This window comes from Rhinolophus hipposideros, assembly GCF_964194185.1.
Source record: "Rhinolophus hipposideros genome assembly, chromosome: 9".
NCBI classification, from domain to species: Eukaryota; Metazoa; Chordata; class Mammalia; order Chiroptera; family Rhinolophidae; genus Rhinolophus; species Rhinolophus hipposideros.
Genome location: NC_138055.1, coordinates 37476939 through 37621117, shown reverse-complemented (window position 1 = coordinate 37621117; position 144179 = coordinate 37476939). Strand labels below are relative to the sequence as shown.

Sequence of the window (144179 nt, the reverse complement as noted above, 5' to 3'; positions counted from 1 at the left end):
ATGCCAAGTAGCCCCAGGAAGGGCACAGACTGTGGCTGAACTTGGCCTGCAGCGAGTCTCCTCCCAGGAGGCCCGGAGCTGACAGGCCCAGTGACAGGCATTGTGCTGCCAGGAGCGGCTGGTGGCCATTCTGAGTGGCCAGCAGCCGGCAAGAGCTGCTGTGAGCTGCTGTGTGCGGCTGACCAACAACCATTGACTGACTGCTTTAGCCGGGGAGAGCGTAAGGTGCATAATACCAGCATGGACCAGGGAGCTGTGTCCTACACAACTAGACTGAGAAACAACGGCTTGAACCGGAGTGGGGCGGGGCGGGGCTGAAAAAAAAGGGGGGGGGGGAGAAATTGGAACAAAACAAACAAAAAACCTGTGGTAGCAATACTTATACCAGACAAAATAGACTTTAAAACGAAGGCTATAACAAGTGACAAAGAATTACACAGTAATCCCACTTCTGGGTAATTATCTGAAGAAACTCAAAACACTACCTTGAGGGGACATGTGCATTCGTATGTTCATTACAGCATTGTTCACAATGGCCAAGATGTGGAGGCAGCCTGAGTGTCTCTCGATGGAATAACTGATCAAGAGGAGGTGGTACATATATATACAATGGAATATTGCTCAGCCAGGGAAGGGAATGGGTTCTCACCATCTGTGACAGCATGGAGGGATCTGAAGGATATTGTGATGAGTGGAATATGACAGACAGAGAAAGACAGATGCAATATGATTTTGCTTATATGTGGAATCTAAAGAACAAAAGAAACAAACAAAACAGAAACAAACTCATAGATACAGAGAACATTTTGATGGTTGCCAGATGGGAAGGGGGTTGGGAATAGGTGAAAAAGGGAAGGGAGTAAGAAGTACAAATTGGTTGCCACAAACTAGTTATGGGGATGTAAGATATAGCATAAGGAATATAGTCAATAACATTGTAATAATTATGTATGGTGTCACATGGGTACTAGATTTATTGGGGTGATAAATGGGAGGGGAGTTGGGGGATAGGGTGAAAAAAGGTGAAGGCATTAAGAAGTACAAATTGGTAGTTACAAAATAGTCATGGGGATATAAAGTAAAGCATGGGGAATATAGTCAATAATATGGTAATAGCTATGTATAGGGCCATGTGGGTACTAGACTAGTCAGGAGGATCACTTTTTTAAATTATATAAATGTCTAACGATTATGCTGTACACTTAAAATTAGTATAAAATAATATTGAATGCCAACTGCAATTGAAAATGTTTAAAGGGGTGGGGAAAGATGAAGGGGAATAAGATGGTTAAATGTTCTGGTATAAAACAAATAAGTCATGGGGATGTAATGTACAGCATGGGGAATATAGTTAATAATATTGTGATAGCACTGTACAGTGTCAATTGGTTGCTGGACTTATGGTGATCACTTCTTTAGGTATATAAATGTTGAATAACTATTATGTACACCTGCAACTAACATAATATTGTATTTTAATAACATTTTTAGTTTTTTACATTTCAATACAAATTTTAATAAAAATTCAGAAAAAAAACACACCAGGATGAGAAACTTAATATGTTTTTCAGGTAGCCCCTATTTTATTTAGATCTCTGATATTTATCAACTAATTCTTGTTCTTTCACTTGATTGTCATATAGAATAAGCTTATTCTCTCTTCCAAGAAAGCCCATCAAATATTTTAGGGAAGATAACATATTCCCCCTAGGTATTCCCTTTTCCAAGTGCTTAATTCCTTCAATGAATTTTCAATGTGATTTTGAGTTTCCATTAAATTGGTCATTCCTTTACAAATATGATCTGGTTTGTCTATATCTCTTTTCAAGCATGGTACTCACAGTTGGGCACCATACTATAGATACGGCTGAGACATATGGTGACCATTCAAAATTCTGATCCTATGTTGATGCAAAGTGAGATGTTAGTTTTCCTGATGACCAAACCATGAGCTTTCTGTCAACTGAAAACACTGTCTTTATCACTGCAAAGCTCTCTCTCACACATATCTATGTCAACAACTGTTTTTCAGATGCAAGTGACATTGATGAATGACCTTTGGAAATAGACTGACCTGGTTTGAATCTTGGCTCTATTATATCCTATGAGACTTCAGGGAAGTCAATTACTTTGTCCAACTTCAGTTTCCTGAACTAGAAGATAAGTATAAGAATTCCACTTACAGAGTAGCTTTAAGGACTAGAAATTAAGTGTATCAATACTAATCCATATCAGTACACAATACAATACGGCTTTTTTAAAAACCCATTTATTGCCGTTGGTAGATTCACCATACCAACATTTGGAACCATTTGAGATTAGGATTGTAGCATCTTTATGTTAACCCTTTACTCCTGCTTCCTGTCAACTGACACTAGAAATCTGTTCTGATTGATTAATCTTTATCATTTGGGTAAAGTCAACAATTATTTATTTTTTCCATCTGATTATCCTTTTCTCCAGTAGTTCTTTGGCTATTTTGTGGAAAAGAAAATAGCTTCTTTCTTTAAGTCAGAATCTTTACCTATTGCCATTATTATTATTATTATTATTATTATTATTATTATTATTATTATTTTACACTTCTATAAAAATCATCAATAGTGGATTCAATGGTCACTAAATGAGCCAGGAGAAATGGACTCATTTAGAGCAGTTAAGAGAATCAGAATATTTTCTCTACGTTCCCATCAATTTCACTTTCACTGAGACATTCTTCCTTGTTAAAGGAGAAGCTCCCCCATCTCTCCCTCCACTTACTGATTGATGATTCTGTCAGCAGAATAAGACACAAATTTTTCAGATGCTCTACTTTTTGCCAAATGAAACTCCCTACAGACGCCCTCCTGGTTGGAGTAGGCTTCTAAGCTGCTTTGAGATCTGAGTCAGAGAAGTATCTTCTCTGCCAACTGGGCCCCAAGTGTGGTCTCCTTCTTAAAACTACCCATATGCTTGTCTGGTGTTCTCATCCTCAAATTATACATTTCTACACAGATGTGTACATCTTCTTAACATGCTGCTGAACTGCATCCTCTCATACAGGGTTCGATTTTTTAAAAATCTGTTGAACCTAGAAATTTTTCACTATCTATCACACCCCAACATGTCCCCACTTCTCTCCTTAGCTTAAATTCCTTCATTGGAATAGCTCACAAGCATTTCAAATCTCCTTTTTTCCCTCCATTATACTCACCTGGTTAAACTCTGGTCCTGATTTCATCCTATGTTGTCCTTATATTGTTAAGTCTTAATATTTCTGGAAAAAAAAATTACATAACCACGCTGAGTAGTCTCACTTTAAATTTATAACCACAAACCTCAAATGGGCACACAGCACTGCTTGGCACGAACACTTCATTTCTCTAATAGTTGGTTTGCCACTCTCCCAGTTGAAATTTTTCATACATCTCTTTACTCCTCTAACATCCAACCCACTCCTCCCCTCCTCCTACTGACCTTCTATACTAATTCCTTTTCTGTTCCTTTCTGCTTGTTGTTACCTCTGCCTTGAATGATCCCCTACACTCCACCTTTTTAACTTCATGCTTTGCTTCTTCATTTTATCCATGTTTCTGTTCAGGCCTTCTTAAACACCTTAGCAAGGGGGGCACCCTCCACCACCAACTCTCTCTTTCCTTTATAGTACTTATTTTTATCCGAGTGGTTTTTAAATATTTTTTCTACTTTTAGCCACATACATATTTCTAATTTTCATTTTCATAATTTCCACAGGCATATTCTTAATTCTTTCTGGATGCTTCATCATATTACCATCCATAATATCTACCCTATTTATCTACCCTATTAAGTCTGGATACCTGTCTCCTGAGCTTGCCATCCTGCTGTTGAAAACTGTACACATTGCTCTCAATGTAGGTTATACAGTTATAATCTTGAGATTTTCTTCATTTTTCTCCTAAGTTGAATCCACTCTTTGTTAGATAACATGTTTTGCTCTTTCTTGGTTTATTCCTTTTTTGTTCTGGAGCATGTCTTCTGGGAACTAGGACTTCTAGACTCACCAAGCCGAGAGTTGTAGGAACAGGAAGCACACATTTCCCAAATGGGTCATTGGGAGTGATGATAAGGAGGATCTCTGTTACTTACCCTCTTGTTCCCTAGATCCATTTATTCTACCTATTAGAGGCACAGCACAATATAATGGGCATCGATTTATGGCAGCTATTCATATCAAGGACTCTCCATGTAATTAAGCCCTTTCACCCTAATACATCATATATATCATATATATCATATATGTGTATAGTGAATTAACTTCCCTCCTGAGAGTGTGGAATAGTATTAGCTATGGACTATCTTTGGGAAAATTGCAAAAATATTCACTCAAATAATTTTTGGTGTTTTGAATCTCTCATGGAATTCTGATGGAGAAAGACTGAGGGTATATTCTATACCTTAGAGGATGCTATCTCATCTACACAGTATCTTCAAGCAGGCACAATGCTTTTAAAGGACCGTTTTGTTAATTCTTTCAGTGTAGAAGCTTCTTGGTGTGATAAGGCCAGTAGATATTATTTTCATATGCCCAATGCCACATCTTCTTTGCTGTAAAGAAGTGGTCCTCAAACATTAGTGTGCATTAGAATTATTTGGAAGTCTTGTTAAAACACAGATTTCTGGGCCGTACCTGAGACTCATTCAAGTTCTTGGGTGGGACCCAAGAATCTGCATTTCTAATAAGTTCTCAAGTGATGATGATGTTACTGGTCCAGGGAATACACTTTGAGAACCACTACTGTAAAGTGAGTTCCTAGGTCCAATGAATTGCTACAAGATCCCAAATCAATGGATCAAACACTCTATAAGTCTTTGGGTAGTAGTGCAGACTGAGGTCCTGGGAAAGACAAACCCATACCTAGAATATGTGCCACTGTCCTCTCCAAGTGGAAAAGGTGCAGTGTAATCAACTTGCCATCAATTGGTTGGTCGATCTCCTTTAGGGAAGGGATAACATCAGGGGCTTTCCATTAGTTTCTGTTAATGGCAGATTGGACATTTGGTGGTGGGAGTACCTAGATCATCCTTGGTTAGTGGGAGCCCATGCTGTTGAGCCCATAAATAGCTCCAACCATGCTACTATGGTATTCCATTCGTACTCCCATTGTGCCAGAACTGGAGTGGCTGATAATAGAGACTTGCCGATGTCAACCAACTAAGTCATTCTGTCTACTTGACATTTTAGTGTTTTGTCTGGTATGTAGATAATATATGATACAAAGATTTTTCCTACTTTGTGTTCACTCCCATGGGTCCACCCATATTATCTTCTTGAATTTGTTGAGACTTGTGGCCTATCATAAAATCTATCCTAGAAAATGTTCTATGAGCACTTGAGAAGAATGTTTGTTCTGCTGCTATTTGATGGAATGTCATTAGGTACATTTGGTCTATAATGCTGTTCAAATCCACTGTTTCCTCATTGATTTTCTATGAATGGGATATTAAAATTACTAATTATTATTGCATTGCTGTTTATTTCTCCTTTTAGTTATGTTTGTATATTTAGGTGCTACAATGTTGGGTGCATAAATATTTACAATTGTTTTACCTTCTTGATAATTTACCCCTTTCTTATTACATAATGACTTTTGTCTCCCATGACTATTTTTAGCTTAAAATCTATTTTGACTTATATAAGTTACCTCTGTTTTCCTGTAGTAATCATTTGCTTGGAATATCTTTTTTTCCCATCACTTCACTTTCAGCCTATGTGTGTCATTAAAGCTAAAGTGTAGGCAGCATATTGTTCAATCATGGTTTCTCTTTTTAAAATCCATTCAGTCACTGTATGTCTTTTGATTAGAAAATTTAATCCATTAACATTTAAATTAATTATTTACAGATAAGGACTATTGTCTGACTATTTTGTAATTCCTTTGTTACTTCTTCCTCTCTTGCTGTTTTCCATTTTGATTTGATGACTTTTTGTGGTGGCATGCTTTGATTACCTTATCATAATCTTTTGTGTGTCTACTACAGGTTTTTCCTTTGTGGTTACCATGAGGTTTACATAAAATATCTTATAATTATGACATGCTATTTTAAGCTGATAACAACTTAACTTCAATAGCATATAGAAACTCTGTACCTTTACTTTTCCTCCACTCATATTTTAGGTTACTAATGTTGCAATTTACATCTTTTGTAATATTGTGCATCTGCTAACAAATTATTATAGTTGTAGATATTTTAATATGTTTTCTAAAATTTAAAACTAGAATTGTGATTTACACATCACCATTATAATACTAGCAAATCTGACTTTGACTATATATTTACCTTTAGTGGTGAGTTTTACACATTCATATGTTTTTATGATATTAATTAGCATCCTTGTATTTCAGCTTAAAGAATGCTCTTTAGCATCTCTTATTAGGCAGGTATAGTGGTGATAAGCTTTCTCAGGATTTGTATGTTTAAGAAAGTCTTTATCTTTCCTTCATTTCTAAAGGACAGCTTTGCCAGGTACCATATTCTTGATTGACAGGATGTTTTTTCTTTCAGTACTTTGAATACATCATCCCACTGTCTTTTGGCCTGTAAAATTTCTGCTGAGAAATGCACTGATAGTCTTATGGGGTCCAATGGTCTCCTATTTCACTTAGAAAGAAATACAAATTCCTCACCATTACTCTCAAATAGTTACATGATCAGGCCATAAGTACCTTTTCTACCTCATTTCTTCCCAGCTTCCCCTCACTTACCATTCTCCAGCTACTCTGGCTTATTGCCTGTTTGAAACTTTCCAGATTGTCCTCCCTCAGTGCCATTGCAAATGTGTTTCCCTCTGCTTGGATCATTATGCCATATGTCCTCATTCCTTCATACTGTGAATCCATCTCATAATTCAGGACTTCATTTAAATGTTATACGCTCAGAGATACCTACCCTGACCACCTCCTCATCTAAGGTAGAACAGCCTAGTTCACTACATCTCTACCATCGGTCTCTCAATCTTACTACCTTTTTTCATAGTAAAAACAATCATATGAAATATTTTTATTTATTTAATTGCCATCCTATTTATATTTATCCTTTCTCTGTCATTTTTCATAAGTTTCATCATTTAAAGGCTCTTTCATTCAGTGCTCTATCCTCAGCACCCCAATAAAGTTGGTACTCTATTCATATTTATTGAATAAATAAGTAAATAAGAAATTTGACCTAATTCTTGAGTCTAATTCCAATCAATTTTATTAATCTGTATGAAATTAAGCCTGATGATGTATTTATGGCCCAGCCATAGGGCTTTTAACAAGCCACCCTCCACTCATCACCTCCCAAGTACATACATTAGCCAGTCTTAATAACCTTTGGCTACTTGTAGAATATCGCAGCCTATTTCTTGAACCCAGTCACTACAAACCCCTCTGGGATCAAATTCACAGCCTTTTCCCACCTCTCTGCCTCCTGGCCTCTTGCTTTACCTCCCACCTAACATGTGTACTTGCTTTGAAGTTTCCTCAGGCCCTAGTGACAAAGGACCAGCTACCGGCATCATCATCTCCAGCTCCCTTTGTGAATTCCCCATGCTCTATACACTGATATTGAAGGCTGCTCCCCATTGTACTTGTGACTCACGATGACCTTTCCCACTCTGTTTCTTCTTTCCGTGTTTCTACCTGCCACCCTCCAGATAAAACAGATAAAACTATTTTCCCAGGTTTATCTGACTGTTTATCTGACTCTTTACCCCACTATATTGAGTTAAAAGCCTTCTGGTTCTTTTAGGATGGCCTCTAGGCAGTCACATTCTTTCTGTGCATGTGAATTATGAACCATCCATGGCCAAGAACTCAGTATTTCAGCATCTTAAGCCAATGGGCCTCAAATCCAAATCCAACTCATCAACACTATCTGGACAGGCAGCCATTGATCTCTTACTCTTTCATCTCAAATCCATATTCTCAATAGAATTAAGTGATAAAAACAGCACCTGTACCCCAAGTAATATTTTTGTTGCTATTCAAGAGTTTGTATTCTCTAAAAACTCTTTCCCGAGAGCCTCTGATTTTCTGTTTTTAAACTCAAATGCTGCCTCTGTTTTTTTCTTTGCAACAGCCAGATTTCCTGAGGACAGGTCTGGGCTTTGAGTATCTCTTTATAATCAATTTTGACATAGGCCAATAATTTCTTTGTCCCAATACTTCTATATACTTCAAAGATCTTTCCATCAGATATACTGGAACTACTCATGCTTTAGAATACAGATACTTATGGAATTTAAACCCCAGTCAGGAGATCTGCATACTCCACCTGAAGGAAAATGGACAGGTGAAAACAAAAAAGAGATGATAGAGGAAAATGAACCCAGTTCCTAAGCAAAAATCATGATGCCCATGGAGTATCTGAGGACTTTAAAACCTCCAAATGGAAATGGAGAAATCAATGAGAGCACCTCATATACTTTTTGGCCTTTTATTGCATACTATAAACTTTGCCGACTGATCTGCTTCTGAATCAAAAGTTTTGCTAGAATATCTCTCACAGTTAAGTTATAGACACAATATTAAACAATAATAATCACTCAGAAATGAGAATATCATGTTCTTTTCCAAATTGTCAGTTAAGTTTAGTCAGTTTATTTATGTAATTATGCATGCAGCTAACGCTTCAAGCTGCAAAGCTGTAGCATAAAGTGCTTAAAGAAATAAGCAGTTCAAAATAGCCACCACCAAGGGAATAGGGTCCAACAGGACCATTGGGTTTACAGTCAGACCTAGGTTCAAAAGTCAGCTCTATCAGTTATAAGTCTGTAAAATTTAATCTTTCTCAACTTTCCTATACTCATATATAAAAATGGAAGTGAAGGGTTGTTCTGAGGATTTAATACTATAATCTATAGAAAAGCATCAGCACAGTGCTTGACACCTAACTACTCAATAAGTGTTTGTTTACTTTTCTTTTTACTAGATGTCCATCCAAAACCCTGAAGTTTTAGACCCCACACAAATATTAGACATTTATAGCTATGTATCTTAAAACAGTAAGAGGAAATAACTTTGTTCCATCTCCTTAAAATGCCATTGGTTAGAACAGCCCTCCTTTACCTACTCAATAGTGTTTAGAAAGGAAAATCTCAAGCTTTTGCTGCCAGGGGGGATGTTTAATGTTGGGATAAAGAGTTTCCTTGGTATCTGTGTTTCAGCCCAGTCAAAATTTCAATTCATTCTTCAAACCAGAAAAATCTTAATCCTGTCAAAAAATACGCACATGGAGGAGGAGCAATAGATGTAGACGCATCAAAACTCAATGAGAGCAGAATAATCAGGTACACTGAGGGAGGCTGTGCATTTGTTTAGGGATGAAGTCCTGGACTTTCATATCAAATCTTACCCTATATCCTCAATTTGCTATAGACAATATTGTCTAAATTGATGTAGAGTAAAATGCAAAACTATAGTTCTCATTTTACACTGTGGGCTCAGTCATTGTCAACAAAACATTTCATTGTCTTCATAATGTTTCAGAAATCACCAAATGAAGCAAAACCTCATGAAGGATAAAACCACGGCCATGGCCAGTGTCACTTCAGTCTCTCCTTTGTTCCAATGGCAGACGTCACACTGTTGCACTCATTCCCACTGGAGTTGAATGCAGTCTCAGAACTGCAGCAAAGATTATGGAGCCCAGAATGGGTAAAGGCAGGTGAGCAGCTCTGATTACAAGTCTCCTGTCTGTCCAGGTGTGTGGCACACTGTGTTGGCCGTGAATAGAGTTCCCTTCACAAAGAGAAAGAGAAGCATCTCTATTGGATGATGCCAATATGTATTTGCTACTGATTGGTCCCAAACAACTTGCTTCTCTGTTGTTACTCATTTGGCTTGGACTTTTGACCTCAGTTTCTTGGATATCACTGGCTTTGTTCCTGCTGTTCTGAATGCCAGGCCTGCCCCTTTGTTGCACACGGCTCTGCTTTCTCCCTGGCATCCATTTAGCTCCAGACCTTAACTCAGACGCTCACTCAGTGCAGCTCTTACTCACTGAACACAGTTCTCTACCACTTTCCCCAGCGACCAACTGCTGTTTGCTATTGCAACTGGCCAGAGCCTACTATGGCCTGAGCAGGCAGCCATTCTCAGTTGTCCTCACCTGGTCTGATTACATTAGTTCTGGGAAGCTGTTCTGTGGGGCCCAGCTTTGCCTGCCCTGGCCTTGTCCGGCCTTCGTACTGAGGGGAGGCCTTTACAACCCACATCTTTCCTCAAGGGACAGCCTGTACCTGAATCAGCCCACGCCAAAAGGGCAGCTCTCCTCTTCCTTTTCTGGATTTGTGGTTCACTCATTATTCTTCAACCGTACCCCAGTTGCCTTGGCAGCAACACACCCTGGGGCCTGCTGGGAAAATTCCACACTCCAATTTGGCACCTGTTCCTAGTAGCAGACAGGCCTGAACTGCTGAAAGAACACAGACAGGATGACTTAGATAGCGAACCAATTGGAATAGTAGTGGAGCCCCTTTACATGGAAGTGGCCTGCAACGCAGAGTTAAAGAAATGGCTTCTTTTCTTCCTTCTGTTAGTAATAAATCCCTGCACCCTGGGACAGACTCAGCTTGGCAGGTTGACACCCAGATGATTTCTGATGGCCTACGTGCTGACCGCAAGGCAAGTTTGAGCACTGCCAATTCAGCCCCCACAGAGAATCCCTTCTCTGGGGATGAGAGGTCCTGTTCCAAACCCCAGAGCGCTGGAATGTATCCATTCCTACCTCTTGCATGCAGCTACAGTGAACAGTGGTCAGCTGAATCAGGAGAGAAAAGGGATGGCCTGTCTGCACGGGAAATGTTAGTCCATGCTCTGAAATCTGAGACATGAAGAAAAATTTAGCCACAGAAGAGTTTTGGTTCCAAAACTGATAAAAATGTTCCAAAATCTTTCTCTGTCATATGCTTGATTACACCAATCCTCAGGATGGCAAATGAGCTTCCCATCTTAATTATAGCTTGGGAAAAGATGCATAGACAGTTCTTTGACTTCTCTGTGCTTTCCAAATGGCTGCTTCCAAAAGAAGGAAAGAAGAAGAAGAGACATACATAACATTCCATGGACTGTCTCATTTGCTCTGGAAAATCTCCTAAAAGGTTAATGTTGTGCCTCATGCTTCTGGGCATGTGCGGGTCACATGCTGGGAGCCGGGAAGCGACTCCAGACTCCTGCTGTGGTAATGCCCAGCCAGGCGGATAGGGAAGGATAACAGGCAGCACAGACATAAGCTTTGGTAAACCCGTGTTGACTTCAGGGTTATGTCCGTGACTAGAAATCACATGAGGAGACAAGTCTCAGTCTCCTTCCAATGGAGCAAGAGAGGGCAGGGCACAGAGATTATACTGCCTTCAAGGGGTCCAGAGGGAGAAAATCCCTCAGACAAGGCAGAGATGGAAGCCACTGTCTGCCTCAGATGATGCGGGAAGCATCAGTACCCCTCCTCCCACCCCTCTCCCCCGCTACACACACCAATAAAAAAGGGAGCATCTAAATTCCTGGTTGGCACATGATGTATTTCCAGTGCCAAGTATCCTGACCAAGACATTTTGTGGCCAGGAGAAAGGAGGGGAGGAAATGGGTCAAACCCCACTGGAGACTGTCTTGTGGGAAAAAGCCAAATGGCTGAGTTACTCTACTTCCCTGTATTCTGAGTCTCACGCTACAAGGCAGGGAGCCCAAGCCTCACACAACTTCATAGGCAATAAGGTGCCAAAGGACCTGGCCAGAATTCTGCTTTGCTGTGAGGGAGAAAGTGGCTACGTCCTACCAGAAGGTGTGGGACTCCTTTGGGTGAGGATGTCAGTGGAGAAAGTATAGAATTCACTCAAAAGAGGCAGGGATGTAGGATGTCTGTGAAAGTGAGGCACGGAGTGCAGCTAGAGTAGTTTGAGGGCAAATCTGGCTATGGAGGCAGCTGCCCTAAGTATGCTAATAGAGAAACTTACCAAAGCCTGAGGGCAACAAAAGCAAGAAGAGTTGGTGAGTTTGGCACCGGAATGGCTTGGGCTGTGAGGACTAATACTCCCCTTTCCGCTGCCACTCCCAGCCTCATGCGGTTCTCACATACCAGCAGAGACTCTTGGATCCATATGAAATCTGCTCCCACTGGTGTTGGAGGTGGGCCTCACGCCCGGATGCCCTATGAATCACCTGCAGCCGGAGGAAAGCATCATTCTCCCATCTGCTGTCCCTGCTCTCAGCCTCCAAATAGAGCTGGCAGCTGGGAATCAGTGCAGGACCTCAGCTTTCTTTCCCTTTCCCACCCCGCTCACCAGAAGTGAGTGGGCCTGCTAACCCTAGAGCTATCTAGCTGTCCAGGGCTGGACCATTGGAACTTCTGAAGACCCTCAGAAAATGCACCTGATTGTGAGTAACATTGGAATGGGTCCATCAGAGTCAGGCAGTAAATTGTCTGGGAACTCTGGGACCAGCTCCTCAGGGATCAAATCAGGTGAGCCCGAGCCTCATCGGGCCTTCTGATCAGGCTGAGGACAGGCACAGCCATCTGAAGGAGCCTGCGTTTGTTTGTTTGTTGTAGTCATTTGGGAGGGGAGGCTCAGAGGCAACCTTAAAGATACCAGGGATCTCCAGGGGTCTTCCCACCTGGTGTCTTGTTTCCAGGAAGCTCTGTGCCATGAAATCATTCATGACAAAAGAGAAACAATGTTAGCAGGAAAGATTCATCCTCCTCCAACCTTCAGCATCTGCCAGATGCCCTGAACGTTTCACAAATAAAGTTCATTCTATTAACCATAATATATTAGTACTCAAACTAAATAAAATTTATAGTGGAGGCTAGAATTGATTTATTTTTAAAAAAATAATGATTGTTTAGTATGTACCAATTACCAATGAAACTGAGGCTAGGGATATTTATTAAATTCATTGTGGACATAGCTAGCATGTAGGAGGATCAAGGTTGGAATCCATTCTTCTCATCTCCCAGTCCAGTACTCTTACCATAATGCCATAAGGAAAGGAAGGAAATAAGAAATCTGATTTTTAAAATATTAATTATGGAATTTTTTAAACAACATATTTTCAAGGAAATGTATTTCTGACTTTGCAAAAAATATCTTTGCCATTAAAATTTATAGGATACCCAAACCCTATATAACCAGGGGCTTCTAAAACTTAAGAAAGGAACATTTTCACAAACATGGAGAGAATGGTCTTGATGGTCTTCTGATGCTGTACTTAGCAAAACAGTACTTAGCAAAAACCTTTCTCTTGGTCACTCCCATCTTAATGAATATGAAGCCAAGTGAATGGGATCCCCAGTAAGGAAGCATCCTAGAAAATGAAGCTCATGGCCCTGTAGTGAGGAGGCTGCTAAATGGCCATTTGATCTACTGACAAACTTTCTTCAGGAGTCAGAAAGCATTTATAATTTCTTCTGTTACAACTTTTGAGAGATGAGATCAAAGGTTCTTTCCCAGTTTATCCTTCTCAACACACCTCTACCTCAGAGTTGGCAAACTTGGGGAAAGGATGTGGGCACTCTTCATCCCTCACCCACGACAGTCATAGCTAATCTGGCCTGGCTTTCTTTCCCATTGACCTCTGATATGAATCAGAATCCTTCTTAGCTCAACACTCAAGACAGTGGCTGTTAAAAGAGGGAGCTGACATGTGGACTGATACCCAGTTGCCGGCATGGTTTTACCTGCTCCTTTCGACTCAGGGAGTTGCCAGGAGCTCCCACTGTTTCCATCAGTTTGCTTTTCATTTTCATTCAGTTGTGATGGGGTCACAAATTTGCTTAGATGTATAGATAAAATGTAGTTTCGTTTCGTGCTACAGCTGCTCTGATCACCTTTATTGGACAATGGGGAAGGGACAACAAACAGTTCTGTGCTTTAGACCACATGCTTCCAACCTTTATATGCACATGCATGAATCACCTAGATCTGGTTAAATGCAGATTGTGATTCATTCGGTCTGGAGTGGGTCCTGAGTTCTATATTACTAATGAGCTCCCAGCTAAAGCTGTTGATTTGGGGCCCACCCTTTGAGTAGTAAGGCTTTTAGACACGACATGCAATAAGCTTAGTCTGGTATTATAATTTAAATAGTCTCCTTATGTAACTCTTCAGTCTCTTTTACATAAAAGACTTAGTCCTTCAGAGTTCTGTCTCCTGCCCCTGCTTCTCTCGGGTACAGTGTCTGAGTATGAGGGACAGGTATGTCTTCAGTGACCTCATGGTTAAATGAAGAGATGGATGGTATCTCTGAGCCTGCATGGAACCCTCTGGATCATACCCAGACTGTTGTGAAGTGGCTGGTCTGGGCTGGTAAGCACCAAAGTTAACTGGTCTCCTTTCTGGGCCTGATCGTATTCAGAGTCTTAGAATCTAATCTGATAGACCAAGTTTACAAAGATATTATCAATGACATTGACTTTCTGTGTTGACATTAAGCATCTATGAGCATCTAGGGAATTGTAAGCAATATGGCAGACTGAAGTTTGGGGGCAGTAGGTTTTTAGTGCCTCTCAAATTACAGGTGGCTACCTAGGAATAAACCACACTGAAATGCTCCCTCTCTCCAACCCTTAGTGTTTTTTGTTGTGTTTTTTTTTTCTGTAAGTCATACCCATACCATAGAGTTTTTGCTGTACACAAACAGTACTTTTTAATGTCCTCCCATAGCTGCAATGAAGCATAGTGAATCTACTCTTGGTTTCATCTCAAGCCAAGTGAAACCTGAACTCTGTTGAAGTACGAGGATGGAAGTTAACATCAAGTATGCCTGAGGACCGTGAACCTCAAATCTTGAGAGTTCCAGAGTTAGGGTAAAATTTAATGATAGGTGACTTTTTACTAACTATGATTTAGTCATCCATTCATCCATCTATCTAGCCAGAAACATTTGTTAAGCATTTAAATGTGTCACACACAGAGCAATGCACTAAATGTTAGTCAATCTTTTGAGGTAACTGAACATATAACATTCAAGGCCACAATTCCAAAACACAAATTTCCTGTTGCCTTAATTTGCAAAAAGAATATAGCATTTCATTCGCTCATAAAACTTGCTTTCAAAGTGGTCTTGACTTAAGTCCTGTTGAAAGCCCCTTTAAGTAACACTCTAGAGTCCCTGACATTTTCTCTGGGTGCTGCAAACCAGAGGCTTTTAAAATGCTCTACAGATTGCTGCTGAGAGCTCTCATTTACTTGCAAATCCACTTGACTATCAAAAGTGAAATGGGGAGAGGAGCCAAAGTCTTGTAAATAGAAAGAGGTCATTATTGCACTGATGGAACCAAGTTGCTCAAACCTTTCCACTAAACTAATGAATTCTCCCAGTCCCTTTTCAGTTTGTTTCACATTTTGGAAAGAAGGAATGGACAGATTGGGTGACTTGCCCAAGGCCACAGAATGTGCCACCACCAGGATTTGAAATGAGACGTCTCATTCCTGGCTCTCAAGACTTTTCCCTGACAGCCCTACTCGCTGGCTGCGGGGATATCGGGGTTGCTATGAAGACAAAAAGAAATGAATTAGAAAGTGTCATGCAGCTGTAGTATTTCTTTATAGCCCTATTGTATGTGACATCTGTCCCTTGTGAATTTGCTCAGTAGATGAGGAAAGCTAAGGATTTCATTATTCTGAGAGCAAATAAGGCCTGGTCACCAGTCCTGGAATTGACGGGAGAGCTGCCAGCCCTTGAGTCTTTGAAAAAGGAATACTGATGGGCCTGCCTGCAGCCCAGCTTTGGCTTGAGCCAAATATATCAGGCAGGCGACTTAGCCCTCTACTATGGAGCAGGAAATTAACTTGTGATGCTAGTAGTCCCAATATTGGAGGTATGGATGATGCACTGTGAATGAGCAAGTGTATCTTATCCTCAGTACACTTGCCTCTCCCAAAATGTTGACCCAGTTCACAAAATGAAGATGAGTTGTCTTGCCTAGCACCCTCCTAATGTACTAAGATGGGAAGACAATCCTAAACCTCAAATTCCTTAGCCATCTCTTGCTAACTCCCAATCCTTGGGATCAAAGAGTACTGGACGAAGCCTGTTCTTTGGCCAGTCAACACCTGGCTGGCTCTGAGCCTGGAATGGGCAGTCCAACAGAAGCCATGCGGCTCTTGACCTCCCTCACCTCACCCAGGGCCTGGGACTCTTATTGTGAGCACAGCCTGAGGGATGGCCTCTCCCTAGCTCCTAAGTGAACCATACTTAATGATTCAACACCCATCAAATGCCCACTGGACCCTGTGCATAGAGCCTATGACTAACCTGGCTGAGATTAGCTTCTGCAGGTGGGTTGCTTCTTTTTCACCCAAGCTTTCATGTTACCTTTCTCCCCCTTGCCACCAATATAAGTTTTGGCAAGTTTAGAAGGGTGCCCACTCCTGTTATGATAAAGTCAGTATGGATCAAGGTGCAAGTCTGTGCAGCAGAAACTAGGAGTAATCCAGGGGTCGACAGGGTGCGTTATACAGGCTCCATTCCCAGGGCCTACATATCATCTGTCTGGAAAAATGGCTTTACTTACCCCATGAGTATAACACATATAGTACTACCCTTAGCCAGAGCCCCTGTCCTATGTCATGTGCTGTAGAGGTCCCTGCTCTGACCCGGATGAGTGAGCATTCAGATCTGAGGGGACATGCCTACCCAGCACACATACTGTCTTTTCTGACCACTCTCCTGGGCCCTGGAATTTCTGTCCATTTTCAGGACCTGCCTGGGTTTTTTTTCTCCAGGTTCATCCCTAACTATTGCACAATGAATGGTGTGTGTGGAGGTGGGTGGTAGAGATTGGGGCTTGTACACAAGTGGGCTGGGGTCTCCACGTAATGTGCATGAGGCCTCTCCTCATGTGATTTAGAGCCTCTCCTACCCAGGGCTCCATGCAGGCCAGGACACAAGAAATCCCCAAACGTTCTATTCTGGAATACTTTTCTAACCCCATCTACTAGGTCAGCTCCTGAGTTCTCATGTGCTTAAATACCTGCTTCATGCTAATTATATTGTAATTTATGGTTTTTTTCTCTCTACTGAACTCTAGAATATCTACTCAATATTTACATTTGGCTATATCACAGAGATCTCAGACTTAACATGGTTAAAATGGATTTCTTGATTTTTTTCACCCCACACAATATTGTGCTCCCTTCTCCAGTCTTCTTCACCTTAGTAAATGGCATCTCTGTCCATCCAGTTCTTAAGCTAAAGGACCTAAGAGTATCCTTATTTGATCTTTCTCTTTTCCCTCACATCAAATCCATCAGCAAATTCTGTTGGTTTTACCTCCAATCTCTTATTTCTTTCCCTTTCACCTGCCTTCTCGTTGGCTCAAGACACTATTATCTCTTGCTTGGATAACTAAAGAAACTTCCTAACCAGTTTTTCTGTTCCCATGCTTGACCTCCTGCAATCCAGTCTCCCCAGAGTGACAAAATTGCTCTTCTTCCTATGAAGTCAGATTATGCCTGTCTCCTGTGTACAATAAGACTGTGGCCCATGCTTGTCTCTTCATTCTTATCTCATGTGTCCCTCCTTCACTTTCACTGTCGAATCAAGCTGGCCCTTCAGTTTCTCCAACACCCTAAGCTTTTCCATACCTTGCATGGCCAGCAACATCCCATTATGAGGTCTTGGCTTAAATGTTACTTCATTAGAGAGCCTTCCATGAGCAATCCACAAAAAAATGGTCCTAATTCCTGGCCCTCTGCACTGATTCTCCTTCCCAGCCCCTTATTTGTTCCCTGAATAATTGCATTTGAAATTATTGTTTCAAATGATTTCTTTTTCAATCTGCCTATCGTATGAGACTAAAAACTCTTTAAAGGCAGGGCCATGTCTGTCTGGCTTACAATTCTGTCCCCTGTGCCCAAAGCAGTGCAAGACACATAGTCAGCACTGGAGGAGCTTTAGTTGTACATGTAATGAAGGCCGGGGCAGGATTGGTGGGTGTGGCAGACACATAAGTAAAAATAACATCTTCTATATCCAGTGGGGACCCAGGCCTAGTCATTTTTCCACACTCCAAAGAGTCAACCACTGATGTTCCCTTTTCTCTTAATCACTCATGTTTGTTTCTAGATCCTCTGTACCATCAGAGGGCCCCTTCTAATCTGTTTCTATAAAAGAATTTAAGACTCTGGCTAAAGCTTAACCTAAGAAATTCCACTGGGCCTCAGCTATTGAGAGAAATTAGTTCCCAACTGAGAGTGACAGGTTGGCTCTACTCACGGGGGCAGCCCGTCCTCAGAGAGCCCTGTGGGGTTGCTTGGGCATGGAGATTACAGAGCACCTCTCTGTTTGGGGTGGGTTTTCTTTGCTTTGTTTTCTTGTGTGCTCAGTGGCTTGTTCCTAACTCACGGCCAATCACCGCATTGCCAGATGGTGCGAAAGATTTACCGGAATTTCATTTTCAAATAAACCACAAGCTTGGATGAGCTAATGTTGTTCCACATAAAAAAGCCACAAAACTGGACGAATTAGCGTTGTTTCAAGAAAAAAACCTTGTCCAAGCCATCAGCTTTGCCCTTCTGAAAAGGCTCTGATAGCTGCATTAAGACGCTGGAGACTGGGGTTATTCTCATGTGAGGTCACCATACTAAAGGATGGCTGCAGAGAGAGCATGCCCTCCCTTTACCACTGACTCTGAAGAATAACTTGGCAGTGCCATGGGGAATTTTGTTCTCCAGTAGAATTGAATTGTTTCTGTCAAGTTTATCTCAGATACATCAAGAGCCCAAGGATGGCAACAGATCTTCCAGGCTTTCAGCAATGGCTGCAGCCTCTCCTCAAACACAGTTTGCCTGTGAGCTTTCCTGGATAGCAGGTCACCTGATGGCTGTTGAGCAGAGACCTGAGGGTAGATGATTTGCACACCACAACTGCAATAATGGCAAGAGAGCCTGATGAACAATGCTTCCAAGATCAGAAACCTAGATTCTAACCCCAGTTGCACCACTTACAACTATGGAATCATGGGCGGGTTGCAAACCTCTAAAGAAGACTGTTTTCTCATCCTTAAGATAGAGATCATAATATTAAGCCAACAGGTTGTCTTAAGGACCAAATTGAAATAGAAGTCCTATATGCTTGATGCATATAATAAATGCTCCCTAAACGTGAAGGCTGTATGAAGTGATGATTACTATGTCTGCTGTGTGGCTGCGCCCTCATCCTACAGCACTTACAGCCAGTCTCAGAGGAGTGTGTCATCTGCTTCCTGTGGTCAGCTGAGTTTAACAAAATACCGTGAAGTAAATCAAGCCAGAAAATCAATCAATATAACTCAAGCAAAAAGAGCCCTTCTCAAGAATCTAAAGAATTGCCTCATCTTTCATCCTTTCTTCCCTTGACCAAACACTATAATAGACCCCTTATGAGCTTTGGGTTGTTAGATTCCTATTAACTTGCTTCTGCTCTGAAATTTTATATCATAAATAAATGTATAAATACTCTAAAGATATGTCTGTGATCTGGGGGTTGGAACTTCATTTTGTTACACGAGATAAAGAAATCTGGAACTTATTTGAGCAGAGATTCAGGTTCATGAACTTGATAATAATAACCAAAATAGCTATCATTTGTTGAGTACTTTCTAAGATAAACAACTTTATATACTTTCCTTTATTAAATCTTCACTATAATTTTCTAATATTTTCCCCATTTTACAGATGAAAATACTAAGGAAAATTGTTACTAGTTATGAAAAGGCCATATTTGTTTATCCATAGCATAAGGTCTGCTCATACTATTCTATCTCATTAACATATTTTTGGGTGAAAGTCATTAGAGATGACCCTTAGGCTAACATTAAATAATAATGATACTAGTGATAATGATAACTGTCACTGTCATTATCATTACTGAATGTTTAAAAAACATTCAAAATGCTTAATACGGTTTACCTCAGACTTCACAACCACTCTTTGAAGTAGAGACTCTCATTGTCTCCATTTTACAGATAAGGGAACTAAGCAGAGAAACTAAATGTATGTCAATGTCACATAGTTGGTGATAGGCAGCGGAGCTGGCATTCAAACCAAGGCAGTTTGATCTTGACCTGTATTTGATGATATTCTCATAGCTAGAGCTGTCAGCCTCCTGAAGCTTTGCACACTGAAGAAAATGTTTCCTACGTTGTTTATCAAGCAAGTTGCCCCAAAATTCTTGCTGCTCCCGCCACAACATAAGGTCAACCCCCAACTCCCTAAGAGACCCTGCCTACACACACAGACTTGGGTTGTGACTTGCTAAACAGAAATAATAAAGACTGTCGATTTCTTGCTGGCCATGTTGGAAAGCATTGCAGGGGGTAAGAAAGGAGGTTACTGGAGAAATTATTTGCTAATGTGAAAAACATATAAAGTTTGACTGAATTTCATTGAAATGGGAAGAGCGACAAGTAATTTCTAGTCCATTCTCTTACAGGGCTTAATCTTGTTTTCTCACGGTTTGTTTATTTTACCTCAGAAGGTAATGAACAGTAGCATATCTTAATGTCCTTTTTCCTCATTCTGGCTGAAACCAAACCTTTTTACTTCTCAGTTGACATAAATATGCCCCTCTTCTCATCTCTCGACTTGTTTCATTTCTTGGGGTTTAAATGAGGTTTGGAGAAAGCTCTGTTTATTTTGAAGTCTCTGTCTTCACCCTGACACTCCTGGATCCCAATTGGGGCCTGGAAGAACACTGCAACTGCCCAAGATAGGAAAACCCCTGTCAAATCAGTCACAAGCCTAAATAAACAGTGACTCTCCTCACGAAATGCTTAGCTGAGCTTCAAATGCCCACCAAAGGCCCCTGAGCAGCTCAACACATAAGCCTTCTGGGGGCCTACATTTCAGAGCCTTCTGCGGTGCTTTCCCTTCTCAGGGCAGGCCCCACTGGGCACTGACTCACTGCTTATCATTCTTTACTAGAAGTTCCGGATGAAGCAATGCAGGGGAGAAATTCACTGTTTCTACTCCCTAACTCTGACCATGACTCATTATTCAGCAAACACCAAATGGTTCCACATCCTCCTCCTGAGAAGGAGGCACAGAGCCTGTTACATAAGCAGTAGTCTACAGCTGCTCTTGGGTAATTGAAAGTAAAGCCTTCCTGACTGGAAGCCCTGCTGGGAGTGACATGACTCTTTCCTCACCCCATGATACCAATCTTTATGAGGGGAGAAACCCTCTCTGTGAGAGGGCCCTCAAAGCCAGGGTATGCTACAGGGGTTTGTTTTTTGCGCAGTGGGCCTGATGTTTGAAATAGATTGTATTTTCTGCCTTGTTAAAACATAGCCCTTCAACAATGTCTCTGATCTTATCTCTTGATGAGCTGGAGCTGAGCTCCATGAAGCAGAATATGCCTGGCATGCTAAGCAGAAGAGGAAACATGGCGCAGGGTGTCGGTGCCCAGGGACCCACCCAAGAAGGACCACCCAGGAACGATCATCTTAGGGAAAGGATTCGCAAGAATAGTTTTTGCGTAATAAGCTCAGCATTGCGATCATAGAAAATAGAGTTCAATTACAAAGCCCAGAATAAAGGAAATAGTTGTTTGTCTGGTTCAGTGAGAGAAGTTAGTGACTTTAAATCGCTCTTTTAAAGGAACAGAGGGGTTAGACAACATCTTCTCTGGGCTCAGTAATCCTGTCTTTTCCCCCAGTCTGCATTACCGAGGAATTACTTTTGAGGAGTGGTGGGGGCAAAACAAATTCTAAACATCCATTGCTGGAACCTGTTTCACCCAGAGAAAGCCTGCTTATAAACGTATCAGGAAGTACAAGCTGATGGAGAGAAGGCTATCTTTTTGAATGCCACCCCTAGGGATTGAGGTGTGTGTGTATACACCTGGCTCCTTGGGCAAGACCACAACCTTCTTAACTGGCCTCATTGTCTGCTTGGGCTGAGCTGGGAAGGGCCTGCAGGGGAGGAGTGGTGGGTAAGGGAACATATTGGCCTCTAGCTTGGCAGAGCTTCAGTCCTCAAGGGAAATGTTCCAGGACACATCCCTAATACCACAGAGAAATGATATTCTAGAAAAGACTGGCCTACAGAGCTTAGGAAGTCCAGTAAAACAGGGGCATTTGGGCAAGAAATGAAGATGGAATGGTACTGTTGGGTTATCCAAATGTAATGTGCCACCATGAATGGGGGACTGCCTCCCTAGCCTTCCTGAAAATCATAGACAGATATTATTGAAGCAATTGTGTCCTTCCTGAAATTCATATGTTGACTCCTAACCTCCAATATCACAAAATGTGGCTGTACTTAGAGATAGAGCCTTTAAAGAGATAATTAAGTTAAAGTGAGGTCATAAGGTGGGCCCTAACCCAATATAACTGGTCTCTTTATAAGAAGAAAAAATTAGGACACAGATATACACAGAAGGAAGACCATGTGAAGACACAGGGAAAAGATCATCTATAGGCCAAGGAGAGACTCCTTGGAAGAAACCAACCGTGTTGACACTGTGATCTTGGACTTCCAGCCTCCAGAACTGTGAGACAATAACTTCTGTTGTTTACAAACCCAGCCTAGCAGACTGATCCATGTGGTGACCCAGCAATTCCCCTAAATTGGGAGACCTTCAATTTTCTTTGTAGTTCAAAGCTTGCCCATTTCGTGGATAGTTCTCAGAAGACAAGCTAGGGCATTCAGAGAGAGAGGTCTTCCTGCCCCCATCACACTCCCTGAGTATGAATGGAGCTGTGGAGACTGAGTTCCTGAGCTCTCTGGAAAAAATACGAAGGCCCATAGCTCTGGTAAGGAGAAGAGTAAGAGTTTGCCAAGGTTGCGGTAAGGATACACAATTACATGGACCCTCTACTCCACGACATTTTAACTAGTACTCTCTGAACAGAATGTGTTCAACCCAGAGGGCATTTTCCAAGCCCCACTTTATAACCCCATTTACCTGGAGCCTAGCCAGGCCTCCATAAGCCCCTATTCAGTTGAGAAACTGCCAAAGGTGTAGTTTATCAATATACTTCTAGTATATCAAGGAAAACTAATCTCAGGCTTTGGCTGAGAGGGTCCTGGTATACCCGTTAGGAGGGAATCCTGCCTGATACACAGAGTTAGATAGTTGGCTATTAGCTTCGGTAGAGCTTAGTTTTGTGTTGTCTCTCTTGTGAGGCAGGTATTAGTCACCAACATCAACAGGATAATGTCCCTGAAGGATTAATGACTGGACCATCTACACCACCACCACCATATCAATTACTCCAGTTGTAGTTTTTTCTTACCTTCAGACATCTGATATTTTAACTAAATATTCTGGTTTTGCCTTCTTTCTTCCTTTTAAAAAGTCTATTTTAATCAAGTGCTCTTTGGCTCCCAGCAAAGTTAACTTCAACTGTTAATTCCCCTGGTGTGGGCAGGAAAGGTTGAGTTGAAGCTGCCTTTGAAAGATGCTCCAATTCTTCCTCCCTGCTATAACGCCTACGCCTACGTGAAGCAGAGGACAATGGGGCACTGTGGGCAGCAGCTGAGGACAGCTCCTCAGAGCCACGTTCCCTACCACTGCTCTTCCCTCAGGGCTGACAGGTATGGGCAGGGCCTGAGAGAAGATTCTGGCCTCATTTGAGACTATTTAGAGACACTTTAAGAAAACAGAGCACAATCAGCCCCTTAAGACATACTGCAATTCAGAGATGAAGGGTATTCTAGAGGAAAAATTAAACTCTAAACCCATAGGTAACATCTAAATCCTGACATAAATGCCTCATACACTTGGAACTTCCAACACAGCCCTGAGAAGGCCGCTCTCTCCCACGCACTGACGGCAGGCCTGGCCCTCTGCCAGGGCGTTTAGTTGCAAAGCTGGAAACTCCCTGACTTAAAACAATGTCTGGGTGTTTCTGCTTCATAGGAGCTCTGAAGAAGGGTAAAAAGTTTAATAAATTTGTTGTTTAATTTGACTTCTACTCTGCATACTTATGTGTTTCATCTGCTTTTATTATCACGCCTATTATAAATGTTCCAGCCTTAAAAGGCGGGGCTGTAAACAAACTCACTGAGCCGAATAAAGAGATTGCTTCATGTTTATTACCCACTGTGTAGCAATGTGCTTAGGAATTGTGTAAGATAAGCCCCCCTTCAAAAAATAGGATATAGTCCCTGCTTTCTAGGAGTTTATAAACCAAGGAATTCAGTTAGAAGATTAATCATTCCTTCAAATATGTATTTCTAAAACCCATTTCACTCTCCTTCTTTCTCCTTCTCCTTCTCCTTTTCCTTCTCGTTCTCCTCCTTCTTCTTCTTTCTTTTATCCTATCATGTCCCCTCCCCTTCGTCTACTCCTTGCCCTCTTCCTCCCTCAGGTCTTCCTTTACTGGGCTAGAGGTAAGAGCACACAGTTAATCTTTCATTGCTCTACGGTCAAGAGTAAAAGGAAGTATTTGAAGCTGTCTTTAAAGTAATCTTCCCTGCCCAACCCAACTTCTCTTTGCTGAAGTTGGCTTTGAGGAACAGTAGAATATAGAAAAGGGAAAAGAAATGGATGTGGAAATGCCTCACCAAAAAGTGTGTGCTAGCAGAGAGGGATAGAGTTGAATATGCAAGTGGTAGGTTACCATAAAGAAGGCTGATAGGAAAAATATTGATTTATTTGCAATATGGTGTTGGAGGAGAGCTCTAAGGATACCCTGGACTGCCAGAAAGAGAAACAAGTGGGTCCTAAAACAAATTAAGCCTGAAACATCATTGGATGCAAAAATGACAAAACTGAAGCTGTCCTACTTTGGAGATACCATGAGAAGGCTGGGTTCATGGAAAAAGACAATAATGCTGAGAAAAATAGAAGGGAGCAGGAAAAAAGGAAGATCAAATGTCAGATGAATTGACTTCATAAAAGAAGCCATAGGTATGAGTCTACAGGAGCTGAGGAAGGCTGTTGAGGACAGGACATTGGGGATATCACTTACTCATAAGGTCACCAGGAATCCAGGCCAATTCAAGGGCATACAAATTACAGAGTACACACAAACTATAGAATCCCAGGGATGGGAGAGAATTTGGACACTTGTGAACTTATTCCCCCACTTTATAGGTTAAAATAAAAATGAGATCAAGGAAGACTGGCAACTATACAAGGGGAAAGCATAATCATCAAAGGGTCTAAGATTCGGGCCTTCTTATTTCTAAGTCAATACTCCTTCCATGGGTAGAATTCATCCTAGATGCCAAACCAATATGTGATTGGGGAGGCCATCCATTGGCCTCACTCTACCCTAGTTTCACCTTTACCTGTAAGTTCTTTCCTCTTAGCCCATCACATTAAATGAAACTGCCCTGGGATGTCACTTGCAGCTGTTCTCTGTCAATTATGTCTCTGTGTTAATGACTTATGGGAGAATGGTGGAATGGGGTGATCACTGAGTTAGGACCCATGAGTCCTGACCTGTCTCCAATTATACAGGCAATTTAAACAAGGCATTTAGCAGAATAATATACACTGGTGCTGTTTAATAGAATTATGACATGCACCATGAATGTGAGCCACTTGTATAATTTTGAATTTTGTAATGGTCACATTTAAAAAAATAAAATGAAATAGGTGGGATTATTTAATGATATGTTTTTTTTTTAATTTATTGGGGTGACAACATGGATGGATCTTGAGAGTATAATGCTACGCGAAATAAGTCAGACAGAAAAAGCAGAGAACCATATGATTTCACTGATATGTGGTAATGATGTGTTTTAATGAACCTAGTCTATCTAAAATATTATCATTTCAACCTGCCATCAATTAAAAATGTATTAAGGGAATATTTTACATTCTTTTTTTGGTACCAAGTCTTTGAAATTGTGTATGTGTGTTGCACTTACAGCACACTTCAGTTCAGACTAGCCACTCCAAATGCTCCATGGCCACATGTAGACTAGTGGCTACTAGATCGGACAAGGCAGATTTAGACTTGTTTTAATATAAAATGAGAGGATAAAACTATCAAACCATCTTTCCTTAGAGTCCTAGAAATCTTTAAAGGTGCCTCAAGGAGTGTGTGTGTGTGTGTGTGTGTGTGTGTGTGTGTGTGTTATGGATTTGGGAGAGGCAGAGATGGCCAGCTTTGGATCATATATTTTCACTTCATGTCAAATACTTCCAGAGTTAACTGTCTTAAGTATTGGACTTTGGCATGAGATTTTGTTGGGAGAAGAGATTCCATGGCTAAATAAAGAAGCTAAAAACCCTTGCGCAGCATAATCTACAGGTTGCAATGAGAGCCCTGGCCCAGCTTCTGGAGAGACAGAAAGAGCAGTACATAGTCACCTACCGAAAAAGAAAAGGGCCAGGTGACGAGCCTTGGAGTGGCCCCACACTCCAGCTGGCTGTAAAAGACATATGACCCCTTGGCTGTAGCCTTAAACTAATGTGTCAGGCACAGACTGTCTCCCTCCCACCTGGTCAGGTTAATGAATAACAGCTCCAGTTATCAGCTGGTGCTTGGTCTGGTGGGGCTGTCCTGGGGCTCTAACCTTTTCCAGAGGCCAGAGTGTCTAGAATCTGGGCTGATCGATATGCAGAGGTCATAGGACGGCCTTCCCTCAAAAAACAGAACCTTGGCTGTCTCGCTCCCTAAGCACCCTATCTTATAGACCCTCTCTGCTCTCAGGGGCACCAGAAGTGGCTCAAAGAATTTTTCTTGCTCTCTTTATTTTAAACTGTACCATGTAAGAAAATATAACCGTGAAACAGCTGCAAGATTCAAACAGCAATATCAGCAAAGTCTTCAGTGTTGAGGAATATCATTAAATCCAGCTTCAGTTCCAGCAGCCAGCACACCCACTCACTTCCCAGGGCCAAGCCAGTGTAAGACGGCGCTCATGGCTGTAGTCCTTTGAAACCCAAATGCTCAGGAAATTAACACATTTTTCTTAGATTATTTTTCTTCATTTAATGAGTTATTAAGTAACTCCACTGAATTTAGTTAGACACATGGTACACACTCTTCTGAAACTTCTTAAATATTGTGGTAAAATGAAGATGTCTTCCTCATTAGTTGCCTAAGGATTCCAGAGTCTTAGGCAAACTAGAGATGAATAAAATATATAGCAGTCCTTAATATGTTTACATTACCACGGAGACAATTAAAAACATGGCCTGGAAAGGCTATTTCTCAAAAATTAAAAATAGAACTACCATATGATACAGCAATTCTACTTCTGAGTATTTATCTGAAGGAAATGAAAACACTAACCTGAAAAGACATCTGCACCTCTGTGTTCACTGCGGTATTATTTACAATAGCTAAGATATGGAAAAAACCTAAATGTCCCTTGTTAGATAATTGGGTAAAGAAATGTGATCTATCTATCTATCTATCTATCTATCTATCTATCTATCTATCTATTTATATCACATTTAATATAAATTCAGCCATAAAAAAGAAGGAAAGCCTGACATTTGCAACAGCATGGATGGAGCTTGAGGGTATTATGCTAAGTGAAATAAGTCAGATAGAGAAAGACAAATACTTTATGATCTCATACGTGGAATCTAAAGGAAAAAAAATCTCATACAGAGAATATATTAGTGATTGGTGGGCAAAATGGGTGAAGGTAATCAAAATGCACAAACTTACAATTATAAATTAGTCCTATGATATTGTAATGTACAATATCGTGTCTATAGTTAAAAATACTATGTTGTATATTTGAAAGTTGCTAAGAGAGTAGATCTTAAAAGTTCTCATCACAAGAAAAAAATTTTTGTAATTATGTGTGGTGATGGATATTAGCTTGTTAGCTGGAATTATTGTGTTGATCATTTCACAATAATACATATATTGAATCACTATGTTATACACCTGAAACTAACATAATGTTATATGTCTATTATATCTCAATTTTTAAAAAAATGAGATCTAGTCTCAGGCCCATCCCTAAAAAAAGAACTAAGGATAAAAAAGACGTAGGCTGTGCGTTCCCCACTTTCTAACTCTTCTCCATTTACTTCCTTCTGCTTAACGGTATTTGGACATTTGGACTGAGTATAAACAGAAATCCTCTAGATATTCTCCAGGTACAAGGAAAGATAGTCTTTAAGTTACTATCTAAGATACATACAGACAATAATAGCTTTTTATGTGCTGGACTCTGTGCTGTGCGTTTACTGTGACACATTACTTCATTTAATTTTATAACCTTCATCAGTTGCCCATGATTTATAAGACAGAAACTGTCTCAGTGAGGATCAGACATTTTCCCAGTATCACAAAGTTAGGATGTTGTAGAACTGGGATTCCAAGTCAAGTTTAAGGGATAAGCCAGAGCCCATGTGCCTTATGTACACCATTTTCTTGCCATCCAATCAAGGCATTTTTAAAAAAGAAAATTCTATATAAATTCATTGGCCATAATAGTAAAGGAGAGAACAACTAGGTATATTGCTGCTTGGCATTTATTACTTTGGGAGGGGTTATTAAATGAGATGTACTTAGGTTTGATAGACATAAAGAAAGCCCTCGTAATTATAAAGAATTATTGATCTGGAGCAACTTCTTACCTCTGCAGGAAGACACTTTCCTCCTTTCTAAGAACAAGTGTCTTCCCTTACCCTACCTCCTTGATTCCTGCCAATGGCCTGGATTCATGTCTTATTTCTATAGGAAAAAAATTAGGACAAGTGGTTTGATAAATTATTTTTCTAATATGTAAATTTAATTATATTAAATCTCGCAAAACTTTTCAAATGAATTACACTCAGTTCTACATTTAACAACTTACTTTTCTTGAAAAAAAATAAAATGAAGTAAAATTTAGATTTCCCAGGAAAAATAGAGTAAAAGTATCATGACCTGAGGGAGCTTACTCTCAGCTGTCTGACAACTGAGACATATTCTGATGCAAATGTGTTACACATGAAACCCAGCTGAAAAGCACTGAGGTTCTAAGTATTTGAATTTTAATAGGGGCCTCTTGAAAGCCAAACTTTTCTAGACCCAAATAATGAGACTGTAATGATGACATGATCTGTGGTTGGGTTAGGGTTTTATATGATAATCCTCATCTTCCTAGATGTTCATTTCACACCTTTGCTCTCCTAAAAACTCCAATACTTCTTCTTAACTTCTCTTTCAGCTTATGACCTTTTTCCTATTTCACTGAGAAAATAGAAGCAATCAGAAGAGAACTTCTACAAATGTCAACCACATCTCACCACATTTACATCTAACCCCACATATCCTGCCTCTCTCCATTTACTGAAGATGAATTGTCTCTGCTTCTCAATGTAAGCCCTGTGCTTTATCATCCTCTCTCTTCAGCTCATCACCATCGCTTAATCTCCTTTCTTTTGTGTCAATATTTTTTTCCTTTTCTATTGGACCATTTCCATCAGCATGCTATTATTTCTGCCATCTTTACCAAAAAAACAACAAAACATAATAAAACCTCTCTCAGCCCTATACTCTTCTCTGACTGCTGCCATATTTCTCCATTCATCTTTATTAAAAAATGCCTCAAAAAAGTTCACTTTATTCACCATCTCTTTTTCTCTTCCTCCCACTTTCTCTTGAACCCATTGCACTCAAACTTTCATCACTGCCATTCAATGAAACATCTCTTTTCAAAGTACCCAATACATAAATTCTCAGTTCTTTCTTACTCAACCAATCTGCAGCATTTACCACAGTTGCCGGCTCCCTCCTCCTTCAAAAACTTTTTCCACTTGGTTCCAGGATGTCCAAATCTTTGGCCATTCTTCTGTTATTCTTTGATATGTTTGTCTGCAAGTCCTCATATTTAAATGCTGGATGGCCTCCACCATGGTCCTTCGTCTTCTTCTCTTTTGTATCTATACTCCCTTAGAGATCTCATCCAGTTCCATAGTTTTAAAAATCATTTCTACACAGAGGAAAACTGAGTAAATATCTCCAGCTCACACTACCGTACTTAATTTTAGACTTGCATAACAAACCACCCATTTGACATCTTCACACAATTGTTTCAGTCCTCTCAACCTTAGCATATTAACTTGAACCTGCTCTTCACGTATTCTTCCCTCTCTTAGTACAGGACAATTTCATCCTCCCAGCTCCTCAGAGCCAAAACCTCGAAAGCAAGAAAATGAGGACAAAATAGTACCCATTTCAAAACGCTATTACAAAGATTTAAATGAGTCAATATTTGTCAAGAACTTGGAACAGTGCCTGGCATATAATTAGTACCACATAAACTTTTGTTAAATGGTTAAAAGAAAATAATCATCTTTGGCTCTTCTCTTTCTCCCACACCCTACATCTAATAATCAGCTAACCTTGTTGGCTTTTCCTTAGAAATGTATACAAAATATGGCACTTCTCATTTCCTGCAAGGCTAACACCCCCATCTAAGCATCAGCACCTCTTGCCTGGATTGTTGCAATAGCATCTTAACTGATCTCCCTGCTTCTGCCTTTGCCCTACTATAGTCAATCTCAACACAGAAGCCAGAGTAAGCTCTTTAAAACAGAAGTCTGATTGTGTCACTTCTTAGTTCAAATCCTTCAATAACTCCTGTTTTACTCAGAGTAAAACCAAAAGGTCTTAAAATGCCCTGCAAAGCCCTTCATGCTCTACAAGCTACACCACCTCTACATCTCAAACTTTTCTCTGCCATGTACCCCCTTACACTCTGTGCTACACACACACACACACACACACACACACACACACTTGCCCTATGCGAATATGCCAAGAACACTCCTGCCTACAATCCCTGGTATACTCTGTTTTCTCTCTGCCTGGGTTGGTTTTTCCCAAGTTAGCTGCATGATTCCCTCCTTCATTTTCTTCAGATGTACTAAATGTTGTTTTGTTAGAAAAACTCTGGCTCTCAATTCCACATGCAATGGTAACTGTCACCTCCACTATTCCCATTTTTTCCTTTCCTGCTTTCCAGGGCATTCCAAAGCCCTTACAGACTAAACATCCGCAATTATTTGTTTCTTTATCTCTCACCCAACCACAATGTAAGACTCATGAGGACATGAACTTTGTTTTTTATATCGCTATACCTTCAATACCTAGAACAGTGTTTGGCACAGAGCTGATGTACAATAATGATTGTTTGGAAAGTTCATGAGTGAAGGAAGCCCCATTACTTGTGCAGCTGCCCACTTGCTCCCTCAGAAGACTGGCTTTTTTGTGTACACAGCCTCAGGAGCCCACATTTTGGAAAAATTCTGAAACATGAGATCATTTCTATTCAACTTTTGCTGAAGAAAAGGAAAAGATTTATTCTATGACTGTGAGTTAAAGTTATCTAATCATATCTGATAAAGGCCCTCTTCTGCTCGTGACTACTCAACTAAGAAAGGGCCTGTGCACACAATGTATCTCCCTCTCTCAAACTACGGTGAGGTCTTCAACGAAGCTACAAGTGCCCCAAGTACCACCTAGTGGATGAAAAGCATTGTGTGAGGAAAAGCACAGAGATTAAACAGTGGCCACAAAAAGCCACTTTGAAGGAAACAGAGTAGATAAATGAGAATAAGTTGTGTCAAGGACACATACCAACTTGAATGTCAGGGTATAGGTTGTAGTCTATTGGACATGGTTAAGCTTTTAAGCTCAGTTGAATAAATTACTAAAAATTGATCAAGCAATCTTAATAAACTATTTTCCAAAGAGAACATAGTAAAGTTACACTTCTTGTCTTCAGCGGCTTCTACTTATAAAAATTAAACACCATACACATTTTTCATTTTTTATAATAGCTATACTGAGGTATAATTTACATATAATAAAATTTACCTATTGTACATATATGGTTAATAATTGTAGTACATTTAGAGAGTTGAGCAAGCATCACCACATCTACAGGTTGAAGTTTTCTTCTATGCTTAGTTTGTTGAGAGTTTTAAATAATAAACGGATGTTGTGTTTTGTCAACTGCTTTTTCTGTACCTATTGAGATGATCATGTGGTGTTTTTCCTTTAAATTTTACATTGATTTTCAGATCTTAAGCCAACTTTGCATTCTTGGGATAAATTTTAATTTGTCTTCATTTAATACATTGGAGGATTCAATTTGCTAAAATTGTGTGAATTATTATTGTGTCTGCATTCGTGAAGGTTATTGGTCTGTAGGTTTTTCTTGTTATGTCTTTGTTTGACTTTGGTATTATGGTAATATTGGCCTCATATAATGAATTGTCAATTATTTCTTCCTCTACTTTCTGAAAGATTTTATGAAGGACTGCTATTATTTCTGCACAGTTTACGCTGGAACAAGGTGGTCATTAGGGATGCCAACCTTCCGTGCCGTCAAATGTCCGTGTATAACTACAGTCAGCCCTTCATACAGTCGGATTCCCAACCTTGGAGTGGACCCAAAAACAATGTGAGTTTGAACTGTGTGGGTCAGTTGAAAAAAAAAATTCTGTGTATAAGTGGACCTGCACAATTCAAATCCATGTTCTTCAAGTGTCAACTCTAAATAATAGACAGTGAAGCTCTCTAGGCCTGGGCTTGTATTTGTGGGAAGACTTTTAATTATTAATACAATTCCTTTCTTTGTTATAGATCTATTCCAATTTTTTATGTCTTTCTGAATCAATTTTGGTAATTTGTGACTTTCTAAAAATTTGTTCATTTCAACTAAGTTGTCTAAGTTATTAACTGGTGTACAAGTATTAATAATAAGATTGCCTTATAATTCTTTTAATTGCTGTAGGGCTGGTAGTGATGTCTTCCATTTCATTCTTGATTCCAGTAATTTATATCTTCTCTCTTTTTATCTTGGTCAGTCTCGCTAAAGATTTGTCAATTTTATTGATTATTAAAAAACAAAAACAAACAAATAAAAATAACCTTTGGTTTCACTGATTATTGTTTTTCTGTTTTCTATTTCATTGATTTCTGTTTTAATATTGATTATTTACATTTTTCTATTTACTCTGAGTTTTGTTTGCTTTTCTATAACTAGTTTCTTTTATGTGAAAGCTGCTTATTCATTTGAAGCTTTTCTTCTCGTATAATTATCTAAAACTATAAATTTCCTTCTAAGCACTACTTTAGCTGTATCTCTTAAAATTTGATATGTTATATTTTGGTTTCATTCAGTTAAAATATTTTCTAATTTTCATTGTGATTTCTTCTTTGTACCATAGGTTATTTAGAATGTGTTGTTTAATTTCCCAATATTTGGGAATTTCCCAGATTTCTTTCTGTTGTTGATTTCTAATTCTGTTGTGATTGGAGAGCATACTTTGTGTGATCTGAGACTTGTTTTAAATTTACTTTTAAATTTACTGAGACTTGTTTTAGGTCCCAGCATATAGTCAATCCTGATCTAACCATGTGTGCTTGAAAGAATGTGCATTCTATAGCTAACAGGTAGAATGTCTCTACATGTCAGTTAAGTTGAATTGGTTGATAGTCTTGTCAAGTCTTCTATATTCTTGTTAATTTTTTGTCTAGTATTGCTGTCAATTATTGAGAATGAGGTGCTGAAATCTCCAACAATAATTGTTGTGTTGTCTAATCTCTTTTAATTCTGTTAGATTTTACTTCATGCAATTTGGGGCTGTATTGTTAGTTGCATTTAGTATTATATCTTTCTGATGTGTGTCATGGAAGTCTCACCATTTTCCATTTTTAAGATTATATTGTCCTGACTTCCTAACTGTTGCCTCAATTTCCCTACAAGTCAAATAGGGTTAATATTATCTGTCATGTTAGATTGTTGTAACAATTCCTTTTAATTAAAATTTATCCATATGATTTCACTGATAGTGGTACATAAGATTGTAACAATTGATAAGTAAAATGGAAAATGTTTAGTATATTGCTAGATATGTAGCAGGTATTCGATAAATGTTAAGCTCCCTCCCATTTCCCATTCTCTTCACATTATGGGATGTAGGTATAAAGTTGGTTTTGAAAACAATTCTAAAAAGAGCAATTTCTAGTATTTTTGTTTCTGGTGTGTTATACTCCATAGGAAAGTAACATAAAGGCCATCAAGCAAGCTGGGATCTGGGAGCATACCTTTATTATTCATCACTATTGGCTGCTAGAGACCAGACAATATACTACCTTATTAGTTTCTGTACAGTTTCTGCACATTCTGTCTCTCAATAAATATGAAATCAATCCACTAAACTTGGGCAACTCATAAGTTATCAAAGTCCTGCTAGAGATCTCTCCATTTAGGGTATAAAACTGAAAAACAAAGTGGGGAAGTATTTACCCTGTAAGTTAAGAAAAATTACAATTAAATGCATTTTTAAAAAATCTCTGTTATCTGTGCATTTACTTTTCTTATTGGTTAAACTGGACATTGACATTTTATGTGTTTTTTATCACATGTTTAATATTCTAAAATTTAAAAGTTAAAAATAAATAATTTTCTTTAAATACATAAGTGCTGAGAAGGTGATTCATTATATAGTCCTTGACTAATAATGATTATAGCTCCCATTTAGTAAGCGTTTACTATGTGACAGTATCGCACACAAAAATTTACACTCACTGTCTCATTAAATCTGCCACATACAGAATTAGCAGCCATATATGTTATCAATCATTCTGAAGATGAGGACACTAGGGTTCTAAAAAGTTAACTGTTTGCCTAGGATCCTACAAAGAGGAAGTGGTGAAAGAAGGATAAGAATTCAGGAGTGTCTGATTTCAAAGCTGGTCCTCTTCCTCGTGGGACTGCTACCAATTTGTGGTTATCATAATGACAGAATTTCCCAGGGAAATTTAATTTATACAATCATCTTTGCTTTATTTTTCCTGATAAATAGAAAACAAGCATTCAAGTATTTACCATGAAATCCCAGGTTGACTGCTATTTCACAGCTTCAAGAACTAGTCCAGACTGGAGCTGAAGGATATCTCTGAAGAGAAAGTAGATTCTTGCAATTTGGGGAATTATTAAAACACTGGGTTATTTTGAGATATTGTAACAGAAAATTTTTGTCAGGAAGATAAAATAAAAAATTAGCAAGTCATTGTCCAATACAAAGTAAACTAAACTATGACAATTTTTTGAGAAATTGATGACATATAAGAAAAGATTGTACCCATTTGACCTTGGTGATAGAACACCCACCTTCAAACATTCCAGAAATTAGGGCACTAGACCTATAGATAAAGGATACTTAATATTAAGATGCTATTTGGCACTGCCGTGAAAAATACTCAGTCCTATTGACATAAATGCAATTTATTGGCTTTCAACTTTTAGAATACATGTATTCAAATAAAAATTGTAAACATAACAATAGTAATAAAAATAGCAATAATTATTGAGTACTGTTGATGAGGACAGTATGCTAGTAGTCACTCTTCTAAGCACTTTAAAGCATTGACTTATTAATTTCTCACAACAACACAATGAGGTAGGACATATTTTTTTGTTTCTGTAACAGATGAGGAAATAGCCATAGAGAGATTATTTTGCTTACCCAAATGTAATTATCTAATGTTAAGTAGAACCAGGTTCAAATGTTACTAGTCTGCAACAGATTCTATTCTCATAAACACAATACTATTACTGTTACAGAACAGAATGTAAACATTATTAAATTTGAAAAGGGGAAAATAAATACATGGTTCATAGAAACTAAGATTCAGGAAATAGAGAAGTTGTGTTAAGGAAATAGTAAGGGTGACTATTACCTTTATCTTGCTTGATTAGTCTATTAATTTTCTATTGCTGCATAACAAATTACCACAGATTTGGCAGCTTAAAACAATACCCATTTATTATCTCATATTTTTTGTAGGTCAGAAGTCTTGACATAGATTAGTTAGGTTGTCTGCTCAGGGTCTCACCAGGTTGAAATCAAGCAGTCGGCCAGTCTATGATCTGATTTTAGGCTGGGGTCCTCTTCCAAACTCACTGGTTATGGCAGATTTCAGTTCCTTTTGGCTGTCGGATTGGTGTTCTCTGTGGAATACTCAATAGGCAGTTCACACCATGGCTTTTGGTTTCTTCCAGGGCAGCAGGAAAGCATCTCTCATCTCTTGGTTGCTTCACCTTCTTTTAAATGACTGACCTGATTAGGTCAGGCCCAGCCTGATGGCTCCCTTTTGATTAACTCAAACTCAGCCAATTAGTAATCTAATCACTGGAGTAATATACCTTCATATTTACAGGTCCTGCCCACAATCAAGGAAAGGAGATTAAATAGGGTGTGCATACCAAGGGGTAGACATTTTGGAAACCCTCTTAGAATTCTACCTCCTACACTTAGGAATCAGAAAATAGCATCCAAAGTTGATGGTCAAGAATAGATATTTAACCATATTATTTAAAATAAACATTAAATTAATAAAGATTAAGACACATAATAGTGCATAACTGTAAGAATGATAAAAAAGGAAAGAAAAGAAAATATGTCTTATAGCTAGCAAACATTGGGAGGAAGGAGGGAAGAAAAATGGGTGGTGAATGTGAGCTAAATTAGTAGTTCTTAGTCCTGACTGCCACAGAATCACCCCTGAATGTCTTCAAAAATGAGTGTTGCCTAGGTCCTACTCAAGACCAATTAAATGAGAACCTCTACAGGGGGAGATTAGTTATAGACATATTTTTAAATCTTCTCATGTGATTTTAATATGCAGCCAGGTAGCAAAATGCTGAGCTAAATCTTTATCTTTCTCAGTGGAGAGTTAGTCGTATTTTTGTTTTGCCCTAAAGTTGATAAAATAAAATAATAGAGGTATAACCATGTTGTGGACATAATCAGCAGAAGCAATGAAGTCAAAAGGGTTAATATGGCTGCTTGTGAGGAGAGGGAGGGGGCTGTGAAGACTAGGGGAGTAGAATTAGCTCTCAGTCTAACCTCTTTGTACTATTTGACTTTTTTTTTTTTGCTATGTGCATGTTATGTTGACCTGTAAAAAAAAAATGTTTAAAGAGTTTATAGTTCTTTCAACAAGTGAAAAATCAATGCTTCCTATACGATTTGTACTAAGACTTTACTAGCCAATACGAACTGGATATTATCTGCTTTTCTTTAAAAGCCATGTGTGCTAAACAACAAAATAAGTACTGTGCATTACTCTGCCGATAGAGAAATACAGATAATTTTCAATGTTATCTCATTAAAAAAAAAAAAACAGTTCTCCTTCCCCGTCATAGCTATTTTTATTCTTTTTAAGATGTCAGTACGTACTAATTCAGAATAACTTTTGGTATTTGTTTCCTAGGGCAGCTATAACAAGTTACCATCAACTGAGTGGTTTAACACAACAGAATTGATTCTCTCATAGTTTGGGAGTCCAGAAGTCTGAAATCCACGTCCAAACCAAGGTATCGGCAGAGCCACACTCCCTCCAGAGGCTAGGGGGAAGAACCCATTCCTTGCCGCTTTCAACTCTAGTGGCTGTCAGCATTTCTTGGCTTGTGGCCACATCATACCAGTCTCTGCCTCAGTGGTCACATCATCTTCTCCTCTTGTGTCAAACCTCCTTCTGCCTCTCTCTTTCAAGAATTCATATGTGTGGGGACAGAGTCCCAGAGAGCAGTTTCCAAGCTCTTGGCCTCACGTGGAAAGGTGCTGGCTCAGGTAGTAGATGGCCATCAGCTGTGACTAGTTGGCCATCAGCTGTTACCGGTTATCCATTGGCCACTGATATAACTGCCGTGGCTGAGCTAGCAAGCGTGGATTGCAGTTAGCAAGTGGGGTCAGTTGGCAGAGAGGTGATTGGCAGATTGCGGATCTTGTGGCTCCTGCTTCCTGTGTCTCCAAACCAGCCGCCAGGGAGAATGTAGAGGTATGACTCCCCTATCTATGGCTTCGTTAGGGTTCCTTTTGGGCCTCACCATATCCTACGTTCTTATGCAGGGAGTGGGACCAGAGACCCTGCCTGACACCCAGCCTGACAATGTGATTACCTTTAGAACCCACCTGGGCAGTCCAGGATAAGCTCCCCACCTCGAGATCCTTACCTGAATCACATCTGCAAAGTCTTTTTTTTTGCCACATAAGGAAACATTCACAGGACCCAGGGATTAGAACATAGATATCTTTCGGGGGCCAGTATTCAGTCTCCCATAATTTTATTCTTTAGATTTTTAATCATTGAACTAACTCCCAACGTCTATTCAAATGAAGGAACTATCTCTGAGGTAAGAATGAAATTTTAAAATCTAATTTATTTAGGTCTCTGGAATTTACAGTGAAAGTAAAGTAAATGATGGCAGAAAGTATGACGTTTTTCAGAGTTAAGTATTTTGCTTAATTATAGCAGCTTCTCTTACTATTTTATGTATGTTCTCCCTTATTTAGTATTTGACCTTTTTTTACTCTTTTAAAATATTTTGTCTTACATTGTATCTTTAAATTGGCATGTGAAGTGAATAAAAATATACCTACGATTCATGTTTTTATTTATTCTTTATTAATAACTACTCTGCTCAGTCCATCATAGTCTTCTTCAGACATTAACTTTGTTTTTTTTTTTAAGGTATTTGTTTGACTTTTGTACATATTTGCTTTAAACAACAAAAAATTCTGTGGATACGCAGTCTCTGTTTACTTGTAGTCTGAAGGAACACCTCTAATCACTAGGTGTTTAAAACTGAATCCTTTTAGAATCATACTATGAAATTTTAGCCATATTCGACATCATCACAGAGTTCATAATAAAAATCATCTCCTTTTTTTCCCTCAGATTTTCCTTTTTTTAAAAAAATTATTGAAAGGAAGGAAGACAGAAAGAAAATAGAAGAAGGAAGGAAAGAAAGTCACACAGAAAAGGAATAGTTGAAGGAATTTCATAGGTCAAAACCCTCAAACATTTACTTGTCCAAGTCCTTTCACTGACTGGGTCTTCCCGAGGGGTATCCTGGAACAAAGAGAGACTATTGTGGTTAAACAAGTGGGTAAAACTGAAGGTTCTCTCTGGATCTCAGAGGGAGACCTGGTACTCTGTGCAAATATGGATAAACCTTGCCACTTGTAAATGACTGGTTATTGGTTTCTTAAATGAAGCCGTGCCTTCCCTTAATGGATATACAAGTCCTACAGACTTAGCGAGAAAACCATCAGCTTGCTCTTCCCTGCTCTGTCCTTGTTGTTCTAGCCATGACAAAACATCTGAAAAGTTGATTTTGAAAAGTTAATGTCCAGCATGGCTTGTGTGTGGATGATGCTGTTCCATTTCAGGTATTAATTGTAGGAAAGAGCTTCAAGGAAACGTTTGCCTTAATTTCCAACCTAGCCCTTCCTGTTGCAGTTTTGAGAAATTATTTGTCCTTCTAAATACCAAATCTGAAGTAACATTCAATTACAAAAACATAAAATATCTTCATAACCCAAACTCTGTTTCTACCCTAATCACATATCTTCCCTGTTTTCGTGTGTGTGTGTGTGTGTGTGTGTGTGTACATGCATGTGCACGTGTCATGTGGGAATGGGAAACAGATGGGATAAACTTCATTTTACGCCACTACTTACAAACACTTCAGTGGCTCCCAAACTCCCTTCTATGGCCTTTTAACCCCTCTATGATCTTACCCCACTTACCTGCTCGTTCCTATCTGGTAGGCAGTTTGCCCCTCCGACACTGACCAAGTTCTTAATCTTCTTTCTGTTCCTCTAATTGCCTAACCTCATTCCTGAGCTTTAGCTCCTACTGTTCCTTCTGCCTGGAATGCTTCTTTTCCCAGATCAGTGCATGGCTTCTTCCCTCTCATTACTTAGGTCACAGATCAAATGGCATGTCCTGAGACCTTTTCTTATCATCCCAACGTTGCCCTGCCCTTCATTCTTTCCCATAAGACTCTGTTCCTCACATAGTTACCGCTATCTAAAATGTTCTCTTTTTCTGCTTATATTTTCATGGTTTGTTTCTCCCACATGAATGTAAACTTTATTGATCTCTATACATCCAGATCCTAGAATGATGACTAACACGAAGTAGGTATTCAATAGACATGTATTGGAGTATTGGACCTTTTACATTTCCTTTCCCTCTCACCCTTGTTTTTCCTTTCTTTTTCTTTCTTTCTTTCTTTTTTTTTTTTTTGTCTTGTGATCAAGAGGAGCAGGCTCTCTGAAGGAGCTCAGAGCATTCAAAGACTGAGATCAGAGAAGGGGTCGGAGTGTGAGGGTCTTGAACACTTGGGGATTTGGAGATGAGATCTAATACCGTGTTTCCCCGAAAATGAGACCAGGTCTCATATTAATTTTTGCTCCATTAGGGCTTATTTTCAGGGGATGTCTTATTTTTTTCATATACAACAATCTACGTTTATTCAGTTATAGTCATGTCATCTTCATCTGGAACATTGTCATAACATAGTAAATGTGTCCATCTGGCTGAGATCTTAACTGGGGCTTATTTTGGGGGTAGGTCTTATTTTGGGGGAAACAGGGTACCTGCCCCTATACCCATCACATACCATCCACCTAGCCCAGTCTTAGCTGCTCTAGCATAGCCAAGAAACATCTTCTTGGTCACTTTCCCCCCAAAGACATTTGAATATATAGTACACAAATAATTTGTGCTACTGGCCATTTCTAATAGATGTGCTTCAGGACAGCATGAATAAGCAAGCTGGAAAGAGAGCACCCATTCCTACAGCCACATTACAAACATTTTGCTCTGTTTCTATCCTGCAAGGGGCTGCTTTGCTGAATCAGTCTGAGTTTGGGGTAAGGCTGGGCAGAGGAGACAGCTGGAGAGACAGCCTCCTTCTGGCGCTGTGTTTTTCTTGCTTCAAAGGAGGAGAGCTGAAATGGAAACTTCTGGCTAAATAGAATTGGAAGGCAGGGAGCAGAAAGAGTGGTGGTCCTGTCTTTCTGCTCCAGGCTGAATTACTTTCATTATTGCTCATTTTGAGTTAAGTTAAAAGCAGACAGATTGTCTTTTTTGTCTTTTTTTCTCCTTTCAGTAGGTATCCAAAAGTCTAGAAATTGCTATAATTTAAAGTTAATGAAAAGAAAGTTCAGCAGCTGCATCGTATTTCATGCCATTCTTTCCTTTGCCTCGGTCCGGCCTCTCCCAGCTCCTCTAGCCTTCTGTCATGTTGCCAAGGGCACCGCACGGAGCAGCGGAGCCTTTTCTGAGGCCATGGCAGCCTTCCCCACAGCTGATTTCACATTAGTCACTTGCTGGGCAAGAGATAAGCGGGAGCCCAGTCCTATTTTCAAGTTGAGTGGGTGAAGAATGTTTCTAACTGTTCTGGCGGCATGGCCACTGATGGTGCTTATTTCTGTTTTACCTACTGACTCCAAAGTGCAATGTTTTTTAGCTTTAGGTTACATTTTTTATGCCTCCCTCTAATGCAGTAGGGAGGGACAAGACCTGATTGCTTTGGAAGGAGTTTACACAATCCACCAGATTCTCCAATTATTGTGTGTGTTGTATGTTTACATTGGCGGTTGTACAAAGGAAACAGGTTAAAAAAAAATCGGAAACAGTGGAAGGATTTCCTACAGCATGATTCCATTAGTATTGTCAGGGACTCCTAGATCACCGTTTTTCTTCCCAGCATAAAATGGTCTTCCGAATGTATTGGTGTCAGGCCAATTAATTGCCAGGAAATTTTCTTTAGATCCCCTCCTTACTTTTTCCTGTGTGCTGATAATTGTGTGACACCTCCTGAGAGGTCCACTGCAACCCCACGAAAGGCCAAAGGATTGACACAACACTGGAACGACTGATGATCTGATGAGAAATGTCTCATTACTCACACACACCAAACCTTTTCAAGCATCTAGAAGGACTGGCTCTGAAATCTTAGTGTTCTTTAGAAGTACCAGCATATAGCTCCCCAAAAGACAAGTTCAGCTCTGAAAAGAACATCACTAAATGCACAGAAAGGTGACTGGGAAGGAATACCCAATGCTTATTGGCAATAGGAACAGGTGGGGCAGAGTCTAAAAATAATCCTATATTTGAAGATTTGGAATGGGTGGGACTGTTATTCCCTGTTGCAGGTCTGGTGCCATGATGAGAAAACCCGGTGCATATTAGTTACAGAGAGGCGTGTTATATTAACCAGAGATAAGACTTTAATCTAAAAATCTGAAGTCTGCCAAAGAGGTCTCTAAGAAAGCATATTCTGGAAACTGCTCTCTATTTTGAATTTAATTGTGAGCAAGTTTGCCTTAATGGTTAAAGCTGGATTTAGGGGATAGAAAAAAAAAGGGTTCTTTATTGTCAAGTCATATTGTGTTGTTTTCCTGAACACTTAATCAAACATAATAAAACAATTCCTTTCCTCTTACATCTTTGGCCCATATTTTCAGATTCAAATATGGGCTTGATGTTGATATGGGTCAGAGTTGATAATAGGTAATGTGAAGTGTAGATTGAGCCCTTATAATGTTTCAGGCACTGCTTCCAGCACATTACAGATATGAACTCATGTAATCTTCACAATGACTTTGTGAGGTACGTACTCTTATTACTGCCATTTTATGGATGTAGGCACTTAGGTATAGAGTAACTAAGGACTTCCTCCAAGTATCTATAGCCTACTGGCTATACCATTTACTAATGGTAGCAAAACCTAAACTTGGACCACTGGCAATCAGACTGGTTGCAGAGTCTGTGTTTTTAACAGAGGCAGACAGGAAAGTCCCTTGGGAATTCCAGTCACCAGTGTCATATAATCACCAACAATTGCACATTCTCCAAGAAGCTGCTTTGGTCTGTCCCTCAGTATTTCCTAGTCACACTTATAACTACTCTGCTTCAAACGGGCTCTTGGGTCCCCTGAATCACCTTTTCCATTTCTCTACCCATTTGGGGTCATTGAGGTTGGTAGCGGATGAGTAACTTTTATTTTATTATTTTATTTCATTCTTAAAAAAAAAAATAGAAGAAATGTCCTGGACTATATTAGCAAAATGAATGTGAAGTTTTCTCCCTGTCCCAGAAAAAAAAAACAAGACCTTGCTTAGCCTCCTTGAAAATATTGAGCAGGAGTTTCCAAGTGTGTAATTGCAGATTGCTATCAAACAGTAAAATATTTTAATTCATATAGCAAAGAGTAAAGAAAAAAAAGGAAAGAAAAATTTATGCTAAGCATTTATGTTTAAAAGGAAGAAAAGAAAGCGAGAGGTTGAACCAACTAACCTTGAGCAAGTCACTCACTCTTTGCTCTTCTGTAAAATGAGCAAGTTGGATGAGAAAGATTTCTTCTAGCTCTAACACGATGGTTTCAACATACAAGTAAATGTTAAAGAGAAAGCTTTGACAGAAAACTAAGAGAGATTGTAAAACATTATCTTTTTCCTTTTTATGTTTCCTTATTAAAGTAAAACAAGTGTAATTAATAAGCTTAATTGTAAATAATAAGGCTCAAAATTTAAAACTTAAGAGCAGAAAAACATTTCTCCCTTTTGCTTCATGACAAAGGCATGAATGCACTTGGAGAAAAATGTACAGATGTAGAGTGTGGATGGGAATAAAATCTGGAGGTAAAAGAGATATTATCTCTAAAAAATATTTTAAAATATGATAATTTTATTTAAAACAAACAAAAACAAAAAAACAAAAAAACCTGAAGCTTAATTCCTCTTACAAAAGAGAACGTGACTCTTCAGTAAATCCTGGATTCCTCAGAACACAGTGTGCAAACCTTGGTACTTATCGCTAAGTACTACACATTTGCCTCACTCTGACAGTCCACCTCTTTTTCATCCGGAACTGCTTTTGTGTTATAGAAGGACAGAATACAATCTTCTGCAGGCAGTTAGCCAAATACTTTCATGTTAATATCTCCTTAGTCCTTTCAAGGAAGTTGTGGTTCTTCCTCTGCATAAAAGAAAAGCAGAGAAAGAGAAAAAACCTGGGGAAAGAGGGGAGGTGGTTTGAGGTCGAGTATGGTGTTGGCCATGTCTTTTCTGACGTCATAGTTCTACTACTGTTGGAGCAATGGATGTGGCTTGGAGTGTCTGCTGGTGGTCAGATCAGATCCTGTTACATTTCTCCTAAAGGCAAGGAAGTTACCTCGCCCCCAATAGAATAGTTTGCTCATGTCTGCATTTAATTTCTATTTTTAAGTCACAGGCATGTTGCAAATCTAAGTCTCATTTATCTAAGCTCTTCAGAGTACCCAAGATATCAATTTATAGAACTCTGCCTTAGGTTTGTCCAGGGGAGGTTTGTATTTTAAGCCTACTCTGGCACCAGTCCTAGGAGTGCCACTGGGACAGGCAACATGGCCTGTTAAGAACAGCGTTGGAAAAGTCCTCTGTGGAGTGTATCTCTTGGATTCTAGTGATGACCTTGGCTCTCTGGACACAGATCCATAAAATTCAACGAATCCAGTTTGCAATGAGCCATCATATTGTCACACAGAGATCCCTACCAGGGCTTGGCCAAGTTTCTGCCTCTGCATGGAGCCTGAATTGCTGTTACTAGGCAGGAGCTCAGAGCTGATGCATGGGTGGGAAAATTATAACTCTGCCAGCGAGGTTTGAAGATAAATTCCCTATGTATCTGTGCAAGCACTGAATTCATAAACCCACTAGTGTCTCCAAAGGAGAGATGGAGGGTTTGCCCTTCCAAGTGTATACAGCCTCCTACTTGAATCTGGAGTCACCAGTATCGATAAGGGTAAGGGAATGGCCCACAGGATTGCTCAGGGCTGTAAAAGTCTTGCTCTGGCCTTGGCACCTCATCCCCCTGTGTCAGAGAGTCCCAGAGCTCTCTGGTGCCAGGACTTTGAAGCCCTAATCCAGTTTGTCCACCGAATAGAAATCATGGCTGGGGAAGACACATAAGAAAATCATCTGTATTGCAGTTTCAGTGTTTGCCAGGACAGAGGGACTCCTGTTTTCTTCTTAAGGTCCAGAAGATAAAAACTTAATTTGTGTGCTTTTACAGTGTGATTTACTACAGGAATTTTAGGTGCTACCACTGTTTACCTGGTTTCCTGATGTGCCCCGAAATTTCAATTTGTTTACAGCTTATACTCATCAATTTCATCATTATCAAACACCACAGGCACTATCCTAAATCTATTACAGATAATCATTCATTCATTCATTCATTCATTCATTCTTCACAAAAAACCTTATTTTTTGCAAATGAAGAAATTGAGTCAGGGAGGCACAGAAAGCATATGTGATTTGCCTAAGGCCACACACTGGAATTCAAGCCCAGGCAGTCTAATTACAGAACCATATTCTTAATTACCATAATATATGGCCTCTCAAATACATGTAGACACTAAATTCAAATGGTCCTTAAAATAACATTCCAGGATTTCCGAAGTCTAGGTAAAGAGGACCATATTTTTGCATATTTTTATGGATGTGCTTAAAGTATGTAGTCTATTCTTAAGAATTTCTAAAAGTTTTATTTTTATTGCCACGTTAAAGTGATAGTTTATTAATGTTTCAATTCTACTCCTTCCCACTGTCCCTTAACTTCCCTATTTTTGACCCTGTCTCCAAAATTCCCTAAGCCAGAAGTATTTTTAGACATAAAAGAGGCCAAGGGATACATAAAAAGGGATCGTGACACAATTAGAAGTCTGTTGGTTTGGTAAATCCCCATGATTTCCAGTTAGAGGAATTTTTTTTTCTTATAGCTTTTAGGTAGGATTTGAATAAAGCCACTGTAGCAAAAGAGTTGTATAGTATTTGATTAATAATCTGCAGATAAGATTATTTAATGTTCTGCACGGTAAGGTTTCTACAACTTCCCTTGATGATTTCTTCTGTGTCTTACACATTTATAGTTAGGAAACTCTGCTATCTCTTCAAAACCCTTCCTACATAGCAAGTTATCATTTTAAAGGAAATGGATTTCTAAGGACACACCCATGAGCTACATTGAGTAGTGCCTTTGAAGTTGCTCGTACAGTATATGTAGTCCTCAGCCATTCTGGGATGCAGATTGTATTCAGATAAATTGGAAACTATTCAGTCTTCTCACTCAAGGTAGACTCCACCTTGTCTCCTGGAAATAAGAAACCAAAAGAAGTAGATTTCTTTCTCTTCCTAATATTTCAAAATTGATGAGTTTTTCAAATTTCATGCCCTACAATTTTGCCCTGTAACGTAGGCAAGTAGCTCCTGCAAGAAGCTTAGGCTTCAGAGATCCTTGGGGAAATTATTCATTTAAAGTCAGAATGAATGAAATGAAATGAAATGAATGAATGAATGAATGAAATGAAAGCCCCCTTCTACTTTCAGCTTTTTCTAACTCAGTAAGCTAAATATAGTGAGACCTGAGCCACATTTGCACACAAAACTCAGCACTGCAAAATTTCTTACAGGCGCAGTGTGGCTGCTACTGTCCAAAGATCCATGCATTGAACTTGGTGGATTGATAAATGAAATGGATGAGTAGGGAAGTGACAAGGGTCTCTATAGCAAAAGGATATAACTCCTCACCTCTTTTCTTCATGCTGCTCTGGAATGCTTCACAAGGCAGTGTAAAATGGCAGCACTTCACCAAGTTTAGGGAGGAAACCTTTCTGAAAGCTTGGCTGAAGGCTCACATGTCACTGAGCAGGGAAAGAAATGTGCTTCTACCTGAAACTAATCACGTAGATTGTCCCAGATGAGAAAATGTCTCTTGCAGAAAGAAATAAGTAAGAGCCTTGAGAGATCCTTGAAAGACTGTGAGGTCCATGGGGAAGAGAGAACAGGTTGGAGCAGGCTGGCCCCCTCCCTCTCTCCAGCTTCTCTCCCCAGGGCTGCTCTGGTAGCAGAACCAGATGGAAATGTCACCTAATGCAGAGTGTTTTATCCCTCCTGGTCTACACCCTGCTTCATACAATGAAAGCTCCTTGGCAACACCATGCAGAAGTTCTTTTCATTTTTAATTGAATCCTAAGAGGTATATTTTTTTTTCTAGAAGTGCCAGTTTAAAGTAATTACTAGAAGTCCCAATAGGGCTAATCAGAGATTCATAGACTATAAAGATGGAAGAGAAGACCTTACCCAGTGTGTTTCTGTCATTCTGCTCAAAACGCTCTTGAAGTCCAGGGCAATGACCACTGTTCTTGGCATTGTGGGCTATTAATAGGAGGCTCAAAATAAATCCCTGCCCAGCGAGATAAGAGAAACTGATTTCATTGCCTGGGTATCTCTCCTCTGGTGACCAGATACCCTCCATTTTCATCAGCTCTTTATCAAAATCAGATTAATAAAAGAATAATCAGATCAGAATTGTTTATGCCTGTCTTGATCTTGAATTACAAATGACTTTCATGTGTTTCTTGAGGAAAGTACTATGGCCTATAGATGACCTAGGCTCTGTGTTTCCTGCACTTTGTCCTGAACTCGTAATTTCCCAAAGCCCACAGTCGTTGAGTCATTACTAATTATTGATCTAAATAAGACAGATGAGGCTGATTCCATGGGGGCTGTGGATATATGGTAATAGAGTCTATCTTTGTGATAAGTCATAAGTCACTAATGGGTTATTTTGAGCTCTCCCAAGTGGAAGACAATGGAGCATTTAGTAGGTTGTACAGTTACGTAAGACATCTCTTTCCAAACAAAGAGGAGGCAAGACATCCAGCCAAAGGATTGAGTACAGGAGGCTGTGTGGTCTGGTGGTTCCAGGGAGAGACATGGGGCCAGGGCTTCCTGGGTTCAGCTACCAACCGAGACTCTGACTCAGGTGGAGCAGAGCCAAGTCTCTTGGCTTGAGGCAGATAGACTGTAAAACCCAGGAGAGAAAAACCGCAGGTCTGTGCTCAAGGACTCTGGGGAAAAAGCACATTTTGGAAATTAAAAAAAAAAAAAAAAAAAAGATCATCCTGTTAAGTTACAATTTGGGAATTTTCTGAGTATTTTTTTCTGCTTATTGCCCGACACGTCCTCCTCGGGCCAGCAATGTGAAGCCAAGCCAGTCTCTGAGGGTGTTCTGTGTGGGATGAATAGAGAAGCCTGGGGTTCTGAGCAAAGTTAGTCAACCTTGGTGAGTTGTCACAAGTAATGCTTAGGGAGCCCGACACCAGGGGCAAAGAGGTTCTGCATGAATTCCTCCCTTTTCTTACTTTACTCATTCTGCCTTCCACAATAAAATGCCCTCTGAAACTGTGGGAGGAAAAATCCCGTCCCTCAGACTTCTGGATGCTTCCCTTCAACAAGTTTGAGCAGAGACGTGCTCAGCTGTAACCAACAGCCTGTTCAGTGGCAACTCATGCGGATGGGTTTCCAAGCCACAGCCGGAGCAGGGGCTGATGGGAAATACTCCCCAAGTCCTACCATTTCTGAAACTGATTCTTCTGATCAGACAGAGTGGGTGGATACCTACATGGTTGGGTTTGAAGGACCATTGGGCAGGTCTCCCCTCTCTGATAGCATGCCTCATTTCTCTGGGCCTGAATAGAATTCTGATCTTTAGGAATATTCTATTAAAATGAAAACAGTATTTATAGAGATCTCTGTTTTTAAGGCCTTGACCCCAGTGCTCGAGTTTACAACCCATAGTAGAGTCTCAAACAAATGGGACAGGGGATGAAGGAGGGGCAGGGTTTGCTATGGAATGAGGTTGGGGACTGAAGAGTGGAAGTCTCTTCTCTGAAAGAGTAGAGAGAGCCCAGGAGAGAGATAATATAAATCCCAGAGGTGGAGGTGGCCTTCTTGGTCATTTTACCAAGAGCTGTCCACACTGACTATAAAAGTTGGGGGTTGGTGGGTACGAGGATTGTAGCAGGCTAATTGCTCTTACTCTAACCCAAGCTAGGCCAATTGGAATTCAGGTTTTCACTTGTGATTACTTTACCAGACCCTCAAATATACTCATGAAGTCACTCCTCCCTACATTTGTCTAAGTGCACACCCAGCCATTGGTTAAATAGCCAAGCTCAACATCCCATGTCTTAAGCGTCTCTATATTAAAATGATGTAGGCTCTCTCTCTCCTTCTTCAATTGTATAATTATCCTTTTGGTTACTTTTGTTGAAATCTAGAAAAAAAACTTAATAAAAACATAAAAGTCTACTCTTGTCCATAAAGGTATCTGAGGGAACTTTGTCTATTCTGTAAGAGTGCATGAATTCTACATTGCATGAAAGAGAATAAACCCATCCATTGAGATCAGTGTCAATTTTAATCACATACTTTTCAGACTCTGGTTTGTCTGTTTCTGACAATACACTGTGTCCAGCACATCACTTTCAGGCCTGCCCTGGGTAACCAATGGTCTAATAAACACACACTGAGAAAGATGCAGGGAGACCAATTTTGGATACATTTTATGAAATTAAAGTCATTTTCTTTGCCACAAGTGTTACTGTCCCCTGTTGTCCTTGAGAACCATCCTCTTGCTCTCCACAATCATACCTGATCAGGCAAAGATGACTCAGTGAGAGTTTCTAGGGAGAAGTGTCTACACAGGAAGTCAAACAGAGTAAATGGAATGCCCCACCAAGTTTAGGGACCCCAAAGTTCCTGGTGACATCTCATTGCTCAGCACCCCTCATCAGGTGTTATCCAAGCCTCCTCCAAAGTTCCTGACAACAGCAGGTGGGCCTTTGCTCATTTCAGAAATTTCTGCCTCTTTCTTCAGCAGACTTCCACGTGGAAGAGGAATGACAAGCACAGCTCCCACAAACAGATCTCAGGGCTTCATCATCTGCCCACCCCACAGTGAGATAGTCTTGTTAAACAGAAGACTTCATGTCTCAGTTGAAATCTTTGTATTTGGATTATCGCTCTAGTATCTGTTTTTCTCCAAGAATAACACATGAGTGTATATCCTACATCCCTTTATTAAAGGATCTTTCTGATGACCTTCCCCAAGGTCAGACTCCCTCTAAAACCCTTCCCTTTGGAAAGATCAATAAACATATATAAAAATTTGTTGAAAGAAATGAAAGAATGAATTATCTACAAGCCGGCATCCCCATACATTAGTTTTATTTTCATTTGCTTATAATTTGAATTTCAAAAACTGCAATTGCCAATATCAGTCCTGTACTTCATAAAGACTAACTGACAAAAGATATATGTCCAATGAAAACATAATTTACAATAATTTATTATAAACTATAAAAATAGATAGACTCTGTCAAGGGAAGAAATAGATTCCCGGCTATATAATTTCAATAATTTAATTTGCAACGGATTTAAAGATTCGTGTGAGTGTTTTCATATCCAGCCTGGAGAATGACTCTCCAGTGGTATTTTCTGTCTATGCTCAAAAATAAATCTTTTTATGATTCTTGAGTGAGAATTAGTGACCCACACAGTCAAGCATACTGAAGATGCTTGATGGTTGGTTTTTAAATAAATGTGAGCTTATATATTACAAGTGGACTGATCATTTACCAAAGCTCAATAAAGTTTTCTTTTTAAAAGTTGGGGTTAAACATGCTTCTATTACAGTAAATCAGAAGTGCTATGAAAATCAAGAGAGATGTCTCAGCTTCTACTTCTGCCTGGGAGAAGAACTGAGAGAAGATGGCCACATTCAAGAAACATCCAGGTGTGTAAACCAACAAATGGGGATCCAGCCAGCACATAGTTCCATAAAAGCCCAAGTTCTGTTTGCGGCCTATTTGACAATGTTTCTGGTTTATAAAAAGGAAGTCACAGAGGGGATACCAAAGCAGAGCTAATTTTCAAATTGGATATGGGAACAGGAGCCTATATCAATGAGAAGTGTCACAAGCTATGTAAAACTCACCTGAGGAAGGAAGAAACCAAATGTTTATTAAGCTCCCTCTATGAGCCAGTCACTTTTCCAAGTGCTCTTCGTTTAAACTTCCCATGATGCTGTGAGGCCGTGATGTGTTTCTCAACTTTACAAATGAGGGAGCTAAAGACTAAATGGTTTATTCAAAGTCACACAGAGAGAAAGTGGCAGATTTCCGACCCTAAGACCTACAGCCCTAATAAAAAGGATAGGAAACCCGGCTCAGAGCATGTGTCCGATATTACTATTTATCCCTTTCCTTTTGCATTCTACAAGCTGTTCTAACTAAATTAAACAAAAAGAACCACTGCATTTTACAGTATAATCAATTATTTAAATTTTCTCAAAGTTGGTAAAAAGGAGTCCTTGCATTCAGATTTGAAATGGAATAAACTGTCTGATTTTCTATCTAATTAAATGTAGAATGTGATCAAACATGTGACACTCAACATGTATCCTATTCCTCAGGCCAAGCTTTACTTGACATTAATGGATATAAATTAAGGTCAGCATTCTAAGTACCTTTCACAAGATATTTTCCAGCTCAGGCTCCCTTTGCCTGGGAGCATTTACCACCATGATTTCTACATGAGTGCAATGTACCAAAACAGAGACAGTCACTGGAACAAAGGAATAAAAATGAATATTAGTTCTCATCTATTCCACAACCAGATTTTTGAAGTAAACATGAATCTGAGAGATTTTATGTATACCAGTTCATGTGCGATGTCCCATCATTTAAAGTTGAATGTCCAAACATGGGTGTTTTCACAGATTATGAAAATTTTATTAACAAAGAAAATCTGCATGATACATATCCCCTTTAAAAACAACCACCTGAAACATATAGGAAACACTGTTTTCTATCCACTATTTCATCAATGCCAGAAGAATGAAACCATCAACACCAAAGGACAGACCAATATTTTTGAAGGGGATAATCATTTGAGATAATAAAGTACTAGAAAATCAGAAGAAATGAATCAAGGGATTCATTTCATAGGCTGAACCACTGACCTTTCATCCAAATGAATGTTTCCACTGTGAGTCAATATACTCGGCCATCAGCTCTTTTTAACACTATCTTGAATATACAGTGTACATATAAAAACATGGTAGAGTTCTTTGAGTATACTAAAAACTGAGAGCCAACATGACTGACAGAAATTTATGGCTACATAGCAATCGTTCAGAGACAATTCCTAGAAAATGTCAAGGTATGCTGCATGATAGAATATGATTGGTTTTCTAGGACAACTTTTAAGTTCATTTTTGGTTATCTTTAAATAACTGCTCACCATTGTCCCTCAGAATCTCCCTTATATACCCTCTACCCTACTCTTTACTAAAACTCTAAAAAACATATTCCAGATATAGTGCATGCAAGAGAGGGAGTACAATAATATTAAAAGATTCTGATGTTCTAGACATGAATAGAAAACATACATAATGGGTTCTCACTGTCAGAACAACACACTGATGTGTGCAGCTGGAAACCCTTAAAAGAGATCCTATAGATTTTAATCCAAAGAGGGGGGGAAAAGTGAGGCCTGTTACTTGACTACAGTTTCTTGGGCCTGGTGTAGCTATATTTTTAGGCATGGCTCCAAGGAGCTGCCTACACAAATTTGGATGGAGTGAGGGAGGCACAGATGGCGATCACGTGAAGGCACAGACAGATCGAGTGGGCCTGGTTACAAAGTCTGTACATTTAGGCTGCTGTATTCCTCCTATTTCAAGTACTGCCAAGTCTCGGCTGTTCTCCTGCTTTCCAAAGTCTTGATTCATTTAATTCTCCTGGAGGAGGTGGAAGTGGAGGAAGATTGCGCAAATCTTACCGTTTTATGGTTTAGAGGAGACAGTCACCATCTTGGCTCCTTGTCAGATTTTAAATGTAACATTTTGCTAAGAGTAAAACTGTATATCTGTTCCTTTTCTGTTGCCACTATTGTAACTTCAATATTTGCAAAACACAAACTCAAAATACTTCAAATCCAGCCCAAAGTAGTTTGTTATTCAAGCAACACGGTTCTTACATATGTCAATACACAGTGAGTTTGCCGAACAGGACTCTTTTCTTAGTTCCTTCCTTTTTTTCTCTTTTGTTCCTTCTTTCACTTACTATGTTTTTGTTCTTTGGGCATTTAAGAATGATTCAATTACACAATAGCAAAATTCCCGTTATATGTATAGATATCTATCTATCATAGATAGATAGATCTATCCTGATTATTATTAAGCTTATCACCATGTCAGTTCTTACTGGTTGCATTATTTAGAAAAAGGAAGCACATCAGCTAAAGTTATTCTATTATTTAAAATACCCTATGAATTACTTGTAAAGTACTGAGCACCTCAGTGATGTGTAGAATTCTAATTTTCTAATAGAAAAATCTGTAGTGTTGTCTGTAAAAAGTTGTTAAAGGTATTCAGGGTGTGTTTTCCAGTGGTGCCTGATTCATAGTAATTAGCATTAAAGCACTAGTTTCTCACTCTTTAAAGAATAGCCTACAACATTTCAGATTCTTAGTCATTTTCCTCTTTGTGTAGAAAACTGTCCAAATCAAAATAGACTCAGTTATTGGGATATTTTTTTTTTTTTTAACAGAGCACAAAGTACTTTCCAGGTCATCATCAGGATGTTTGGTGTTCGGCGATGTACTTTTTGTGTGAGGTCAAACATCTGCTCCTGAGCCCTGTCCTCTAAGCCCGCCAATGTGCCTTCTTGGCCTGAGCTAGTGTGTAGGAAGGCCATTTTTATAGCAAGTCAATACGTAAAAAGGTTTTAACAAAAAAAAAAAAAAAGGTTTTAACATCTGTTAATCAGGTGTTTTATCTGGAGAACATAGAAGATATTTATAGTCCTCCAACTCACTGACTTAACGTTTTCCTTTTTATTTGGGTATCAATATTGTGTAGAAATAGCCACTATTATCACCGTCAATGGAACTATTCATTTGTCTTCTAAGGCAAACAAGAAAATGTTTTCTTCTTTTAGGGTAGAATTTCATGATGAGTAAAGTATATCAATAAACAATGTGGAGAGGCAAACTGAGCTCAATTATTGAATTTCTTGAATTTCTACTTTCAACAGAGAACACTAAGAGAGAAAGCTTCTTGATAACATTTATGCTGCATTAATTTGCATTCTGAGCTCCTACTTTAAAACAATGATATTGTTTCAAATTTACTAATAACAGTAAGAAAAAAGTCTCCCACCATAAGGCACTTGTGCTTTTGTAAGTCACAATCACCTAAAAACAAAGCTCCTCCCTAATCAGTGTGCAAATGGCCAAATAAAGACTTCAAAACATTAATTTCAGTCTCTCAGTTGACTGTGTATACAAATCAATATTAGATTATCTATCAGATACATTTCATGAATGGAACACATTGGCATTACCCAATCTTCCTCAAAAGTACTTAGCTGCCAAGAGAGATACTTCACAACATATCACAAATGTGCTATTTGTATAAACATTCCCGTTACAAATGCTCTTGTTTTTGCTGAAATGAGTATATTTAACCTGAGCTATTAATAAAAAAAATTCTTTTTCTCCCTTATAAAGCTTGGCTTTCATAAGAAAGAAACTTTCAGCCTCCTTTCTTGTGAGAATAATTTCTCCTAATACCAACTGTGCTACGTAAGTACAGCCAGGGCTCATTAAATAGACTTCTGAGCATAATTATAATTAACAATTAGCTAGAAATTGGTTGTAATGATTTGTTGTAGATGATAGAATAGAAGCATAATGTAATTATTTTTAAACTGTCTACATCATGAAGAATACAACCACCACCAATTTTCAATTATTGAGTGGCAGACAATCATCTGAAGTATTTAGTAAGTGATCTGCTTAGAGAGCCAGGCTGAGGAAGCTGAGGAGAGAAGAACCACCACCCCAGCACAGGTGCTAATAAATGATTTAGTCTTTTGCAAAATCTCCTCCTTTTCTATTCTGCTCATTTAAGTTGTCTCATGCTTGATGACATCTCTACCAGGGAAAATAGTCAACCTGTTCATCCAGCTCTTCCACCAACCCCCAACTTTCTCCAAGACGTACTGAGGATATCCTGGTGGGAGGTGGAAAGGCCTGGAAAAAAACTTTACAAAATCTAGCAAGTGGGCCTGAAATGTTAATTCACATCATCAAATTAACAGGAAAGACATTATAAAAGTAACGGGTAAAATGAATATTAGAAATAAACCGAGGATAGAGCCATGCTATCCTTTCCCTATTTGGTGTTCTTTCAATATCCAAAAGTCAATTTGGATCTTATTTTTTCCATAAGAATTTGTAAAAATACGATAGAAACCTGAAGAAATGCTCTTTCATTTCCTGAAAAATATAAAAATATTCATTTAGAACAGTGAATATTATATTGTGAAAATGTTTTTTTTCTTTCCTCCTTCTCTCTCTCTCTCTCTCTCTCTCTCTCTCTCTCTCTCTCTCATGTTTCTTAACCTCAGCTTGTCGTTGTGCTGTTTTCTCGCCCATATTTGAGCAAGAATGTTAGACCTTTTGCTGCTGGCCTTCGGAAGTTGTCAGGGAGCACATCCTGTCACCCACATAAAAGACCTGGTACCTGTGTTTCCACATCACAAAGCAGGCCAATGCACACACAAGGCCACAGACCAAGTTAAGAATCATCTGGGTAAGTAAGAACAGTTTGAAAGTGCCAGTGATGCTGGTACAGTCAGTCACATCCCGATACACAAAGGTCCTGCTGAGTGGCTCCGAGGAGGGGAGTTTGCACTGGCAGGAGTCGAGTGCGGTTCCACAGGTAAACTGGGTGAGTTGTGAATAGTGGTGGGCAGCGAACGCTGCAGCCAGCACACAGACCATCAAGCCAAGGGCACTCAGCAAAAAGTATAACAGCTGCAAGAAAGCAGAAGAAAACCTTGCTGGTTATAAAGAACATTGAATGTAGAGGGAGAAAGCTAATTAATAAAAACTCTTCTTTTTCTTCTGTCCCAGGAAATTCCCTGATGGAAGGGCTGTCTCTCCTCAAAAACGTAGTACCCAAGACATGGAAATGGCTCCATGTTTATTTGTCAGTGAGAAATCCTTAAGCCCTCATCATATTTTCATTTGCCATCCAGATGTTGCGTGCTTTGCATGAACTGAGCCAACCAAATTAGCTTAATTGTGGGATGTTTGTGTATGGATGTAGCAAGCAGCTTAGATGAATCCCAAACACAGACTCCATTCCTGAAAGGCATGCTGTGATTGTTTTGACCTCAAGAACTTCTGATATAAAAATTAAATGAATAGAGAGTAAAGGATTAATTTCTGCAATGTAAATACTATGTTGGTCAAAATTGACAAGAATTGGTCAACTAGAAACACAGGTTAATAAAAAAGATGATGTTCAGTATAGTGGTTGCCAAACAGTGTCCAGGAATCCAAGATTCCCAGTAAGTTGTTCCTGGGGAAAAAAAAAATAATTATGGCTCCAGAAGGTAAGTAATTTGATGTGAGCTTCATCACCTACAAATCTCACCCCAAATCCAATTATGACTATGTAGTTCCTCAGCATGAAAATAAACTCTAAATGGTCACTCAGCCACCAAGGTTCTGAACACTATTGGCCTACATGTTAGCCTTGGGATGGAAAAGTCTGGCTAAAGTCCTAACTGTGCTGCTAAAGAAATGTGGCATCTCTGAAAAATTCAAACATTTAGCTTACACCTGAAATATTTTGGTCAAAAATTGTGAGTGCTTGTTGACATGACCACAATATAAGCCATTTTACAGGAGAAGAAATGTTCTTGTGATTGGACTCATCAACATGTTTCTCTTAATAGTCCTGCCAACTGAGGGTCTAAATAAGGAAAAGAGTCCCCAGCTTTTGGGACTAGAATACTCAACACAGTTCTTAGTGAGATATTTATATTACTATAGTCAAAAGTTACTCCTTACAAGAAGCAGTTCTGGTGAATGTGAAATCCTCAAGGTAAAATTAGTTACAATCATGTCTAGGTTCAGATGAAAGTAACTGTGAAAAGCTTATACCCTCCCTCCACCTCCAACTATACGTAATTCAAATAAAAACATATATATATGTATGTATATATGATTTAAAAATATGTATACAAAAATCCTCCTCCAAATGAGTGATTTTCCACATGTTGACAATTTCAAGTGTTTTCAAGTCTTAAAAATAAAATACTTAAAATTTTTTTTCCTCTTTGTGTGTGTGTATGTGTTTGTGTGTGTGCACGCACACATGCCTGTGCATGTGCATGTGTGTGTGCTCTAGTTGCTGGTGCCCTAAGCATACATCTGGTTTTCCTGGAAACTAGGAACTATACGTCTGAGGCACAGGAAGACAGTGGAACTGATTAATGCCATTTTGTCTTAAAATAGCTGGACAACCAAGGAATGCATAGATTCTTTGGATATTTTCATCAAAGATATTTTAAACATACACTCTATATTTCATTTTCAAACCATGTGAAGGATTATCAAATATAGCCCACATTTCTTCACCTATGGGAGAGTTTATTGAAACATCTTATATCACAGGGATATAACAAGAATAACTTATACTCAGCACATCTATTCTTCCTTAGAGAAAGGGAACCAGATAAATACAAAGTTGCACCATTTCAAAATGTAAAAAGGAAATATTTAATTTGTGATATTAAATGTCATTGCCTTAGTTCTGTCCCCAAGACTTCCAGTGGCCATGTTTTCTGCAAAAAGTGGAGTGCTTAGGCTGAAAGTATGGGTTTATTTTGTGGGGCCACTGGGACAGAATATTTGAAATATTCTAGGTTGTTCTGGAATATTCAGATTTGATGTTTGACTTCAAACTCTCCATACCAAGAGCCAAATTAAATCATGCTGCCTGTGTTGTGAGTGTGTACCCAACATAGCTGCCTTTCCACTGCAGACAGCACACAACTGGGAATTACTTGCCCTGGAAACAAGAGTAAATCTATGACTTTACCAGCAGGGAAAGCCTAAATTAAAGAGCTAATCTCCCACCTGAGAGTCATCTGCTTAGTAGAATGGCCCCAACTGGAGTTTTCTCTACACAGTTTATTGCCATCAGCGGAGGTAACTGGAAGGGGGGAAGGTCTTATATTGTAATAACCCTCCTACCCTCAACACACACACACATCCTTACGTAGCAAATTTCTATAGTATTCACTGGGGCAATGTCTAGAAGTAATGACGATAATCCCTCATTCTCAATCTGTAAACAATTAAAAATAGTTGCAAAAAATATTATTTTCTCATAATCATCACAAAAGTTCATTTGCTGAAATTGAATATTTGTCTATTTTTGAAAGGTGACCTTTGGCGCAGAGATCAAAAGATTTTCCCAAGACATTTAACAAGTGTACCATGGTACCGGTACCAGGTGATGATTATGAGCATAGGCCAAGAAACCAGTCGGCCTGAGGTCAAATCCTCGTTCTCCCCTCACAAGCTATGGGCCTTGAGCAAATTAAGCAATATCCCTGTAACCTTGGAAAGATGATCAAAACAGCCCCTATTTCAGAGGATTATTATAAGGATCAAAAGAGTTGATATCTGTAAGGGCTTAGAACAGTGTCTGGTACATAGTAGGACTATGTAAGCATTTGTGAAATAAACAAATCAGTAGAGATGGAAAGAGCTGTCAGTTCTCAGAACTCTTAGGGTATTAACTCTACTGGCTTTGTCTTATTCTCTGTCATGTGAGAGTAAAAATGCGTACTTGGCTTGTGAAAGGATGTAAACATTTATGCAAACACAGAGATTGTTCCATTTTAATTGAGCATCTTAAATGTGCTAGAAGCCAGCCAGAGCACAAACAAAAGCCATGCCCCTTACCATTTTCAGTGGTGCATATCTCACACATGGTGATTCTGCTTCTCCCACTCCATGAAAGCATCAGGCCAAGTAAACAGGAGTGAACCACAAAAATCAAATCTCCTATCCCTTTTAAGACATAAATATATACTTGATCCCCCAAGCCTGTAGGCTACATCTGCAACACTGTAGCATTTTTCCTTCATGGCTTTAGCACATCTGACAGCAACAAGCTTCTAGGTTCGACTCTGCAATTTAAAATCGAGTGGCTTGTTTTACCTACCCAGCACGAATAAACTATCAATGAAAGTGTTTACAATGACCTTGGGAATACAAGCAAATATATCTTGATAAAAGCCTGGCTGGGGACGCATTTGTCTTGCCTGTATCAGCCCCTGTGTCTGGCGCTGGGCAGCAGGCTGGCGGAGACGCGGTGGCTCCGGGCGTTTATGTAACAGAGCGCCCGGAGCAGCTCCGCTCTCTCACTGCTTCTAATTGGTACCCTGCTGCAGCTTCAAAGTTCGTTGATTTCGGGAAGAAGGCGGTTCGGCTGCGATTTAATTACCTTCCCCTGTGGCAGGCTGGTAAGTCCCCTCTGCAGTGCGCTGCGCCAGAAGAGGCAGCCGCAGCAGCAGCCCAGGGCGCTCCTGGATGTGGGCGCGAGACAATTGGGCCTTAAATGCCCTCATGGGGAATGTATCCTGAAGTACTTCTGCAAGCATATGAACCGAACACGTTTCTGAAAGTTATCAAGGTGAGCCCCATAAAGTAGGGAAAGGCGGGAGGTCCAATCTGCAGCCTAATGGCCTGCCAAATCCAAGCGCAGAACCCAGGGAGAAAGAAGGACCTTGCTCTGGTGGCTCTCCAGGGCCTGCCAAAGGGCCTCGGAAGACTGTGGTGGCTTGAGATGAAAAGACAATCCCCAGTGGTTATTGTGTTTAAGAAAAAGGAGGTGTGTGTGAGTGTGTGTGTGACTGTGTGTGCAGGTTACAACGAGATGCTGCCATCACTTCCTGATTGCTTTCCCTGGCTGTCTTGGTGTTCAACAGGAGGAAATAAATTCTCAGACAAAGCTTAGGCCAGGATAATACGAGGGTACTGAAATGTGGTTATGCTAGTGAGAAACACCACATGAAGATGCATTTCATTTCTTCCTCCCAAAATGGTGTGAAAAGCACAAGGAAAGTCTGCTGTAACCTGTTGTGCCTTTGGAAAACCTTGAGACTGACTGAAGCTTATTTTCTAACTGTAGATAATATAGCGGGCATCTTAGAGAGCTGGCAGGGAGCATCACTAAAGGTCACATGCAGGAGAAAAGGACCTCTGAATTTGTCAATGTCTGTCACAGGTGGGGAAAAAAAAGGCAGCTAATGAGATGTTCCTAGTGGGGAATTCTCAACCTGGCTGACATTGGCAGTGACTTTTTTTTTTCCCTTGCTCCTTTTTTTACACGCAGATGTTGAGATGGCTTTGGGGGCCTCTGTAAAGCTGATGCTTTTGCCTCTGCTGTTTCCTAGAATCATCTGGAGAAAAATGAGGGCCTTTCACACACATTAAGGAATCTAGTTTAGAGCATTTTTTACTTGGTGAGTGAAGTTCCAGTAATTTAACAGGCCATTTTTAACTAGGCTTTCTGGCTTTTAAAAGAAAATCATCACCAAGACTTGCTTTACAAAACAAACAAACAAACATGGACTGATGTGTGCTTTATCTGGCCTTCTTTTAGGGAACACCTTAGAAAAAGTGTAAGTTCCAAATGTAGGCATATCTACCAAGATTCTAATTCTATCATTCTTTTTAAAAAATAGCATCCATTAATTTTATAAATTGGAAATGTCTAACTGAAGAACATTTCAAATTTAGAGAAAAACTACACAATGCTGCTATAATTGCACTACTCACAGATAACTATTTTTTTCTAACCACATAGAGCTATTATTTTTCTATAGGATCATGCCATACATTTTGTGTAGCTAGCTTGTTTTGCTATTTAATATAATGTGAAAACTTTTTATCCTAATAATTATTATTCTTTTACGACATATATGTGTATATATATATATATATATATATATATGTGTGTGTGTGTGTCTCAGCATATTGTTTTTTTATGTCAACAGCTTCAATTATACTAGAATACACTAACAGCTGATTTTCAGCATCTTCCAAATTTCCAAATAATATGGTTAACTTACTCTTGCCTTCTACTTTCTTGTTTCAGTGAACAAAGGAGTATCTAGTTTTTTGTTTTCTTGTAGAAGAGAAGTAAATGATGTGAGTGGACAAAAAGAAAAAAAATACAGAAAGCTTTTTGTTCTCTGCTACAGCAGTTGAAAGAAAATATAGGAATTTGATGTCTACTAACTCTGATTGCTGACTTGGGTGTTTATCTCCCTAAACTCTGAAAGGGTGTGTCTATGTTTCCATTTACAGTAGCGTCTGTGTGCAGTGAAAATGCTGTGTCCTCGAGCCAGCTCCATCTGGATGCACTGCCTTTATCAGAGAAAAACTACATGCACATGAAATACACACACGCTTGCTCACCCATGCACCTCCCAGCTCTCCTCCCCCTTTGCCCTCAGACCATTGGCACAGATCAGTTGGATGGACCCAATGTACTTTTTCTGTCTCAGTGATCCCACCTACTAGAGGAAATACACTTAGACTGCTTCATTATTAAAATATTCTAAATAACCCCCAAGGTATGGAAGTGGGCACTGATATGGGCATCATTTCTCTGGCAAAGTGTTCTGTTGAACTGATGAATTTTCAATATTCCTTGTAAGGGCATTCAAGGACAGACTTCATATGTTCCATGCCAACCCAGTGCATGGAAATTAAGACTTAAAAAAATTAGCATTACATTTGGCGTCTGGATGAATTCCCTCCTAAAAGAATTTTTGGCCTCCCTAAAAATTTCTAGAAAAATCAGATATTGCAACCCCTTAAAAAAGCACTCCTTTATTTTGTACTTGTGTTTCTTTCTACGTGACGATAAAAGTGAAAGAAAAATGACAACTTACTTTCATGGCAAACTGGATACATGTCCGTTCATCAACTTGATATGAGACACAAAGCATAAACAAACCAAGATAGGCCACTAAGCAGACCTGCAATGGAGAACAGGGATGAAAGGATGTTATCGGGGCAAGTTGTGAATTCTAATGACATCAATCTCAGTGTCTTCTTCTACCAGTAACATCCTTGTTATAAAGGTGTTCATTTCACTTACTTATCTTTATGTGCTATTTTTTCTTGGCTGTGGAACAGAGTTTAAAAAAATAGTAAAATCAAATTATTTCAATCTAGCCAGTATTTATGAAGTCCTTTTGATGTGCCAGGTGCCATACAAGGCAGAGTATACAACAATGAATAAAAGTTCCTCAGTCTCAATAAGTGTATAGTCCAGTCCAGGCCAAGATAAGTACACACATTATCCTGAAGCAGGGCATTATATGTCAAACGCTATTCAGAGAAGTACAAAAAGAGGGGAAAATTAACAATTGAGCTGGGCAATTAAAAAGGCTTCACTAAAGAGGTGGATTTGAAATGGTCCTTGAAAGGGATGATAATGCTAATCACGAACACTAACATTTACTGAATACAAGTACTTACTTGTGCTGGGGTACTTTTAAGGGATTTGTATGGATTTCTTCATGTAATAATCACAAAACCTTACGAAGTCGGTGCTGTTATGATCCTCATATCATAATCAAGGAAACAAGCAAAGCTAGTAAATAATGGAACCAGCACTCAGACCAGGTCTCTTGAGTGAAACAGCACGAGCAACAGCACAGAGGCAAGACTGCACAGATTGTGTGCAAAGAACAGCTAACATGTACCCAGAGCTGAAATAACAGATGATAGAGCTACCTAGGGAAAAAAAAAAAAGCCAAAACATAGATCTACCAGGAAAGGTAAGTTGAGAATTTGGCATTGTAGGATTGATTTAGTAAACAGTGGGGCTCCCTTGAAAATGTTTGAGCAAGGATGACATGATTCACGACATTTTTCAGGAAAATGAGTGGTGGTGTTGGGTGGGTTGGCAGCGAGAATATCAGAATGTTATTTTACTAATCTAGGGAAGATTAATATATCAGGTGTGCCAGAGCTCAGACGGTGGCAGGCGAAGTCAGAGAAAGCGACAGAGAGGAACAGTGAAGCAAAAGCAGCACTGTAAGTTTTGGCTATACCATGACTGAAGGGAGGACACTGGAGAGGGAGAAATAGAAAGTGATTTCCAAGTTCTTGAGTGTCAATGCTGCAAATAGAAGGGATGTGTGTGGCTGAAAGAAGGCTCACAGGAGGAATGGCAACTTGGAGAGAAAAGATACTCAATTGGTTCGTCACAACAGATGTTCTTTTTAGTGCACTGGAGTTTTTAAAACAAGTTCAATCAAAACATATCGATTCACACTCAATTTTGGAAACCTTAAAATGTCGCTAAGTTCTACTTTAAGATAGAAAACATAAGCAACAGTATTGCATTTTCTAATAAGCACAATTTTCCTAGAGACGGATGTTGAAATGGTAACTGAGTGAGAATCATTTAACAAGTCATTAAATGACTTGTATGATAATATTCATAATTCCTACCCCTAGGGCCAGCTTCAAACCACAGACCATCCCTGCTAGAGTAGTAGAGCTGTTTACTTACAAAATCAACATAGCATTTTAAGGTAACACCTCTATCCTATTCACTCCTTGATTACAAAATCAATAAGTTGCTTGTACCCTCCTGGGTTCCCAAGTTGAAAGTTGTTCAGGTTTCACTGAAACCTGAACAACTGAAGCCAAAAACCAAGCCTTGTGTAGTATGGGCTGTTTGCAGGGTTTTCCATCGTTAGGACCAGCTGCATGGCTTAACAGCAGTAGATAATATTCCCAGTGGAGAGACGCAGCTTTAAAGTGTGTGAGCATGGCGTGAACTGGACAGGTCTGGGTAGAAAACAAGGCAGATAGGACCCAGGGAGGCAGCTTCTGAGCAGAAGATGCGCAAATTTGGAAGTGGTCATACTGATGTTTTTTTTGTGATGTCCACATTGTGGCTGACATATACAGGTCAAGGATGAAGTTTTTTCTCAAAAGTCATTTTTTAAAAAAATATCTAACTGAGGTGTAAGTTTAATAAGACCTGTAGGGGCTTACTATATATTATCCCATTAAGAATTTACAGGGGCAGCCGGTTAGCTCAGTTGGTTAGAGCATGGTGCTGGTATCACCAAGGTTGCCGGTTCAATCCCCACAAGGGCCACTGTGAGCTGTATCCTCCTTAAAAAAAAAAAAAAAGAAGAAGAAGAATTTACAGAACTGAAACAATGGAAAAAAGAGCTCCTTTTTTTGGTTATTGGCAACAAACCAGGTGGAGGCTTCTGAAACCTGCTTCTATGGGGATTGTTAAATCCCTAAGTGTGTGCCTGTGCCCCCTTGTTACGTCTGTCTGCAGGTGCATAGGGTCAGACTCTCTCCCACGTAACTGTCTTTGTCCTTCGATGCTGCTGTGCTGAAGTTGGCATTAGCTAAGACTTTCTCCTTTGTCTTTACGAGAGACACACTCCAATAACCAAGCCAGCATCTTAGAAATCTGACTCTGTGCTTTGCTTGAACAAATTTTCCCACTTCAGTCATGTCTGCTTCTGTGTAGCCTTGACTTAGGCTGGTTTCCAGCAAGAAGTTACACAGGAGCATATGGTAAATCCTCTACCTCATTGTAGAGGATTTCACCTAGTCAATCAACTGAACTTTTCTGAAGACATTCAATAGCCAGACCCTGTACATGGCTCTGGAAATTGAGAGGTGAAAAGAGAATCTCAGCCTTCGAGGAGCTCTCAGTCCAGTGGAGAAAGAGAGGACAATGAAGTTATAATACTGTATAAATACTAGGACCAGATCTGCTGTAATACATAGAAAGGGCAATTAACCCAAGGGAGACTGAGGAGAACTTCCTGGAGGAAGATGGGTTTTAAAGGATAAGAAGAAATTAGCTAAGAGAAGGATGTGAGGAAGAGTAAAGAGAGTACTAATAGGTACAAAAGCATGAAGAAATGCAGAGCTAACATTTGAGGACTCCTACAGCTCCAGTGCAGAGAGTGAAAGAAGAAAAGGCAAAATATGTGCTTGCAGAGATGGACAGGAAGTAAGTCACAAAGGACTTTTATTTCATTTGCAGCAGGGGGAGGCTATGATCAACGTTGCCTTTTAGAATGGTCCTTCTGGCTGTGAACAATAGATTGGGAAGGGAAAACTACCTAAGAGCCTGCTCTATGGAGAAACGGTGAGGGCCTGAGCTCAGGAAGCCATAGGGTTGGAGCATGGGTGTGCTTGAGTGACAAGAAAGCAGAATACCTAGGCTCTAAGGACTGACTAGATGTGAGAACTGAAGAAGAGGGAGGGATCAGGAAAGTGCTAGCTACCTGACTTGAACTGCCAAGTGGACGGTCTTGACATTTAATAAGACAGGAGATACACGAGGAGGAGCAGAATGGGAGTGGAAAATGATGGTGCCCACATAGACTCAAAGCTCAGCCACATGGGCCTAGAGCTCAGGAAATCGGACTGGGCTGAGATAAGCATTTGTTAGTCATCGGCATATGTGAAGCAATTGAAATCATCAGAAAACTGTGCCATCCAGAGTCTAGTGAAAACAGAAAAGGGCCAAGGAAGTTATCCAGTTATGAAGAATCTTTGATTTTTTTTTTTTGAACAGAAAGCATCTCAAATATACTTCTTATAATTTTGGTTGTACATCATGACATGTCTAAATATTATGAAACTGATCATCCTTTTGGTTTTTGTTAAAGTTTCACTTCTAAATCTTTGCATAGGGTATTTGCTATAAAACCTGAATTAATTCAACATATTGTCATTTCTTGGCCTTCTGGTAGGGCTCAATTGGCTCTGGGAGCGGGGGGTGGGGGGGCGGGTATTTCATTTTCTTACCTACAGCTCTGCATGATAGAACAATACTTCTTTATTAGAGGGTTTATTGGGGATTGAGTATAAGCACCTTCTAGAAAAGTAATATTTATTGAATACTTAAAACTGAAGGCTTTATGGCCATGGGGAGGAAACCAAATTTCTCATGCCAGACTAAGGGTCTTGTTTCCTGAGCTGGCAGGGCATGGATGACCAGAAAGACAGGGTGTTCTGACTTCCCAGGCAGGGAAAGGGGAGCTCATGTGAATGAGCAGTGAGACCCGCCAGGCCTATCTGGAACAACATTCCTGGATTCTGGGCCAGAGCTTCCATTAGATATGGTGAGGTAAGGCACGTGGAACAGGAAAAAGGCAGTTACGTAATGTTTTCAAGAAGGCACTCTTTGAACCAGACCTGGGGCAGACAGGTGGTGTCACTGAGCTCAAAGCCAAATATGAACTGGGTGGCACTGGGGAAACCAATGCTAAAAGGGCCTCTCACTGTTAAGAGCTTGCTAAGATTTAGTTCACGTAGATAATTATGTTGATGAGAAAAGCTTGAAATGATTTTTAATGGAAAAGAGAATAAGACAACCACCATCATTTTTAACCTATTTTTGGATGCATGTTTCTACAATTTGTTTGGTGTAAAGAGAAAACCGAAGTCCCAAATTCCACATTCTGTCTTTTCTTTTTCTGCTCAGAATAAAGACTGAATTCTCTCTTGTGAGTTAGAAAGTTAAACAGAGTTGAAATGTTCTCTGAATGTTAAATCCATTTCTAGATGTCTGAGTCCTGAGTCTTGTCACACATTGTCTTTGTTTTTGTTATTTGGCCTATTGTACCTACAGTGGTGCCTTTTGAATTGGCATTATGAATAAAAGGTGAATTCTCGACCAGTGTCTGGGAGATTTACCTACATACTATTTTTTCTTTTTTCATTTTGGCATAGCTAGAAGGTATCACCCTTAAACATTTTGTGAGAATGTGAATTATTGGTATTTACTTCTCTCTGTGTCACATGTATTTATATTCTGGTCTTGTGACATTCACACAACCTCCAATTTATTTGTTTTCTCCTTTTTGTTGTCGACAGAGCTGCTTGACAGCACTCTCTGGGGAATACAACCTTCCCCTGTCAAATGCCTTTCAAGGTTTCTCTACTCCTTCTATCCCCACCCTGTCCTTTGTGTACCTGAAATGTGACTATTTCTCTGCGTTAATCAACTTTCACCTTGTATTTAAAGTGCTATAATTCAGTCAATATACTAACAAGGTGAACTCTCTTTTCATGCCTGCATAACCCATTGGTCAACAAGAGATACAGCAGAACTGTAAGTGTTTCTCTGAATATTTCTTAAGAGAATTTCTATGGATTTTCATCTATTTAATAGAATTTAAGCTAGACTATTAGTAGTCATTTTCAACAAATGATAAATATATTGCAGTCTGTTAATTAAATGTAGTCTTGGGAGAACTGCTGATTAACACACAGTATGCTAGAGATTTAAACAATATACAAAAGAACATTTCATGAGAATCTACTAAAGGATGTTTATTGGATCAAGATTTCAAATGGATGGGAGAGAACATTTTAGCATAACTTACACATTTCTACTGGATTCTCATTGCCACTGCCTTATGACAAGACAAAGTGTAAACTAGTGGTTCAGAATCACTTGAAGGGCTTGGTAAAAACTGGTCCCATCCCCAGAATCTCAGATCGAATAGGTGTGGGGTGGGGATCTAGAATTTCTAACAAATTCCTGGGTAATGCTGATGCTGCTGGTCCTGAGGCCATGCTTTGAGAACCACTAGTCTGAGGTAAAACACTGTCTTATAAATGCTGATGCCTCGTATGGGGTTTATCGGAATGGTTAGAGGTCTAGAGTGATGCATTGACTAGTGGAGTTTCCTATGGAAGGGTTGTTGATTGTAAGTAATAATGAGATGTAACAATAATAGTTTCCCCATAAAGAAAGAAATTTAGTCTATGCTATTGTAGGAGTCCTTAAAATTGGGGGTACCCTTTGTCTTCGTTGCTATTTAAATATGACTTCATTCCAGAGCCTATAGCCTCCATGTGTCTGGTTGATGGTTTGGGAAGCATCTTTAAATCATCAATAAGTGTGATGAGGCAGTCTGCTACTGCTGACAGGCATTGCTCATTCCTGCTCCAAATCAAGCAAGGCAGTCACCTCCAAAACGAGACCACCTCCACCTGTACAGTGGCACGCTAGGAACTGTCTAACAACCAGCTGAAGGGGCAGGGGCTGATATTTTTACCATGGCTGATTTCAAGCTACCAACGTGAAGTCACTGAGCACAGAGTTGGGAAGAGATGTGCACAATCAGCTTTTACAAACCCATCAGAGATACTCTAGCAAACCCCTGCACCTCTACCACGTTTTCTGCCTCCTCAGAGTCCCTTTTCTTACAGAAGCATCTGCTTACTAACTGGGATTAGTCTGTAACTACAGTAGCCTCCCCTCTTATCCACATGGGGATACCTGCCATGACCCTCAGTGAATGCCTAAAACTGCAACAACTACCGAACCCTATATAAACTATGTTTTTTCCTAGACGCACATACCTAGGATGAAGTTAAATTTGTAAATCAGGCACAGTAAGATTTTAACAACAAAAACTAATAATACAGTAGAACAATTATAACAATATACCATAATAAAAGTTATGTGGATGTGGTATCTCTCTCTCTCTCAGCGAACAGTACAAATTTGTTTTACCTTCTTCATGGACAGAAGATTTGTCCTTACTGTAGATCTTAGCAACTTCAGCCTATGTTCTTTTCTTTCCTTATTAAGCTGACAACTTTTACCTTTCCACTTTAAAGGAAGCCCTTTACAGCTTTTCTTTGGCATATCCAAATTGCTAGCATCACTCTTGTGGTTTGGGGCCACTGTTAAGTAAAATAAGGGTTGCTTGAACAGAAGCAATGTGATACTGCAGACAGCTCCGAAGTGACTAACAGGTGGGTCACAAATACAGTATGGACACACTGGACAAAGAGATGATTCACGTCCCAGGCGGAGGAACAGAGTGGCACCTCATGAAAGTTCATCATCTACTCAGAATGGTGCCCAATTTAAAACTTATAAATTGTTTATTTCTGGAATTTAGTATTTTCAGACTGCAGTTTGCCCACAGGTAACCGAAACCACAGAAAGTGAAACTGCAGATCAGGGGGACAACTGTATATGCCAGGCATTAAACTATGCATTTTATGTAAATTATCCCACTTGGTTTTCATATAAATCTAATGGGGGGGAATTGCTATTATTAGCCCCATTTTATAGATGAAGTAACAAAGGTTCAGAAAGGTTTCATGCTCAAGGCCACATAGCAAATACAGAACTGACAGCTAGCTGTACGTGTCAGAGTACAGTGCCTGGCTCTTAACCATTACATGGCCTGGCTGCCTCCCTGGTGGAATTTTGACAGCACTATGAGTGAAGTGAGAACTGCAGAGATTTGGAGAACATTCCATCCTCTGCTCCCTTCTGCGCTGAATAGCTTGAAGCATCACTCCTGAGACAGCGTGTGAAAAACACAGTCTTTGAGATCCAAACAATTGTCCAAGTTGTGGGAAGGTGATACAATCTTTGTGACTCAGTCTCATCATGTATAAAATGGAGAAAATAATTCTTAGCTTATAATGTGTTTTAAGGATCAAAAATAATGTGGTTGGCATTATAATTGGTATTATTTTTTTCCATCTCATATGACCTCAAACCGTGCAGTATAACTTACTCTGAAATTTGAGCTGAAATGAATATATGTAAATGTAGCCTTCTATTACATCTTAGAAATAATATCATTCTGTTCATTTAACAAATGTTCATTGTGCCCCTACACAATGTGCCAGGTACTCTTTCAGGCTCTGGAGATACTACAGTGAACAGAAGAGACAAAAATCGCTGCCTGGATGGGGTCAATGCTTTAAAGTTGAGAGGCAGATTATAAACAAATAAGTAAGTAGATATTCGTCAGAGAAGAGCTATGGAAAACATAGCATGTGTCATCATAGCTGCTTTTTCCCACAAACATGACATATAATAATTAGCAAAATGCAAACAATAAGTCTTTAAAGTGACATCCCCCCCCCAAAAAAAAATGAATTGGTAATGCACAGCAACCACTTAAAAATGATGGTGGACTCACGGTTGTTTTTCATGAGAGCTTTGCTGATTCTGTTATTTCAACAACACTGTATATCCACTGTAAGTTATGTAAGATCTCACAGCCTCCCTAAAAGATAACATATACCTGCCCTGGAGGAGGGGCAACGGCGGGTAACTATATAAACTTTTACAGCAAAATGGGCCGCATACCTGAAGACAGAGACCAAGGCAGTGTTGCTTAGCTGTGAATTTGACAGACCTCGGTTCAAAATCCACCTTCACCACTTTTAGCTTTTGACCTTGGACAAGTTACCCTCTTTGAGCCTCAGTTTTATCATCAGTGGGATGGTAACAACAATGCCTGCTTCATAAATTGCTGTGAAGACTGTGTAAGACAGCACATGTAAAGGACTTAGGATAGGACCCAGCAGATATGAAGTAGTCAGTACGTTTTTGTCAAATAAATAAATGAATCCTTTCATTTAGCGATTTGGGCTACTTTTGCTTTCATAACAAGGACCCACTTTTCAAAAAACTTTCCAATAATGTTGACATAAATAGTTTGCAGACACTTAAGAGTTGTAAAACTTCTTTATTTGCTTCTTTTTCTTTCTGCTACCAACCTATTTATTATCTACTACTCAGGAAATACCAATCTTGGTGTCCATGCCAAGCTGTTTATGTTTCTCTGATTACACTATCGTGGTTTTACAAAGACAAGCATTTCATTTCTGAAAAGAAAAAAAATGTTGTTCAGCTAAAAATATTTTCTGTCCATAACAGATCCAAAATTAATATTACTTAAAAAAAGTTATTTCAGCCAAAATTAGTGCACAGATATTAACTGGAAATTCCAAAAGTGATACACATGTAAATATAAAGATTCAAAATCAACCAAAGAGTTTATGGTAGAATTGGCCATCAAGCTGAGGGGGAAAACTGTAACTATCTATCTCTAAGTACTACAAATATTAATGTACAGGCATTAAAATCCAGAACAATCATTATAATTTTGAAAAACAATTTTTTTCTTAGTTTTTATTAAATCAAGCTCAAAGTAGTAGCTTCTTTTTCACTACAAGCAAAACTATGGCTAGCAACTTTTTATAACTGGTCATTTCTGTAAAGGAGAGTTTTACTTGACCTATCATATATCAGGAAGATATTCAATTTACCTTTGGAATCTACAACACCAGAGCTTCACTGTTTTACTCTTTTTGTTTTTTCACTATAGTAAAATTGCTAGTAGAGAGGTTTAGTACAGAACTACTCTCTTCATCCAAGGACTAAGTTCCACTAGGAAGGGTTTGGTTTATGATACACATCCTTATATGTGCATTTCCACATTTTTCTATGGGGATTAAAGAGAACAATTTGTAATATTTATTTTGCAAAGATGACCTAAGAGATTATTTAAAAAACAAACAAACAAAAAAAAAAAAAACTGGTAGACATACAGGTGAAACTTTCTCAGGGAAAATGCAATTCTAGATGACCAATTCTGTCCCAGAAAATTATTTCTTTTCAGGGTCTAAAGAGAAAAGACACTTGCTCAACCACCCAAGTTTAGCCCATCTATAATATTCAGTCAATCTTCTTTTCCCTTTTTATCATTGTAATTGTCCTTTTGCCTGAGGAGTTGATACCTGACAGGTCTATGCTGAATTGCTGTAAGTATATGGAACTTTTCATATATGAGTATTCAAAGACATTCAAAATGAACCAAAGTAAATGACTTATGTGCTCATTAATTAAGCTCAAAAACAAAAGCAGGCCTATTGTCATGGAGAACTTTGCCAAATCTAGATCTTTCTGGAAAATAAATTGTAAAAATAAAATTTCTAAGAATTTATGAGGCAATTCTTAAGGAAATTATTGTTCATGTAATTGCCAGCAGTGAGAGTAGATTCACCAGCTTTGTTGTGATAAAAGCTCTTTGGTTGGTAAAGAAGTATGGGGTTGGTAAAGAATTAAGGAGCACTTAACATACCAGGCTGAAATCTTTTGTATGGTAAGGTACATCCTTTCTAATTCAAAGTGGTGGATTTTATCATGATTTGAAACTATCTCATAACCAGAAATAATCTTCCCTTAGTATTTGTAAGGAACTGGTTCTATGACCCCAAAAGATACCGTAATCTACAGATGTTCAAGTTCTTTATATAAATGGTATAGTATCTGTATATAACCTACATGTATCCTCCAATAGAATTTAAAGCATCTCTAGATTACTTATAATACTTAATACACTGTAAATGCTATGTAAATGGTTATTATACTATATTGTTTAGGGAATAATGACAAAAAATCTGTAGATGTTCAGTACAGATGCAACCATTGCAGGCCTAACACATAGTACACATCAGGAATGATGTAACTTTTTTTCAAATATTTTTGATCTGCAGTTAGTTTAATCTACAAATGCAGAACCACAGATATGTATTATATATATATATATATGCATATATAATGTTATATATATATAATATATATTATACATATATATATTTAATTCTTTAACCAGTGTTGCACTGTAATTTGCATTGCTGTATAGTTTGGATAGATCTGTTGTACAAGCACAGAAAGAGTAGAAAGGAAATGTGCTTGTTAAGTAACTGCTATTTCTCAGCACACATTGTGCTTTGCAGATGTTCACTTGTATCTTGTATGTTGCTTTATAGGATATTAGAAAATTATCCTGATGGAATTGATAAAAGGAGTTGGAACTTGTGACCAACAGCTATATGAGAGTGTGTGAATCTTCCAAATCCTATCGGTATGGTATGTTTTCCTTGATTTTCCTGCCAAAGTAAGGCTGGAAAACCAGAGAGATCTGCAAGAGATGTGCCAATACAAAGTTGCTCCCAATTCATAAGTTCCAAAACCTTGCTTGAAAATGATTGCAACTAGCTCATCATTTTGAATCAATGAATCTCACAACTGAGTGTTTCACCAGCTCAGAAAACTGAGAGGAAAATCTGACATAAGTGTATGACTTATAACGGAGATATTCAAGTAGGATCCCTTTGGTTTGGGTCTTATTTTAATACTAAACACAGATTTGTATATTCACATTAAGATTCATATTTTATAGGAACTGCTGGGTAGTTTTGCAGTTATATCCTCAAAAGACTGAATAGGCACAAACAACAGAATTATGAATCAATAAGGTTGATTGTGGATGAAAACTGAGCTTAAGTCATAGGACACAAGTTGTGCCTTTGACCTAAAATGTCCTTTCACTTCTTTATCCTCTTGGTAATAGTATTCCTCCTTCAACCATTTTGTATCCAATAACATTCATTCTTTAAACCCTGCCCCCAAAATCTCCTCTACCCAGAAAGGCTACCCTTTATGCATTACGCACTTTGTATACATTACCTCCTTTACTCCCTAAAACAATGCAATAAATAAAGAATATTACTCCAATCTACAGGAAATAGTGACTCACAGAGGTGAAGAAACTTGCAAATTGATCCACAGATTTTTTTTTAAGTAGCAAGGTTTTATTTCTACATGATATTAAGGACTAAACGATATGAAACTCTCCTTTCTATAAAACACTAAAATGCTCTGAGCTTCTATAGGTGAAGAGATGGAGCTGAGACCATGGCATAAAGGCAAGCCCTTTAAATGGCTACACACTCACACGACTAGAAAATTATTAACCACCTAGCACTGAACGTCATCAAGACAATTGTTCTGTCTCACCTTATGGGGAGTGGAGATTCTGAGGGTTTTCTACATGGTCCTGGAACCTTTTAAGATGAGGAAGTAACTAGAAAGTATCATGAAAGCAATCCTTGGGGGTAAAAAACCCTGGTTTTTACAACAGATACGTTGTAGGGGACAGAGAGGGATGGAGGGGCGAGAAAGAACAGAAAGGAGAGAGAAGGTAAATCTTATTTTTTTTAATTAAAGTTTATTGGGGTGAAAATTGTTAGTAAAGTTACATAGATTTCAGGTATACAATTCTGTATTACATCATCTATAAATCACATTGTGTGTTCACCACCCAAATCTTTTTATTTTTTATTTTATTATTTTTTTCAGTTACAGTTGACATTCAATATTATTTTGTATTAGTTAGAAAGGGTAAATCTTTGAGTAAAGAAACATAAAAAATATATGAACCAACTGCAGTTTATAGATCTTATTGAGATCCTGATTTTGACAAACTATGAAGGAATATTCATGAGTTAATGGGTATTTAAACATAGATTTGGTTCTATTAAGAAACTGTTAACTTGCTAGGTGTGACTGGTACTTTGATTATTTTTTAGTCATCATCTTTTGACCTACATAGTGAAATATTTATGGATGAAATGATATAATACCTGGGATTTACTTCAAAATAATCCAGAGTGTAGTGGGTGGGTATGGAGGGAGTATACGAGCATACAAATAAGATTGATCATGAGTTAATAATTCTTGGAGCTGGGTGATGATAAAATGTTGTTCATTATACTATTTTATTGATGACTTTTGTGTGTGCTTGAAATTTCCCATAATAAATAGGTTAAGGAAAAAAAAAACTTGTTCTTGGCTCATGATTCCACTGGGACACCTGGCAAGACAAACCATCTGGAAGGGTTACACCCTCCAATAGGCACACCAAATTATCACATATAAAGTCTCTTGGAAAATGAATTCAGAAACCAGTTATAGAAAACATTGGAAGAATCAATTCATTAGTGAAGGCCAGCACTCACAGGCATATAAGTGTGTGCACACTTTCTCTCTCTCTCTCTCCTCTCTCTCTCTCTCTCTCTCTCTCTTTCTCTCTCTCTCTCTCTCTCTCTCCTTCTCCCACCCTCTCTTCCTTTCTCCCTCCCTCCCATCCTTCCTTCCTCTTCTCCCCCCTCAGAATTAAAGCCACATGAATTTCAAATAGAGCCTATAAAAATACATTCAAAATAATTAACAACATAAAGGAAGGAAATGAAAATTAAATAAAGAATAGGGCTCTTTAAAAAAAAACACCAGGGATATAGTTTTAAAAATCAAAAACAACAAAATAGAAGTTCTAAAAATGAAAAATAAAATCATTGGAATTAAAAGCTCAATGGACAAATGACAGGCAGATTAAACTCAATTGAAAAGGGGAACAGTGAACTAAAAGATAGATATGAGGAAATAACCCAAAATACAGTACAGAGAATGGGAGAGATGAAGCATAAAAGAGAGGTTAAGAAACAGGAAAGATATACTAAGTAGGAGGTCCAATCAAGTTGATGGAGTAGGCAAATGTTGTGACCACAAGGAAACTACAACCAAACTACAGAACAATCATCATTGAGAATCACCTGAAGTCTAGCTGAACAGAAGTCCTATAACTAAGGGTATACAGAAGAAGTCATGTCGAGTCTGGCAGGAGGGGCTGAGATGCAGAACAGGATGGTGCCATACTTACGTATAGCTCTTAAAAATCAGGAGGGCTATCTTGGCTGAGGAGGTCCTGACTAAGGAGTGAGAGGTCTCAGCCAAGGGTTCTAGTGATGGGGAGAGAAGTCCACATAACTTCTGGCTGTGAAAATCAGCAGAGATTGTGGCTGAGTGAGACAGAGGATGGCTGGAGTCCCAGGCATTCCTCTCAAACGGCCCACACATGGACTTATTTGCTGACAGACTCACTCACTCTGAGCTCCTGCTCTGGAGCAGCAGTTTGAAAAACACCAGGGACATATGGAGAGGAAGTGAATTGTCTGGCTGTAGGGAGAGGCCTGGAGTGGCAGCTTTCTCCTAGACAGAAGTGATGGCAGAGGCTACTGTTCCCTTGTTGAGCCCTCCCCCACCCAACATGTAGATGCAGGCAGGCGCCATATCTCAGTCTCCATCAACCTGGCTAGTACCATTCACACCACCCTGGTGATTCCCTAAAACCCTGCACCACCCAACATATGAGCCCACCCAGCCATTCCAGTGGCTTTTCCATACAAAATTCTGTTTTGACTCATGCTACAGACTTTTCTAAAATCTCTCAAAGGTTCACAAACCCCAAACAAGCAGGATCTGGCCTACACATGCCCTGTACTTCTTGCTAAGCAGCCCCAAGTCTGTTACTAGTGACAGTCATCCTCAGTTCACAGCGTAGCCTCTCCCAGGCACCTCCAAGCCAAGTACAAGTGGCAACCATCTGCAGATCACTTTGTAGGTCATGCCAGGTGGCCCCAGGCAGCAGCTCACCTTGGTCTACAACAGAGTGTTTCCCAAGAGGCCCCAGAACCAACATATCCAGTGGCCAGCTTCAGACTGCACCAGAGCACCCAAACACTTACACAAATGATACACCCAAAGGGCAGACTGGGCAGGCACCAGAGTCCTGCTAAAGTGAACCCTGCTCTGTAGAGTCAGCCCCTGCACAACAGCTCCTTCACTGTAATCACAGCCAGTCCTCACAACCAAACAGCCCAAAGGTCAATCCCTCCTATTGATGTACAAACAGCAACCAAGTTTCAACTACAATAGGATGGCACACACAACCCACACAAAGGACATACCTGCAACATATGCCTCAGGTAACCAGGGAGAATGCACCACTGGGCCCCACATAAGGCCACTCTCCTAAGACTGCGAAACATAGCAGCTCTACCTAATACATAGAAACAAATACAGAGACGCAGCCAAAATGGGGAGACAAAGAAACATGTCCCAAGTGAAAGAACAGATCAAAGCTCCAGAAAAAGAACTAAACAAAATGAAGACAGACAATCTACCAGATACAGAAATCAAAACACTGGTTATAAAGATGCTCAATGATTTCAGTAAGAACTTCAACAAAGAGATAGGAAACATAAAAATGGAAATAGAAAACATAAAAAAATACTAGTCAGAAATGAAGGCTACATTAGAGAGAATCAATAGTAGATTAGATGAAGCAAAGGATCAAATCAGCAATTTAAAAGATAAGGAGCAGAAAACACCCAATAAGAACAGCAAAAGGAAAAAAGAATCTAAAAAAATGAGTAGAGTTTAAAGGAACTCTGGAACAACACCAAGCATGGCAACATTCGCATCATAGGGGTACCAGAAGGAGAAGAGAGAGAGCAAAAATTTGAAAACCCATTTGAAGAAATAACGATGGAAAACTTCCCTAACTTGGCAAAAGAAATAGACATACAAGCCCAGGAAGTGCAGAGAGTCCCAAACAAGATGAACCCAAACAGGCCCACACCAGGACATATCATAATTAAAATGCTGGAAGTTAAAGACAAAGAGAGAATCTTAAAAGCAGCAAGAAAAAAGCAGTTCGTTACTTACAAGGGGGCTCCCATAAGACTGTCAGCTGATTTGTCAACAGAAACTTTGCAGGCCAGAAGGGACTGTGATGAAAAACAAGGACCTACAACCAAGATTACTCTACCTAGCCAAGCTGTCATTTACAATCAAAGGACAGATAAAGAGCTTTTCAAGAAAAAGTTAAAGGAGTTCGTCAGCACCAAACAAGTATTACATGAAATGTTAAAGGGATTTCTTGAAGAAGAAGGAGGGGGAGGAGGAAGATGAGGAGGATGAGGAGGAAGAGGAGGAGGAGAAAGAGAAGAAGAACAAGAACAAGAACAAGAATCAAAAATGAATAAAATGGCAATAACTACATATCTATCAACAATTACTTTAAATGTAAATGGATTAAATACTCCAATCAAAAGACATAGAATGGCTGAATGGATAAGAAAACAAAACCCTTACATAAACTGCCTAGAAAAGACTCACTTCAGATTGAAAGACACACATGGACTGAAAGTAAAGGGATGGAAAAAGGTATTTCATGAAAGTGGAAACAAACGAAAAAAGCTGAGGTAGCAATACTTAAACCAGACAAAATAGACTTTAAAACAAAGGCTAATACAAGAGAAAAAGAAAGGCGCAGCAATCCCAATTCTCGGTATTTAGCCAAAGAAATCCAAAACACTACTTCAAAGGAATATGTACATCCATATGTTCACTGCAGCATTATTTACAATAGCCAAAATATGGAAGCAGCTTGGGTATACATCAATAGATGAATGGATAAAGATGAGGTACATATATATAATGGAATATTACTCAGCCATAAAATAAAAATGAAATCTTGCCATCTGCAACAACAAGGATACCTAGTGGGTATTATGCTGAGTGGAGTAAGTCAGAAATAGAAAGACAAATGCCATATGATTTCACTTATACGTGGGATCTAGAGAACAGGATGAAGAAACAAATAAAACAGAAACAAGCTCATAGATACAGAGAGTATTTTGATGATTGCCAGATTGGGGGGATAGAGAGGTTGGTTGAAGTGAGGGAGGGTATTAAAAGGTACAAATTGGTAGTTACAAAATAGTCATGGGGATGTATATTATAGCCTGGGGTGTATAGTTAGTAGTATTGCAATAACTATGTATGTTTTCGGGTGGGTACTGGATTTATCAGGGTGATCACTTCATAAGTTATATAAATGTCTAATCACTGTGTTGTACACCTGAAACTAATATAATATTGTACATCAACTGTAATTGAAAAATTTTAAAAATATTTTTTAAAAAGAAACAGGGAATATAAAATAAGAAGGTCCAAACACATATCTGATACCAGTTTCAAAGAGACTAAAGAGATGAGAGACGATATTTGAAAAAAAAATAAATTTTTTCAAGTATTTCAGAATTTTTTCAGAATTGATGAAGGACAAAATTCTTAGATTCAGGAAATATAACAAGACCTCAGTCAGATAAATAAAAAGAAAATACACATTTAAACACATTGTAGCTAAACTGTAGAACATTGTAGAATATCAAATAAATGGAGAGATACTCTTTCCTCGTGGACAGAAAATACAAACTGAACCAAAGTGCCACAAGCATTTTTCTTGTAACTTCACAAGACAATTCTAAAATATGTATGAAAGAAAATATGGCTAAAACCCACCAAGCCAATTTTGAAGAATAAGATGGAGATGGAGTCACTTATGCTATCATCTTTATAACAAGATGCATTATAGCGGTATTGTTTTTCAATTTTAATTTAGATAATGTGGTATAGGCACAGTGATAGACAAATAGAACAATGGAATTGAAGAGAATCACAAACACAATCCTCAAATCTAATATGGATATTTTAAAGATGATAAATGGGCATAGCAGTGCAGTATAGAAAGGATTGATTATTTATTAAATGGTACTAAACAATTAATAATCCTAAGTGAAAAAACAAAATATTAACACTACTTCACACATACAAAAAAATTAGACCACTTAGATTAAAAATATAAATACAAAAGCAAATATTCAACATTTTTAGAAAATGATGTAGAAAATATCTTTATGACCTTGGAGTAGAGAAATTTTTAAAAATACATCAAAATACATACCATAAAGAACATCCATAAGTATAAATATATTAAATTTGAATATTTTTCACTACAAAGGCACCATAACCAAAATTAAAAGACATGGTGGCAACTTGGAGAGTGTATTTACAGTACCTAAAACCAAGATGGTTAAGTAACAAAGGTAATAAATTCTATAAATCAATAAGTAAGAGACAAACAACCCATAGAAAATATTTACTGAATAAATGATAGAAAACACACTAAAATGGCTAATAAACATATAAAATATGTTCAACCTGAGTAGTAATCAGAAAAATGTAAATTAAAACAAGATATCATTGTGCAAAAATAAAATAGCAAAAATTAAAATTGACAGTAACAAATGTTGGCAAGTATATAGATCAGTAGGAACTCTGATTTACTTTTAGTGGAATGTAAATTAGTATAATTTTTGGGTTTTGTGGTACTAACTTGTCAATATCTAGTAAGCTGACGATGTCTACATCTTATGACCCAATAATTAAATTATTAGGAATATGCCCTAAAGAAACTGAAATATGTGCACAGAGAGACATGGAAAAGAATGTCCATTACAACATTGTTTGTACTTGCAAAAAAAAATTATTTTTGAAAACAACCTAAATTTTCATCAAGAGAATGAACAATTGTTGTATATTCCTATAATGAAATATAGTATAGCAAAAATGAATGAACCATATCCATGTACTATTATGAATAAATCTCAAAAACAATGTTGAAAAAAATGTTATGGCACCATTTGTATAAAATTTTAAACATATAAGACTATTGGTTATGGATATTTACCTATTTAAAAAGTATGAAAACATACACAGGTATGATTAATACCAAATTCAGGATAATAGATACCCCCAGAGAAGGAGGGTGTGGTAGGAGGATATGATTAAAAAAGGAAACTGGTGGCTTCAATGTATTGTAATGTTTTTTCTTAAAAAAAAAAAAAAAAAATAGGTGGCCTGGGACACAACCAAGATGGCACAGCAGGTAAACATTGTGCTTACCTTCTCTCACAACCACATCAAAATTACAACTAATCTACAAAACAACCATTATTGAGAATCACCTAAAATCAAGCGGAACTGAAACTTTTCAACTAAGGACGTGCAGAAGAAGCCACCTCCAGACTGTAGGAGGGGCCGAGACATGGAACAGGCTGGTCCCACATCTGTATGACCATTAAAGATCAGGAGGAATATTTTGGCTCTGTGGGGGTCACCCCACCCCCAGAGAAGCGAGAGATCCCAGCCCACCCCAGCCCAGGGTTCCAGTGCCAGGGAGAGAAATCCCCACACTTTCTGGTTGTGAAAACCAGCAGAGATTATGACTGAGTGAGACTGAGTGCAGCTGCACTCCCAGGTGCTCCTCTTCAAGGGACTGTGCATGGACTTACACACCAATGAAGTGTGTAAGGAATCACTTGCTCTGAGCTCCAGGGCTGGGGCAGCAGCTGGAAAGGTAGCAGGGACATATGGTGGGGAATTGAGTTGTCTGGCTTGGGACGGGGGCTGGAGAGGCAGCTTTCTCCTGGACGGGAAGCTGGTGGAGGCCATTTTTTGTTTGCTGACCCGCCCCCTTTCCCCTGTGCAGACGCCATATCTTAAGTCTCCACTATTTATTTGCCACGCCCTGCTGATTCAGGAACTAGCCCCACCCAACTTTCAGGTACACCCAGGATGCTTTCAGTGGCTTTTTCATGCAGACCTCCTGCCTTAGCTCATGCTGCAGACTTTCCTAGGGTCTCTCAAAGGAACATGGAACCCAGACAAGCAGTATCTGGCTTAAGTTTGTCCTGTACTTCTGGTTGAACAGCACTAAGCTGGCACTAGTGGCAGCCAGCCTTGGTTTGCAGCACTTCCAAACACCGCACAGGTGGCAGCCACCTGTGGATTTCTTTGTGGCTCCTGCTGGGTGAACCCAAGTGGGGCACAGGCTGTGGCTGAACTTGACCTACAGCATATCCCCTCCAATCTGGTTCTGGGGCTGGCACCCCCAGTGGCCAGCTTCAAAATGAGCTATAGCATTACCCATCCACTGCAGTGGATTGGGCAGGCACCAGAGTCCTGCTGAGGCAGATCCTGCTCTGTAGGGTCAGCCCTGGCACAGTTCTTTTACTGCAGTCAGGACAGTCCTCACAACCAGTGAGCCCAATGGTCAGTCCCTCCCACTGATCTGCTATTATCAACCAAGGCTCAACTACAAGAGGAGGGCACACACAACCCATACAAGGAACACACATGGAGTGTGTGACTCAGGTGACCAGAAAGACTGCGCCACTGAACCCCACAACACACCTACTACATAAAGCCACTCTACTAAGACCAGAAGACATAGCAGCCCAACCTAATACATAGAAACAAACAGGGAGGCAGCCAAAATGGTGAGACAAAGAAACATGTCCCAAATAAAAGAACAGAACAAAGCTCCAGAAAAAAAACTAAGTGAAACGGAGATAAGCAATCTATCAGATGCAGAATTCTAAACACTGGTTATAAGAATGCTCAATGATCTCAGGGAGAACTGCAACAGAGAGATAGGAAGCACAAAAATGGAAATGGGAACTATGAAAAAGAACCAGTCAGAAATAAAGGATACAATAATGGAAATGAAGAATATATTATAGAGAATCAACAGTAGATTAGGTGAAGCAGAGGATCCAACCAGTGATGTAGAAGATAAGGTAGCAGAAAACACCCAACCAGAATAGCAAAAAGAAAAAAGAATCCAAAAAAATTGAGGAGAGTTTAAGGGGCCTCCGAGATATTATCAAGCAAACCAACATTTGCATTAGAGGAGTACCACAAAGAGAAGACAAACAACAAGGAATTGAAAACCTATTTGAAGAAATAATGACAGAAAACTTCCTTAACCTGGTGAAGGAAATAGATATACAAGTCCAGAAAGCACAGAGAGTCCCAAACAAGATAAATCCAAAGAGGCCAACACCAAGACACATCATAATTAAAATGCAAAAGGTTAAAGACAAAGAGAGAATCTTAAAAGCAGCAAAAGAAAAGCAGTTAGTTACCTACAAGGGAGTCCCCATAAAACTGGCAGCTGATTTCTCAATAGAAACTTGGCAGGCAAGAAGGGACTGACAGAAAATATTCTAAGTGATGAAAAGCAATGACATACAACCAAGATTACTCTACCCAGCAAAGCTATCAATTAGAATTGAAGGACAGATAGGGAGCTTCCCAGACAAGAAAAGCTGAAGGAGTTCATCACCACTAAATCAGTATTACAAGGAATCTTAGAGGGACTTCTTTAAGATGGGAGGGGGGTTAAGGATGGGTGAAAGGAGAAGGAATTAAGAAGTACAAATTGGTTGTTACACTGTAGTCAAGGGGATGTAGGGTATAGCATAAGGAATATAGTCAATAATATTGTAATAACTAGGTATGGTGCCAGATAGGTACTAGATCTATCAGGGTGATAGATGGGAATGGGGTTCGGGGCAGGGTGAAAAAGGTGAAGGCATTAAGAAATACAAATTGGTAATTAATACAGTATGGGGAACATAATCAACAATGGTGTAAAGACCATGTAAGGTGCCAGATGGGCACTGGGCTTATCAGGGGGATCACTTTATAGACTGTGTAGATGGCTGATCACTGCGCTGTGCACCTGAAGCTGAAGTAGAATAATATTGAATGTCAACTATAACTAAATATATAGGTATACATAGTCACGGGATGTGGAGTACAACATAGGGAAGATAGTCAATGGTATTGTAACAGAGGGGTAAGATGTCAGAGGGGTAGTAGCTTGGGTGTTGTTTTATCACTTTACGAGGGGTTTAAATGTCTAACGATTACGTTGCTTTGTACACCTAAAACAAACAAAAAAAACCCTAAAATAATATAACAAAATATTAAAACTTGACAAACCTGGGAATAAGTAGGAGGTTGTTTTATTATTCTCTATATGCTACTATAGACTTAGAAATTTTCACAATTAAAAACTAATCATAGAACTGCCCATGCTTATTCAAACCCACACAAAAATGAAAATAAAAATCATAACCAAAAGTCTTTTGGAAATAGCTTCAAATTGGCAGAGCCAAGAGTCTACCCACATTTGTTTTATTCCAAATCTGGAGCCCCTCCTACAATTTCAGATACCCTCTCCTTGCCTTTTCTGATCCTCCCCAGACAAGGTTAATCACACTCTCCACTGTGATACCTTCTTCGGGGTACCACTTTAGCACTTTGTTTTTCAAACTGTATTATCATTATTTGTAGGTGTGTGTCCTCGCCCAGACACTGAACTCCTGGGACACTGTACCTGGCATATAGAAAGACAAAGATAGACTGGTTAAAATGTTGAAAGTTTTTGTCTTACTATAAGCACTCTTTGTTTTACAGAGTTCTGTTCTGTTGCTTATCAAGCACCTAACTCACTCTTGTGGTGATTTATCAGAAATTAATTGCCAATAAGTTCTATAAATACCTACTTTGAAAAATAATTCATGTTCAAAGAATGTAAGAGAAACAAAGATTACGTTCCAGCATTTCTCATGAATCAACAGTAGGGGTATAATTGCTACATATTTGTGGGAAAAACAAACAACCTACAGTTCATTTGTTTCACTTCGGGGTTTTTCAAGTCCTCAGAAGGGAAAGGAATTTCGTAAATGTGGAATTAGGCTACTCCGGAGGTATAGTTATGAGATGGATTTTATTACTCAGGCATAATTAAGTAGGTTCTCAAACTAGGTCCCACTTTAGAAATGATTGCAAAGATAATTCTACATTAATACCTCTGGGTTCATATATCTGAATTTGTACAATAAATAAAAACTTATGAAATGGTACGGTATAATGAAGTTATACAGTAAATCAACATAAATTCAATTATATAACGTTGCAACAGAAGTGAAAATGAGAGAACCATCCTGTTCAACCTTTAAAAAATATTATCAAGTGGCTTTTCTAATTGAGAGCTGTTTTAACCAAAGTAAATAAATAAATAAAAGAAAACAGGATATAACGGAACATTAATATATATTACTCCTTTGAAAAGTGTTTTGTTCTTTTCAACATGAGGAGGTAGGGTCAGTGTCCCCAAGCAGCCTGCAGTCTCTCCAGCATTTCTCCTCTTCCCTTCCCTGGCAACACGGGTTAGCCAGACACTGAGCTTTTTGTGATGTGTGTGTGAGGACAGGGAGAAGGGGAATGAGGCTTCAGGGAGGTCTCGAGGTGGAAAAATTTGTGACGCACTAGATTCAGTGACTGAATGAGAATTATTTTCGAGGGTTCTATAACACAATAGTTACGGTCACCTATGTTCATTTTTTAACTTACATTTGGTCTCCAAACCCTTAACTCAGATCCAAACCCTTTAATAGGTGTCCCAAACTGTTTGTTCGTGAAAAGATTATGAGATGAAGCCAACCTGTGTGAGTTCGATCCTTCTGTTTCAGAATCTGACTAGCTGAGAGTACGAGAGAAATAAACTTATGGAACATATAACATGTAAACTAAAATGGTCGAATTCTGTCTTTGAGCTGCATGCAGCCATGGAGAAATTATCTTTCGTTGATTACAATGTGTTCACCTTACAGAGTCCTAGTTTGTCCTTTCACCGCCGTGGATGCCCTCCGCTTTCACTGAGGTGGGCATAGTCATCCTGCGTTCTTCTCCCTAATCGAGCAGCACCCTCCAACCTCAAACATAAGTGATGAAGACTGAAATGCTATTTCCTTTATCTTGGAAAAGGCCTCCTTCATAGCTTTCCTGGCACAGCTAAATGTGAGATGAAGCTCAGCCTGAGCCTAATGGCCTGATATGAGCGGCCACACCTGATACTTTAGAAGGAAGCTGGTGTTTTGTTTTGTTTTGTTTTCCCTAGTCATAAAGCTAAAATTCTCTCCCTAGTCAGGGTCTAGTTAACACATTTGCAATTCCCCCTCTTTTCTCGTCACCTGTCATTATCTCCCACCCAAGAGAAAGGCCTGATAATAACCTGTGTTAAAGGGGGTTTTAATGGCGTGTTACAATGAATGCTGAATCAAACACTTTCCAAACAACAGTTGAATGGGATGCCCCTAAAACAGCAACCTCCAGGTTTCTGGCAGCTTTGCCCAGCCCCACAGCACTCCCAGCGAACAGTGGGGAGTTGCTCATTTTTCTGCCACAACAGAAGCAGGCCTCAACACAACTTCAGGAGAATCTGAGAGTCCTTATTTATGAACAAACCCTTTGCTTTCTAATGTCCAGTCACTTCCTGGCTTTTTGCCAATACCCAGGAACTATAGCACTGAAGCACATTCATGACGGTGTTAGGCAGGGGATATGGCGATAGCAACATTAAATCAAAGAGCATCAACTTTAAATATGCTCGAAAGTCAAACCAGAGATATTATAGGATGTCTCTGGAACGATGGGCACGCCTTTATTTGCTACACAGTATGGAAATGGGATTGAACCAACTGTTGAAAGAGGCATATTAGACAGTTCTAGTCAGTCTTCTCTTGTCTTCCCCTCTGGGATAGTTTGGGTTTATGCAGCACTTGATGGAGGAAAGGAAAGCCCGGTTCAGGATTTCTAAGCTGGACAAACAGGATCCTATGAGAAGCCTTTGCCAAGGAGATGCAGGCTCCCACTAGAGTCTGTTCTATCATGAGGCCCATGGTGGAAACACTCCAGGGTTTTATTCTGACCCATCCCACAGAACAAAGAGTGTGAATCTGATTTTCAGAATCACCATCAAAAATGAAAATAACGGTGGCTTCCCTTGAGTTCTAGAAACATCAAGCATGAGATCACTGCCCCTCAGAGGCCACAGAGCTCATCTAATTGCTGAAAATTTGAGCATCTCCCAACTGCACTGTTCAGCCAACCACCTTCATTTCCTTGCCTAGGAAGCCAAGGTGTCATTTAGCTAGAACCTGAGAGCAAAACACTCCTGGAGCAGTAAAGGAGGGCAAAGATTTACTAACTGATGGTTCCTAAGCCTTAAGAGCTAATGCAGCAAAGGAAATGCCTAGGAAACCCTTAGAAGTGTACTCACTAGCTGAAATCTACTGGATTTTATTTTTACAGAAATTTGACAAAAGCAGCAATCTGTAAATGCAGTAAAAACAACTTCCACCATATGTTTCACTACTGGCATGAACACAAGAGCCACCCCACCGCATTTCATCACCACATTTCTGTTTACTGGCTCAGAATTCTCATCAGAAACATTCAGACTTGTAAATGTTCCATGAAAGCCATGGGGCCTTTGTAAATAAGCTGAGAAAGGAGCTTAAGCATCACGGAGGTGGTTGTATGAATTTGTATCCCTCACTGAAAGTGCTGTGGACTAAATTGTGTCCCCCCAAATTTATGTTTAAGCCCTAACCCCCAATGTGACTAAACTTGGAGGTAGGACTTTCAGGAGGTCATTAAGTTTAAATGAGGTCATAGGGATGGGGTCCTAATGTGATACGACTGGTTGCCTTATAAAAAGAGGAAGAGAGAGCATTCTGTCCTTTTTTCCAAGCACATACACCAAGGAAAGACCATGTGAGCACACAGTGAGAAAGCAGCTGCCTGCAAGCCAGGAAGCGAGCCCTCAACAGAACTTGACCATGCTAGAGCAGATGAAGACAGAAAGAAAAATATATTTTGGGTATTGCCATATGTGTGGGTACACACACACGAATTTTAAAATTAGCCAGGGTGATTGAGACAGCTGCCTTGCTCAGGCATTTGACAGTTGCTCCTGCCAAGTCTTTTATTTTTACTTTTTTTTTAACTTTTATTTATTTAAGTGTGTTTTTCCAGGACCCATCAGCTCCAGGTCAAGTAGTTGTTTCGATTTAGTTGTGGAGGGCGCAGCTCACACTGGTCCATGTGGGAATCAAACCGGCAACCCTGGTGTTACGAGCATCGCACTCTAACCAACTGAGATTACCAACTGCCCCGTCCTGCCAACTTTTATCGCAATACACTGAGATCTGAGGTGGCATCCAAACCATCTGAAAGATTTGCCTCTGAAAAAGGCTTTCATATAGTTTATGATTTAAATACTGTTCCCAACATCCATTTAAAAAAAAAGTTCACCTTCAGCTTATGAACTCATTGTAATAAACCTGGACCTGAATATTCACAGCAAATAAAACTATAGGGTTAAAATCCATCATGAGGTCCCATCCAGCTCTAGATTTTGATGGACTCTTTTGATCAGCATTTCTCTAGTTTGCCAGGATCTGTATTTTGAACTGATAAACTGTAAAAATGAACTGTATTTTGCAGTGAAATGATACCCAATTAAAGTTTAATGACTAGATTCCATTCCTGTCCTACAACAACATAGAAATATGCAACTGAAGTCTTTGCATACCCTTATTTGTAAACTTTAATGCTGATATTAACCCTTCAGGGTAAAACATAGGCAAGTGGACCCAGTTATAGAATACCCTTCGTACAAATGTAACAGATAAAGCTAAAGGCAAGAAAAAGTCTAGAGGACATCCTCACAACAAATTCAAAGCAGACATCATATTGGCAATCTCTGAAACTCTTAGACCACATATTAGGGAAACCTATACCATTGCTTTCCTTGCAGAAGGAAGACATCCAGCGTTCAGCTATATCAGTCCTAATTTATTTTAATTACAGTAATGTACAAGTCAAATGACCTCTTTTTTTGAATCCAGCAGATATTTTATAATGTGAAGTAAACATCTCCATAATGCTAAGCTAATGTGTTCTGAATATGTCTGGAACCCTGGAGCCGAGAAGAGAGTAATAATAGCACATTCCTTATTATTACCTCATAGTTCTTTTACGTGTTAACAATAAACTTAAATTTGCCTGCAAACCATACTTTAAAAATGGTTTTCACAAATTCCAACAGCAGCTCAGTTCAATTCAACACTTACCAGGCACCCATTACGTATCAGGAGATACACAGTAGCCCCATGTTCATATCATATCATTAAAAAGAATAAATTTCTCTATTTTTTGATTACCCCCAAATTCTATACATTAACATTTTTATCATAAAACAGTAAAAGCAAATGACGATTGAAATCTCAAAACTTTGAGAGATTAACTTTCTGAGTTGAATACATCCACATTACAGGATGATAATAGCAGGACCTGCCACTTCTCCTCCTTATTTTAAAAAGAGAAAGAAAATTCAGGGATAACTTCTTCATTATATAACACTCTCTTGGCCTTTGTGTCTCTGGTTTAGTCTGAGGCTAGTAGTAGAAGTGAAAATACATTTTCTCCTAATATTCTGAGCCTCAAATGATTTTGTTCAATAGTTAACCTTCTTTATTCTTTATTCTGTATTCCTAAAATGATTTCAGGAAATATGTTACCAAATTCTTGACTATTCCCTTTTATTATCATACGCTTAAAATTAATTTTTTGCCCAATTAATTCAATTACATTCCATTTTTATACTTGTTAGGAGAGCTTCATGTACCTAGGAGATAATTTTCCTACCATTATTTATTATAATAAATTGAGTTAGGCCACATAATTATCACTCCTCAGCTCCTAACAATCCTGTGACAGTTGCTATAATAAAAATTATTTCCCAGAGGTACCACAGGTGCAAGCAAATGTAGATTTTGGAAGCATATTAAAGTCCCAATATAAAAAGTAATGTGATTATTATGCAACGTATTCCTAAAAATACAATTCCAGATTAAGTTTCTTAAATGTCCACATGCCTGTGTCGGAAATTGACATCACTGTTAGCGTCTTGACTTCTTTTAGGGTCTATCCAAAATCCCAATGCCAAACCTTCCTCACTTCCAGTTTCTCTTTATAACCATGATCAAATCATTTAGTTAAATCACCATCTCTGTTTCTCCACTTATAAATTATGGATAATCATAATATCTTTTCTTTACTTGTGATACGTCATATATTCATTTATGAATTTCAGGGTGTATTGTTCTCAAATAAATAACCACCCAATTTTCCCTTCCATTAAGTCAAATTAAAAATAGGATGAATCCACCTGCATTTTGAAGTCTTTCGAGTTAGTTAACATATGAAAACTGTTATTGAAATTCTTGGCAGGACTCTCAATCATGACAGATTCATATGATGAGTTTTATGAATGACATTAAGGAAATAGTCTTCCTTTCCTTAAACTTTCTAATGTGATTAATGTGGTATATTTCAAAGGATTTTTATTACAGCTGGGTGAGGTATGGAAGTAATGGAGAGAGAGTGAGGAAAGCTGAAAACCACAATAAAGCAAAGAAATTCCCATTTTCTATGGGAATATTCCCCACAAGGGCCAAGAGACTAACAAATACTAAGCATCCCCATTGGGGATGAGAGGCGAGTTTGCTCTTAAATTTACTTTAGAGTAGAGATGCCAATGTAAATAAATCACTGTAAGTGAAATGCTTTGAAAAGTAAATGGGCTTTAAAAATATTTGTGTAGGTGAAGTTTTCTAATCAGAAGTATTCATTACTGTCAGATATAGTAAGGGCACGTGTCCACCAGGATCTCTGGAGATTGCCTGGTACATAATTCATTATTTTTAGACCAACACCTAGCACAGTGGACACCCCTGACAAATGTTACTGAACGAAGAAAAGTAAGCCAAAGTTCAAACATATTACCCTTCACCTAAACCAAAATTGTATTCATTTGAGGTCTTTAAGACCTCAAAGTTCTTTGATTCCTTCAATCCATACGCATTTGTTCATCAATAAGAATTCTGGAATGACGAGCAACCTTGAATACCTATTTGACCCAGCTACTCAAGCCATAGATAGAACAAAATGCAGGGCAAATTTCTACTATCTAGGATCCCCTACCCCAACCAAGGTCATCCTAAAAGACCCTGTTTTACTTTGTATGGTCACTGTCGTGTGACTTGCAACCCTCAAGCCATTTATAAAGAATCTTGAGAAACGAACGGCACTTTTACACGTTGCTTGGTCTCCGTAGTGGCTCTATTCTACTCTTTTTCCTTTACAGAAACCTTTAGTAACTAAAGTAAAAAGACTTCAGTCATTTCTTGGATGAAAGGTGAGAAGAGTCATATTTATGAATAGGCAACAAATAACCTATTTGTTTTCCTAAAATTCCACAGACATAAATCTGTGATCATAGATCACGAAGGGCTTCTTCAGTCTATAACCAGAAGTTCACTGAATGTTCACCAAGTCACCCATACATTGGTCAATAAGAAGTCATCTCAGTGGATTTGTCCATATACCCAGATTCTGTTATGGGAATGGTGATGCCTAAATCCCAAAGAAATGGGATAAGAACCCTTGTAACGTGAATAAGTACCACATGGTAAGAGGCAACCATACAAAGAGAAATAGAAGAGTGAAGAATGCAAAGCTGTTGATGGGGTTGCTGCATCAGTCTGGGGACCCTGCTTGAATTCAGCATAAATTCTGAAAGCAGGTCTGACTCTGCCTCAGCTCAGGGATTGACTTGTACTCCTTTGGTCTCCTAAACAGGGCAAACTTTTCAGCATTCTTTAGAGGATGTACCAAACCAGAATCACCCCATATTCCTAGGGAAAATGACCCTGAAGGGACTCCTTTCCTCCAAGTTAATTTTTATAAACCTACAGAGAGATTCAGAAAGTACTGGAACTAACTTAATACCACTGAGATTGCTAATAGTAACTTGGCTGAGAACAGAAGAAGTGAGATGGCCAAACTGATGGCCAAATCTCCAGGGTTCAAATTGGTCTGGGAAATGCAGCAAATCAAAACTGACTGTTCTGCCACACTAGAAATAAGCCAGAGCCACTTCTCATTTGAAGAGTGCCACTAACGATGATTACTTCACTAATTACTCATAAAAAGAACTAACTCTTTGTATCCTTACTATTATATTCGCCAGCACTCTTCTAAGCATCAGAACATGTCTTACTTTATGTTAGCCTTAGGACATCCCTAAGGAGGTAGGAATTATTATTACCATTCTGATTTCATCAATAAAGAAATGGAAACCTAGAGAAATGGTTAAGTAACTTGCCCAAAGTTATTCAGCGAACAATGGCCAGGCTGGGGCTCAACACCAAGCCCAGTGTTTGCACTTCGGCACTTCACCATCCTGCCTCCGTCTTTTCCCTTCCCTGAAAGCCTGGAAGAGTGCCCCAGGACCAACCGCAGACAGAGACATGAGGACAACAAGTGAGGTGTCTGTGGGAGACAGCGACCCATTGCCTGCAGCTCTGGCCCAGCAGGGATGAGAGTTTGTCCTCACCTGGCTCCTCAGAGACCCTCCTCACTTGTCTCATGGCATCTGTACTAAGTTATCTATGCTACAGATGCTCTCTGTTGAAAGAAAACTTAAGATTACAGATATCATCAATACAGATTTTATCACGACAGCAAACTTCAAGTGGATCCTTGATTATAAACGAGGAAACTGGAAAGAACAGAAACCCCGCTGTAGACAATGCTCTTTCTACTGCACCCAGGCAGCTTTCATGGGATGCCCCTCATAGGAGCTCATGAAATTTCAGTTGCATAATTTATATATTCATGCCTTAGACATTGAGAAAACAATTTTCTCCATCTAATTTGCTTTTTTGATACTGGGCTTTTCAAAGTTGAAATAAAAGAAAGATAGGAAACACATTCACAAATGATATTCAAAACCACTGAAAGAAGGAGCTTCGTTCTTTTTTTCTTTTAATTCTCCTTGCCTTAAAGGACAGACATTTTTTCCCTCTAGTATCTTGACAGTCATTGAGGTGACTAAAATACCCAGTATATCTTAGTGAAAAGCTATTTTTAAAATCACTTGACTTAGAAAACTCCAATCATGATAATTTCATGGGAATTCTTAGTACACAAATTAAAAGTTTTAAATTACTCTGCAAGAATTTGTGAGCTCAAATAATCTTAATTACAAAATACCTGCCTCGATGAATATTTATCAGGTGTTTTTAACATCTGCCCTGACACAAAATTCTTTGAGGGTTGTTTTATAAGTTATAGCTCTGTGGTCAGTCATAGCAGTAATGATGCAATGTGAGCCTAGGAGCCTAAATGCGAATTCTAGTCTCGCCTGCCTCCACCATTTTTAATCTCTGGGACTTGAGAATGTCATTTAATTTCTCTTAACCTGTTTCCTCATATCCAAAGAGGAAAAACAGTTCGCACCTCAACGTGTTGTTTCATGGATCCTATGAGGTTCTAGTAAACCACAAGTCGCTATAATACAGCATCATATTCAAACTACAACCCACATGTGTGGCAGTATGGCTCAATGAAGAAAATGCCTGTGTCTGGTGCAAGAAGGAATCAAACTGGCTAATTTGCCAACTTGGCCCACTCATGACTCTGAATGAGGGACCCTTGGTTCTCTCATTTGAGGAATGGAATTAGAACCATCCCATAAGGGTGGTGTGGGGATTAGAAATAATATACATAAGGCCTCTAGCAGGCAGGCATATAGTAGGTGCTCAATAAATGGTGCGTATTTCACATTAAAGAATCTAGTTGATTAAGCCAAGTATGCTGTGTGTCTCAACACTCGCTCACAACAGCTGAGCAGTGTTCTGCTTAGAACAGTACATCCATTACAGAGTCCCAATGTACCCCTGCCACGGCCAGCGGCCTGCGTTTATCTCACTTGAGACTCCAGCGAATTAAGACTTTGCTTGCTGTTTTCCCGTTTCCTGCCTTAGACCATTAGTTTATAAAACTTATTAATGGGACCTCCAATGTAAAAAAAAAAAAAAAAAAAATTAATACAACTCAAGGGGGCAACTCCACGTACAGGATTTTTCCTAATCGACTTTTACTAAGATGAACCCCTTCGCTGTTCGTCACTTATTTAGAGACAAGAGTGGGGCCTAGGATAAGGGAAAAACCAACGTGAATCTGCTGTTGTTAAGGAGGCTGTTCAATTTGACCAAAAGAAGCAGCCTCTGACTGGCCTCCCCCAACTCCCGAGTCAGGCCCACGGGAGGCGTTCAGAGCACCAAGCGGGACGGGGGGCGCGAGTCCTCCAGCGCCCAGCCGGCCCCCGGGCCAACAACAAGTGTGGCAGGCACCAGTCACCAAGCAGAGCGCGAGTTAGAGGAGTGGAGCCGGGAAAGGGCGCATGCAGCTGGGTTAGTCGTAGCTAGACCGTGCGGCTTGGCATTCCTGTTCGGCAAACGCGCTTAGGCAAAACAGACTTGATGCTTACAAGGATCCCAGCCCAAAATGGAGTGTCTCTGACTAGCAGGGAGGAGCTGATGCTCGCCATGAGAAAGCCCACCACGGTCACGGCGATGCCCAGGGCCAGCTGCAGCAGGGCGAGCAGCAGCGGGAACCGGCAGCCACAGCACGTCCGGGCCTCCTCCTCCCCGCTTCCCTGGGGGGCCCCCTTGCCCTTCTTCGGCCCCATGTCGTCGGGCCCGGCGGCGTCCGCGGCCGACGGCCCCCCCTGCCTCCGCGGGCCGCGGGGCTGCTTGTCCTTGCCCATGGCGGCTGCGTGGGCGGGTGCGCGTTCTGCGCGCGGGGCCCCGAGCGCGGCGCTGGGCGGGGTGAGCCTGCCCTGGTATTCGAATTACGGAGGCTGAACAAATATGGAAAACATTTGGAGCCGGCTCTCCGAGCCTCCAAAGGCCACAGGGAGCCCGCAGCGGAGGGGGAGTCGAGGGGGGTCGCCAACTGCCAACGCGCTGGGACGCAGTGGCTGCTGGGCCAAGGGACAGAGTTTGCCAATCGCCCCGGGGAGCCAGCGTGGGTCCCTTGGCGCCTCTTAAATCCTGTGCATTTTAGACAGGGTGTGGTGTGGGGGGCGGGAGGGGGGGTGTCTGTTGTCCCTGCTCCAAACCCCAGGGGTTGTTTTTGTTTTCTGATAGGTGCAACGCAAGGTGATGAATGTTTAAATCATTTCAGTTTAATTAATAACAATTTAATCCAAAATAGGCATTACTGGGCTCCAATCTGTGAAGTCCTTTCCAGAAGATAAATTGTTTATTTTCCAACAAAGGCATAGGCTCTTCTCTTTATTTTTAAGTTTTGCAATCCAGCGGACAAATAAAGGCATTTTCCCCATTTAGGTATTTGCTTTTGAAATAGAGATGCTGGGCTAATTGTGAGCTCTCTCACATGTATTCCTTTTTTAAAGCTCTTTTAATCCTTCATATGGGGTCCCCAGTCAGTCTTCACTAATCTCCACAACAGTGCCTAGGGGGATTATTATGCACCTAGGACTCTGACAATTTGACTCAGTCCACATTTGAGATATTTTTAAAGCACTTACAGTGTGTAAGAATATAAGGATTAAAGATTCGAGGTCTGACAATCAAGCTTGCGAATTTGTTGCAAAGATGTTGCTGACTTTTTTTGATTTCAGAGGGATTATTCATTAGGAATTTGTACCAACTGGACAAACAGCTAACCAAGTTTACTATTTGGAAGTGCTGAAAAGGCTGCGTGAGAAAGTTAGACGACCTGAACTTTTTGCCAGCAATTCGTGGCTCTTGCATCATGACAATGCACCAGCTCACACGGCACTGTCTGTGAGGGAGTTTTTAGCCAGTCAACAGATAACTGTATTGGAACACCCTCCCTGCTCACCTGATCTGGCCCCCTATGACTTCTTTCTTTACCTGAAGATGAAGGAAACACTGAAAGGAAGACATTTTGATGACATTCAGGACATCAAGGGTAATACGGTAACAGCTCTGATGACCATTCCAGAAAAAGAGTTCCAAAATTGCTTTGAAGGGTGGACTAGGCGCTGGCATCGGTGCATAGCTTCCCAAGGGGAGTACTTTGAAGGTGACCATAGTGATACTCAGCAGTGAGGTATGTAGCACTTTTTCTAGGATGAGTTCACAAACTTGTCAGACCTCGTAGATTTGGTCACTGCCCAAAGTCACAGAACAAATCAATAAAACTGATTATTCTTATCTCCACATACTTCTTCTCAGTAGCACTTAGAGCAAATTTCAGTGAAACCACTAAGAAATGATCCTCTTTGGAGTATTTATATCTACTTTGGTATGGTCATTTTAACATTCAGAAAGCTGTTATTAAAAAATAAACAATGTTGTCAATATGCTAGAACAGATAAAGCCTACTCTTTAATTGTTCACTCTCAGCTAATTTAAAGGAAGTCTAACTCCCTGCTCTGTTTCCTTAGAATTACACACAAATTCTCATCAGCTCTCCTTGTAAACAGCTAAGTTTGTACAAGGTAGCTTTGACGGTATAAAATATATTCTTACTTATTTTATGAACAGCAGTGTTTTCCTTCTACCTTCCTTCTGGATCAGTGAGAAAAATATGGTCCGTGGAACAAATGCAGTAGCTTTGAAAGCAGAATCCAAGCCAAGCATCTCAGTGTTCCACCTAGAAGCAGTAGAAGCAACTCTCCTCAGTCTCACAAGAACTGTAGGAGGGCTGGGCTAAAGTCATTGTCAGCTTTGGGGCCATTGCATCATTAGGATTTCTAGGGAGAATAAACAAAAGCTGGTGTTACAGTAGGAACCCACTTGACTTGAGCCAGACTGAGAACAATCCAAATGACAACAGAACAATACTTGGTTTTTCTATGTAAATATAGTAAACATTTTTAGGAAGCTAAATGCTACCTGGAATGATTTGTTGTTCTGTTGTACTTTACCTCAGAACTACATTCTAATTATAGTTTCCACTTTTGAAGGTGAAAGCAATGAGTATTAGAATTATTAAATAACCAGATTGTTAAATCACTAGCCTAAGTTACGGATCGAGGTCCGGGGAACCAAATGTAAACTCTTGTGGATTACCTGTTTTATTAATTACTTCCTATAGGCAAACAAGTGAGTGGACTGTTTGTAATTTAAAACAATTTAATGATCATGGGTAGTATTTTATCTATTACAGAATTAGCTGTTAGCCTTGAACCTGCAGGTACCTGAGAACTTTACCAAAATATCTTGATTCACCACCATAATGTATATAATAGTCAGTGGAGACGATTATTTCAATTATAGATTTATAACTAGATACAAGCTGTATTTGCTGACCATACTGCTGGGCAGCCATTTGGTTAAGAATAAAATGTCCCTAGCCTTTTCCTGGAAACCTTAAATTAGATGTAAGTTAGAGTGGTTAAAGAAAATAATAGCATGTTCCTGTAGGTTTGTCTTCTAAGTTTCAGAACTAGTGAGGCTTACAGTTGTAAAACAGTTGTACGTAAATTTTTAAAATAAAGGCTTACTTTTAATTGCCTAGCTGACACAAGTTACAAATCAAACCAGTAGCAGTGAACAACAGCCCAAATAAATTGTAATCCTTCTAGTCTGATTACAACTGCCAGCTTCCATTTTCAGCTTCCAGTAAAGAAGGCAGTAATATAGGGAGTCTCACATCTGCTCAAATTCCCAACTCCAGGCTTGAATCTGTGCCTGAGGGGGCCTGGTCTTTGGCAATCCCAGGAGATGATAGTGATGAGGACAGTATTTTCACTTAATTGCTATGGGGAAGTAGAAGCAAGAACAAGGTGAGAAAAGTTGTCAAAAGGTTAGTGATAGGGAATAAACAGGGCTCAAATGGGATCAGAGGGTCCCTAAGGATACAACAAAGAAAGCGCTTCCTTTAATATGTTCTTTCCACGGGGAAAAAAAAAAATCACCATTTCCAGCTCGTCATATAGTTTAACAGATGAACAGGGTTTTTTTTTTTTTAGTAGTATTCATAAATTACAATGTCTCTGTTTTATACGTTAAGCAATAACCTCTTCAGATATTTATATTACCGGGAAGAAAGGCAAAGTTGAAACAAAGTGTTTTCAGATACTCTATTGGCTGCTCCCATAATTTAAAACTAACAGAGATTATAAATTAGAAACTGCAGGAGATTAGTTAATATGTGGTTTGAGATTATTTTGATCCTCTGGGGTAAATAATAAAATTAAGTTTAGTATCTCTATTTTTGCTGTATCACAAATTCAACATAATTTTGAAGTATTTATGCTTCAGAAATTCAGAACTGGGAAAATGATAATCCTTTTTAAAACTAGTGTCGTTAACAAAATGTCCTTATGAAATGCAACTAGAAATAATCTCTAAACCGACACATTTCTGAACACATGATCTTAGACTCACCAAGAACAAAAAGATTTCATAGAAAAAATATTACAGTTCCAAGGTATGTAGCAAATCTCTTTAATATGTAATTAAATATATTTTGAAAGATTAAATTAGATTTGATTTAAAGAAACATCAAGTATTCTACAGAGGACAATTGAAAACTTCTTTATGATATGCAATACCGTTGTCCCATGTGTCTCACTGGCCCCCATACATAAAATTACTCTAGAGATATTGCTGATCCGTGTGTGTGTGTGTGTCTTTGTGTGTGTGTGTTCAACAAATAAACTATTGATTTTTTTAATTTTCTTTATTTCTATGTTATTTATATCTAAATGTGTCTTTTGGCTCAATATTTTTCTCAAAAGAATTGACCCAGTTATGATTTTTGCATGGCACAGCAGGTTGCATTTTCAAGTTAAATGTCATATGAGTAGTATACTCTTTACGGTCAACAGTTTGATTGTAACTATCTCATTCTATAGAGAATCTCCACATATCATAGCTATCAATCATTTCCTAATGCATTCCACTTTTGTATATGATGTTACTTATAATGATATCAAATTATCCACATAATTTTGTACATGTAGTTTTGTCCTTGTAATTTTGATGTGTCCACAAGGATAAAGAAGAAATAACTATACTTATTTTAATTAAGAAATGCAGGGCAGGGGGCGGGGGGAGAATGGATAAACAAATTGTGGTATATTCATACAGTGAAATACTACTTGCTAATAAGAAGGAATGAATTACTGATTATAGGCAATGACTTGAAAGAATCTCACGGTTTGCTGAGTGAAGAAACAGAGACATAAAATAATATTGCATAGTTACATTTGTTTAAAAATAAAAATGCAGAACTAACCTATGATAATTAATTTAGAAAGTGATTTGGACTTGGGATGAGAGAACTGACTAGAAAGGAGCAGGAGGGGACACACTGGGGATGGAAGCCTTCTATTATCTTGCTTTGGGTGCTCGTTGAACAACACTTAAATTCTGTGCACGTTATTGTATGTAATGGTAGTTCAATATTTAAAATGTAATAAAAAGAGAAATACAGGAACACTGTATATCCAGAGTAATTAACAGTAGAAAAAGAAAAGTTTGGGTTTTTGTTTTTGTTTTTAATTATCTTACCAATCTCTCTTCATTTCTCTCCTGTCTTTCTGGTTCCTGTGTATTAACTATCTACTGCTGTATAATAAATCACCCCAAAACATAGTTTGGAACAACAATAATTACTTATTATTTCATGGTTTCTGTGGTTCAGATATTCAGGCAGGGCAAACAGATGGTTTGTTTACATTCTCTGGGATCTCAGCTGATAGAATCATCTGAAGTTTTGACTGAGGCCAGAAGACCTGCTTGCAAGATGGCTCACTCATCTGGCTGCAAACTGGTTGGTTCCTTTCCCTGTGAACTCTCCATGGATTGGACTCTCTACAGGGTGATTTTAGTGTCCCCACAACATGGTGTCTGGCTTCAATGAGAACCGGCGATTCAGAGATTGGTAGAACAAGGGAAAAACTATGCTTTTCATGACACAGCCTCAGAAGTCACTTAGCAACACTTGAGCCACATTCTCTTCTTTGGAAGGGAGACACTCAGTCCAGCCCACATTCAAGGGGAGAAGAATTAAGATCGGTTTAATGAAAGAAAAAGTATCAAAAGACTCAAAAACATATTTGAAAACCGCCACACCCTCCTTCTCAAGTTTCTTCATGAACTGTGCCCTTCTATTGCTGATCTCCTAAACGTTGGGATTCAGGGTTCCTTTCTTTGTCCTCTTCCTTCCTACACTACACGTTCCCTGCCTTCGCAGAAAACTCTCAAACCTAAGGAGCCAGACTTCTTTCCTTAGCTGTAGATCTGTAAATGTCACTCTACTCACATCTCCATTTGAATAGCCCCAGTGTACCTCGAACTCCCTCTGTCCTTGAACTCCACCGAGAAAGTGTCCACAGCCTTTAGTGGCAAGATGATCATTTGTCGCCTTTGCCAAGAGCAATGTCATAGGGTAGTTTCAAGATTCCAGTGAGTTTAAGAGTGAGTGGGAGGTGACAAAGGGGGAAACCATGTGTAAAAGAATCTATGGCAAAGCTTAGCTGTGAAGAGGAGGAAAGAGAAAAGGCTATAGCTAAAGGAATAGTACAAAGTCGAGGAGAAATTTGCCTCTTTTTTTAGACAATTGATCAGATAAAGTTCCTTGAGGTGGGAGAATTAGAAGGAAAGTTCCTTCATAAACAGAGCTAGGAGCAAAGAATAAAAGGCAAGATAAAATGTAGCTAAGTTTGCAGGAGTGGGAGGAAGGCAGTTGAGAGACTTCATATCTTCTGGCTTCTTGCAAGATATGTATATAATGAATATAGTATCGATGTTTTAATTCTAAATGATGCAGGTTTTATATATAAAGCCATTCTACTTCCATATCCTATCCCACAGCACATTTTGTTGCTATTATCTCCTAAGTATAGGTGAGTTTTAATGAAATTGCATCATTTTCTGAAAAATTTCTCGAAAAGAACAAAAACATAATTTTGTGTAAATCACAATAAGAATAATGTCTAGAATGTCTATATATATATATATGTATGTATGTATATATACATATATACAGAGGGTGCCAAAAATGTATACACATTTTAAGAAAAGAAAACTGTATTAAAATTGTAATACTCAATATATACCGATAACAAAAAATGAATACAAGTCACATTTGACTTCTTTAATTACAAGAGGTGCTCAAAGTGGTTACCATCAGCGTCCAGACACTTCTGATTACAGTGAACCATTGCTTGAGCAACTTTGACTAAAGTGTCCATTTGTATACATTTTTTGTCACCCTCTGTATATCTATGCTACAAAGTACTCTTGCATCTTATGTCTTTAAATCTAACCAAAACCCAAGGAAGTTGAAATTTCTTCAGAGTGGTTTAAATGATTTTCCCAAAGCTACATTTTTTTTTTAAAGATTTTATTGGGGGAGGGGAACAGGACTTTGTTGGGGAACAGTGTGTACTTCCAGGACTTTTTTCCAAGTCAAGTTGTTGTCCTTTCAGTCTTAGTTATGGAGGGCGCAGCTCAGTTCCAGGTCCAGTTGCCATTTCTAGTTGCAGGGGGAGCAGCCCATCATCCCTGGTGGGAGTTGAGGAATGAAACCAGCAACCTTGTGGTTGAGAGCCCACGCTCCAACCAACTGAGCCATCCGGGAGCTCAGCGGTAGCTCAGCTCAACGTGCCGTGTTCAATCTTAGTTGCAGGAAACGAAGCCCACCGTCCATTGCGGGACTCGAGGAGTTGAACCGGCAACCTTGTGGTCGAGAGCCCACTGGCCCATGTGGGAATCGAACCGGCAGACTTCGGAGTTAGGAGCATGGAGCTCCAACCACCTGAGTCTTGGGGCCAGCCCCCAAAGCTACATTTTTTCTTCTTGTTTTAAGTCCAGTTCTTTCTATTTATATTTTAGCTGGATGACTTGGATGTTTTTAGCTTTATAGAGGTGTAACTGACATACAAAAAAAAATTGCACAAATTTGATGTATACATCTTGATAAATTGGATGTTTTATTATATAGGGAAACTGCATTAGTATATTGCACATATAGCAATCATACATGTTAAGGGCATAAGTGCTATGGACACATATTCCTGCCAAGTCTCAGGGTAGCAAGAACAAGTGACAATCAGGGTTTAGACCGTAAGCCCCACGAGGGCAGACCCCAGGCTTTCTTAGTCACCATTGTTTCCACAGTACTCAGTACAGTGCCAAGGACTTTGTGTGGCTTTAACAAATATTTATAGGCTCTAAATCCTAATACAATTTACATGCAAGGTTCATCTAAAATTGGACATTTCTGATATAAATATTTCTTTAAAATCCTAGAATTGCATATTTTGTACATTTTTATTTTTGTTTTAAGAGTTATCTGCAGGTGTAATACAACTGAAATACTTTGGGTGAATTATAATCAGGTTTTCTAAATAATAACATTAAAATCACCACAAAGTCATTTTTAATATACTATGCATTAGAAGCAAACGGCTCATATATGATTTTCACTCTGACCACTAATCTTCCTCCTTAGTTAGGTTAACTGAATCATTGTTTGACTCTAAGCCATCTTTTACCATTTTTATAATATGCAAGTTTCCATAGATTTACAATCCCTTGCATTTGGTTCCATTTAAACCTCCTTTAAAGATATCTTTGACCCTAAGACAAATCCTTGTAGGCCATGTTCTTTTTCTCTACCCATTCCTCTATTAATTCTCTCTCATTTTTATGTGGCTATGAGTGCGAATTCTGGACTCAGACTGCCTAAGTTCCAATCTCGGCTCTAATTCTTACCAGCTGTATGATGTGGACAAGTTTCTTCATCTCCCTCAGCCTCGATTTCCTCTCTGTGAAATGTGAATATTAAAAGTACTTACCTCAGAAGGTTGATATGAAGTATAACTACAGTAGTTCATGAAAATAACAGATATTTTTCTGCCAAGCTGTGTAGGAAGATACAAAGCCATTGTAGGGCAGGATAGACATTTTATTAGGTGTCTATATGCAATACTTTTTGTAATTTGGCATATGGAGAAATAGCAAGTGCTATTTTATAATCTACACCACCTTTGACTTAGGTGTATTTGTGCTAACAGAGCATGCTCAACTAGTTAATTATACCTAGAATTTTTCCACTTGTCACTCTTTTATTAGCCTATAGCATAAAATTGAGTAGTGTGTTAACAGATACTTACTTGTGTGCACTGGTTTTTAGCCATGAATGGGGGTCAGAATCACCTGCAGAGCATTTAAAACATGTTTTCTTTTACATGGCTGATTTCATTATGTTCAGGGTGGAGTTTGGGCACTTTGGGATCTTCCCTTGTGATTTTGTGTCACTCTTAAACCTGCCCAGGACACACTAAGCTGAGCTCAACACTCTTGACATCCTTTCAGGCAATAGGAAGCCTTCCTTTTCCAAACGGTAATTATGACTTTATCATTTAATTCTTCTTGGTACCTCTTTCCAATAGTAAGCTACCAGTACAACATTCTTTCTTGAGATCATTTAATAAATATTTATTGAGTCCCTAATATTACCAAGTAATCCAGTAGGTACTGATAGTAAAAAGGCAGGTTGCTCACATTCCACTGGAATAAACAGAGAAGTGAAATCAAGTGTTACATGTGTGAAGACAGACTTGTGTGTAAGGTACAGCAAGGCACAAAGGGCCAAGTAACTCTATTACAGCATGTCACAATCTAAGGTGTACAGACTGTGCAGTTGGGAAATGCGTGACATAGCAGAGTGATCATTCATGCCTTGTGGTTGTTCATCTATGAGGTGACTCTGGAATGTGTTAGGTCGGACCTACTGGTTCAGACTTGCCTCACCATGTCACACAGCCAACAGCTCCTACCCTGTGCCTCGTCCATGGAGATAATCCTTCCTGGTTTCACTTTTTTGCTTCTCTGCCGCAGGGTAATAAGGGTATCATCAGACCAGGACAAGGTAAGGAGAGGCTGACTGACTCTAAATACCCAACTGTATTCCCAGCCCCTGGGAGGTTAGTTCTCTCTCAGCTCCGTGAATACCAAAGAACCAAGGTCCTACCGGAGTTCATGAACCCCAGCCTGTCAATGCTTTGCAACTTTTCCCATCATGTATTTTTCACTTAGTCATATTTTGTTGATAATCTGCAACAAATATTTAATTCATCATGTAAATTTTTGGAAAGGGTATTTTTCGATATCATGCATTATTTTTAAGTTCAACATTATTTTAAGTTTTGTTTCTAAAAGACAATAATCCCTACTTTAAATAAAAATAATTTAATCTTGTTTAGAGAAAGCAGGGGAAGCAACACAAGAGAAGAAAAGGGAGGAAATGTTTATTGAAGCAAGTTGTTGAGATTTAATAAGAATGAAACTAGCACCTAGAAAAAACTCATCAAGATGTCAAAAGTGGTTGCTGGGGGAAGTGAGATATGGATGGCATTTTCCTCTTCTTTCTATTTTTCTGCTGTCCTCTGATGGGCATATTACATTATAATGTTAAGAAAAACAAAAACAAAAAAAAGACCTAGTTTTTAAAAGAAACTGACTCCAATTGTTCCACAAGTTACATTTCTGCTCCCTTCTTTTTTATGAGATTAAAAAGTTTCTATTAATTTACTAATTTCTATAGTAATATTTCTTCTGTGGGTGCTCATCTAGAAGAGAAATGAATTGTGCCATGAAGTGGTTTATATATTGACCCATAATGGTCTTTTGTCAGATGTCCAGTTTATACCAGCTTTCAAAGTGACAGCTGACTTGTCACTCTTCTCCAACATCCAAACAGTACACAGCCCTGGTCATGGGTTAGGCGTCCTCTGTATAAAACAAGGTTTACCTGTAGTCTACTTTTCACAGCTATCCAGGCCATTGAACTATTTCTTTTTTGAACTTCAATAGCATTTTATGTATCACATAAATTCTATTTCTGTGATCTTACATTCTGTAATTTTTTTATATGATAGATTTCACTTAGAAAGCATTGTTGGTTACCTGCTCTGTGCTAAGAACTGTGTTAGCACAAAAAGAATGAGATTGCAGAATAGAGTGTAATAAATAACAGCAATTTATAAATATGCACAGTGCTTTGCAAATCCAAAAAGGGAGTACTTTACTCTTTGCCCATCTAGATTGTCATCTGTAGGCTATGGAGCAGTAATTTACCACTTTCCATGCCCGAGAAGTTGCTAGGGACTTATTAAAATCCAGAGCACCCAGCAGCATAGTTGTTGGAAGCAGGAGAAGCTTGCTTGTTCCTTCTCTCCTCAAGTTTTCACCTATAAGCAAAGGTAGCAGGCTGAGCCATGGGCTGCTTCATTGGAAGGCTTATCTATGGCCCCTTGATGAAGGCATGTTCCTTTTTTTTCCAGTTTCTTCCTTCCATGGGGCCATCTAGAGTACAGTACGAGATGATGACCAACAGTTGTGATAAAGGCCAGGATGCGTGTCAGTCTGGGTTTTGTGATCCAGTTCAGAATCACACTGCAGTTGGCAATGATGTCTGGCACCAAAGTCCAGCTAGTAGCAACTTACCACATTCCCTAAGTGTTTACTTCCCTCAGGAAACTCGTGAGGAAAGGTGGGTGGCTGTGATGTGGAGTAAATATGAGTACTCTGTATACCGCTTTCATAATACTATCAACATCGTCCTCAATTTCTAGCATTGTCATTTTGGGTAGACACTGGGTCTTAGATTTATTTTACAGTCACTTAAACAACAAACAAGGGATTAGGTATCACTCAATTAAAACAATATTACAATTTAGTAGATGGAAAAACTCTGTATGGACCACATCTTTAAACATTAATTGAATTTAGTTTCATTTATAAGATGCTACTAAAATATTTTTTTAAAGAAAGTTTTATGGGAATATACAATATCAAGGTAGAATTTCTAAAAGTATGAGGAGTTATAATCAGCCAGTGGTTCTTATCCTTAGCTGTGTAGCAGAATTACCTATAATATTCTTTTTAAATGCCTGTAACCTAGACCTTCCTTACAGGATTCTGATTCTGGAAGTGGGTTGGCATACAGCATCTGTATATTTCAAAGCCTCCATAGATAATCTCAATGTATGGCTAAGATCGTAAGCAATTGTCCCAAGTTTTTTTAAAAGAAAGAAATCCAGGTACCAGTTAATGCATCTGAAATGAGCCTGGTCCTTCATCTTTGTCAATTAAAAGAAGTTAAACTTTTGCTAAGCAACACTAGAGTTGCTCACACATTTGGAACTTTGGGAAGTTTTACCAAAGATGATTTACGAGTCACTCAAGATAATCATCCTTATTAGTTAATGCTTATGTAAACCTAGGCTATTATTTTTATTTCATTCAAGATTGATCACCAACTTGAAACAGAAATTTAGAGCCTGAGGTAATCACCTCATCCTTCCATTCCTGTTATCTGCATCCCATAGTGAATGCTCAATAATAGCCTCTATTGCATAATGAATGAATGAATGAATTCATGGCCTCATTTTTACAGATGAGGCTCGAATTAGTTGTGTCACTTGCCCAACATCTTACTACTAGTTGATGGCAGTGTTGGAACTCAAAACTGGGTTAGTCCATTTCATAGTATTTGATTCCTCCCATCCTGCCACGTGCTTTGCTCCCCTCCAAACAACTGTTGATTGTTCCAAAAGTTAAATCCATTCTTCAAGAATGCTATTAGTTTTCATGGAGAGTATTAAAAATAATGTACCACACAGGGTTTAAAAGCAATTCTCAAAAAATAATTAACAAAAATGTTTAGAGCGACAGCAACACTGCATGAGTGGAAGGCCTTCCAAAGTGACTACTTTAAAAGGGACATATTTATTTCTACATATAAGTTCTGGTTTCTTAAAACTTGGTCTTTATTTCATATATCTAATATGTACAATATTACCCTCCCCTTATAGGTGTTCCAATGAGAGGCATCAATGTGCCAGGTTTAGTTTATTAGTTTTTTTCAAGCCATTATCTTACTGGACAAGTTTAGCTTAGATCATCCCACAAAGCAAAAAATACAAAAAAAGTAACTAAATTTTAATCTGTAATTGGTGTCTCTGTTTTCACAATCATACGTTTTTAGGTAAGATTACCTGATTACCTACCTAATTATCTTTTGTAAACTGTCCTCTAGACTCAAGAGAAATTGTCATTTTAGAATGCATTCTCACTCCATTCCCCTTTTAAGCCACCATTGAGAAAACAATTACAAATAAGAACGTGTTAGAGGACTGCCATTGTTAACCAATGTCCCTTCAACCATCAGAATGTCGTAGTAGGACTTTGGTCCTAAATAATAATTTTGGTTTACAACATAATTTGTACTACTATCATGCCTTCAAATAAAAGATAACACAGAACTCAAGTAAACAAAGCAGTGGATAAAATGAAAGTTCCCAGCTATTGAGAACAGCTTTGTTTTAATAATAATAATTTTTTAAAAAATGAGTACTAAACTCTAAATAAGGAAAATGGTTTTCACAGAGACCACAGTTTTTGTACTGATATGACCAAAGTGAGAAAGAAAATAGATCCCCTTTAAATGAAGTAAAACCTATGTGAAATTCTGTGCAGTGTAAGAGAATCATTCTGCTTTCTGTTAAGCCTACTTCTTGTCCTCAAACAATATCTTCCCTAGAGCTCAGCAAAACTGACAAGGATTATGGTGAGTACATCAGTTTGTACATCTAAATAGACTGGCAGACAATAGGGATTGTTTCCCCTTGGAAATTTTTAATTCATCACTTCCAGAGCTATAAATTCTGCTGAATATCTCCAACTCTCTTGAGTCCCTAAGTATGTGTGACTTGCTGTATGATTCTGGAGTAGATGAAAAGACAAATATCTGATTTAATTTTCATTCCTCTCAAAAGATCTCAAATACCTTTCAAGTTTCTGTGATTGTAAAATAATGTTTCTTTCACTTGAGAATATATCTCTGGACTAAAATTGCTTAGTTATTTAAGCATGAACTTTAAAGCCAAATTTTAGATTGGGGAAAAACTGCTATGTACCCAGAAAACCCAGGAGACAGTTAAGGGTGAGAAATTGAATTTTTTTTAAATTTAGTAATTTAGTTTATATTTTGTAGCACGAGATTATGTATGTAATGTTGTATGGTGGGGTTTTTTGGGGTGGTGTGGGAGGTGAAGTAGAAAGTCCCTTCCCATGTTGTTACCTCTAACTGAGTTCTATAGGGACCCTAGAGTCAAAAGGTGTCAGGACACTGTTCATTGTGTCAAGAAAAGAAATCTCGCCATTACGTGCACAATCGTGTGAATGAATATTCAGCACCTTCAACTTAGATTCTTGGCTAATGATCTAGATTTGAATTGTTAAGGGCCAATTGTGCGGCCTCCTTCTTGCATGCTGCCTTTCTTTTTTAGCAGTTTAATTATTTGTTCACACTTCCAGGAGAAGAAGTGGAGAAAGACGATGAAACATAAATTCACCAACTTTTTTCAGCTACATCCTTAATCTTGCCAAGTTCTCTGTTTCCAAGAGGGACTGTGGGAGAGCCCTGTTAAAAAACAAAATTTAACTGAGTAAATTTGAAGATCTAATTGGCTTTCTTAAATGATCCATGAATTGAGCAGCATCTCATCTAGCAAACAGAGAGCTACTCCAAAGGGTTATACCAGATGAAAGGCTTTTATGGAAAGGAGAGTAGGAGAAGGAAGTCATCAGCAAGAGAAAAATATAAGTTCACTGGGGGAAAGTTAAAGTTCAGGTGAAGATGGTTTCTCATTGGCTGAGCGGTGGTGTTTCCATGGCTGGGCTTGTTGCTGGGCAAAAGGAAAATCTTCCTTCCTCCTGCTGGAGTAAAGTAGCTGCACTTCCTGTTTGGGAATGCAAGGTGTATCTCTTCCTGTTGGGGTCTCTAACTGATGTCCTCCTTTTTGGGGTGCTTGACAGCTTCCTGTTTGGGGTAATTGATCTTGAGAGGTAGGGCATGAAAGCTCCTCTACAGGCCTTCCCTCCTGCAATTTTAGTTGATATTTCCTTTATTAATCTTCACAGCATGGAGCATTCAGCGGGAGCAATCCTTTGCTGTGACATCAGAAAACAATACAGGGCACACATTGTCACGTCAGGACAAACTGTGATCTCTTCATACAAAAAGACAGCAGCTTAAGTAAATATTTTACTATGGCACTGCAAATAAATAAATAAGTAAGTAAGTAAATAAATAAATAAATAAAAAGCCTGACTAAATTGGCTCCAACCATCTGAAGGTTTCAGTTACCCAAGTGCTGAGCATCAGCAGAGAGACAGCAAAACTGTATATGTATGTGTGAGGGTTTGTCAAGAGCCTAAGAGGAGTACACAACTGAATTTGGTTTGTTGCCTCCTTCAACAGGTAGCCTTAAACTAAGGGGCATGAACTTTTTTGTTCTTGAAGCCTTTCAGATGGTTTGCTGGCAACATCTTGTAGAGCCTCTTTGGAGGCATTTGGAACTAAGGCTGCACCGTAAGGCCACTATTTCTGATGCTGTATGGGTGCAGTCATGAGAGACTGAAAACACACCCATGCAGAGCTTTTGTTTATCGGTGACTATTTAAGGAACCTTGAGCCCTCAAGCAAAACTGAAGTAGAGGATGTTTCTCTTGACACAGGCACACCTCGCTTTTGAATCCTTCTTTGTTCTGATAGTGCCATGTCCCTCGCCCTCACTCCCAAGGCCACATGGCCTGGCTCCTGTTCCCAGAAAAACAGGTGAGGGCAGTCTATCAGTGTAAGTGAGATCCAGTCCAGATGGGACAAGCTTAATCTTTTCCACCCCTTCCCATTGGCCTCAGTATAAAAGTGCAAATCCCTTGGCATGACTCCCCTGCTAGTCCCTCCACACTCACTTTCTTGTCTCTGTACCATATCCAGGCACACTAGGGTCCTCTCCTTCCTCAAGTACTGCTCCCTGCTTGCTGCTGGGCTTTGAACATTCTGTTCTCCATGCCGGGAACACTCTTCTTCCCTGTCTCCCAGATATCTCCCAGGAAGCCTGCCTTGACCCCCATAGTCTTGGTCAGCTCTGCCCCTTAAGCCCTTTCCTAGAGCACCATTGCCCTCTTTTGAAAGTCCCCCCTCATCAGTGCTTCATGTGATGTGTTCCTTCCTCAACTATATGCCTGTGAGTCTCTAAGTTCTTTCCAGAGATATGTTTATTGCTATATCCCCAGCACAGAACTTGGGCCACCGTGAATGCCAACTAATATTTAATCAGTGAATGATTTAATGAATTATTCTAGTCCAGGTGTCTACACTAAAACCATATCTTTAGAGAATTTAATATGTTTAAACTCCTCAGAAGGCTTTCAGATTTTTACCTCAGAAGAACAGACCAGGAACCAACCGTGCTGGAGACAACCATGGATGATGCTATGACCTAAAGGGCACACCTGAGCTTCTTGTGTCTTAGCAGCTGAGGCGTTTGCCTGCACCTGAGCCAGACCCACTCTGCTCCCTTTTCCTCTCTTCTGACCCTCAACCCCTCCAATATTTCAGTCCCCAAAATTTCAACTGAGAAATTCAAATTCATTCTTACTGTGCTCATTAATTTGTTTTTCCCACATTTACCACATAAGCTGGATTTCACTCTGTATCTGGCTGGTTATTATTCAACCAACCATGCACAGCCCTTCTTAATTTGACCCATTCCATACTTCAGATTTTTATCCTTATGATTGTTAACATTTATATAGCATTTAATATATACTAAGCACACATATTCAATCCTTACAACAATACTATTAGAAAGGTACTATTATTGTGTCCATTCTATAGATGAGGAAACTGAGGCACAATAAAGTAAAGTTACTTCCTCAAAGTTACCAGCTACCAACAGGGTTTAAAGACATATGGTCTGGCCCCAGGGTCCATGCTTTTAACTACAACATTTAATTATTATTTCTCATGTATTAGGGATGCCCATTTTTACCCTGACCACATCATTTTCTGCAATCCTCATTCTTAGTGCCTACTAAGTGAGTATCAAAGCATGTGACCTTGCATTTCATGCCCTCAAGTAATAGGACAATTGCTTAATAGCTGACCCAGAAGACTTAATCCTTAGGTCAACCAGTCAACTAAGACTTGGGGCCTTTTTCAAATGCTTATTTGGACCAATCAAATTCCTGTCTTGAAAGTCTAGAATTGGGAAATGAGCAACTAAGCCTGTTATTAGTGGATGTCAGAGATGACCGGCTCTGATATATATACATAGAACTGGATGGTGCCATGTTGGGTTTTGTTCAAGATGAGTAAGGAGAGAGCTGATTAAAGCACAACAGAGCATATAGTCAGAAGCAGATATAAGAGAGAGTATGTGCCACTTAAGATCTGGAAAGACTAATTCCAGTTCCTGATTTTTCTAGTTCCCAGTTTCTGGAATTTCTGTTCCTTGCAACCAAAGAGTTTATGACTAGAATCCATTGCCTCAAGACATCTGGTCCTCAAGCGTCCAAGTCAGCTCTTCCAGGTGAGCCCAAGAGGAGAAGAAAACAAGAAACTCTTTGATAGGAAGGGAAGCTACAAGTGGTGCTGAAGAATTTAAGTCATGTGTGATCTCACCTTCACAGTCCCTTTCCCAGGATGCTCCTGGCTGAGCAGCCACTGGCCAGCACGACTTCTCAAGGTTCAGCACCTCTAAGGATTGGGCATGCAGACAAACATGTCCAATGATACAGCATTTATCTGAGAGTCCAGAGCTATGTAGCAATCAATCCCATATGCCAGGGTTTCATGAGCCTAGGCTGGAGTAGCAAGACACTCAAAAGTAAAGTTCTGGTATTCCATAATTCTCAGAGGTTCACTGAAAGACAGATTAGAATAATATTAATATGATAATGGCATTAAAATGTTTTCTATTTCACAAAGGCCTTTTACTTAAATTACCTCACTGAATCTTTGCCACACCCCCATATCCATTCAGTCACTGCATTTTGCTAGTTTTATATTCTGAACTAATTTTTATTCTCTCTCTGTTCTTGTATTCTTAGTCCCTTAAAAATAAAGTCCAACATGAAGAGCCTTTCAAAGTCACACTTAGAAATTTGGACTTTATTTTTAAAGTAATCAAAAGCTATGGCTAAGATTTGAGCAGGAAATTAATGTGTTTAGATATATATTTTGAAAGCATCACCTGGCTACTTAGATGGCAAGAGAATGAAAAGGTGTATAATAAATTATACAGTGTGGATAATGGACTGATGGAGGAAAACAATGGAGGCAGGGACATTAGGACTAAGGCTAATGTAAGAATCCAGCAGAGAGACAATGGTGGCTGGAATAAAGTAGTGGAATTGGGGGTGAGGGCAGAAAGAAAATGGGTGCCTAAGTCTCTGACTTAAGCAACTGAGGGGATGGCATTTCCATCACAGAGGATAAAGCAGCTGCCTCCAACAAATATCTAGATCATGCAACTTCAACTATTGCTGCTATTTAAAGGAACATCTGCTTTTAATCTGCACAAGCACATGAGAATACAAGAACAGGAGTAATAAAGATTTTTGATAATGGCGTTATTGAGTGGAGTTGCCCAGTGATGCTCAGCTTCCCACTGCATGCAGAAAGAGGCATAACCAAGTCTAGGACGCTGATTTTAAAATATACTGCCTGAGCATCCTTACCTAGAGTTTGGTTTAATTCCAGGATTAAGTTTAGCAGAACTTTGATACCCCTATAATAATTTAGAGAGCCTTTTAAAAGAGATAGGGCCATCATTGATAGTCTTTCTTTCATTTATTACTGAATGTGATTCATATAACCCAATATTCTATGGCCAATCTAATGATTATGAGTCTTTTAATCTATAAAAAGTTTGAAAGAAAGACTGAATAAATTATTTCATTAGAATAATTCAGCTTAAGATATCCAAATGAAGAAAAGAAGAGAGACAGAAAACTGAAAATAAAAATTCTACATCTGAAATAATTTTTACAATGTAAAAAATTCAAAATACATTTTTATACTCAGAATATAATTCACTTTTTAAAACTACGAAAATTACAGCTTGTGTAATTTTTTTAACTATAAGAAATAAACTCTGTGAATTATACAGAATTACGTTTCCCATAACTAACATTTCAAGTTGAAATACAGGTTTGAAAGGCTGAGCCATCACCTCAACCTTTGTGAATAGCTCTCTGACATAACCTAACTACATATACTACTAATGAATATGATTACCATTATTGTTTAAAAGTAAAAATTCCCATAAGGACCACAAAAAATAAAATCGCTTATGGCAAGAGAATGAAAAGGTGAGCCATAGACTGGCACAAAATATTTGCAAATCTCATACCAATAAAAGACTTGTACCCAAAGTATATAAAGAACTCTCAAATTCAATAATAAAAAATAACCCAATAAAAAATGGGTAAAATATTTGGATAGACACTTCACAAAAGAAGATTTATGGATGGCAAATAAGCACCTGTAACAATGTACAATATCATTAGTCATTAGGAAAATGAAAACTAAAACCACAATATAGTACCACTACACACCCGTTCGAATGGCTAAAATTAAAAAGACTGAGCATTCCGAGGGATGGCAAGAATGTGGAGGAACTGGAACTCTCATACACTGCTGGTAGGCATGCAAGATAGTACAAGTTTTTTAAAAAGTTAAATATACACCTGCCATATGACCTAGCCCCAGAGAAATGACAGCTCATGTCCACACAAAAATGTGTATATAATATTCATTGGCAACTTTATAATTTCTAAAGTGGAAACAACCACATGGCAAAATTGCAAAATAATTATGCTGAGAGAAAATAACGAGATAGAAAAAGTATATACGGTGTGATGAAATCCGAGAAAATGCAAACTAATGTATAGTGGCAAAAACCAGATCAGTGGTTTCCTGAAGACAGTATGGGAGCTGGGGAGGAGCAGGAAGGAGAGACTGCAAAGAGACAGGAGAAATTCTTGGAGGGTGATGGACTTGTTCATTATCTTGATTATGGTGATGATTTCATGGAGATATATATATATATATGTTTATATACATATATATGTCAAAATGTATTAAATTGTACACTTTAAATATGTGCAGTTTATTATATATCAATCATACTTCAATAAAGATGTTAAAAATGAAAATAGGTAGATGTAATCAGTATTTTCAGTTTAAGTGGAGCCTGTAGAACAATCAATATTTAACCAAGACAGTATTTAAAGATCAAGTGTGTACAATGTTAGTGAGGATGTCCTGAAAGTGTGAGTTCGACCTTCAAATAATGTCTAACATTTTTCATAGCTACTGCAAGGAAGTTCCCTGATTTATTTTTACTTCATCTTTACTAGGTTGCAAACAAGGTGTATTAATTTTTCTTGGTGACTAATGAAACCCGGGCTATTTCCTCCGAAGGATGCTTTTAACCATGAGAATTCTGCCTTCCATGTCCTGTGATGTTTCACTGAAAGAAATTTGTGAACTTAATACAGAAATCACATGTATCAGTTATTTCATTTGAGTTTTTGAGATGGTTGCAAATGAATTTTTCCTTGACTACCAGTTTTATGGCATTAAATAAATTTTCATTTTTTCATTCATCCTTGAAGGCACCATATAAGTTTAATCACCCACATACATGAGCCACAGTCAACATAGTAACCAAAAAAAAAAAAAAATCAAGGCAATATATTTTAATGTATTGGGATTTAACTCCCAAATTTCTTTTTTTTTTTAATTTTTAAAATTTATTGGGGTGACAATGTTAGTAAAATGACATAGATTTCAGTACAATTCTGTATTACATCATCTATAAATCCCATTGTGTGTTCACCACCCAGAGTCAGTTCTCCTTCTATCACCATATATTTGATCCCCCTTACCCTCATCTCCCTCCCCCCTCCCCCTTTACCCTCTGGTAACCACTAAACTATTGTCTGTGTCTATGAGTTTTTGTTTCTCATTTGTTTGTCTTGTTCTTTTGTTGTTTTTCGTTTATATACCACATATCAGTGAAATCATATGGTTCTCTGCTTTTTTTGTCTGACTTATTTTGCTCAGTATTATACTCTCAAGATCCATCCATGTTGTCACAAATGTTCCTATATCATCTTTTCTTACTGCCGAATAGTATTCCATCGTGTATATATGCCACAACTTCTTTATTCATTCATCTATCGAAGGACATTTTGGTTGTTTCCATGTCATGGCCACTGTAAACAAAGCTGCAATGAACATTGGAGCACACGTGTCTTTATGTATAAATGTTTTCAGATTTTTTGGGTAGGTACCCAGGAGACGGATTGCTGGGTCATATGGTAATTCTATTCGTAATTTCTTGAGGAACCTCCACACTGCCTTCCATAAAGGCTGCACCAGTCTGCATTCCCACCAACAGTGTATGAGGGTTCCTTTTTCTCCACAGCCTCTCCAACACTTGTTACTATTTGTCTTGTTGATGACAGCCATTCTGACTGGTGTGAGGTGATATCTCATTGTGGTTTTTATTTGCATTTCTCTGATGATTAGTGATGTTGAGCATTTTTTCATATGTCTATTTGCCATTTGTATGTCCTCTTTGGAGAAATGTCTCTTCAGGTCCTCTGCCCATTTTTCAATTGGGTTGTTTGTTTTTTTGTTGTTGAGTTTCATGAGTTCCTTGTATATTTTGGGTATTAGCCCCGTATCGGAGGCACTGTTTGCAAAAATCTTCTCCCATTCAGTTGGTTGCCTCTTTATTTTGTCGATGGTTTCTTTTACTGCGCAGAAGCTTTTAAGTTTCACATAGTCCCATTCATTTATTTTAGCTTCTACTTCCATTGCCTTTGGAGTCAAATTCATAAAATGCTCTTTGAACCCAAGGTCCATAAGTTTAGTACCTATGTTTTCTTCTATGCAGTTTATTGTGTCAGGACTTATGCTTAAGTCTTTGATTCATTTTGAATTAATTTTGATACATGGTGACAGATAACAGTCCAATTTCAACCATAAGTTTAGTACCTATGTTTTCTTCTATGCAGTTTATTGTGTCAGGACTTATGCTTAAGTCTTTGATTCATTTTGAATTAATTTTGGTACATGGTGACAGATAGCAGTCCAATTTCATTCTTTTGCAGGTGGCTATCCAATTCTCCCACCACCATTTATTGAAGAGGCTGTCTTTTCTCCATTGTATGTTATTAGCTTCTTTGTCAAAAATTATCTGTCCATATTTATGTAGTTTTATTTTTGCATTTTCAATTCTATTCCATTGGTCTATGTGTCTGTTTTTCTGCCAACACCGTGCTGTTTTGATTATTGTAGCCCTGTAGTACAAGCTAAAGTCAGGGAGTGTGATACCTCCAGTATTGCTCTTTTTTCTTAAGATTGCTTTGGCTATTTGGGGTCTTTTGTGGTTCCAAACAAATCTGATGATTTTTTGTTCTATTTCTTTAAACAATGCCATTGGGATTTTGATAGGGATTGCATTAAATCTGTATATTGCTTTGGGTAATATGGCCATTTTAACTATGTTGATTCTTCCAATCCACGAACACGGAATGTCTTTCCATTTCTTTGTGTCTTCTTCAATTTCTTTTAAAAATGACTTATAGTTTTCAGCATATAGGTCTTTCACATCCTTTATTCCTAGGTATTTTATTCTTTTTGCTGCAGTTGCAAAAGGAATTGTTTTTTGTATTTTTTTCTGAGATTTAATTGTTAGTATATAGGAATGCAATGGACTTTTGTACGTTGATTGTGTAGCTGGCAACTTTACTGTATTCGTTGATTGTTTCTAACAGCTTTTTGGTGGAGTCTTTAGGGTTTTCTATATATATAGCATCATGTCATTTGCAAAGAGTGACAATTTAATTTCTTCATTCCTAATTTGGATGCCTTTTATTTCTTTCTCTTACCTGATTGCTCTGGCAAGGACTTCCAACATTATGTTGAAAAGCAGAGGTGGTAGGGGACAGCCCTGTCATGTTCCTGAACGTAGAGCAAAGGGCTTCAGTTTTTCATCATTAATTATGAGATTAGCTGAGGGCTTGTCATATATGGCCTTTATTATGTTAAGTTATTTTCCTTCTATACCTATTTTATTAAGTGTTTCAATCATAAATGGATGTTGTATCTTGTCAAATGTTTTTTCTGCATCAATTGATATAATCATATGATTTTTGTCCTATATTTTGTTTATGTGATGTATCACATTGATGGATTTGTGGATGTTGAACCATTCTTGTGCCCCGGGGATGAACCCTACTTGGTCGTGATGAATAATCTTTTTAATGCATTGTTGCATTCGATTTGCTAGAATTTTGTTTAGGATTTTTGCATCTGTATTCATCAGAGATATTGGTCTGTAGTTTTCTTTTTTTGTGTTGTCCTTACCAGGTTTTGGTATCAGGGTAATGTTGGCCTCATAAAACGAGTTAGGGAGTACTGTCTCTTCTTCAATTTTTTGGAAGAGTTTGAGTAGGATTGGTATTAGATCCTCTTTGAAAGTTTGGTAGAATTCACTAGTGAAGCCATTTGGTCCCAGAGTTTTGCTTTTGGGAAGGTTTTGGATGACTGATTCAATTTCGTTACTGATGATCGGTCTGTCCAAATTTCTTGAGACATAAAATTTGAGGATACAATGGCTAGCCCATCAATCCTTAAAACAGCTTTCTAAGGGAAATACCATGGGCTTCTGATGAAAGGTAATAATTGAGCATATGTATTTCCTTATCCTCCTTCCTAACACCCTATTGAAATGGCTATAAAGAAGTAAAAACAAAAGGGGGGAAAAAGAATAAGCCTATAAGAGTAAAGAGAAAGGGAAGGAATTATCAGCATATGAAAGACATCAACAAATATCTGGACATTGGGAAGGGGAAGAGAGCAGGTTGATGGGGGTAGGTTCTAGAGTGAGGGTTCCAAGTAGAGTCCTGGGCTAGTTCTGGGCTCTGACTCTGCAGGTTTAGAGGGCAACATTCAGAAATGAACCTGAAAACTGCGGATTTAACTAAGTATCACTTTAGTGAAGATTTTCACCCATCATCCTTATCTCCACCTCCACTCTTCAATGCAGAACAACACCCTTACCTTCCACCCTGACATCCATCTAAAGAAATGAAACTGAGATTCCTAGGATGGCAGGTCATGCCCCAGAGTAAAGTTTTCCCAGCTCTAGAAGTTGGAAGTCACCAGAAATCTGCCAGTCCCTTTGTCTAAGTACGAACAGGCAACCAAGGATCATAGAACGTATAAGTGAAATCAACAGCACAAAACAGAAGGAATCAAATGAACAGCCTTCAAAAGGAAAAGAGAGAATTTGGGAAACAGATGAGAAATAGTGAGAATCTTTAATCCAGTATCCTTAGGGCTATCAATAAAGACATTGCATCCATAAAGTGAGAATTGGAAGCTATCAAACCAGCAAATTGAAGCAACAGGTCAGATGATTCAGAAAGAGAATGAGAGAGAGATCTCTGGAAAGAAAATAGATTCCTTATAATAAATATACTGCTTAAAAAGCAGGATATTTTTAGGCCAGACACCTTGTCCTTCAAGTGGCACAGAGATCTCACCTGGCTTTGAGCCTGTAGAGAAGAACATGAAATGAACAGGGATTACAAAGTCACAGTAATACAAGTGCTGTCCATTGATAGTTCAATCAACATATAGATACAACATAGAAAAAATAATATGATACAGGATAAAAAATAAATGCTCTGAGCCTTGACAGCATGAATGGTACACTGTGAAAAACAGGGAAACATAATCAAGGAGTAAAGACTGAGGGGAGGCTGATAAAGTTGTATTTTCTTTCACTGGGTAGAGTCAAGAAACTGTCTAAAAAGTTGTGGGGCAGTAAATAGACGCTTAATTATCTTGTTTATATTTGAAATGACATATTAACATCTAATTAAGGATAATACAAATGAACCAAAACCTCATCTTTCACAGCAGGGACCCATTCGACACTAGAATTGCTAATCAAGAAATAGAGGAGTAAGCCTATTATTTAGAGTTTTAATGGTAAATACCGAGGAACTGTAAACAGAAATGGATAAGGATAGATACGGTATTTTACCTCTGTGGAGTAGGATTGATGGGCTAAAGGCCAACAGACTTTTTTCCCACACACACACAAATCCTTCTGGTATATCTGGATTTTTTCACTATGTCCTAAAATTATTTTTAGACACATTTTTTTTTAATTCTAAGGTGAATGTATATACTTCACACTGAAATAAGCAGGATCTATTACCCATCAAATATTATTTGAGACTCTCCTGACTTAGGCTATTTCACATACGTTATCTCATTTGATCTACACCTAGGGGCGCTGAGGGGCTGCTCTTCTCTTGTATGAGTGAGAAACCAAGACTTGGTGTGTTTAGATGGTTTCTGCCAGCACAGAGGTGGCAAAGATAAAGCCTGAGCTGAGGTCTTCTGACACCTCCAATAGTCTTTCCTCTGTTCCAGCGGTTCTTAAAAGTTTGGTTTCAGCACTCCTTTACATTCCTAAAAATTATTAAGAAGCCCAAAGGCTTTTTCTTTACATGGGTCATATCTATTGAAATTAACTGTATTAAAAGTTAAAACTGAGATCTTTTAAAATGTTTATTAATCCATTTAAAAACAAATTATAAACTCTATGATAACATAAATATTTTAATTTAAAAAAAACTATAATTTCAAAAACAAAAAAATAGTAAAAACAGGGGTATTTAAAAAAATATATTTATAAATCTCTGGATTGAAGGAAGGCAGCTGGATTCTCATAACTGCTTCAGAATTCATTGTGTTGTGATAGCACACATACCAGCACACAGCCTCTAGGATTATACTGCTGTACACATAAAAAGGGCAAATAATATCTTAGCATAATTAACAAAATAGTTTTGACTTTGTAAAACACCTGAAAGGGTCCCAGGCACCTTCAGGGTTCTCCAGACTATACTTTGGATTCCACGCATTCAGGAAGCTTTCCATCGTCATCCCAGGAAGAATTCTATCATCTTCAATGTAATTTCCACAGTTCATTCCTTGAATCTCAAGTTAGTCCTAATTTTATTGTCTGTATGATAGTTGATAAACCCATCTCCTTTACTAAGCTATAACTTTATCTGTGTTCCATCCCCCACGTAGTGCCTACTACACTGATACATACCTAGGAAATACTCAACACATGTGGAATAAATAAATAAATGGAGTCCAAAAATATACCATAGCAACTATGGAACCACAGTATGATCTATAGTGCTCTGACAGAGAATTAAGGCAACCAAACTAGACTATAGCAGGTCTTCGAATAACATCCTTTCACTCAATGTCATTTTGCTATAACATTAATGAGGTGCCATAGGAACTTAACTCTTGTTTATATCAATTAGCCTGTGGCAACATTAGTTTCTTTTTATGTCACAGAACCTATTGGTGACGTTAAGTGAGGACTTACTGTACAAAGATACTGCTAAGAGAAAGAGCTAGTAAGTTAAGCTGAGTGGGTTTGAATCTCATCTCTGCCACTTACTAGCTGTATGATTTTTGAGCAAGATACTTAATGTCTTTACGTCTCAATTTCCTCATCTGTAAAACAGGATAAAAATAACATCTAGTACTTAAGTTACTGTGAAGATGAAATGTGATAATTTATATAAAGCAATCAAAATTGCATATAGTGCTTAATAAATGATGAGCACTTACATTTATTATTATTACTTCTGTTGCTGAATGGGCAAAGCTGTCTCTCTCTCTCTCTCAATCTCTCCCATCTGATTAATAAGTGGGGCTAAAACAGGAAAAAAACAACCACACAGAAAAACCTAACTTGGAAGTATTTATTGAATTCCAAGAATAAAATATCAGATACTGAATTGAAGCAAATTTCCTCCAGCTTATTTGGAATTAGCAAATCACAAACCACAGAGAAAAATTCGAGTATTGACAATAGATGATTAGAGATCAAGAGGTGAAGCATACAATTTAGGGATGTTTGTATAGATTTTTTTTATAGTACTTGGATACTTTGAAAGGATTTCAATAGTGGTAATCAATTCACTTGTTTGGATCTCAGTGAATATACGACGACTCTTAAAATAGCACTATATTCTGAAGTCTGCTTTTAATGTCATTACAGGAAGATAATCCATTAATGGCATAGGACAGTTCTTGCTTAGAGCAATTGGGATTAATGCCATACATTTGAAGACAAGTTTCTTAGTGCAGCTTTATCCTAGATTTATACAGTTACACTGAGAATAATTTATTGCAATCAATCCTCATTTAACTCCTAATTTTAATGATGTGTAGTAGTGGTAAATATACACTCACATTGTATATACTCAAGATATACAAAGAAATTCAGTTTCTTTATTTCATTATAACTTTTCAGATTTCTGCATAACTCCTCACATTGTTGAGGAATTGGAGGAGTGTGGGGGTAGCCAGTGGGTACATATTTTGTTAATCTGCAGATGTTAATCCTGTCCAGTCATTTGCAGTCTCTTCAGATAACTCAGGTGCTACCTGGATGACCTCAGGTACGTGCTGAGGCACTCAGCAGCCAGCTCCCTCTTCGGCGTGTAGGAAAGGGGCCTGAGGCTACTGAATCCTTATAGAAGCGTAAGGGAGATGCTGAGGGGGGCTGCTTCTTGGACTGGTGACTGCTGAGATGCAACAGGTGCTACCTGGCTTTTGAAGGCGAAAACTGAGTTAGTTCCCAGCACTGGAGTCTGTATTCCACATCATTTATTGCTAAGCTTTCAACATTCTTTAGCTTCTCCTCTCCGTCCCTAAGAAGCCTTGGCTAGTCTCTGAGCTCTTTCTTGCACCTGTGAGACCCCCCTCACCAAAGGTCCTCTTTATGGTCACATATATGGGCAGGAGGAACCAGTTACTCATCTCTTGATCCGTATTGCTACCCGCAAGGCATCTCCCTCATGCCATTCTGGATGTGCATCAAGCCAGAGGCTGGAGCTTTTTTTAGGAGCCATGGCCTCTCCCACAATATCCTCAGAAAAGTTCACAATTCCTTCAGCTTCCACATACCTATCTAGATATTTCTAAAACCTTACTCATTGAGTTTTCAACATCACATGGGAGATATGGGTGAGAGGTTGATCTCTGACTTCCTCAAACTGCTTGTCATCCTTCCCTTGGACCACAAGAGGCAGGCTTCAGCCTCTATACTTTATATCCTAATTTCTTTTCTTGTCAGCCATCCTCATTACTTAGCTGTCCTAAGGGGAAGAGCTAATACTCTCTGCACTATGGAAAAACATCTATGATTTGAATTCTCATGGCTTAGTCTTGATAGTTAAAAGAGTTTAGAAAACTCTTTCTGGGCAAAATCTGGCTTAAATGATTACTGCCTTTGGAAAATCGTATTTTGATGTCAGAGGCTAAATACTAACCCTTCCTCACCCTTTGCATTACTTCTGTAACATTCTTAAACCATCTCAAAACAAATGGGTGTTTCTAAAAGGATTTTAAAAATATGAGAAAAATCTCATTAATATATTTCAAAAATATCCTCCATTATGAGTGATAGCCATTATGCCAAATTCAGGCAATTTTAATGGACAACATTGATTTGCATATTAACCGAGAGCCTTCCAACTAGTTTTGAAAAGCTGAGACAAAGAGTAAAAAATTGTTAGTAGAAAGCAGAATCAGTTCCTTGGGAGTTCCAAAACTAAAGAAATGCTTGCTAAATACAGGAATCCTTTTTGAGAGTTCCCCTAGAATTCCATAATTTCAATCAGCTAACTAGACAGCTGATGTTGGATGATCCATCACTACCTTAAATTATTTTCTTCAAAACTGGGCTCACAATCCTTCTTTAAGGATTGGTAGATGAGAGTAAAGGGGATCAAATATATGGTGATGGAAAGAGAACTGACTCTGGGTGGTGAACACACAATGTGATATATAGATGATGTATTACAGAATTATAAACCTGAAATCTATGTAACTTTACTAACAATTGTCACCCCAATAAACTTTAATTTAAAAAAAATCTAGCTTTCTTTATTTTTTAATCTTGTTAATGGTACCACATTTCTCCCAGCATGACAACACTCAACCAATTTCATTCAAACTACATTTGCTACACAAACGGGAGGCACCACGTTAGCCACTGCAGCATGTCGAGGGTAAACTCCACCTTAGGAGAAATCTCTATATAATGTCCCCTATCTAATCAATCACTAAGTCATATAGGTTTTTCCTCTGAATTGTGTCTCATATGCTGCTCTGATTTCTCTTTTCTACTGTCACCATCTCCTCATATTTGAATCACAGCCATGGTAGTTCAGTGCTCCACTCCCTCCACACCGCTCTCCTCCTGCCACACAGAACATAATACCACCTTCAGTTCTTTCTTGACCCCAATATTGTTGGTGCTCAATAAATACTTATTAGATTTAACAGTTTTCCAGTTCCCACATAGATGCGTCTGACCTGCATAAAAACTGTACCCAGAGGTAAGAAGACCATCTACAATGTCAGTGTGATTTTCCTCGTGTGGAGCAACCATCAGAGCTTGCCCACTACCCCACTAGGTGGTCCCACTACTGCCATGACAGCCTCTGAACACGGGGTCAGGTGGATCACTTCTTGGATTATTCTGGCATTTTTAAAACTTCTTCTCTTCATCTTTTTATGGATGCGTAATAATTTCTAAGTGCCTTTTCCTTCAGTGTTTTGTGCCAGTCACATTGTTAATACTAAAAATATTGTCCTTGCTATTAATTTCATCCTAATATGTCTTGAAATATTGAAAATGCAATGTTAAGGAATGGGGATACTATTATTTTAAAGACTGCAATGTAATGTAACTAATGGCCATTTTCCTGAGTGAGAGAGAAGGAGCAGAGTGTTCAGTATCTGGGCTCCGGAACCGATTCCACTTCAGAAAAACTTCCACTCAACCTTGTTCAGGTGCAAGTTCTTTGGTCATTGTAAAGGACACAGACTATCACTTATATCTCCTCAGAGAAGAAGTGGTAGTTTGCTCAGATAGTACAACTGTTGGTAAATAGGCTTGATTATCCATTTTGAATGAAGGGAAGTCTTTCATGCCTACTGGCTCCTTGGGTTGGTCCCTGGGGGTAGAAAGCAGGAAAGATTTTACAGGGAAGCCTGCTCTTTTCTTTTATAAAGAGCAATGTAGTAAATGAGGAGATAGAGACTGAGAAATTGCTAGAACAGAACAAGAAGCAGTTCCCCGTGTCAGGGGTCCTCTCTACAAATTCCACCAGGCTGTGTAGAGATCTGTTTTTATTGTTTGTGCTTTTTGATGCTTTATCCAATCTTTTTTGATGACATTTTTAATATGTAAGTAACATAAACATCATACAGAAAGATAAAAAAAGATAGAAATAGAGATGAGAAAAAAAATCAACAAAATCTATCACTTTAGTAACCCAGTCACTATAAACCCTTTCTAGGTTGTTGTTGTTTTTTTTCCTATCATGCATATGGTACATGCCTGACTAATATTCTAGCCTCCAATAAATATTTGTTGGATAAGTAAATTAACTGAATGACTAAAGACTATAATCATAGTGGTTACCAGAGGGTAAGGGGGGTGGGGGGTGGGCGATGAGGGTAAGGGGGATCAAATATATGGTGATGGAAGGAGAACTGACTCTGGGTGGTGAACACACAACGGGATTTATAGATGATGTAATACAGAATTGTACACCTCAAATCTATGTAAATTCACTAACAATTATCACCCCAATAAATTTTTTAAAAAACAATGGAAAGATTATAAAATGGATATGAGCAAAAGGAAGAAAATTAAAATTACCACTGGTAAAAATCTTTTCACATCAATAAAAGTCATTCTACAACATCAAAAAAAACAAAAGACTATAATCATACAGTTTTACAAGTTGGTGCTCTAATTTTTCCCCCCACTTTAATTAACACAACCATTTTATTTTTCAATGTTGGTAGACAGTCATTGCTTTCATTCCTAACGGTTTTGAAAAGTTCCACTGAGTGGATATGACACAATTTATTTGATAATACCTATATACTTGAGGAACATTTACATGCTCCCCAATTTTTTTATTATAGATAAAACTGTGCTGACAAGCTCATTCCACATTTTGTGGGCCACTTCTTCTAGATAGGTTATCTAGGTCAGGGGTAGGCAAACTTTTCCTGCAAAGGGACAGATAATAAATATTTCTGGCTTTGCATGCCATATGGTCTGTTTGTCAGCTTCTCAGCTCCGCTGATGTGGTACAAAAACAGTCATAAACCATACATAAATGAATAAGCATGTATGTCTACGTTCAACTGAAACTATATGTGCAATGAAATTTAAATTTATTTAGTTTTCGAGGGATCATCAAATCATATTCTTTTTTATTTTGATTGTGTTCCAGCCATGTAAAACAATGTAAAAACCATTCTTAGTCTGCAAGCTGTGCAAAAGTCAACAACAGGATGCTATCTAGAGTCCAGCGATTTCTGGGTCAAAGGATACACAATCAGTCCTTGCTGGAAATTTTGGTGGTTACCTTCCATCATATCACTTGGGTGTTAAATTTCTGAATTCAGGCATTTAAACCGTCATTATTTTCATCCTGGACCACGTATTTAGTAAGAGTGTATGCAAAAGAACTACCCTTGCAGTTTATTAACTCTGGACAGTAACCATTTCCTTAAAATTGACTTAGAGTGACAAGACTAGGAGAGCTCAGAGGATCCAACTTTCTGCTGTGGCCATCTAAAGCAAAAAAAGCCCTAGTTAAAAAGTGTCCAGAAAGGGCACTCCAGGATTTCATCATCTAACCTTAATCTTCCCAATTCAAACACATTTCATTCTAATTCTTCAGATGAGCATGAGAACACCTGGCCAGCTGCCACCTTCAAACACAGAGACAATTACTGAGTTAATCCCTCTGCATTTCTTTCTCTATCCTAGGTGGATAATGATGAACAAGAACTATTTCCTTTTGTGGATTGTGAAACTGAAGTACAAAAGTGCCATTTTTCCAATTGAATGGTGACTCAGAAAAAAGGAAAACCATGTCCCCTGCCTCTAGGGCTAACTGTCATGATCAAAATTAATATTTATTAAACACCTACTAGTTGCATTCCACTGTCTGAGGCACAATGGCAATTAGTCCTATTCATTACTATATATTTAATTTTTTATTTATTAAATTGTATCATAGATGATTAGATTGCTTCAAGACATAAGTACCATGTTGAAAATATTCAATTAAGACACATAAAAAGGCCGCAGCATTAAAATATCGGCTTTACAGTTATGATTTTCAAAATCTAGAAGGGGCAGATTTGTAAAACATTCTGAAGGCCAAAGGACTTGATCAGACGAGGATGGACAGTAAATCCCCCTACAAGGAGGAAACCCTTTCCCTAGCTTCCTTCAGATGGACTTTGGGACACAAGATTTGCAGGCAGCTTATCTCATCTGCCAGAGATTTTCTAAATTATTTCTTAGATATTTCTAAATTATTTTAAGATATGAAGAAACCACATCTCTTTTTCTTATTCTAACTAGAAGTTAAGAATTTTTCAAATGAAAATACTCAGTCAAGAACTTTTGTTTATATCTCCCCTGTCCACCATGCTCTATGTATTTTTTTATGGGATGTTTTTATAAACCAGGCAATAAACTACATCTGAAGAAAATAGTCGTTTCTCTTTATTGGAATGTCCCAAAGGCTGAAGCCAAAGTAGCTCATGGCTGCGGGTCACTAATGGGTAGAGAGGTGTTCCACAGTAGGGTTAAGAAGAGGGTTGTTTGTCTTTGTCTTTACAAATGAAAAAAGAGAAGAAATCAAACATGGGCTTAGTAAATATGTGATTGGTTCCAAATTATATGGGGCTATTTATACTGCAGAGAGAAGAGGGAAATTCAAAGTTGCTTTGATCAGGTTTTTTTTAATGGTCTTAGAACAAGAGAATGAAATGCAATAGGGCCAAGTATAAAACGATATACCTAGAGGGAAATGAAAAGTAAATCAAGAATACGTATGCAATATAGGAAAGGACTGGTTAAGCCTCTACAATAGGAAGAACTTGGGCTCATATTTGACAATGAACTGAATTAAATCAATAATAGAGTGTCCCTGGAAGATAAACTTATAATAAATTTAGGATATTTTGATGTTTGCCATCATGTCATAGGTTCAGATATCTAAAAAGCATTTTGTGCTAAACTCAAACAGTATGATTCTAAACCAGCGCCTAAGAATTACCTGGAGAGTCTTTAAAGTAAAGACTCCAGCACCCAACACAGTAAATATGATGTAGTAAGTTCTTGAGAAGGATCCCAAGAATTTGCTTTTTAAATGAGCTAGCACCATGTTTCATATGCAGGTTGCTCTCTGGACCACACTTCGAGATCTAGGGAGTGATCAATTGTCTTTGTCAGTCTGTCTGCAGCTCAGGTATCTACCATTGACATGCAGTGCTACTGACTCTCAATCAAATGATCTGCTTCCTGGGCTTCATACAGACCTGAGAATTAAGAGAAATTACATTCATGTGCAAGCTATCCATTTCTGTTTTTTATGTCTTTAAAAATAGAACTCTTTATTAAAATAACTGCTCAAATGATATACCCTATGATTTGAACATTTCTCTGTCCTCTGTTTCTTGAAAGCAGGGACTGTTTTTGTTCACACTCATGGTCTGAGTGCTTAGCACAGTGGAGTTCAATTACATTTTTAATTTTTGGATGTTAGGCACAATGCTATTGATTTATTAACGTCCTAAGATATGATACATAACTTATGTCAGTATTTAAAAAAATGTAAATCTCTAAGGAACAGAGATTCCCACTTATAGTCAAGCTTTACCACTATGAATGGAAAACTTTCTCACTCTTCTGCTTGGCATTCACCCAATTTTACCTGCTTTGGCTTTGAGGGCTTCAGAGCCATTTCAAATTACCTTAACAATTTATCATAGAGAAGATATTAATTGCCTTCTTGAAAACAGCAGTGTTTCACTCCCTTCCCCACATTTAACTATCCATCCATTCAGGTTTAAACCTGCCTTCTTTCAAGAAAAGACTGGCTTTCATTTCCTTCATGCTGTGATGCTATGGTCATATTTATTAATACATTCTAGCTTCTAAAGTCCCAGGCCTCAATTTTTCTTTTTCTCTTGGTTAACAGCCTCTCTTTCTCTCTCTCTCTCTCTCTCTCTCTCTCTCTCTCTCTCTCTCTCTCTCTCTCTCTCTCTCACACACACACACACACACACACACACACACACACACACACACACAAACACACATGCTGAAGCATATAGTCTTTGATTCTACATAATCCTCTTCTCTTTTCAACTCTATTTAAACCTCTTTTTACCCACTTATCAATTTCATTTGGGTGTTATTTCGCATATATTTTTTCAGATAACATTAACTCATCTTCCCAAATTTTCAGATCATTTTAAAGCTGTAGCTTAATGGGATTTCTCCTTCTGCTGTGAACAGTGTACTGTTTTTTGTTTGGTTAGTTGGTTGTTTTTTTAACGAGAAATACATTTTGGTCATCTGAATGACCTAACATCCTAAGGTAATAACACTCTTATGTGAATTTATTTCAGCTTAACTTCAAGAACACACAAAAACTCAATTCTGTATAGCTCTAACTTCATTCCGTTTGAGTTATTAATGTCAAAAAATCACATATTTTTGTATTGTGTCTCTAAAAACATAGATAACTGGGTTTTTAAATACCCGGTCTTATTGGTCAGATTTTTTAATGGTCTCACAAAAACAGAATGAAACACCATCTTTGCTGACCAGGAACCCCACCCATATTGGCCATTACGAGCTCCTGAAGACCACTGGCCAGGGCAGCTTCACCAAGGTGAGGTTAGGCCTGCACATTCTGATCGGGTCAGAGGTGGCTATCAGAGTAATAAATCAGCAGGGCTCCTCCCGCCTGCAGAGACTTCCACTGAGGGAAGTCTACAGCAAGAAGCCCTTGCTTGAATCACCCATTCCTAGTCAAGTTCTTTGAAATGATTAACCCCAAGGAAATATTACTCTTCATCATGGAGCACCTTACGGAGGGGACATGACTGAGAATAAGGTCCAAAGCATTTTCAGTCAGCAGGTATCCGGTGTTCAGTACTGCCACCAGAGGGGCATCGTCCACAGAGTCCTGAAGCCACAGAATGTGCTCTCTGATGCTCGAAGGAACATCAAAATGGAGGATTTTGGACTCAGCACCCAATTTAGCAACAATAAGTTAAGCAGCCCCTCTTACTCCACCCCAGAACTCTTCCTGAGCCAAAACTATGACAGCCCTGTGCTAGATACATGGAGCCTAGCAGTGCTTTTATAGAAGATGGTCACTGGGACCTTGCCTTTTATGGGAAAGAACTTCTGGGAACTGCAGCAGCAGGCACAGAGCGGGAAATACCACGTGCCATTTTTCATTTCTTTTGAACTGGAAAAGTTATTAAAGAAATTGATGACCCTCAACCTCAGGGACACAGGAAGCTTAAAAGAAACTATGCAGGGCCATGGCTAAACACGGGCTAGGAGGAGGAAGTCAGGCCGTACACTGAGCCACCCCATGATGACATGGGCTTTGGGTGACAGAGATGATGGATTTGGGGTTTGAATGGGACCAGATCCAGGACTCAGTAAAAAGCAAGGGGTACAACAGCAAAATGGACACACACCTACCTCATTCTGAGCACCAAGAAACCCAAAGTGGAGTGCTGCACCACCGTGGAAAGGCCCTTCCATTCCCCTGACCCCAATAGCCATAATCCCTTCCTAACTCAGGAGGTTCAGCCAGAGTTCTCCAGGTTCTGTCAGGCAGATCAGCAGCCTGACAAGTCAGGGAAGGAGGCCAAAGAGCCTTCTAGTCCCCTAGCCAGCCTGGAGTTGAAGACTGCCTCTCCCCACCGAGCCCGGAGTCCAGAATGGCCACCCCTAGACCAGCCCTCCAGTGTGGCCCTGGAGACTCCACCTCCACCCACAGTAACACCAGCAGCAGCAGCAGTGGAACTCCAGAAGGAACCAGCCATGGCTGTCAGGGGGTGGCTAGGAGGTTCTTGGTTATTCTGAGAAAGCTCGCTTTAAGCTGTCCAAGAAGCGGCATGGCAAATGGAACATGGTGGAGCCCATTTAAATTGTAGATGGCCAAAGCAGGGCTACACCAAAGACTCCAGGGAGGTCAAGCCGAGCTCCTTATATTTTAAATGCTGAACTTGAGCATGCTGAGCTCCAGGGAACCCAGCCACATGGTAGGGGAGACAGGCCAGAGGCTGAATGCAAACAGCTGCAGGTGGCAATAGTGCAAGAAGTATACACTGTGTGTGCAAGGACTTCTGGGAGAGAGGACGATGGAGGGGTGCACACTGCCATGCCATTCTCTGCATGGAAGTCATATCAGGAGGGTACCTGGAATCACCCTGGACTTCAGAAGCATCTATTCAAAATACCTGGTGAGCTTGGAGGATGGCCTGGAGCCTCCTGGGGGATAAGAGGAGAGGCTGCCCTAGCTGCAGTTCCACCACTGGGCCACCACCTGGGTGAAACTTCAGACACTGGACTGTTTTTCCTGAGGCCCTTCTCCTCTCCCTTGCTCTTCTTTTCTGCCATGTCTGTGGGATGGGGACAGTTCTTATTAAAGTATTTGGTTCTTCCAAATCTTGTAATGAACTTTATGCTTCAAGAAAGATGTACTGGGTCTTCTTGTTTTGCATCTTCCCTGCACAGAATTGGGGCTGTACATCCTGGAGGTTGAGAAGTGTATAGTGACGTAGTACTTGGACTTAATCAGAACAGCTGGGTGCTCTGTGATGTCAGCAGAAATCACGTCTCCTGATCTCTGGTGGTTTTGCTTACTTCCCTCTCTGCTGGTGTCATTCTCAGGTGAGGTTTCCCTTTATGAAAGCAAGATGGCCACCAACAGTCACAAGCTGATATATCCCCTCAGCACCCCAACAGAAATGGAACTTCTCGCAACAATTTACTGTTTAAACCAAGTAAAATTCCTTTAAACCAAGTTGTACTGTGGTTTCCTCATAAAGGCAATATATACGCACCACTGAATCTGAGCTTTAGTGAACTCTTTGTGTCTCACCTTCTGGGATATATTTGTTAAAGTGACATGCCTAAAAAAAAAAAAAGCATATCCTCTGGAGAAAGATTAATGAAGTTGGGGCTGTTTCATGTATAGACCAGAATGCTGAGGGGGTAGTTTTACTTCCTTCAGCTACATGAAGAGCTTTTGTAGAAGAAATGTCTTTTACTAGTTAACCCATGACTAGAAAGAATAAATGAGAAACTCAGGGCTTAAGTTAAAGCAAGAGAGGCACAAGTTTAACAGCAGGAGGAAACTGGCTACACCAATCAACTGAGGATAAGAATTGCAAACTCTTTGGAAAACTGGATTTTCACTTGTCCAAAACAGGACCTGGCTGAGAGGCTTTCCTGAAGCCTCATTGAACTGTATGAATTATAAAAAGAAAGCACAATTATATGGGGGAATATGGAAATGATTTTTCTCAAGTTAAAAGGAGCATTTGATGTCATTTGTATACAAGATGGTCAAATGAGATAGCAACAACAGGTGCCCAAAGAACAAATGAGGGTATGACCAAGAGGACCGACTAGTGATATGTTACGCAGAAGGATGACAAAGATCGGAATAAACTAATAGGCGCTGAAAACATGCATTTGTTCACGCATTCATTCAACAATATGTTCTGGGTGCCTATGACATGCCAGATACTGTTCTAAGCACTTGAACAAAATAGAGATCCTTGTCTTTGTGTGGTTTACAGCTATTAGAGGGACACTGATGAGAAATAATATAATAAGTAAATCATAAGTATGTTAAGTAGTGATAAATAATGAGAAAGAAAGAAAAAAGTAGAGCAGATTAAGGGGGATCTGGAGTGCAAGGGTGGGTGCTCAGTTGCAGAATTAGAGTGGTCAGGGCAGGCCTCACTGAGAATCAAGATTTGAGCAAAGACTTGCAGGAGGGAGGGAGGGAGCCAAGAAGCTGTCACAGGGCAAGACTGCTCCAGGACAAGAGAAGAGCTAAAGCCCCTAAGGCACAAGGCACTTGATGGGTTCAAGGAACAGCTAGGAGGCAAAGGGGCAGGAGGGGAGTGAGGAAAGAGAAGCAGGGGAGGAGTTTGGAGGTCAAAGGGGTAAAAACAGATGGTGACGTGCTATGTAGACCTTCGTCGATACTTTGATTTTTACTGTGAATGAAACAGGAGCCATGGCAAGATTTTAAGCAGAGGGACATGACTTTTATTTTAAAATGCTCCCTCAGACTGCTATGTTGGGAATAGGATGAAGAAGGGAAGAGCAGAAGCAGAGAGACCTTCATGAGGCTCTTTTAGTAAGATGAGAGTTGATAATGGCTCTGACCAAAGTGGTAGCAGTAGAGGTGATAAGTGAGAGGGAACCAAGGTGATAGCAGGTTATAAAGGAAGCAGGTTATATAAGGAAGAAAAATGGTTCAAGAGCTTCCATAGACAAGTTGTACCTATAAAGGAAAAATCCACACAGTCCCTTTTTCATCAAGGAAACAAAATAAACCACTATATTTTTATTGTTTATATTGAATGCTACTACTTGCATTTCTCAAAATGACTGACAGCATTTGATGTAAAGATGAGTTTGCCCTGGCAGTCGTTGTTGAGTAGCAGAGTAATTTCTCTTACAACATAACACACCAATGGTATGCGTGTGTTTAGATTGTAGTGATTACTTGGGTCGGAAAACAATGTAAATTGACTTAAAAAAGTAAACTAGAAGCTCCTTTGAAAGTAAAAGGCCATTTGAAGGAAGGGGTAAATTAGGAATATAAAACAAGTGTCCATTTGTACACACCGGAATGTTTCTGTTTTCTTTTCTTGATCAACTATTGAATATCATGGACTGTCCAAGACATACACTATGCTATTGGGTTCTCTCTTTCAAAATGGAATTTCACAAATCCTCTGCAGCCTGGACAATCCACAATGCCTGCTCCTCCCCAGAGAAGATCTACTTTCAATTTTCCACCCCTTTGGCACCCTCAGGCCTCTGTGCTAAGTTTTCCCATCAGAGGCTGATAGTGCTGCAGGGAGAAAGTTCGTTCAAATATGTAGAATCATCTACAAATGCTCATGAGGTGACAGATGTCAGAGCTAATCCCCTTCATCACCTAGATCCATTCAGAGGGGATCCCTTCTCTAGCAAGGAATCCTCAGCAAGGGCCATCCATTCAATGAGAGGGAACTATGCCCCAGGAAATGCGCTGGTTACTGAGAATACCACACAGGGAGCACATGTTGGTGCTGGAGTATTAGAAAATGGTTTTTTCTCTTTCAGCGAACATCTGTCTCTTTAAATTCTGCCTCCATTGGGATTCTGTACTCTGGACAGGACTACTCAAAGATCACATCTATTTTGATTACTACATCCACATATCACACCTTTCTGTGTTTGTAGACATGATTAACTTCACGAATGGGTATAGAATGAACCCTGCTTCTTGAAACCTGAGCCATCCTTGTAGTCATCCAGATAGACAGAATCAAACATGGCTCATCTATTACCCCTGGTGCTACTCTACGTGCCCCATGGTATCCCTCTCTGAGTGCACACACCACCTTTCCAGACCCCTGAGACACTATGCTCCCCCACACCAGGTTATTCTTGTGGCCAATCTCTAGCCTGGTCATGTTGCCTAGGCTTCTGCCCTGCCTATCCCAGTTTCTTCCTTTGTCCATCCATTATTTCTAGGGTATTAGCAAAACTCTTGCTGAAATGACTCAGTTAATTCTTTGGACAGAGAGTTAGCCTTGGGGCCTCTCTGCTGCCCTACAAGAGCCCTTCCCCAATCCAGGGCATGTTCCAGCAGGACCAGACATCTCGGCCCCAGTGTCCTATGTTGACCTGTTTGTCACACCCCGTGGACTGGTTCTGCATTCTAGCTAGCCCCACCTCCCCTCCCCATCCAGTACAACCAGGACTGAGTGAAAACAGCCTCCAGCCATGGAACAATATTGCCTTTCCTTATCCTGGAGATGGTATGACTCCTCATGATTATTGCGTCCATAAGGAGTCTTAATTAAAGGCAATAGAGCAAAGGAAACTGTGGCCCAGTCTTTTTCCTGACAGGATATCCTTGGTCTTGTCATATGAAATGAAAGATATTCTGACCCCAGATATCTTCCCCTGCCCCTCTAAGCTTGACTACTCTATGGACTACACTGGCAATAGGAGGTGCCAATGTTATGTCCATGGTACAAGGTCAATCTTTCAATAGCATTCAACCGGGACTCACAACACCTGGCTTTAAAGGGGCCAGTATGAGGCAGTGGGAAAATCAGAGTCCTAGATATGAAAACTAAACAGGAACCTAGTGGTCTGCTATGGGAGCAGCCCTACTTGCTGGGGATTCTCAGCTCGGTTTGTGCAGTGACCCTCCATCCAGCCTCCCTCAACCGGACCTTATCTGCCTCTCTGGTTATAAAAAGAATTGCCAGAATGTTTCAGAGTCAATAAGCATAATCAGAGATACTGTGATGCAGATGGTAAGAAGCCTCTGTCACTCAGAGTCTGAAGGTGCCACAACTAAGCTGTTCAATCTTTTCCAGCTTATTGTCTGGGGATGGCAGATGTGAACAGGAAAGTTACGTGTCTATTTATAGAACCTGGGCAGGATAGGTTCATACACGGCCATGTCCTGGGGAAGAGAAGGCCCAGAGCAGGAAATACATAAGGATGTATAAATATAGAAGAATTAAAAAAGAAAAGAAGTAAGACAGGGAAGAAAGGAAGGAAGGACGGGAGAGAGAAAGAGGGCAAGGAAGGAAAGAAGGAAGGAAGGAAGGAAGGAAGGAAGGAAGGAAGGAAGGAAGGAAAGAAAAGAGGGAGGGAGGCGGGAAGGGAAGGAGGGAGAAAGAAGGAAGGAAGGTTTGACATTTTTAAGCAAAGAAAAAAGATACAGTAACTGTCCCTTTAAGATGACTTTATCATAGATAAGAGTGTAGATAATGAGAGTCATAATATTTTCTTGTAAAAATACTTTGAATCCTGAATAAACTGTGTTAAAAGAAGAAATAAGCACATCGCCCATTTGGATTCAGGAAATAGCTGATTTCTTCATGAAGAGCCTGGATGTGCTATGTTGCTAGTGAGCTACTTAATCTTATCAATAATTGGGAAATATTTACTTTGTCCTGGTGGAATGAAGCATTGCTGCAGTATATAGCCATGATGTTATTAGGTTGGCGCAAAAGGAATTGCAGTTTTTGCCTTTATTTTCAACCTTTTAAACCACAAGTGCTTTTGCACCAACCTAATATTATCTGCAGACATTCAACAGTGAATTTCAAAGTCACTTTGACCACGACTTCTAGTGATTCCCATTCATCCTAATAGGACAGAAATCATGGGGATGGTAGAAGTGGCGTAGGGGGTGAAGCAGCATTCTCCCAGATTTCCTTAAAGGAGAAGCAAAATTAGTCATCTAACAGCTCAAGAGAGTGTCAGCATGCCATTGATAATCATGAGTATATCCAAAGTGAATTTTTATGGGCCAAATGGGTTGATTCTATTCTAAATGAGCCAAAGATAATTCACTCCATTTTACTTGGAGAGGCTTAAATGTGAAACAAAGTCTCCAGGGTCTGGGAAAGAGGGTGTATTTTACTAACAATCAGCTTAACTTCTATAAATGATATTGAGTTGGCCATCAAAGAACAGCTTTCCAAAGGATCACTGTATCCTGGACAGCTGCAAACAAAAGGACATACAGTAAAATAAATCCGCAATCACTTTGTGAAGTTAGCCTCCACCTTGTTAATTATTTATTAGCCAATGCAAGGTTAAGGTTCTATATAAATCCGCCCCTGGAAAACACTACCATAACTATAAACAGTACTAACAAGACTGAGCTGAATATCATTTTCATCTACAAATGACAAAAGAGCTACTTGTATAGCACAAGGTAAAGACCCCTGCTCAAAAATATTTCCCGCATTATCTGATACCCCAAATTCACCACTAGAAGTGTATTTCTGTAAATGAAGAGTGGTACAGTATGAAGCATGCTAGATTTCGCCAGACACCTAGATTCTACAACTCAGGTACCATGTGGGCAAGTCCTCAAACCCTATGGGCCACAGTTTCCTCGTATGCAAAGTGGTGATAAAGCTACTCTACCAGCTTCACAGGGTTGTTTTACATACCCAGCTATGTCTCTCTTTATTCAATATAGTAACTATATTTCCTGCCAAGCACCTTCAGAGAGTGTCTTCCTGATCTCCCTGCATTCATCCCCTTTTAAAATTTTGTTTCCTGCGAAACATTTGCTGCAGTCAGCAGAATGCCAATTGCCTGGAGTTTCTTTCTTGTCACTTTCTGGGGTTTCTCCAAATCACATGCTTCGGCGTCACTGAATAGTCCATGTGATGACCCATGGAAGTGTCGCTGTTGGCCTTTCTGAGCCATTTGTTTGCTTTATTTTTGACTCGGAGTCTTGAACACCTCTTTGGCCAAAGGAAAAACAGGTGGCATGAAACCTAATTATCACCCTGCGGTCCTCCCTTTCTCATTTCCTTTTTTTGTCTTTCTAGTTATGCTTTATTTGCATTGTACCCCACCATTCGAAGGAGATGCTGCTTCTGCTCTCTCACACCCAGGCTTCGCACTTCCTTTCCCAAGGCAGCTGTTCAAATGGAAATATTGTGGGCTTTCTAATGCTGCAGACGCTGATTCTAATCCTGGCTTCGGTATTTATGAACTAAGTGATTAACGGGTGACTTCTCATGACTTCTCTGCCTTTCTATCCCCTCATCTGTGTAAATGGAAATCATGTCTATTTCAGCGAGTTCTTGTGTAATGAAAGATTATATATGTGCACCTGAGTCATTCGATGTGATCAATAAATATTAATTCTCTTGCTCTTTTATAGATGCTTTCTTTTTTATAGATGCTTTGCTTTTTATAAAAGCATCTTTTATAGATGCTTTCTTATTTTTATTCTTTGCTGTGTCTTACTTTTATTCTAAGATTCTTTAACATAAAATTCTTTGTATCTTTCCTACCCAATCCTTTCCCTATCTTCATCATCTCCTCTCAGCCCTTTGGGGACTCCAGATGAATGGTTATTAAGCACATGGGCTTTTGTCTCAGAAAGCCCAGGTACAAAACTCAGCTCCTCTACTTCCCAGCTCTCTCGCCACAAATAAGTCACCAACTTGCCCTGTTAAATGAGGCTAACATAGGGCTCATCCTATAGGTTGTAATAATCAATGTGATGCTGCATGTAAAAAGCTTGGCACAATGGGTTTTATGCGTAGTACGTCATCACTGATTTTAACTCTATTCTTTGTCCCCTTGATTTATTAAATCTTGTTCTTTCCTTTACATTCATTGTGAATGATTTGCTTTAATGTTCTTCTAACCTCAAATTTCCTCTTTCAGATGAACTCTTCCCCTTTCTGCCAAATTACTCTCTGGCCTACACATGTATTACAAAACCATTCAAGGGGCATCAGTCTATTATTATGCCAAAGGACATTTTCTTAAATGTTAAGATTTTTATTCCTTTTGAGGTCTTAAAGTTGCATGCATAGCCATTTAAGGCTAACGCTAGGGTTATTTTTGAATTGTTGAAGGCTTGCTTATCTCTCACTTTCTTCCTCTGCCCTCCCTCAACACAATACCATCCCCTTCTATTTCAGATACCTGCTCTCATCCCCTTTGTCTGTGGCCCTTTCTTCTGTGTTCACAATTTCTCCAGTTGTCATCCCCTTATCTACTGATTCATCTTTTCCTGGTCAGTCTGGACTAGTAACTTTAACTCATGATTCACTCTCCATTATTTGATCTATCCAAGATAAAAAGAAATACATTTTCCCTGATGGCCTTGCTTTATAGGATGAATACACTAATTATTAGTTTAAAACCAGCCAACTTCCAAGTTCTAATTCAGTGGTCATAAAACATTGTTTTGCTTTTGTCCCCCTCTAAAACGTAGATATTCAGTGAAGAATAGAGACTCTCCGGTAGTTTGATAGAGACCCAGATACCACTCCCAATAAAATTTCCCATCTATGAAAATTTTACTAATCTATTCCTAGGTCCCACAGAACTGTTGTTATACTGTCATGTCCAACTCCTTCACTACACACCTCCCATCACAGTGCCCTAATTTCTAGACGCAACTCCCATTTCTTCTCAACACAGTTCTGGCCCAGGATCTGCTATGGTCCTCTGCATAGGACCTAATTCTACAATGTGCTAGACATACACTTGCCCCTCAGTACACTTGCTGATAATATGGAAACAAAAAGCAAAAAGAGCACTCCACGAGATTCATATCAACAGCTCCCAGTAATTGAAACCTTAGTAGATACCAAGTTCTGGGCTAAAATGTTTACCTACTGTATCTCAATTAATCCTCATAGGTACCACTTTTATTCCCATTTAAAGATTAAAAAACTCAGAGAGGTTAAATAACTTCCTCAAGGTCATTTAACTAGTCATTTAACTCTTGTCAGGACCTGAAGGCAGATCTGTGTCTTTCCAAAGCCTGATTTCTTCAGCTCAGTGCTTCCTTAAAAGGAATTGGTAAAGAAGGGGAGGAGGATTATTCAGAATGTCTGAGCCCTAGAACTCCACAGAGCTTCACCAAGTCCCTGCTTTAGAAAGGATTTCAGCTGCCATCCTGTAATCTGATAGTGTCCTGAACATGGGAATCCTGTATTTCATCCATAGGTTATTATTCAGTGCTACATATACAGTAGCTAGGTACTGTAGGTACTAGGTACTAGCTAGGTACAGTGCTAGGTACTCAATGTGCAATGATAAGGAAGACATACTGTCTGTCTTCCAAAAGCTCACGGTGGAGTGAAGAAACTTGGTTTTCCAGATCAACAGAGGAAGAGTGGCAGAAATCTTCATGAACCTTACCATCTTTTGACATATCAGGGATCTCAATGAAAAATGAAAAATATGGAAATGGGCCTTTCTAAATTGCCTTCTTGAGCAACTGCTCAGGTTCAAGATAGGTGAGCGCAAGATAAGGTTTTTGCCATCGATAATATATCTTGCTCTAAAGACAAACACTGAAAGAGCAAAGGTTGAAAGCCTTCCTGAGGCTACTCCAAGTTCTTCCACAAAAGATAACCATTGTGGAGCCTTTTCATTAAGGAGAACAAAGGTTCTGAGCCGTCGGACCCCCAAGCATCGGGCTGCTTCAGGAATCCCAAGCTCCTAGTTTTGTGTCTGGGCTCGTTCATTACTATAGACGTAAACTACTAGTTCTCAAAACTTAAACTTTACTATATAGAAGCTGAGTTTAGCCACAATGTTATTAATGATTGAGACCACTGAGGCCTCAGCTGCTTGGCACGAATGAAGGACCAGTACCCAGAATTCATAGAAGCTCTTGCAGATACATGGCAGGAATCAAGGAAATCTACCATCTACAGATAAAGTCGCGCCTTTTAATCATGCTGATTACAAGACTTTTTGATAATTTTTTCTAAAAATAAACCAAGGCTCAGAATGGTGTTCCATCAATCAGTTCCTGTGTTTATTCATTTATAGACACACTCATTCAAAACATATTTAAATACTTAGTATGTGCCGGGCACTATTCTAGGTGAACACAGCAATGTATAAGTTATTCAAGGTCACTGCTCTCTAATGGAGGAGACAGAAATTAAACACGCAAACAAATAAATGCTCAAAATACTCTTAGGCAGTGATAAGTACTTTGAATACTTCAGTAACAGTAATAACGATGATAATATCAGCAGGTAAACTTATATAGTGCTGAATATGATCCAGGCAATAGTCAAAGTACTTTACATATATTATCTCATTTGATCTTCATAACCTTGTGAGGAAAGTATTACAGATACTTCCCATTTAACAAATTATAACTTTGAGGCATAAAGAGGCTAAGTAATTTGCTCAAGTTAACAGGAATAAGCTAATATGACAGAGTCGTGATATGGGGAGCGGGCTACTTTAGATAAAATAGGGAAGATCTCTCCTAGGACAATTTATTAAGAGTTTTCCAAGGAATAGAAATAATAGGATATATATATATATATATCCTACATATATATATATCTCTACATATATGTATATATCATATATATATATATATCTACATATATGGAGAGAGAGAGAGAGAGAGAGAGAGATTTATTATTAGGTCTTGGCACAAGTGATCATGGAGGCTGAGAAGTCTCACGTTCTGCCATCTGCAAACTGGAGACCACGAAAACCATTGTTATATAGTCCAAAGGCCTGAGAACCAGAGGCTGAAGGTATAGAGTCTAATCCAAGCCTGAAGACCTGAGAACCAGATCTATGTTCCAGCTCCAACAGTCTGACAGAGTAAATTCAAATGTCCTTGCCTTTTGGTTAGAGCTCCATGCTCCTAACTCCGAAGGCTGCTGTTCGATTCCCACATAGTGTGGGCTCTCAACCACAAGATTGCCAGTTCAATTCCTCGAGTCTCACAAGGGATGGTGGGCAGCGGCCCCTGCAACTAAGATTGAACAGGCACCTTGAGCTGAGCTGCCGCTGAGGTCCTGAATGGCTCAGTTGGTTGGAGCACAGCCTCTCAACCACAAGGTTGCTGGTTTCGACTCCCGCAAGGGATGGTGGGCTATGCCCCCTGCAACTAGCAATGGCAACTGGACTTGGAGCTGAGCTGCGCCCTCCACAACTAAGACGGAAAGGACAACTTGAAGCTGAATGGCACCCTCCACAACTAAGATTGAAAGGACAACTTGACTTGGAAAAAAGTCCTGGAAATACACACTGTTTTCCAATAAAGTCCTGTTCCCCTTTCTCAATAAAATCTTTAAAAAAAAAGATGTCTTGCCATTTTGTTCTCTACAGAATCTCAACAGATTGGATTATGACCACCCATATTAGGGAGAGCCATCTGCTTTATTCAGTTAACCAATTCAAATGTTAATCTCTTCCAGAAACACCCTCACTAACACGCCCAGAAATAATGTTTAACCAGGTATCTGGGCATCCCATGGTCCAGTCAAATTGACACATAAAATTAACCTCCACAGAGATGATATTTTTCTGGGACCTGATGAGAAGGAGGCAGCCCTGGAATGTTGTGAGGGAAGAGCATTCCTGGCAGACAGAATAAGTGCCAAGGTCCTGAGGTTGCCACAAAGCAGGTGTGCTTTAGGAAAAGAAAGAAGGTCAGTGTGGCTGGAATGTAGTGCTTGAATAGGACAATGGCAAGATAAAGTTGTAAGGGAGGCTGTAGCCAGATGATGTTGGGCTTTACTGGGCATGTTAAGAACTTGGATTTTCTACTAAGGACAACGGGAAGATGGTGAAGAGTTTAAGATGGGAGGTGCTATGACGTGACACATCTTTAAAAACCATGACAGGCTACTGTGTGGAAAATGGGCTGTAGACACATTAGGAGTGGAGGCCAGCGGAGCTGTTAAGAGCCTTTCGCAGGAATATGGGTGATAGGTGATGGTGATGAGAACTATGATGGTACCTAGTAGGGAAGTGAACAATTCAAAATATAGGTATTTTAGAGGTAGAGTCAACATGATTTGCTGTTGAATTGAAGGAGAGTGACAAGGGAATTAAAGAGATCATTTGTGATTACTATGGTTTTAGCTTGACACAGTGGCTTGTGAAAATCAATTGTTAAAGTTTTAGAAATTTTTCAGCCAGTTATTAAACACTGCCATCATTAAAATTTGTTATGTAAATTTATAATGAAATGAATTATATTAAAAACAAGGGTAATAAATACCGAAAACTCATCGCTTCCTAATTATTTTACTATTATTGTTTTACTATACCTGTTTACTAGTATCTATGATCTTGAAGTTATTTATGACAATGTATCTGTTTGGTGGAAATATTGCAAAATATTTCCACCAAAATATTTCCACCAAAGAGCTGTTGCTCATCTTTTCTACATACAGTGATGTCACACTGGTAGCTTGAAATCAGCCATGTTGGGAGTATTTACACCATGGAAAATGCAAATGCTACAGTCAGGGCTTGACTTATTGTTTTGTTGATGGTCTAGATTTAAGAAACCAATGGGGAAAATGCCAATAACGGATATTAGACTATGAGTATTCTGTGTCTATGGTCATTGAATTAAGAATAGCACAAAATATTGACGAATAGTCTTCCAGCATTTAAATTATTGTCTGATACACTGCCTCTTCCTTCTCCCTCTTTCTTTCAATATAGAGACTAAGCATTATCCAACAGTAATGATTAAATAGTTGCACTGATGAGAAAAAAAATCTAGTTGTTTTGTTTTGTTTTCATTTTCTACCAGGCAGCAGCACATAAGGAAGATTAGATCACATATTAGACAAAGATGTTTTAAATATTTTCTGCATATCTAAGTGTAGTATGTCAGTGAATTTGCAGCCATGCCACAAGCAATTTGTAATAGACCACTTTGGACCACAGGGAACCTTTAAACATGCTGAAAGCTGGGTCTTATTGAGCATAGATAAGGTAAATGTTCTGTGTGAGCTAACTGCAAACTCCATGAGGGCAGGGAGCTTTGTCTGTTCACTGACGTCTCCAGAGAGTTTGAACAGTGGCTGACACATACTAAGTATTTTAATAAACATGTGTTGAATTAATAAATGATTTTTTAAATTGGGAGAGTGAAATTTTCTATGTAAAGGTGCCTCTGAACAGAAGAAGCTGAGAGACCCAGTTGACAGCAAGAGAAAAACTAACACAATGTATATGACTATTTTTTCATGGTTGAGAAGAGGTCTAAATGGGGAAATAATGCCAGTACTGATCTAAACATCCCAGAATGAACTTTATCTCTCCTTGCTCTCTTCTAGTATCTTCTAAAGGATTTAGTAATGTGATGATTTTGCTTGGGTGTTTTAACAAAAGCTGATCTCATGCTGGCATTATAACATGATTATTTTTCAAAGGAAAAAAAACTTGTTCAAAAGACTGACAGGTACTTAAGAGTACTCTGAGAGAAACAACAGACATGGAGATTTCTAAAATATGTACTGGCCTCTTTGTTTCCAAGCCCCACCTGAAAACCCCACCAAAAGTTGCTATTAGAGTACCTGAAAAGCATTGTAGAAGAATTTCTGTATCTTTAAAAAGTTCTGGAAATAAGTGTTACAGCAAATTATTCCTCAACCACTGTTCACACTGGCCGGTGAATAGCATTTTTGAGTTCTTTGGGGAGCAGAGCCAAACAAGTGCCTTTAGACTTCAAAATCTCAGGAGTGATTTTGGCCTGGCTCTGACTTTCCCAGAGGCAAAATTATCCTCATGCAGAACACATCGCAAATCCCAATGATGACTGTCTCTTTCCAGGTTTTAAGAAGGGTCTAAAAACACAACAGGCTTATGCCTCCTTCCAAAACCCACTAGCACTGGGCTTTATGCTCATTTTTTATGAAGTATTCTTGGCTCTGGGGTCTCAAGGGTCTCCTTGAACACATTTTTTACTAGGCAAGTGGAGTATAATGATGCAGATTACTCCTCAAATTAAAAATTTACAAAGATTTGCCCCAAAAAGGAAAAAATATGGCTTTTACTTGACTTTTCTTTCTAAAAGGATACTTGTAAACAAGCTCTTTCTGAAGCATATTTAAACTGCATGTACAGGACAAACAAATAACTTAGTCATTCCTGGAAAATAAAATCATTAGCTTAAGTGAAAAAAATTACTAAACCCATTTTATAGCATCAGTAAGTATGTAAAACCAGAACTAGTTACTAGACTAAAATGTGAGGGTGCCATATTTAGGAGGGTGTCATATAGACATTATCAAAAGCTTTCACTGAAATATGTTGTTTAGTATTAAATATTTAGCTATGTAATGTTGTGATAGGACTTCGTGCGAAGTGTCATACATGTGAATTGAAGAGGCAAAACAGAGCACCCTGATGCTGACCCAGAGTCAAATCCACTTTTGCTCCTTCCAAAGTTTTTTTTTTATGGCTAATGCAAGCTTGGCCTTGAGCCCTTCCTGACATAATCAAGAGGGGGCTATAAACCATGGGTGTCTTAGGTTAAGACAGTCTTCAGTCAGCTGGAATTGTCTTCAAATTTGTGACAATACACTGTATAGCATAGTTATGTGACCACGTTTCTTCCTACATTTGAGAAGACATGCCAAAATACTGACCTCGAGAATATATATATTCAAATATGGGTTTAAATTCTAGAATCTCTCATTAAAAACTTCAGGTGCAAAATGTATGGATATTTGAGTGTGGGTGTATGCTCAGGCACGCATAGCTCCATATAATACCTGTGTAATAAAAGGTATACAAAATTGAGTAATGAGGTATCACATTATTTGTCTAATAAAGATAACAACGTATGTCCCATGTAGAATAATATTTCCAAAGTATTATTATTGTCACCATTGCTGTTGTTGACAACAGGGCACATGTACTAAGTACAAATGACATGCCAGATATGTTTATTTATTGGCTTGTTTAATTCTCCTAACAAACCTATGAGCTATCTGATTAGCAATAAATGAGCAATGAGAAAAGTGAGGCTAAGAGAGATTAACTAATTTACCCAAGGTCAGAACTAGAAAAAGATGAAGCTGGTCTTCAAATTGGTGTTTTGCTTCTCTGCAGCCTAACTTTCATGCTGAAATAACATGAGTTAAATATTTATATCATTATGGTCAAAAGTTGATCTTTCTTTGATGATTTAAAAAATAAACCCTATTGTCACAGTGACTCCAAATCATTAATTTGTTAACTAATATGATAGATGTATTTAAAAAATTACACATCATTAAGATTTCCTATCATGAGAATTATGAGTAAGTAAATTTTTATTGAATGCTTGCAAATGCAGCAACACAAGCAAATAGACATAGTACTTTTGAGGTGGAATTTATAAACTGCATCACATCTATTGACAATTTAAAAATAGTTTTTACACATCACATAAATGGAGTAAGCACTGTATTAATCAATTTAGAGTAAGTGCTTCTCCACATAAGACAAATGTTCCAGAAGAAAAATCTACTGTTACTTCAAAATCCAAGATGGCTTATGGTTTTTCTAATTGTAAACCTGAAACAATGGAAATGCTTGATGGGGAAGAAAGAGCATGTCTGATTAAAAAAAACATGCAGGAATTTGCATGGGGCACCTGGCAGGTCTGAGCACATAACGGTACAGATGAGAAGGGTCATAGCACTAACATTAGCCAGTGATGATTGGGCAGGTATAGCATTTTTGTCCACGGTGATTCCTGTAAAGTCATTTATTTCAAGACATTTGTGAATGGAAATGTCATACAAGAGCACAACTGAAAGAATCTCATAATAATGAAGCAAATTTTGGTAAAAACAAACAAACAAACAAACAAACAAAACAACAGACAAACACCATGTTACAGCCTTTCAAGTTCATGATTTTACTTGATGTATAGTTTTAGCAAACCATGCTTGAAACAAAGTATAATTGAGTTTAAATATTATAGAAGGCAAGTTGCCAAAATGGTAAAACCTTAAGTAGAGGAACAATAGCTTGCTCCAATCCCTGAATTTTTCACTTATATCCACTCCATTCTTTATCATTCCGCAAGCCCGAAGTGTTCATAAAGCATTCAGCAGGATGATTCACTGCCTGTTTTATTCAGATGGGTTTAGGGCCTCCTCTCCATCAGTGCCCAGAACAAAAATACAAACTAGACAGCATCTGATTCACTCCCCAGTAGCACGAACCTAGGCCATTCCACCTGATTAGAATCTGAGGAAGAAGCCAGGTGACTCCAAATTAGCCTCAAGGTAAGGCTGAGACACACAGAGCCACTGAGCAAATAACAAGAAAAGTAGTAGGAGAAAGGAAAAGTAGCCAGGGCCCAGCTCATAGAGGTCCTTAAGTGCACCATGTTAATTTATGGCTT

General features: G+C 39.0%; 1 protein-coding gene across 1 annotated transcript; it reads right to left on the bottom strand.

The window, feature by feature from the left end:
* Positions 1-50997: 50997 nt before the first annotated feature.
* Positions 50998-93205, bottom strand: SSPN (sarcospan). Its single transcript, XM_081059293.1, has 3 exons — positions 92882-93205; positions 61373-61459; positions 50998-55421 (listed from the first exon to the last, which is right to left on the bottom strand). The coding sequence occupies exons 1-3, from the start codon at positions 93158-93160 to the stop codon at positions 55056-55058; spliced, it is 732 nt and encodes a 243-aa protein (XP_080915419.1). The 5' UTR covers positions 93161-93205; the 3' UTR covers positions 50998-55055.
* Positions 93206-144179: the final 50974 nt, after the last annotated feature.

Coding starts and splice junctions, on each gene's coding strand:
- SSPN (XM_081059293.1), bottom strand. CDS start 93,160: ATGGGCAAGGACAAGCAGCCCCGCGGCCCGCGGAGGCAGGGGGGGCCG. Junction 61,460..92,881: donor CATTTTGGGCTGGGATCCTT/GTAAGCATCAAG, acceptor TCTCCATTGCAG/GTCTGCTTAGTGGCCTATCT. Junction 55,422..61,372: donor GTATCCAGTTTGCCATGAAA/GTAAGTTGTCAT, acceptor GCTTTCTTGCAG/CTGTTATACTTTTTGCTGAG.